Genomic DNA, 144,179 nt, shown 5'->3' with positions numbered 1-144,179 from the left:
TCCTTTTCCCTTGTAACCCCCACAGCCTCCAGGGCCCAACAAGGGACAGATGGAAATGCTATTCTTTGACAGAGTTGAGAGGCAGGGAGTAAAAACATCAAGCCAGCCAACAATGGCAGCAGGCCGAATGTGCACGTGGGTGGGGGTGGGCGCCTGGCTCAAGCCGGCATCTGCTTTGAGGGGTAGGCCCTCAAAGACATCAAAGGAGCTACCACCTTTGAGCTGGGCTCAGCCCACTGCCCCCTCTGCTCTTCCCACCTGTCTCCCGTGAGATCCAAATATCTCTTGGCCAAGAAGTTTCTACCCCATTAACAGAATACAGAAAGGGTTGTTTTCAAGTCACAGGGAGCTATTTCTGTTTGTGGCAGGATAATACTCCAACATATCGAGGTATTTACATGCAGGGGTTTTTTTTTGGTACTCTTTGCTACCCCATCACTTAGTCCATTCAGGTAGGGGTTATTTTAGATTGGCTGTCCTCAGGGTGGGGTCACCCAGCAGGGAAAAGAGCACACACAAGCAGGCTTTTGACTACCAATGCAGGCTGCCCGGACTTGGGAAAGAGACGGATGGTTGGAGCCAAAGCTTCGCATTGCAAGGGCCAGGCTCTTTGAAAGAGAGAAAGTTTTGGTTTTGTGTTTTGGTTTCGGTCCTCCAAGGCCCAGAGGACAAGGGTTAGACCGTATACATCAGGGTAAGAAAGGGTGTGTGCAGAGCCAGCGCTCCACTGCAGGAGTTGGCCTGCGTCCAGGATGGGGGGCGGGCGGGGGGGCGGGGCGGAGGGCGGAGGGCGGGGGCTCAGCCTTGGCCAAGACCGCGCAAGCGCGGGAGAGCACCAGAGCCGGGTGAGGTCCGGGAGAGGATAGAGAGTTAGGTAAACCTCTCTCGCCAGGGTTGCTCACCGTGGTGGGTGCTGTAGTTATACTTAAACCTGGTGTCCACGCCACCTTCAGCATCCCCTCCGCTGTCCCTGGGGTGTTCCTGGTCCTCAGGACTGGAGATGAAGCCTTAGCCGTCACATCCATGCTTCAGGCCGCAGGATGGAGGGAGGGGGAAGGAGGCAAAGTCTGTCCCGCAGACCTGTCTCAAGCTGTTTCCCGTTTGCTGCCCTATAGCATGTCTGCCTTTTGGTCGGGGCAGTGCTGCTTCAGGCAGTCGGCCACTACTCATCTGTGGGTGCTGAAATATAAATTTAAATTAATTAAAATTAAGTAATATTTAGTGCTTAACATCACTAATCAGCAGGGACATGCAAATCAAAACCCCAGTGAGATATCACCTCACACCTGGTAGCAGGCGATTATCAAAAAGACAAGAGATAAGTGTTGGTGGGGATGTGGAGAAAAGGTACCCCTGTGCACTGTTGGTGGGAACGTGAATCGGTGCAGCCACTATGGAAAACACTCCAGAGGTTCCTCAAAAACTTAAAAATAGAACTACCATATGTTCCAGCAATTCCACTTGAGTATATATCTGTGTGTGTGTGTGTGTGTGTGTGTGTGTGTATTAATTTGAAAAATTATCTGCCTCCCCCCCCCACACCGTGTTCACTTCAGCATTATTTACAGTGGTCAAGACATGGAAGCAACCTAAGTGTCCATCAACGGATGAATGTATTTTTTAAAATGTGATGTATATATACAATGGATATTATTCAGCAAAAAAGAAGGAAATCTTGTCATTTGCAGCAATATGGATGGAATTAAGGGCATTATGCTGAGTGAAATGTCAGACAGAGAAAGACAAATATCATATGATCTTATATGTGAAATCTAAAAGACAAAACCAAATATTAAACTCAGAGATACAGAGAACAGATTGGTGCTTGCCAGAGGGGAGGGGATTGGGTGTGGGCAAAAAGGACGAAGGTGGTCAAAAGGTACAAACCCCCAGCTGTAAGATAAATCAGTCCTGGAACATAATGTACAGCCTGGTGACTGTAGCTCATAATACTGTGCAGTCTCTTTGAAACTCGCTAAGAGAATAGGTCTTAGACGTTCTCATGGCAAGAAAACAAAATCTGTAACTATGTGTGGTAAAGGGTGTTAACTAGATGTATCATGGTGGTCATTTCACAATATATACAAATATCAAATCATTACCTTGTACACCCAAAATTAACAATGTTTTGTGTCAGTTATATCTCAATAAAAATAAATAACAAAAAATAAATAAAATGTAAAGGTCGGCTCCTCTGTCACACTAGCATTTTAACATTTCAAGTGTTTGATGGCCATATGGAGCTAGTGCCCAGCATGCTGGACAGCACAGACGTAGAGCATTCCATCACGGAAGAAAGTTCTGTTGACAACACTGACCAGAGCCGTGAAGCTTCCACCTGTGGGCCCCTTTCAGTGCTCCTGCTTCTTCCCTCACCACAATGCCTACTTCTGGTGACCAGTGCCACGTACTGGCCCCATCACACTGACCAGTGGGATGGACACTCGGCCTGATGCCGGGGCCCACAAGCCAGCCAGGTCAGGTGCTCTTAGTATGGAAGGAGAGACCAACAGGGACAAGGAGGAAGACAAGGAACTTTGGATGAGGAGGTGCTGTCATCCCATGTGGTAGCTGACTGGGCAAATACAGGCAAAACGCTTCCCTCAGTTTTCTCATCCGTCCTCTCATCCATCCATCCATCGATTCCACACTCCTGCTTTCCAGGCATGGTGGGTACGAAATAAAGCAGCCTCCGCAATCTCCTACTTCACTCTGAAAACAACTAGCATAGTAATAATAATATCAACAACAACGGCAGCAGCAGCATAGTGGTGTGATAGATGCCCCGACGGATGTGGAGGGAGTGCCCACTGATTACACAGTTAGCGGTAAATACTGACTAAATGCTGAAAAGCCGTCCAAGTCTCCTTCTCCTCTAAGGAGTCTGTACTCCTCAAGGTGGGCTGAGGCTGTCAGTCCACATGCCAGGACCTGCCCAAACACCGTGAGGGAGGTTTGTGGGGGGCTGAGTGATCCCCCCAGGACCTGTTCTGGCCAGGCCACACAGCCAAGGTGGGGTCCAGGCCGGCCCCCCACCTATCTACCCTGTAGCCCCAGATTCCTAGGCTGCCAAATCTCTGCTCCTACAAGGTGAACACACCCAGGAACCCCCAAGATGTGACCTCCCCTACAGAGGAAGCTGGCGGAAGCTGCCTTTGCGACTTTGGCTTCCCTTCAGAGGAGCTGGAAAAGGTGCTCTCAGGGCCTGGCCTCAGGCCCAGCTCCTGTGCTCTGGAGCTACGGGGCTGCTCAGAGCCTCGGAGGCCCCATCTGTAACACGCAGACTGATTCGTCTTGCAGAGTTGTGTGAAGATGAAAGACAAGGTGAATAAAGGCCTCGCTGGGGGCTGGCATACAGCTGGTGCCTAATAAATGCTACACATGGTTACAAGGTGCAGAGGGTTCCCTTTCCGCTCTCACAGACTCTGATGCTATAAACTAGAGTTATCAGGCACACAGTATGAGTCCTACAACTTCACAAGCCTGAACAAAACCATCCTGTGTGTGGGGTCTGGCTTGTACTCAACCGGAAGGGGCACGAGGCCATAAATCAGAACACCTTGACCTGCCTGGGGAATCTGCTCCCCCACACACTTCACCTGAGTCTTTGGAGGATTTTCGTCACACATGTCAACGTGCCAGCCAGCCAGGAGGTCTGAGGCCTCCAGGGAATGGCCTTTTACAAGCATGCAAATAGCCACAGAGCCTGGATTCATGGCAGGTGGTCGACAGGGCCTTGTGCACCTGAGGGCGAGTTGGTTGGCTACATTTCAGTGCTTGTTATAAAAAAGTTCAAGATCAGATCAATTAGTTGTAAATGCAGCTTTAGAGCTGAGTGGGCCATGGGTTTACAAAACTATTTCTCCCCCACAGGATCATATCCTACAGGCAACATTCGCCCAAGTGTTCAAGTGAGATGAGACAATTAAGATTTCTGGAGCACAGGTATCAGGGTTTGTTTGAGGAAGAGACAAATAAATCAATATTTATTTATTTAGTGCCCACTCTTTGGGTACTCTGCCAGTCAATGAATAAGATAAGGGTGTCCCTGTGTTCATGGGCCTGATATTCAATTCGAGGAGCAGATAAGGAAATAGTCAAACAAAATGATTGCAAGTGTTCAAGTGTTGTGAGGAAAATAAAGGACTGAGGTAGTAATAACACTGGGTGATCAGAGGCCTCTTTGATAGCATGACATTTAAACTGAGATCGGAAGGATGGAGAAGGAGCCAGTCGTGGGGAAAGTGCAAGGAAAAACATTACAGACAGGGAGTAGTATGTGCAAATGCCCTGGGGCAGGAAAGAGGTTGCCATGCTCAACCCCTTGAAAGACTGAAGCAAAGTCAGGCAGGCAGGGACAGAATGATGTGGACCACATAAGCCGTAATAGAGAATATGAATTTTATTCTTAGTTAAATGAAGAGCTATTGGAAATTGCCCCCAGAGGAGCCATGTGCTTGAGAAATACCACTCTTCTGTTCCTGCGTGGAGAACAGACTAGAAGAAACTGAAAGTGGAGGCACAGAGATCTATTAGGAGGCCTTGGAGTAATCCAGGTGAAAACTGATGATTACTTGATTGATGGTAGTAGGATAGGGAAAAGTGGGGAGAACTCAAAATATATTTTGGGTATAGAACCCAATGCAACTTGCTGCTAGGTTGGATTTGAGGTTGGACGGAAAGAAGGAGAATCAAGTGTATCTCATGTATTCCTGGCTTTAAAATACTGGTACCAGATGCTGAGATGAGTACACTGGTTGAGGGTGGGTAGATATACTAAAAGGGGAAATCAGGAGTTCTGTGTTGGACCTGTGAAGTTTGAGATGCCTGTGGAACAACTAAATACAAGTGATCTAAGGGCATTAGGAACTCAGAGGAGAGATATGACCTAGTGATAGAAATGTGAGGCCATCAATTAATAGATGAAGTCGCCCAGGTGGAGCAGGACCCCTCAGACTTAGAAGTCAGGAGGAAGAGGAAGAATAAGCTGAGAAGACAGAGAAGGGGCAGAGGAGGAGAAAGTGGAGGGGTGGAAAGCAAGAGAGAAGTGCTTTAGGAAGAAGGAGGCCAATGTGTCATCTGCTAAAAAGTTAGATGAGCATCAAGACCTGTCCAGGGGTGGCTGGGAGGCCACTGGGGACTGACCAGAGCAGATCCCTTGCGGCCGTGGGTCAGGAGGCAATGGGTGTGGAATGAAGAGTGAAGGAGAGGTGAGAAAGTGGAAATAGCAGGTGGGGTTACACCTGTCATGTTTGCTGGCTGCCCCACACCTTAAGAACACTCTGGCTCTGCTTGGGGGCCCTTCCCACCTTGAGAATCCTATGTCCCTAAGTAGAATGGAGAAAACTCTCTTCCTGGTTTCCTTTGCACACAGGACTCAAGCATATGACCTGGGATCCTCCAATCAGATTCAACCTCATGAGACATCAAAATCCTTTCCCATCCTCTTTTGCAGCCAAGGCACAGGCATGTGATCTGGCTCCACCAATCAGATTCAATCGCATGAGATGTCAACCTCTTTTTTACCCCAGCTTCTTTTGCAGCCAGGGCTTATGCATGTGACCTGACCCCATCAATCAGATACAGCATCATAAGGCATCAATTCAGAGGGAGGCTTCAGAGGGTAGGAGTGGTTGGGATCCAAGCACTAGAGGGACACTGGTGGTGACAGCAGTGTGACAGAAGTGAGGGCAAGCTCCAGGCAACAGGCCCACGGTAGCATCTGGTACTCCATAGGACAATGGTAGTGGTTTCCTCTCTAGCTAGTCCTGTGATGTTATAGTGTGAGAAGTTGTTCCTCGAGACTTAGTTTCCAGCCTGCTACTTCCGCCTTCCCCAAAATTCCCTTTAATAAACTCCTCTTTTGTTTAATTATCTTGACACAGCTTCTGTTGCACAAATGAAGAACTGTGCCTGACTTAGTAGGATACAAAAAACAGAGCAGAACAGAAAGCAAGGAAGAGCCTGAGTGCCCTGACACCCCCAGATGCTGGACCAGCCCTGGACTGCCTCAGACTTCCTGTTGTATGAGACCAATAAATCCCTCCCCATTATTCAGATTTTCTTGCAGCCAAGTGCATTCCTAATGGAGCCAAAATTTGGTAGTTGGCAGGGGAGCACTGCAGGAATGGGCTGAGGGAGGAGGAAGGGGCAGATACTGAGAACCCCAATTTTGCAGGACAGAATGTCGGTGATCTCTACCATGCAGTGGCAAAACGTTTTGCCAAATGGTCCCTTGCTGCGTGGTGGGACACAGACCATACACCAACTGAGGCTGTAGAGTTGGGGAGATGTTAGGAAAAGTCCAGAACGGTGCTGTTATTGGCTACTTTGGGCAATGTTCTACAAGAGAGGAATGGATTGAGACCAGAGACAGCCAGATGTCAGGCAGTGATAGGAGGGAATGTGATAGTTCTGGGAGAAGCTCCCTCTCTCAGTGGCCTGCAAGCTGAATGGAATGAAAGTTTCAGAAAGTTCCAGAAGAGTCTTGCAGGATTACATAACACACACACACACACAGAATTTCTTTACCCCAGACTGAAACTGTTGCCTGCAAATGACAGCCTTACTAGGAGATAAAATTAGGACACAAGGTCTTTCTCCAGAATCTTCTCTTAAGAATTCCATCTAAAAGAGAGGCCTTCATCACTGAGGAGATGGGGGCACCGGCGGCAGGGGTTCTGGGAAGTGCTCATTGGCATGAGCCCTCCCAGAGTCCATCATTAGCCCCACCAAAGAGCCTGAGGGCTCCAGTGCTAGGTGGCCTCAGGCCAAATGACCAACAGGGTGGGAACACAGCCCCACCCATTGGCAGACAAGCAGATTAAAGCTTTACTGAGCTCTGCCCACCCAGCCCTACCCACCATCCGTCCCTCCCATCAGGAAGCATGCACAAGCCTCCTAGATAGCTTCCTCCACAAGAGGGCAGGCAGCAGGATCAAGCAATATCAGCAGTATTTCATCTTGTGGAACTGAAAACCACAGCCATAGAAAGACAGAGAAAGTGAAAAAGCAGAGGACTTTGTATCAGATGAAGGGACAGGATAAAACCCCAGAAAAACAACTAAAGGAAGAGGAGATAGGCACCCTTCCAGAAAAAGAATTCAGAATAACGATGGTGAAGATGATCCAGGACTTTGCAAAAAGACTGGATGGAAAGATCGAAAAGTTTACCAAAGACCTAGAAGAATTAAAGAGCAAGCAAATAGAGATATGCAACACAATAACTGAAATGAAAAATACACTAGAAGGAACCAATAGCAGATTAACTGAGGCAGAAGAGCGAATAAGTGACCTGGAAGACAGAATGGTGATAACCACTGATGCAGAAAAGAATAAAGAAAAAAAGAATGAAAAGGACTGAAGACAGCCTAAGAGACCTCTGGGACAATGTTAAACGCACCAACATTCACATTATAGGGGTCCCAGAAGGAGACGAGAGAGAGAAAGGATCCGAGAAAACATTGGAAGAGATTATAGTTGAAAACTTCCCTAACATGGGAAAGGAAATAGCTACTCAAGTCCAAGAAGTGCAGAGAGTCCCAGGCAGGATAAACCCAAGGAGAAACATGCCAAGACACATAGTGGTCAAATTGACAAAAATTAAAGACAGAGAAAAGTTATTAAAAGCAACAAGGGAAAAGCAACAAATAACATACAAGGGAACTCCCATAAGGTTAACAGCTGATTTCTCAGCAGAAACTCTACAAGCCAAAAGGGAGTGGCATGATATATTTCAAGTGATGAAAGGGAAGAACCTATAACCAAGAATACTCTACCCAGCAAGGATCTCATTCAGATTCGACGGAGAAATCAAAAGCTTTACCAATAAGCAACAGCTAAGAGAATTCAGCACCACCAAACCAGTCCTACAACAAATGCTGAAGGAACTTTTCTAAGTGGGAAACATAAGAGAAGAAAAGGACCTACAAAAACAAAAACAAAACAATTAAGAAAATGGTAATAGGAACATACATCTCGATAATTACCTTGAATGTAAATGGACTAAATGCACCAACCAAAAGACACAGACTGGCTGAATGGGTACAAAAACAAGACCCATATATATGCTGTCTCCAAGAGACCCACTTCAGACCTAGGGACACATACAGACTGAAAGTGAGGGGTTGGAAAAAGATATTCCATGCAAATGGAAATCAAAAGAAAGCTGGAGTAGCAATACTCATATCAGATAAAATAGATTTAAAATAAAAAATGTTACAAGAGACAAGAAAGGACATTACATAAAGATCAAGGGATCAATCCAAGAAGAGGAGATAACAATTATAAATATATATGCACCCAATATAGGAGCACCTCAATCCCTAAGGCAAATGCTAACTATGAAAGAGGAACTCGACAGTAACACAATAATAGTGGGGGACTTTAACACCCCACTTACACCAATGGACAGATGATCCACACAGAAATTTAATGAGGAAACACAAGCTTTAAATGACACAATAAATCAGCTTGATTGAATAGATATCTATAGGACATTACATCCAAAAACAGCAGATTACACATTCTTCTCAAGTGCACATGGAATATTCTCCAGGATAGATCACATTTTGGGTCATAAATCAAGCCTTGGTAAATTCAAGAAAATTGAAATCGTATCAAGCATCTTTTCTGACCACAACGCTATGAGATTAGAAATCAATTACTGGAAAAAAACTGTAAAAAACACAAACACATGGAGGCTAAACAATATGCTACTAAATAACCAAGAGGTCACTGAAGAAATCAAAGAGGAAATCCAAAAATACCTAGAGACAAATGACAATGGAAACACAACGATCCAAAACCTATGGGATGCAGAAAAGGCAGTTCTAAGAGGGAAGTTTATAGCAATACATCCTACCTCAAGAAACAAGAAACATCCCAAATAAACAATCTAACCTTACACCTAAAGAAACTAGAGAAAGAAGAGCAAACAAAACCCCAAGTTAGTAGACAAACTGGGACATTTGTAGAGACATAGATGGACCTAGAGACTGTCTTACAGAGTGAAATTAGTCAGAAAGAGAAAAACAAATATCGTATATTAACACATATATGTGGACTGTAGAAAAATGGTACAAATCAACCAGTTTGCAAGGCAGAAATAGAGACACAGATGTAGAGAACAAACATATGGACACCAAGTGGGGAAAGTGGGGAGGGTTGGGGGGGAATGAATTGGGAGATTGTGATACCAAATTGTACACTCTAAATATATGCTGTTTATTGTCTGTTAACTGTATCTCAGTAAAAGTTCTTAAAAAAAAAAAAAAAAAGCGAGGTCTTCAGAAAAGAGCATATGAAGGAGCATCTCCCACAAGGCCACTGTTTTGAATGCAGTAACAATTCAGTTAGGATGAGGGCAAAACACAGAGGGCAAGTAGGTAAATCATTGGAATTGTTGTGTAAGACAGACTAGGGGAGATCTTTGGCTATGGTTCCTCTCTAATGCAATGACCCCCACCCCAACAAAAGACCAAAAGCCAATCAAGGTTTTGAGTAAGATTATTACCTGAAATAATTCATTGGGTAACAGCCAATCCCCGACCCTCAGGACCCAAAATTCACTCAAACCTGAAGCTGCGTGGCCCCAGGGATGGCATACCCCCTACAGCCTGCCTCATGTGTGGCCATGGAGAGTGATGGACAGGGAGGACCCCGGCAAAGGGCAGAGCCAAGTCCACAGGGGGCAAGGGCTACAGCAGATGCTGCAGGCACAGATCAGGGAATCAGATGGCCACCCAAGGAGCAGGGCGTCCTCACAGGGTAGGACCTTCACTGCAAGTACCAGTGACTGCTGCCTATGTTGGAGCAGATAACTTGTCTTGTAGTTTAAAGGTCGTAGGACCACAAGAAACCTTATAGAGAAGCCTGGCCTGGGTGCAGAGATATGAGAATTTGGCTGTCTGCCAAGGGAGACAGTGACATTTCCTGTGTAGGGGGGAAGGGTGGAATGCGTGCTGGACAGCAGAGAGGCAGACTGTGAACAGTTACTGCTGGCTGCCTGTTCAGTATCCACCCCCGCTTTCTTCTTTACTAACAGAGGCCTGGTTTGAAGGGGTGTAAAGATGCCCTTTGAAGGTACTCATCTTCTCAGTCACATGGGCACAGTGCCATCAGTGATATTCATTCTCCCCATCTATTTAAGTGGAGTCAAAAATAAAACTGAAACCTAAATCAGCATTAAATTTTTATGGTATTAATAAGTATTTCAGTCTTGCTTTAGCCGGTTGGCTCACTTTCCCATAGAATAGGAAGGTCAAGAAGATGAGTATGTTCCCAGATGGGCCTTTTTGGGATTCAGAGGTGAATATGGAAGGAGAATCTGATGACTGAATGGGGACATGTGCCCTGGGCTTAGAGATGGGCTGGTCCCCAAGGGCCATCTGAGGGAAGGATGGAACTGAGAGCAGGACATCAGGCAGCTAAACCACAGATCCTTCAAGTTGTCAGGAAAGTGTTGGGAACGCGTGATTTTCTTCCATAGTTTCACAGCTTCTTAGAGGCCATCCACAGAGCGTGGCCGTGTGCAGTGCAGTCTTACATCGCGTACATTTGCCTCTTCCTAGAGCTTCGTGTGGCAGGATGCCTAGACTCATCATTGCTTTTTAGATGCTGCCTCTGCACGCAGCACAGTTAGAGGACCTTTGGAGAACATATACAAAGGAAGAGAAATTTGCCAGGAGCCCACATTTCCTATGTGTCTACCAAGGCAATGGTACCGCACATGTTCAAAGAGATGATCTCATTTAATCCTCACAGCCCCCCTGTGACGTGGAGATTATACCCCCATTTTACAGATAAAGTAACTGAGGATAAGTGAAATTGTGTGGTAAAACCACACTGCTGGGATGCAGCCCAGGTCAGAGCTTGGAGCCACAGCTCTGCCCCCAAATGCAGTGACTGGCAGTTTCTTTAGGAGAGCAGGTGTGTGAGCATTTGTTATCTTGCAACATTGAAGAGCGATACAGCGCAGTGAGTAAACTCACAGGCCCCAGAGCCAGACAGCCTCGGTTTGATTCCCAGTTCCCCTACTCACTGTCTGTGTGACCTGGGGCAAGTTTCTTAACCTCTCTGTGCTTCAGTTTCTGCACCTGTAAAATGGGGCTGATGAGAGCAGCATTTACCATGTAGCTAGACCACGTAAAACCCTTAGAACAGGAGCGAGCACATAAGGGGCCCTGAGTCAGTATCCGCCATCACTATTTTATTATTTTTTATTGTTGCTGCTGATGGTGACACCGGTGTGGGTGACGGTGCCTGTGAAACTGCATGGCTGAGGCGGTAACGGGGGAAAGAGTCCTGAACTCCACCAACCCTGGAAGCCTCAAAAGTGCCCTCAGCAGTGGCAGACGTGAAGGATGGCAAGCTGGGCTCCGACTCCCCAGCACTGTCCCCCCACCCCCACCGCAAAGGGGTTTTGGTTTTGTCTGTTTGCTCTGAGGGGTCAGACTCAGGTCTCCTGGGCTCCCTGTCCTTGCAGAGCTCCCCACCCTGCTGTTTGAATAAACGCGCCTCAGGTCATGTCCTGGGCAGGCCAGGCCTTGGCCTTCCGCAGGGTTGGCCAGAAGAGTGAGCCTGGGCTCCCAACAGGCACCTGGGAAAAGGTCAGACTCTTCTGCTGGAGGATAAACGTGGGTCTGTGGCCCAGCCAGTGTGGGGACACTTGCCCATCATCTCTGAGCCGTGGCGCCCTGTGTGTCCCTGGGAAGGCCCAGCCATCAAAGGTAAAGGCTTTGGCTGGAGCGCAGGGGCACACCTGTACCACTTCTCTGCTCTCTGGGCTTTAATGCTGCCTGGACCCTCCTATGGGTTCCCAGGGGGCCCTGCTCTGCCTGAGCTGGGCCCAGTACGTCTCTAACCCTCAGGGTCCAGCCACCCTACCTGGGCCACTGGCCTGAGGGCTCAGACCCTCCCGGGGTACCCTGGGGCCTAGCCAAAATCACCCGAGCCTTTACATTCTTGAGAGGGCAACGCAAGAGCACTGGGTAAGCAGCGCTGCCTGACCCTGGCTGGCAATCCCCTCAGATGTGTAACTGCCCATCTGAAGTGCCAGCTTTGAGGGGGTGGGAACAGAGTCTCTACAAACAGAGCCTGTCACCCCTCACCATGCTCCCAGGCTGCAGCCCTACACAGCAGGCAGTTAAAGCGGCCACAAACAGTCCCCAAATACCCTTATCCGTCCCGATAGCCATAAAGCTTCTTGTCTGCTGCAACCTGATCTCACAAAAATAGAGCTGCTGATTAGAACCTTCCAGAAACACTAAGGCCAGAGCCCTCCAAGGTCCTGGAGGGACATTCTGGTGAGCTTTTCCTGGCCCACTCTATCTTTGAAAGATTGCAAGAAATTTATTTTGGGTTTTACAAATTAGCACAGGCTCTTTGAAAGGAAAGCTACCACTATCTTTGTAAAAAGCAATAAAAATATCCAACCCCTTTTACCCAGAAATCTCATTTCTGAGAATGTAGCTTAAGGAAATAATTGAAAGGGAAAAAAAAGAAATAATGGTTAAAACTACCCACTACAGGTTTGATTAAAACATCTAAGCTGACTCTGGAAATGGCCTCGTGTGTGTCTGGCACCGGAAGGATGGCCATGTTCCTGCACGTCTATCAACTCAATGGTGTCCTGTATGGCTGTTTAAAATTGTCTGTTTCACAAAGACAAACGTGTAAGTGACAAAGGAATACAAAACAGTAAGTGCACCAACTGACGTGTGGCTGCATGTGACCCAGAAGGAGGTGCGTGCGGGGATGTTGGGATTGTGGGCGACCCCCCCTCCCTTCCATCCTTTCTTCTTTCCTCCCTCCCTCCCTTCCATCCTTCCTTCTTTCCTTCCTTCCTTCCTTCCTTCCTTCCTTCCTCCCTCCCTCCCTTCCTTCCTCCCTCCCTCCCTCCCTCCCTCCCTTCCTCCCTCCCTCCCTCCCTCCCTTCCTTCCTCCCTCCCTCCCTCCCTTCCTTCCTTCCTTTCTTCCTTCCTTCTTTCACTCTCCCTTTCTTTAACTGAGGCCATGTGTCTTCAAGACACAGGGACGAGAGCCCCCAGGAGAGAGGAGGAAGCACCCTTGAGACTGCTTCCCAGCTTTCCTTGTTGAATCTTCGCTCTTCCTCTCAGCCCCTGTGGAATCCAAATAGCAACAAATCGAGGATGGAGGATGCCTTTGAGGACTGGGGCGGGGAGGGTGGGGGGGGCTTGGGGGGGGGCGTCAAGGAAGGGAGGGAAGATGGGGATATGTGTATAAAAACGGATGATTGAACCTGGTGTACCCCCCCAAAAAATAAAAAAAAAATAAAAAAAAAAAAAAACAAATAGCAACAAAATAGCACCATTATCACCACTGTCATTGTCATCAAAGGGACAGTCACATTAAACACCCTGCCTGGTGAATCCACATTTTTCCTGAAGGCCCTTCCCTGAGACTCCGGCTCCAGAGAAATCTGCCCTCGAGGTGCCAGGTGGCAGTCCATTCACAGATGTGTCCTGGAGGCCTAAGGTCCTGAGGACAAGTCATACGCAAGCATTCCAGCCAGTCCTGCTACAAGAAATCACGTCAGGTGGAAAAATAAAATTCCAGGCCTGAAAGAGAAGCTGATAACAGTGCATGAGAGTGGTTAGCAGGCTGGACCTGAGGGATCTTGGGCAGCATCAGAGCCCAAGTGTCTTTGGGCTCACTCTGGTCTTGCGAGGCCGGACCTGTGTGGGCAAATCCTCAGGAGGAACAGACTGGGCTGGCACCTGGGCACCAGCTTACCCAAGCATCCGAACCACTGTCTGCTCCCATGTAAAGTAGGGATTGAGACCTCAGCCTAGAAAGGCTTCTCAAGCAGGAAACCAAAAAGCACCAGCCGTATGGGAAACTGATTCACTAGCCCACGCCTGCATTATGATGCATTGTGAATGTCAAAAGACGTCATGGGGAAAGTAAAGACAAGTCACACCCCGACAGTATTCGCAACGATTGTAACCAACAAAGAGTTAGTATTCAAAGAATGAAAGAACTCCTCCAATCTGACATGGAAAAGATAAGCAGTCCAATGGAAAAACATGTGAAAGACACATTTGTAAACAAGGAATCTCAAATTACAACTAAAGGAAATGTTGCTTAACCTGAAATGCACAAGAAAGCCAAAATAAAAGTGTGGAGCCATGGGAATCCTCTGCCTGTGATTCCACACAACCACTCTCGCGGCACCTAATGAGGGGATACCTACCTGCCCCATCGCAGAGCAAATCCACTGTTAGGTGTAAGTTGTAGAGGAAACTCGTGCACAGGTGGTCTAGGGGCCCGTCCTCCAAAACACAGAACACTGGCAGCAGTGCAAATAACCCTCAAAAGTAGACGACGTACTTCTTTTAAAAAATTATTTATTTATTTATTTATTTATTTATCTATTTATTTGGCTGTGATGGGTCTTAGTTACGACACACAGGATCTTTCTTTGTGGTGCGCGGCTTCTCTCTAGTTGTGGCATGCAAGTTTTCACTTCTCTAGTTGTGGCACACAGGCTCCAGGACACATGGGCTCTGTAACTGTGGTGCGCCAGCTCCAGAGTGCATGGCTCTGTATAGTTTGCAGCATGCAGGCTCTCTAGTTGAGGTGCACAGGCTCAGCAGTTGTGGTGCACAGGCTTAGCTGTCCCTATGGCATATGGGATGCTGGTTTCCCGATCCCAGGGATCTAACCCACTTCCTCTGCACTGCAGGTTGGATTCTTTACCACTGGACCACCAGGGAAGTCCCTAAACTACTTACTTTTTAAATATGGTCTACTCATTTATTAACCACATAAATCTCAAAAACATCATTTTGAGAAAAATTGAGAAAGAGTCACAGAATTTAAAAAGAAAATATTTGATCTTATTTCTAGAAAGTACAAAAGTGAGGAAAACTATCAAATACATGAATTTGAGATGCACACATGTGAGGGTGCTAGTGTTATGGACTCAGGCTCAGGTCTGCCCACCTGGGTGCAGCAAAGCCAGTCTATCGACACCGGGTTGTGGTGAAAGAAAGGGCAGCGTTTATTGCAGGCACCAAGCAAGGAGTCTAGGCAGCTAGCACTTGAAAGGCCTGAATTTCCCAAAGGCTTTTAGGGAAAGGTTTCTAAAGACAGGGTGAGAGAGGGGGGTTGTGGGGTATGGGATCAGCTCATGAACATCCTTCTGATTGGCTGGTGGTGAGGTCATCGGGAGTCAACATCATCAACCTTCTGGTTCCAACCAGTCTGGGGGTCTCTGTGCTTGTGGGCAGCGTACAGTGAACTTCTCCCACCAGGTGCAGGGTTTCAGTATCTGCAGAGCAGCTCAAGAACGTGGCTCAGAATCATATCTATAGCCCTTGAGGAGGAACTAAAAGTCCTTGACTTTGTTTAATAGCTAAACTACTATTATTTTGCTTTGCTTGACTGTTTTCATTTCTTCTGCATGTTCTCACTTCTCTGATTAAATTTATTCTTTGACTAAAATTTTTCTACAGACAAAAGGCAGGTGGAGGACATTGGGGCAGGGAGGTATGTTCTGGGAAGGCCCCATAGGGTCCTGCTTAGTTACACTAAGAGCCTAGGAGTTCATTTTACTACACCTAACTATTTAAGATGTGCCTAAAATGACATTTGTACAATATGATTCATTGCACTGTTGTTTGTAACAGCGAAAGATTGAAACGACTCCTGTCTCTCAGTAGAGACTGGTTCAATAGATTAAGGTTCACCAAGTGTCACTGTGCAAAAAACACCTAAAGCAGGCCGCCTGTATGACCAGATCACTGTGATACAATGTTAAGTGGGAGAAATAAAGCCAAGGTGTAGACCAGGCTGTGGGCATGCCTTCCTTTTGTGTAGAAAATAAGAAAACATTTTTGTTTGTTTGTCTTTGCCTGCTCTTGCTCACAAAAACCAGGTGACCTTCTGTCCCCATCAGGTCTGTGCCTGCTGCCCTGGCAGGATTTAATCACACCTTTCCCTGATGGTAAGGCCCTGGTTTGAACAAGAAGTTACATGGGTTACCCTAATCCAAATTCATCTATTCTTTGTCTTGAGAGCAAAGCTAGACTACATTTCTCAGTCTCTCCCACCATTAGGTTTGGCCATGAGCATGAGTTCTAGGCAGCGGAATTTAAGGGGAAGTCAAGTCATGACTTTCAGGCCTGGCCTGTAAAAATGCCATGTGAGATCCTTTCCCTTCCAGCTAGCTGGGTGTCAGTGTCAAGGGCAACCTCAGAAACCCTGAGCTGAAACTAGAGCCGCCCCTGGCAGCCTGGATTCCTGAGTGACCATGTGGAGGACAGCTGTCCACCTTCCTCTGTTTGCCTCTGCTGGCCCGCTTTGGTGAGCAGAAAGAAACTTCCTCGTGTTTTAGTCATTAGGCATTTGAGGGTCTATTTGTTACAGCAGTCACCCAAACTAAGGCAACTAATTTCTTATTAAAAAACAAAATAAGTGTACAAATATACATTACATCTTTATTTGTAGGATATATTTTACAGGGAAAAGTATTTAAAACAGAGATCCTTAACCCACAAGATTACTAAGAAGATTAAAAAAATAATGTATATAAAGCCTTTCTCAGTGACTGAACCAGAGTTTGTGCTCTAAAATGTGTAGCATCTATTAATTATCTATTTACTAATTGTTAAATTGAGGCCATTGTCAGGGCTGAACACTGACTGCCCCATCACCAAGGCTAATCCTTCACTCTTTTCTGGATGAAGAGGACTCACCCTCCTGGTGGCACCTCCAGCAGGTCCCTGGGCTTACTTAGCTCTGCAGGAAGCCTTGGCAAAGCTCTCAGGGTCAGGACTGGAGGGTCAGTGAGGGCCTTCCCAGTTCCTCAGAGCACAACTGCCTCTCACCTCCGTCCACCTGGACAGCACCCAGGCCCTGGGTGGGAGGAGGAGGACTCTAGGCAATTAATTCCCTACACCCTCCCCTTTTATCTTCTTTTAAATTCTTAAAGTGTCCTTCTCTCCCCCTCCAATCATTAAAGTAATGTGTTCTTTGTAGGGAATTGGGAAATCATATTAAGGCTCAAGGAAGAACATTAAGATGTTCATAGACCCACCCACCAGAAATAATCTGGGGGCTTCCTGGTGAGGTGAAGCACTGAGGGGCAGGGCCCAGCTCAAAGTGTGTGTGTGTGTGTGTATGTGTGTGTGTGTGTGTGTGTGTGTGTGTGTGTGTGTTTGAAACTATACATACACGAAATTTATCATCTAACCATTTTCAAGTGCACAGTTCAGTGGAATAAATACATTCACATTATTGTACAACCATTACTACCCTTCATCTCCAGAACTTTTTCATCTTCCTAAACTGAAACTCTATACCTATTAAACACCAACTCCCCATTCTCCCCTCCCCCAGCCCCTGGCAACCACCGTTCTACTTTCTGTCTCTATGAATCTGACTCCACTCATATAAGTGGGATGAGGGTTGTCCTTTTTGTGTCTGGCTTATTTCACTCAGCATCACATCCTCAAGGTTCATCCTTGTTGTACCATGTATCAGAATCTCCTTCCTTTTTAAGGCTGATAATATTACATTGTATGGAGAGACTACATTTGTTTATCCATTTGTCCAAATGCTGAGTTTTCATCTGAGTGTTTTCTGTGAACTCGCCCCACTTCTAATACTTGCTGGGACCCCAAGGGCCATTTTGCACTCTCAGTTCACAGCAAAGACTCAAAGAAGATGCAGGAGCAGATTTGGACTGTGGGCCTGCGGGCCAGGAGGGCAGGTGTTCTGAGGCCAGGAGAAGGGAGACGTGAAGGTCAGCTAGAGTCATTAGGGGACAGGATGGAGGTGGGCAGGGCACGCTCCTGTGACCTAGGCCTGCTGCCCAACAGTCCTGGACACTTAGGGGGCTGGGGCTAAAGAAAAGACCGTGCCCCTAACAAGGGGACAGGAACTGAACCAGGGACTGTCTCAAGAATCTTCCTAAGAAAGACAGTGGTGGGGACTTCTCTGGTGGCTCTGTAGTTAAGAATCCGCCTGCCAATGCCGGGGACACGGGTTCGATCCCTGGTCCAGGAAGATCCCACATGCCGCGGGGCAACTGAGCCTGTGAGCCACAACTACTGAAGCCCACGCACCTAGAGCCCGTGCTCCACAACAAGAGAAGCCACCGCAATGAGAAGCCTGCGCACTGCAATGAAAAGCAACTAAAGAAAGCCCACACGCAGCAACAAAGACCCAACGCAGCCAATAAATAAATATATTAAAAAAAAAAAACAAAAAAAAACAGTGGTGGACACATGACCTCTCTTCAGTTTGCACAGATCTATGGCCAAAACCCTTCGACCGGCCGTGGGTGGATTACTTGAAAAAGACAGTTAATGTGGGGAATCATGAAGTAAAACCTCTCACAATTTAAAGCTTCTAAGTGAAAGCATACTTAATAACGACACTTTGATGTAGGTTCCAGGCCCTCTATTTGAAAATAAGCCATTTGGTGGAATTCTGCATCAGCATTTTTTTTTTCTTTTTGCATGAGTCATATCACCTTATGCACATTTTGATTGCCAGCTTTGTTCCCTTTAAAGTGTAGCCAGAACCTGGAGACCCACGGGAAGCAAGCCACTTGAGGGCAGGGTCCCCACAGCTGGGTTCTCCTGATCTTTACAGCTGTCTTGCCCACATTTCACTTGACAGCAATGTTAGTTACAATGACTCCCCTTTATCAAGTGTTTCCAAAGCATTGGACTTACCTATGGTAGAAACGATACATTCTTGCTACCCTCACAGCTCATGGGTTTGGACCCTATTTAATTAGATTGCGTCCTTACTGGCATAAACAAGATCGGGAATCGGCCCGCAGACTCTTAGAGGAGGCTCAGCCTGCTTTCAGAGGGGATGCTGAGTGCTGGCCCACAGGCTGAGTGGGGTGCAGCCCACACACACACCTGTGCAGGTCACAGAATTAGGATCTTTCTTAGTATTAACTATGAATGGAATAAGACGTGTAAAGTGCTTGAACTACTGCCTGACATGCTGTACCTGTTAGCTACTGTTATTATTGTCATTGCCTTCACACATGTTGAGCATCTCTCCCGGGCTGTAAGCAGCTCACGCAGCAGAAGCAGGACTCTAAGAGTACAACTAGGGAAATGGACTTGGTGTGAGCATAGAACAAGCCTTCCAAACAGCACTAGCAAAAATAATGCAAGGTAAACTTGATCCATGGACATGGTAATGTGTAGCACAGAACTTGCGCCACAATACCTGGGTTCAAGAAACACCTCTTTATTTTTCAAATAAAAATTTCTAAATGAACAAACAAACAGCTTGTCTGGGAGCAAGTCACCCCAGAACACATTCCCTCGGTGCAAGCCCAGCATCAGACACCAACCTCTATGCTGGTCCCTCCAAGGTCCAGCTCCAGCTCCCAGGACTGAACCACAAGACCAGAGGCTCCCTGTGGGGTCCGCCCAGCCATTTCCAGCATTTGGGGGCAGCTTCCCCTTCCTGGGCTGGGGGTGGGAAACCCTCCAGGGAGAACACAGCTGCAAAAAGAAAAAGCCACACACTCAAAACCCACAACAAGGAGACACAAGGTCATGTTTTCAGCAATTACTCACCTTTCACACCCTCCCTCCCTAAGTCCCTGCAGACCCTGTGTTCCTCTGTTCCTAGGCTGAGGTTGAGCTTCTACCCAAGTCTGCCCCAGGATGTGGGTGGGAGAGGCAGGGGTGCTGAAATGTTTTCCTTGCAAGCCCACACCAGCCACCACAAGAATTATTTTTCTCATAAAGACTCACCCTGTTACACAAGGTACAGACAGTGAATGTATAACCAGAAGGTCTTAGGGCAGCGGATTGGAAATCAGAACCCTTGGAAAGCCATCTCCCCACTCACTGACTACTGGAGATCACCAGAGGGAACAGCCCTTCAGGCTGGGCATAAAAGGCAGTAGTGTGGGTGGATGGATGCATGGAGGGACAGGTAAAATCACTGGGAAAGTGAGGGGAGTTGCATCAGTCAGAACTTTCTCTGTTACCAGTGACAGAAACTGAATTCAGACCAGCTCAGGCAAAAGGGAATCTATTGGCTTATGTATCTGAACTATCCAGTGGAGGGGGGGGGTGTCTACTTTTAGGTATGGGTGGATCCAGGGACTCAAACAATAATCTTCTCTCTTCATTTTCCTCATCTTGACCCATCTTAGATTTGCGTATTGACCTTTCTTTCTCCTTGCACATGGGCTATGCTGTCAAGGAAGAAGTCAGTAGCCCAGGCTTATATCATCCCAGCTTGGCAAGCCAACCAGAAAGAGACATTTCTCTAATAGCCGCACAGATTGGCTCAGATCACGTGTCCACCCCTGAGCCAACCCCTGATGCCATGGTGATGGGAGCACTGAGATTGGGCAAACCTGGGTCATGTGCTATCAGTGCGTCCAGGGAGGGGACATTATGACCCACAGTTCCACCAGAACTATTCTGATAGGAGATGGAGGAGGGTGGCTCTTGTGCAGACAAGAAAAAGTCTTTCTGCTACAGCTGTCCCTGTTGTTGGCAGGGTAGAAACAAAGGCCAGAAGATGGGAACAAACAGCTAGAAAAAACATTCTGAGAAAAGCAGAAAATGAGATGGAAAGTGGATCATGGACCCCTGCACAGAGGGCCCTTGATACCCCATGAAGGGCTCATCTTCTCAATCTGCTTCGCCTTCTATCAAAACCACCTGCAGATGCAACTCAACCAAAAAAACAACCCAATTTAAAAATGAGCAAAGGACTTGAATAGACATTCAAATAAAGTATATGAGTGGCCAATAACCACATGAAAAGATGCTCAATATCACTCATTAGACAAATACAAATCAAAACCACAATGCCTCAATCACCTCACACATGTTAGAATGGCTACTATCATTGAAAAAAAAAAAAAAACCAGAAAACAACAATTATTGGTTAGAATATGGAGAAACTGGAACCCTTGTGCACTGCTGGTAGGAATGTAAAATGGCACAATCACTGTGGAAAACAATATGACAGCTTCTGAAAACATTAAAAACAGAATTACCAAATGATCCAGCAATTCCATTTCTGGGTATACACCCAAAGCAATTGCAGGCAAGGACTCAAAGAGGTATCTGTACATGCAAGTTCATAGTAGCACGATTCACAATAGCCAAAAGGTGGAAGCAACCCAAGTGTCCACTGACGGATGAATGGATGAACAAAATGTGGCCTACATACATACAAGCGCATCTTATTCCATTAAAAAGAACGGAGATTCTGACACCTGCTACAACATGGATGAAACCTGAGGACATTATGTTGAGTGAGAGAAGCCAGACACAAAAGGACAAATAGTATATGATTGCCCCTATATGACATACCTAGCATAGTCAAATTCATAGAGACAGAAAGCAGAATGGTGGTTTCCAGGGGCTGGGGAAGAGGGGATGGGGAGTCTGTGTGTCACGGGTGCAGAGTTTGAGTCTGGGAAGATGAAGGGCTCTGTGGACGGATGGTGGTGATGGCCGCAAAAAATTTGAGTGTACCTGTCTTAGTCGGCTCAGGCTACTGTAACAGAATACCACAGACTTGGTGGCTTAAACAACAGACACTTATTTTCTCACTGTTCTGGAGGCTGGAAGCCCAAGATCATGGTGTCAGCGTGGTCAGGTTCTCATGAGAGCCCTCTTCCTTGCTGTGTCATTTTCTCAGAGGGTGCTCATGGAGAGAGAGGGGGATCTCTTCCTCTCCTGATAAGGGCACAAATCCCATCATGACCTCATGACCTCATCTAAACCTGATCACCTCCCACAGACCCCTCCTCTAGATACCGTCAAAGTCGAGGTTGGGGCTTCAGTGTATGGACTTGGGCGGGGGGACACAAACATTCGTCCGTGATAGTACTTAGTGCTCTGAACTATATGCGTAAAAATGGTGAAAATGGTACATTTTATGGTATATGTATTATATTACAATATATTTTTAAAATTATACAAGTAAAAAAAATTGTGTGTGTAGTGAGTTGAAGACTCTGGTCCTTGGGCACCACTTTGGGCACCACCATGATTGCTGGGGCTGCAGTGGGACCCGGGAGGCACACCACAGTTTGAGGAGCAACAGTCTAGGCAATAGGGAGCCATGAAAGCTTTCAGAGCAGGGCTGTGCAGGATGCAAGTGGAAGGCTAGGTCACAGTGTGCAGAGAGACGTTCCAGGGCCATCCTGTACTTACGGCTAAAGTGGGGAGGTGGGAGGGAAGGGAGAAAAGCAAAGCCGTGTGGAGACAAAATGAATAATCTCCAGAACAGGGTGAATGATCTCCAAAGTATTGAACAGAAAACTCTGACCACACAGCTGTTTCCAGCCTGACTAGCAGTCCCTCTCAAAGGAGGGGCTTCCACTCCCTGCAGCTCCCGCTCCCAGAGCTGCCTGACTGGGGTGGCTTGCAAAAGGACCATCTGCAGACACAAAAGGAGCAGCTTCTTCCACTGGAGGAAACCAGCCGGCATCTCTGGAGCCTGGCCAGGGACAGAATCCGAGCTTGGGAGTGACCAGCAGGGACAAAGGCAACTGGGCTGCCTTGGCCAACACCCGCCGGAAGAGAAATGCGAAACCCTCACTGGGAGCCCTGAGGCTCAGCTCCGACGTGACGCTTTGGCCACGGATGACCACTTATCCTTCAAGAGGACATTCCTGGAGGGGAGACAGTCCTGAGGCTGGCCTCACACTGGCCGTTTCCGCTGCCACTGCAGCAGAAAAGCCCTTTGTGTTTGGAGACACTGCAGCAGCTGGAGGAGGATGGCTGAGATGGGCTCTTTGCCAGGAGAGATCAGAGATGCACTTCTCATGGGGCCTCTTTCTGCCCTCTCAACACTTTCCAAGGCTCAAACCCAGCTCTACCCAGAATAACAAAGAGATGTGGGAGCCCCAAGCCCCAGGCATTGGCTCCTGCTTTCCCTTCCAAGAGGAGTCCACCAAGGCGGCAGTGGGATTTCACCAGAGAAAGGTTAAACAGGATGGGGACAAGGTGGGGGCCCTTCTCTGTCCCAGAAAAGAAGACCCCATGGTAGTGCAAGGGGCAAATGGGTTTTATGTTAATTCTTGGACGCTGCTGCTAAAACAGTGATCACTTGGAAGAATATTTTCAGAAGCTCGCCGTCCCTGAACTTGGCCTCAGACATGCTCCCATGGGTTACAGACTCCACAAGGCCTTTTCCAGCCTAGCACATTGTCAAAGTCACTATGATTTATCTGCAGAGAATCTCAGATTTCCTTCCATCCCTTGTCCCTCCCTCCAGTTATACATGGTTCTTTGTGTGAAAACTTGAACAATACTGTATGGGTTGAATGGTATCCCCACCTAAAATTCATTTGATGGAGTCCTAACCCCCTGTACCTTAGAAAGGGACCAGGTTTGGAAATGGGCCATTGCAGGTGTAAGTTAGGATGAGCTCATACTGGAGTAGGGTGGCCGCAAATCCAGTGTGATGAATGCCCTTATAAAAGTGGAAGTGTGAACACAGAGGTACACACACAGAGGGAAGGCCACGTGAAGACACAGGGAGAAAGCCACCTACAAACCACGGAGAGGGGCCTGGAACAGAACCTTCCCGCCCAGCCCTCAGAAGGAACTGACCCTTCTGATGCCTTGATCTTGCCTCCAGAGTTGTGAAACAATATATTCCCACTGTTTAAACCACCCAGCCTGTAATATTTTGCTATGGCAGCCCTAGCGTTAAATACAGAAGGGTGTAAAGTACAAAGGGAAACCTGACTGCCTTAGGCACCTCCTTTCCAATCCCCCTCCAGGGTGACCCCCACAGGTGGTGTGCTTGGGCCACAACACTCTCAACTCCATTCACCAGATTTTGTACACCTGGGTTCTGCACATGAATCAGTTTCACCACTGAGAGGCATTCATGTGTGATTTGGAAGGTGGGACTGAGGGAGAGGCCGGCCTGTGGCTTCTCCTCCTGCTGGACCGGGGCTGTGACTGTCTGTGGCCCACGTCAACATATCACAGAATCTTGAGATGTCTCATGAGTGTGAGAGGTGTGTATGGTCGTGGCAGCTGGGGTAGCAATGACCTCTGAATCAAAATCACATGGTGTGCTTTCCCACACATCAGCCTCTGGCACCCCTGGCCTTCCAATAGCACAGCAGGCACCTATTCACCTCTATTAGATGCCTTTCCTGGAAATGCCTTGAGAGGCTCCCATTTCCCACAGTGGATCCTGATAGAAATAATTTTGATGTCTTATTTCAGACTTTTCTGCAGAGAATTTTATAACATTTATTGATGTCCTAGTTAAAACTAGAAATTTAAAACTTTGTTAAAACTTTGGAAATACTTAAGAATATACAAGAGAAAAGAATCAGTTTTAACATTTCTGAAATTTTTCCATTCAATTTTTTTTTTCTGTGAATATGTCCGTTCCCCTCTAAGCTGGGCTTATAATGTGCATAGGGTTTTGTAACTTGCTTTTTATTCTTATTAATATGTGGACAGTTTCCCATGTTGTACAGTTGTCATCAGGAAGATGAGTTTTAATAGAAATATAGGGCCATTTATTGTTTTAACTCACTTCTCCTGTGAGATAACTACTAAACATACAAGAGGCCATTAGCACATACTGTTTAAATAATAGCATGAACACCCAGGTAAGGAAACAGAATATTTACTGTACCCCAGAAACCCTTCCCCTACTACTACCCTGACTTTATGATAATTCTTTCCCTGCTTTCTTAGTAGTAGTTTTACTATTTTTGGATTCATCGCTAGACAACATTGTTCAGTTTGGCTGTTTTTTAAATTTTGTGTAAATGGTGTCAACTACAAATTAGCACTTGCCATCTACCTCCACAAGCATTAGAGCACGTGTGCTGGTGCAGCTGCAGACCTCCAGCATCCCCTGAAGGGGATTCAGCGCGGAGACCAGGAATGAGGCCCTCTGTGCTTTGGAAAAATGGGTGGAACAGGTCTACAGAGAGTCAGGTGTTTTCAGGAGCTGATTTTGTGAGCCAGTCCTTGCATCTCCTCAAATCTAGAAAAGCACTAAATTCCCTCATGGTGATGTCTGCTTTTAGTGACTAGCAGAAACCCTCTACAAAAACATGTGTTTGATTGCACGTACTCCTCCTTCACCAAGATTACACAGATACTGACCTTCCGCCCACCTCTTCAGAACAGTTTCTCAGAGCTCTCTGGGATGCTGTCTCCGGGCTGCGGTCCTCATTTTGCCCCAAATAAAACTTAACTCCCAGATCTCATGTTGTGCCTTTTTTTTTTAAGTTGACAATGGAAACTTACAATGACTTTTTGCTGGCTTCTTTATTTGTCTGTGGATTCACGTATTGTTGCATGTAACAATAATTTGTTATTTTTCATTGCTATATAGTCTGTCTTTCTTTCTTTCTTTCTTTCTTTCTTTCTTTCTTTCTTTCTTTCTTTCTTTCTTTCTTTCCTTCCTTTCTTTCTTCTTCTTCCTTCCTTCCTTCCTTCCTTCCTTTTCTTTCTTTCTTTCCTCCTTTCTTTCTTTATTCATCTACTTAGGTCGTTTGCAGACCTTTGGGTTGTTTCCAATGTTTTATTATGAACAATGCTATTCTGTACATACTTTTATATGAATCCTAGTGCTCATGCCGTGCATTTCTGCTGGGTAAACACTTATGAGTGGAATTGCTGCTAAGACAAAGTATGTGTTACCAACTTGATGAGGTAGTGACAAACTTGTTTCCAATGTGTCTACACCAGTACACACTCCCGTCAATAGTGGATGAGTTCTCGTTTCTGTACATTCTCACCAACACTAGGGACCATCAGACATAACATTTTTACTAGTCAAGTGGTATGTGAAAGCATTTCATTGTGGTTTCAATTTTCATGCTCCTGATGACTAATAAAATTGTGTCATTCCATGTTGATTGGCCATTTGAATTTCCTCCATCATGGAATTCTTGTTGAGATCTTTTGCCTTTTTGCCAAGACAGCCCTTTCCTGTGGGCTGTCTTATCCTTATTGGCTTATATGAATGCTTTATGCATACTAAATATAAGTCCTTTGTCAGCTGTCTGTGTTATAAATATTTTCTCCTGATCTATCGCTTGTCTTTTTGTTCCCTTTATACCTTTTGATGTGCATGAATTTATTATTCTTTGCCTTTATAATTAGTATACTTTTGGGATCTCGTCTAAGAAACCCTTCCTAACCCCAAGATCAAGAAGATATTCTACACTGTTCCTTTCTAAAAGTTGTATTGTCTTGTCTTTCACATTCAGGTCTTTAATCCATCTGTTATTTATTTGTTTGTTTGTTTGTTTGTTTATATAAGGTAGTGGTCTATTTCTCCCCAATTGTCCCAGCACCATTATTGAAAAGTAAATCCTCTCCCACAGACCTGTAACTTTTGGTATCCGTGTATGCACAGACCAGTTTTTGAGCTCTCTAGTCTGTCCCATGGGTCTGTTTCTCTGCCCAGGATTTATTTAAGGGTCCCTTATCACAGAGCTGTGTGGCGGAATTGCCTTTTGAAAACAAATGTTTCTTCCAGCCCACAGCTTCCATGTTGCCCCCTCACTCACCCAACTGGCCTATTTCCTATTTCTGTTTCCTCTGGGATGATCATTGTAGCAGAATGTAGATAATTCATAGGCAAGTTTTTGACTTTTGAACTTCAAAAAGATACAGATAAGTCAGAGCTAGTATCTCACACCCATAAGACGAGATAAAGATCCCTTGGATGAGGAGGAGGAGAAGCAAAGGGCAGAGCAGGCTTGGGGCAGGCTTCCTGTCTCTGGGCCATCTTGCTTGATGCCTTGCGTTTTTGGAAATCCAAGAGCAGAAGGAATAGGTGCCCCCACCCTGAGTAGGATTGGGGATGTTAACAGAACCCCAGATTTACCCTTGTGCCTGGCAGTGTTGGAGCAGGGAAGCAGAAGAGGCTCAGAAGGTGACAAATGTTTCCCGAATGTCAAGGGGCACTACTGAAACTGGTGAAAGGGTGCCCCTGTAGAGAGGCTTTGTGATAGAGTAGGAGGGCATAAGCGTGACCTGTGAGGCCCGTGGACAGAGTCCTACAGCCGGGACACCTCAGCAGACACTCCCGTCTGCACACTAGGCTCCAGCACAATGCTGAATGAAGCAGGGGAGCCTTGTTTCCAAGGATGGGGTAAAGTGTCCAATACCTCATCATTAAGCATAATGTCAGCCCTCAAGTTACTTTGTAAATAGCCTTATCAGACTGAAGAAGTTCCCTCCATTCCTAGTTTGCTGAATTGATATCATGGATGAGGGTAGAATTTTATCACTTTGTCTGCATATATAAGATGATTATATGATTTTCTACTTTATGCTATATATAATATGATTGATTCTAGTGACTGATCTTTGAATGCTGTAACAGCTCTACATTTCCTGCATAACCACCACATGTTGCTAGACTCAGTTTGCAATAAATATTTTGTAAAGAATCTTTGTGTCTATGCTGATAAGAGATATTGGTTTTTTTCCTGTGATATCTTTGTCAGGTTTTGTATTGGGGTTATGCTGGCCTTAAAAATGAAATTGAGACATATCCCCTCCTCCTCTATTTCATAACAAAATTTCTATGAAATTGGTATCATTTCTTCATTAAATATTGATATAATTAACCAGTGAAGCCATTTGGGTGAATTTAAAAAGCCTGGGTTTTTGTGATGGAGTAGGGGGGCATGAGTGTGTCTTGTGCTGCCAGTGGACAGGGTTTTTTTTTAAAAAACCTGGCCAGGTGTTTCTTTGCAAATGTAATGTTTCATTCTCTGTAGGACTATTCAGATTATCTGTGTCACCTTGTTTCAGTTTTGTTAAGTTGTGTTTTTAAATGTGTCCATTTCATCTTTGTTATTGAATTCATGGGCATAAAGTTCTCTCATTACTCTTTTAATAGCTTCAAGATCTGTAGTGATATTCTCTTTTTCAATTCTGATATTGGTAATTTGGGTTTGTCTTCTTTTCCCCTTGAGCAATCTTTGTAGGATTTTACTTATTTATTTCATTTTTTAAGAAAAAAAAGACTTTTTGAAATTTTCAGTATGCCATTAAGTCCATCTAGTGAATTCTTCATTTCAGATATTGTGTTTTTCAGAATATCCAATGAAGTCCTTTTTTCTATTTCTCATTAGGATTCCCCATACAGTCACTTCTTGGCTACTTTATAATAGCTATTTCAAAGTCCTTGTCTCAAAATTTGAACTCTGATGCATCTCAAGATCTGCTTCTATTGCCTGAAGTTTCTCTTGACTATAGGTCACATTTCCCTGGATCTTCACATGTCTACTAACCAAAAGTCACTAGTCTGGTGTGGCAGCCAGACAATCACAGATCTTGACAAGAAGCCCCCATGTAAGTGCTAGAATTTAACAGGGCATAGTGCAAAGAGGGCCCAGGATCAGAATGGGGAGCCGTGAGTAAAACTCTGCCCAAAGCACTAAGAAAGGCTTGACTGAGGAGGAAATTCTGGATATCTGTTATACAAACTCTGGAGCCTATTCTCTTCCTCTGAAGAGTGTTGATTTTTGTGAAATTCCTGACTGTTAAATTTCTGGCTGATCATCTCTATTTTGTGGAGATTCGTTTTTCATACTTTTTAGGGGAAGTCTTTTTGGATTTTGCCATTGGTTTTAGGATAAATCTGAGACATAGTCTTTTCTCCTAATATGCAGCCCATTTGGAGTTTCAATGGCCATCCCAAGGTGTTTGGGAAGCGCCTCTAAACCTAGTGGAATTCTGAACTCCAGACTCTGACTTGCCTGCAATGGGAAGCGGCTTGACTAGCTTCTTCAGTTATTTCTTTCCACTAATGTTTCCGGTCTTCCCCATGCAACAATCGTTCAGGAATAGCTGAAGTAGGAAGGGAGTGGATATGCAGATTTCAAAGTTCTCCCCTCCATGTCTCCCTGCTTCCTAGGATTTCCCCTTTTCACTTCCAGCTACACTGTCAGCTCTAAACTCCATCCTCTGATGACTCAAGCCAATAATAATGGGGCTTTCTTAGTCCTAATCCCCCAGTGCTCTCTGGCCTGGAGAGTGCCCTCCAGGAAAGAGCTGGATAACTAATACTCATGATTATAACAATATGCAGTTTTCTTTCAAAGGTCAAATCTCCTCCAGCATCTGCCTGATTTTGGTCACTCCTCAGTGCTTCAAATCATTTGTGTGTGTGTGTGGGTTTTTTGTTTTGTTTTGTTTTGTTTTTGCTACTTTATCCATAGTTTACTGTTGCTATCTGTGGGAGGCTTAGCCTGATACAAGATACTCCACTGTTACTGGAACTAAAACTCTTCTCAATACTGTGTGTTTAAAAAAAAACATTTTTACTGCATCTGTATTGAATTGCATGTTTTGGAATCTTAAAAAAACAGCCTTTTAAAAAGTCAAGGACTTCCCTGGTGGTGCAGTGGTTGGGAATCTGCCTGCCAAGGCAGGGGGCACAGGTTCAATCCCTGGTCTTGGAGGATCCCACATGCCGCAGAGTGACTAAGCCTGTGCACCACAACTACTGAGCCTGCACTCTAGAGCCCTTGAGCCACAACTATTGAGCCCACGTGCCGCAACTACTGAAGCTCAAGCACCAAGACCCTGTGCTCCACAACAAGAGAAGCCACTGCAATGCGGAGCCCATGCACCACAACGAAGAGTAGCTCCCACTCACCACAACTAGAGAAAGCCCACGCACAGCAGTGAAGACCCAACACAGCCAATAAATAAATTAAAAAAAAATAAAAAGGCAGAAAAATTTTAAATGATAAAGTATGTATGAGTTCTGCCATTCTCCTGTGGTTCTGAAAACATCCTGCTCAGTGGGCTCCTGTTTCCTGGTAATCTGTGAGCACTTTAAATTGAACACCTGAATCTCCCTGACAAGTAGACACTCTGCTTCCCCCCACCCCCAACATGAATCTTGGAAAAAGGCTGATCTGGTGTGAATTTTGGATTTGTCACTTATTAGCTCTGTGACCTTACCTGTGTCACCTAAGCTTTCTGAGCTTCCATTCTTTCCTTGTAAACTGAGGTCCAGAATACTGATCTCACAGGGATTAAGTAAATGAAGTAACTTATAGAAAGTGCCTTGCACTTGGTAACTGTTCCATAAATGTTAGTTTCATGATTCTAGAGAGAAAGCATTCCATGTCTCTGAAGTAAGATTCTTCTTCTTACACAGAAAACTATTTGATTGTTTTCAGCTAAAAACTGGATGTCACAGGCTGTCTGTATAGAAATATTCTATCTTAGTTGTTATTTTCCCTTGGCAACTAACCCACCGAGAGCCTAGAATAGAAGTAAAGAGAAACTAGCATTGGCTGCACACCATGACCTGCCAGGCCTTCGGTGGGTGACAAAGGTGAGGGAGGCCTGCGCAGGGCCAGTCTGGTGCAGTGGCCAGGGACCCAGCGGACGAGGGCAAGAAACCCCCAGTGAGGAGCTGGACCCTACACGGGCAGGCGGAAAGGGGCCCGGATGGGGTGAGGAGGCTTGACAAAACTCCATCGAAGTGCCCAGGAAGCCTGGACTGCAGGGGTAATAGTGCCATAGAATCTGCATGTTTGCTCAGGGAGAGAGGAGGTGGGCATTCCAGAGCCAGGATGCTATGTGGGCCAAAGCTTGGAGTTTTAAGAGAGATTTCCTGTCTGTTCCTCGGGAGGTGAGGTGATGGGGGGAGGGGTTAGAGCTCAGCATCCGGAAAGGAAGGTGGAGGTGGGGCCACACAGAGCCTTAGGGCAGTCAGCCCAAGACTTCTGGGCTTGAACCGGTGTCCTGTCTAAACAGAGGGTCCAGAGAAGGTTTGCTTCTTTAGGAAGAAGAGCGTGAAGACCCAGAAGAGGCTGGCTCGGAGGAGCAGGAAACAGGAAGGATGTGCCCTGTGCATCAGCTCTGTGGCGAGATGCTGGGGTAGGAGGAGGGGCCATCCTGGTGACTGTACCCGGGAGGGGTTGGAGGGATTTCATGACTCACCGGATATGGGTCTGGAAGGAGTCTTGAGCAACTGAGAGTTCTAGGTGGGGAGGTGGCATGGGGGCCACACATTAACCAGCATGGTGACAGGAGGCGCACCAGGTGCTGTGAGTTCTCTCCTCAGTCCTGGGAGGTGATTATAACTGTGCCCACTTCAGGGGAGGAAGCCAGGCTCCGCTGCAGGTAACTCGTCAGAGGTCACACAGCAGCAGGTAGACCGGCGCAGGGCCTGGCCCTGGCCCGTGGTCTGTGGACTTGATCCAAACCCGTGCAAACCAGTGCTGTGCTGGTAAATCCAATTCCACACACACAAAAAAAGCCTGATTGGAAGCATTGGCGTTTCCTGTGGCATAAACACTCCTCCCACCTTGGCCAGCTTCAGGCCGCCGGCGTCACGTCACTGAACGTGGCGTCGGGAAGGCCTGTGTACAAGCCGTTGTCGTGAAGCCCTTCTCCCTCCACAGGGACAAACCGAACACCTCACCTAGTTCTCCGTATTTTCCGTCGCTGCCCTTCACCTGGACCTCTCCAGGGTGTATCTCCCCAGAGATGGGTGTGGCAGATGGGTTACAGGGAAACGCCTATCGGTGAGGTAGGTCACTCTCCCCCCTTGTGGGCCCAGCCCCCCGGCCCTGCAGTTTCAGGACGTCCAGTGTAGTGAATCCCCCTGGAGCTGTATCCCAGCGGCCAATCTCATGCAGGGCCTTTGTGCTGACATGCACAGGAAGCACGGCCGCTGGCATGTGGCTTGCGTCTGGAGGACACGGAGGAACCACACTTGGCAGTGCTCCTGGCCCGGCAGGATCAGATATCTGCTCGCCATTCAGAACCCAACACAGCGGTTTCCCGTCCCAAGTAGGAGTGGTGTTTCTGGGGTCACAATCTGAAAGTGGATTCAGTTTGCACAGCAACTGTGTTCAGAGCTGAGGACGCTACATCCTCGTGCTCAATTCACTTTAAAAGAATCTGCAGCATTTTAGTACCAAACTTACGAAGACCCGTATGTGTCACATTTTCTCCCCAATCTTGTGGTTTATGGATATTTTCCTTCTAACTTGGGACCGATGGCAGTGGAGGCCGAAGAAAGGCAAACACACCGAGCAAGGAATTAGGGCAAGTGGAACTCTGCTGACTGTGCACTTCTGCGGGTGAAGAGGGAATGGGGGTTTGGGGGAAAGGAAATGATTCTGTGATGAACTCATCTCCCACAGCAACGTGGGGGCAGCGGGCTGCTGCAGCAGCCACTCTGAGGGAAAGGGCAGCGCCAAGCCCTGTCGGGAGGCAAAGGTGGCACTGCAAGGCCTGAGCAAACGGGATGCCCCCAGGGAGTGAACTGAAGTCATGCCGTCCTCCCAGCTCAGGGGACAGCTAGCAGCCGAGCCCCAGGCCCTGGACAGGCACAGAGGCCAGGCCTCCCGGTGACTCCCTGCAGAACCACAGGCCCCGGTTCCTATCCCGCTGAGCTGGCCGGCATAAGCGTCACATCCTCCTGGGGACACGGCTCACAGGGCACTGCACTGACAAGTCACCTCGGAGAAACTGGGCCTGGTGAGCTTTTCCCGGAAGGCTCGTCCTTTTGGGAAGGAAAGGCCCATCCCCAAATCTCATCTTAAAGGCCTGTGAATCACAACCCACACCGCTCCTTCCCTAGGGACTGCATAGTGACCGACTTGGACCTTCAGCTCCAGCCAAGGATGAGTCAGGAAGGCATATGTTAACCATGGTTTCCCCTGATCCCAAGACCCTCTCAGAGACCTCCAGCTCACTGAGGCCCAACGGGGGTCTCTGATGCCCTTTTCTACCACGATACGCCCTGTATCTTCCCTTCACCACTGCTCCTACTGAAATAGGATCATTCACGGAGGCCCCAAGCCCCAGGCTCTAAATGATGCCTGGAAATCTAATCGTGGGCTTTAGCTTCCAGGGAGCACAGAAGCCAAGTAACAATAAATTGTAACATGTATTTTATATGATATTATCTAAAATATATAATGAACCCTCAAAACCTGCCCACAACATAGGCAAGGTGTCAGTGGTTTCCTCTTTGAAGACTGAAACTAGTTCCCATTTGTGTTCAAACGTACATTCTTCTCTCTGGAAAACGCACTTGCTTCTGGTTGCGTGGAGCCTGGTGTCTCTGGGCATGTCCACCCCCTGCCAGACACCCACTGCTCCTCAAAGCCTGGGAAAAGCCACTCTTATCTTGAGCTCCCACATCCGCCCTGCGCTCTGATCTCTTGGGACAAATAGCTGTGACCTGGGAGTGGAGACAAGTACATCTGTCTGCAACTTGCCTTTGCTCACCCCCTGAGTCATCAGTAACTCTTTCCGCCTTTTTTCTCACTTTGCAGTGACTCAAGTTCTGCAGCAACAGAGACGGGTTTGTGGAGTTTCCGTTTTCACGGGATGATGTAACCAAGACACTGGGTGCAATATTCCCATAGTATTTCTTGAAGGTCATTTGGTTGTTCAGGTTTATTTTTAAAATGTTTTATTAGAAGAGCGAGTAGGTACAGAATGTCGACACTGACCAAGTCAAATACCGAATGACTTAGTGTTCTGTCAGAAAGGGTCACACACTAAGGTCCCTAGAAGTGGATGACTTACTTCTGGAAATCTATCTGATGACCCAAAGTATGAAAAGGGCTTTGTGTGAAAGACTCCAACTGTGGTGTTATCCAAGATAGAACAGGACACTCAAGCTGGCCAACAGCAGGGAAATTCTCAACTCTAAGAGACACAAGGGCCTTTAATGACAATTTTAGAGAATTAATGTGTTTTAAGTGGGGGTGGGGGAGCAAGATGTCAAATTGTGTGCTCGCGTACATCAAACTATAAAGACGTTAACAAAACCCCCAGAGGAAATTACCCAAATGGGAACAGGGTGGTGCAAGAGAAAGGTACTGCAGGTCATTCCTTTTCCTTCTCTACCTCCCAAGAAATCTATATTTGCATTGTGATGACATTGTTATTTACAATGGAAGAAACAGGCTTAGTTTAAAAATCCGAAATGTTTCTTTCCTTCACACCGCAAATGTGACCAATTGAATGTGCAGTTTTAGAAACGGTACATTTCGTTTGCAGAGGCCATTTTGAGAACGTAAATGAGCTTTCCCCTTGAGGTATGTAACAGGAAGTGTTTGACTAAAGAAAGACCTAAACTTAATTCAGAAATAATACATTTGAAGGTCAGTTTGAGGTGTGGCTACAAGTGCTTTCTTTTCTGCAGTGGGAATGTGTATGTAGCACTGAGGTAGGCATGCGGGGGCTGGGGCCTGGGGCCTGACGGGGTGATGGGTTGAGGCAATTCAGCCAGAGGAAGAGAGAAGGCGGCAGCCCAGACGCACCACTGACTTAACTGTGATGGACCACTTAATGGAGAGAAATTCAGATGCATCAGCTTTGTCTAAGTAGATTCCAGATCTGGCCTAACTTGCGCTATCAAATGATTTAATGCATTTATTATATTTTCTCATTAGAAATCAGCCAGGGATAATGGATAACTCTTACCATTCTAAAGGAAATGTAGCTGGAATATCCTTAAAGGAATAAATTTTGGTTTTGTCTACAACAGTAAGAAGACCCTCACAACTCGAATATGATGAATGGTAAACTGAATGCATTAAAAAAAATATCTGACGACAGGCACTTAAGTGGTTTAACTGCACTGATGACAAGCCAGCCCCAAATCCGGTTGGTCCTGTGGTTTCCCGTGAACATTTTAAACCCATCCCCTCCTCCACACATACATCCCTGAAAAACAAAACAGAACAAAACGCTGAAGCATAGCAACACTAACATGTGGTTTTGTCTTTTCCTACTGAAAGTCACACAAAATGAGTTGCTGTAATTTGGTCCATTGCGTTGTATGTAATATTTACATTTTCATTGTATTTATAACAAGTAAGACTAAGCAGATTTGAGGTGAGCTGCCTCTGCCTTCAAGCAGAACAGGGACATCCTTTGAGGGCTGGGAAAGCACAGTGGGACAGTGGGACGCATTGGGGCAGGTTACAGCCCCTTCAGCCCTGTGCAGCCACTTCAGCAAACAGATCCCAGTCACTGTGGCAAGAGGCTGCTTTGCAGCTGAGATGACAGCAGTTCACGTGCAGTTATGCACCCTAATCCCCCCAGGGAGGGCTGGTAGCTGCTGCCTTCCATGACAAGGAAGCACAAGGGGAGACCTCAGAAGTCAGCGGGGAATCATCCAGTGCGTAGGCAGCCCCAAAGGTGTGTCATGTTCCTGGAGGGCAGCAAGAAAAACTTGCGTGAACCCACCGCTCTCTTAACCTGACTGCTGTCCTTGGGAGGTGGTGTGGAGACTGGCATCCTGCAGCACACACCCTACCCCGTGGACACACTGAGTAGTGAACGGTGGTGACTGCAGGCAACACCCGAACCTCCAGGGGAGACTTCAAGGGCCAAGGATTGAGGCAAAACATGACTGTCACTTAGTCTGGTCACACATCATGACAAATGGTGTGAGCATTAGGATGTGAAGGTGTGTTAGCCCCCGAGTCCACTGTCTGCACAACACGTTCCCCTCTGCTTCTGCTCCAGCCCCATCGGGCAGAGGCTGGGCTTCATGAAATGGGATGTGGTCAGAGGGCTGGGCAGGAAGACTTGCCTGCGGAGATCAAGAATGTGACTGGCTGGGCTGATGGTGTTTGGGGCAGTGGGACAAAGACCAGCTTCGGGGAGGTCAGAGCTCCGTCTGTGTCTGGGCTTGGGAAAGGTCCTGCGGAGTTCACCAGCACCACCCAGCTGTTCTGCTCTCAGACTCTGAAACGGATGGTACCTCCCTCACGTGAAAAGGACAGTCACGTGATCTACACGGTGCGACACGTGGGCTGTCTCCAACCATCGAAGTCCCACATGCTAGCATCTGTGTGTTCTCATGCTGGCCCAGAGTAACAGAGCTGGGAAAGCAATGCCAGCTTCCAGAAGCGAGGTGCCTGCGAGACAAGGCTCTCCAGCCCCCCTCGAGCAGGGCTCACACACATGCAACCGCAACGCCTGGGAAGCCCACCAGGCCTGCCCTTCTCACAACACAACTCCGTAAGTCTGTCCTGTGGCAACAAATGCTGGCACAGACCCACGTGCCCCCTCTCCCCTGTGTAAATGAATTTTTAAGACGCTCCTGATGCTAGCTTACACACAATTCATCCTGCCTTCCACACCACAACCCCACAAACCCGGTGGTTCTTTGCGGGAAGGGCCTGAGGGCCGGATGGCTGGAGGAAGGAGGGAGGCCATTCCCACCTTCGTGCCCTGTGATCCCCACTCCCCTTCACCATCTTCACTTATTATCCTTAATTTTTAATTATTAACAGGAGTTATCTGGTTTGGGGGTTATGGGCCATTTCACTTTAATACTTTCCTGTACTTAAAGTAATGAACGCTAAGACAAAGTCTGAAGTAACAAACAATACAAAGAGGTCTAACCCGAAAGCGTTACGAGTCTAAGGGAAGAAGGAATCATCTCAGGTCAGGAGTGTGGGGGCCACAGAGTCACAGGCCGTGCAGCTGTGGGTGGGAGCAGTGGGCAGGCAGGACGGAGGACATTCTGCTGGAACGAGTGCACGGTGGGGAACAGAGCACTGATGGAGGCTGGGGCAGTGTGGGCACTGCCAGTCATGCCAGACACAAGGGCATACTGGGTCATCACCTGGAAAAGAGGCCCAGGACTGCCATCCAGTGAGACTGTCCACCTGCGTCACATCCATACTAGAAGGGTCTGAAATGACACCAGGGTGGACCATGGGGGAGTTTCAGCGGGCTCCTGGAAGATGAGTCCAGGTGGCCAGTAGAGTGAGGCGGGGAGAGAGCTTCAGACAGGGAAAGCACAAGCAGGAGAGAGAACAATGTCTTCACAAATGAAAAGCCCGGTTTGGCTCGAGGTGGTACCCTGGGGGGGGTCCTACAGAATCCACCGTCTGGGCAGCAGGGGGGCACCAGAGCTGCTTATTTGGAGGCGTGCTTTAGGAAAAGGGAGTGGCCAGGTGGAGAATAAACACACAGGCCAGTGGGCACGGAGCCCAGGCATGGCACTACCAGCGGAGGGGACCAGAGTGAAGAGGTCCAACGGCATCTCTGGAGACAGAGCCTTGATGAAGGGAGGGCGGCAGCTCCATCAACATTAACCCCGATGTCAGGAAGAGGAACAGACGAGGGCAAGAGTGGGAATAGGGAAGGAAATGGCCAGCATTAACGAAGCGTCACCAGGACATCTGCTGGACACTGAAGCTGAGTAGAGCAACTGCTCACACGCTGTCCTACAGTGCCCTATTATGATTAATATGAGAGAATTTAAATGACTTGGTTATCAGGGTGCATATTATGTTCTTCCTTACTGAAGGATAAAAATGCCTGTGCTTTTTCCCAAGGAAAAACTAAACACTCCCACAAAGTGAATGGCAATTAGGCTGAATAACAGCAATTCCTACTGTGAGCACGGTGTCATTATCCTGGATCTTCCCTGTCATTACATGGTAAATACCTGTCCCGGTAGTGTAATTCACATCCACACAGCTCGCTACCTCGGCATCAAAGATCTTACTTATTTTGATTCTTGGACTATATGGCAACCGTGGGGAGTTTATCCTGCAGCTAGACCCATCCTAAAACCCTGGGCACATCCGTGCACACAGTATCACATGCGCACTTGTTAAAATGCAGATGCGAACTGGGCTCGCAGGTCTACTGAGGGGGCCTGGAAGGTACACTTGTACCAAGAAGCCGGATGGGGCCTGGGCCTGCTTTGAAGACCTTTGTTCTATAAAACACAGACTCAGCAAGTTCCTTAAGAGGAACAAACAAAAGACAACAAGTTCATTCTAGGGATAAAAGAGAGAAAGAGGCACTCGGAAGTTTCATTTCGTTCCCAAACTGCAGTACATATAAATACCCCCCTCAAATAACTTGAAAAACCTTATGAATCAGTGTTTAAGTTTTTTACTCTCCAAATGGAATACAATTCTTCAGCTAAAGCAGGAGTAATGAGACAAAATGGTTCTGAAAAGTACAATAGAAAAATATTGTCCACTGGTTTATTTTTCCAAATGAGCAGTAGGCTATTTACAAATAAGCAGATCTCCAATGATGTATATTAAAATGGCAAATCTATTCCTGTGTGAAATCTGACTGAAAAAAAAAGTTGATTAAGGCACATTTTTTCTGTGAGTTTAAAAGAAACTTTCTGGTATAATGACAGATTCATTTCACTTTTGTCCCCGAAACATGTGAGCACCAAGATTCTCAAAGAACACTTAATATTTAGTAAAATAGGAATGTAAAAATTAAGGAGGGGGAAAAGAGTTTTCAAAAGGAAATCTTTGGAGATCGGTTTACTGCAAATAAAACAGACTAAATACTCCTGATACACATAAATACTAATAACTAACAGGTACTTGGGGAATGGCAGAGCGCTAAACAATGGATATTAAATAAATTAAAGGTATTTCAGATACAAAGGATAAAACAAAACAGTAATTAAAGAATGAGACATCCATCTCCACCAACATAACAGGGACAGGATGAAGTGAACAAAATCAGATACATTTCCCCCCACTGCTTTTCATTAGGGTTGGGTTTTTGTTTGTTTTTGTTTTAGCTTGCGTACATTAGACTTATGGCAATAATTCTTCCTTGCCATTCTCAATATTACTTTTACCCTTTTATCTTCTGAAGAAGAGAAAATGCCAGACCCTTCTTGAAATTTAATGCCAGGTCCATTAGGCCTCACTAATGACAGTAAGAACGGTCATCTATCTTACTGTGCTTTCCTTGCTCCCCTTGCTTTGAAAAGCCTAAAACAATGAGATAAGTTTGGGGGAAACAATCACCTCTGAGAAGCTCTCTTGTAGATGATGATACAGCTACTATCCCATTTCCTTATATGACAACTGGAACATGAAATGGCTTAAAAAATTGTTGTGAAAAAGACAAAAGGTAGAATCTGTGCAAAGTTAACAGTTACAACAAAACATTTACCGGAGTTACAGTGTTTTGTTACAATAATACTTTGCAGGAACGTTCATGTTTTCTGCCATAGGACTACAGTAAAGAGGTCTGAAAAAGAAATATTAAAAAAAAAAAGTTTTGTTCATCAGATACATTTCAAGTCATAATTAAGCAGGTCTGCTACATAATGTTCAGCAAGAAAATGTGTTCAAAAGGCAAACATGATCACATTTTTGTTCAAAAAGCTCAAACTTCAAGGAGTCCTTTGTAAGAAAATGTGTAAAATATATCCTTGTATGGACTTCAAAAACGGATCGTACAAAAAATTTTTGAAAAATAAATTAGATAATTAAAAATGTCTTTTCCAGCACAGCTGGACATTAGGCTGTCCTCACTGAGCCATTAGTATTGCTGTTTTTACTGGAATTTGGGTCATTTTTTTCCAGCCACATTTCAGCCAACTGCTGTGTGGACCCATATGTTGATGCTTTGGACCCCAAGCACATTTTGTACTGTTTGGGGTCAAGGTTGGGATCACAGAAGACAGGATGATGCACGTGGACTACTCCTACCTCTTGGCTCCTAAATGTCTTCAAACCTGCCTGGACCACCTTGTTGAAAAGGTCGACATCCTCAAGTCCCCAGCCTTGGATAGAAACATCAAAGCCACCTACTCGGACGAGATCTCCCTTATAAATACAAGTAATGCCAAAGCCATAGTTTCTCCAGAAGCCAGTTTTTTGAGTAAAGGCAAAATGGTTGTCACTAGGAACCTTCCCACTATAAACAATCTTTGGATCGTACTGGCTAAAGATGATTGGAAAATATATTTGTTGGCCCAGAACTGTATTTGCTCGACACCGCTGAAGAAATTCTGTAGTAAATACAAGGTCAACATCACAGAAGAAGAGCAAGGATTCATTATTAAATTGGGAAGATCCCACTTCCAGGGCCAGAGCTCTGGAAAAGTCTCCAGACACAGGCAAAATCTGCATGTCGGCTTTAGGGTACTTAATGCGGTAATCTCTCATGAGCTCCACCTGCCTGGCCTTGTCGGGGTTGGAGTCAGAATTAAAGAGCAGAACAACGAGCTTGACGTTCTGATTCGGAATGAGACACGTCTTCTCAAAGTTCCCCATAAATCGCACAAACATGTCAAAGCGTCCGGACAAAGGAATCAGTATACTGATCTTCTTCTCTTTGGGTTCTCTGCGCTCATCCTTGGACCCAGGGAGCTGAAAGGGAACAAGCTTCTTCAGGGAATTCGAGAGAAAGGACAAGGATCCAGACTCCTGATTGATTTTTCTGGCCAGTTCCTTTGCATCCAGCTCCTCGTGCTCCACAAACTGGATCTTGCTGAAGGTCTGCTGTAAGTACGCATGCCTCCGCACAGGAACCGTCATTTTCTTCCCTTTGTGTTTTTTGTACAGGAGCAGCAGGTCCAGAATGTACTCGGCCCCGTACATGGGATTCACGCGGCGATAGCCGTACTGTATCTCCTTGAAGTCAATAATGCGCCCTCTGGTCTTGGCGTTGGCGTTGATCATCTCCATGACCTGCATGACAATGTCATCCAAGGCCTCCCTCTGAGCGGAGTCCATCCCTCTTCGCGGGGGTTGGCTATCAGCAGCCGAATACAGATACTTCCCTGTCAGGAACTCCCATTCCAGAATCTCCTCTCGCTGGCGGGGCTGAAACCTCATGAAGGAAGGAGGAATCCCCAGCTGGAGGTCTTCTTTCTGAACCTCGGTGTTGCTGTACTTGCTCATCAGGACGATCTCACGGTGCAGCTGGACAGTGCGGTGGCGAAGCTCGGCGATCTTGCGGCTGAGCATGTAGCCGTGGAGCCTGTACTGGTAGGGCGGGTTTTTGTTAGGGTGCAGCGTGATGGCTCGGTGGATCTTACTGTTATGGAGATCTCTAATGTACCCCTTCTTGTTCTGTTCATAATTCTCATAAAACAGCTGCTGCATCTGTTAAGAAACAAAAAAAAAAGACTGCTATTAGTATTACGTGACTAAGTGTCCCTCTTATATTTCCTTACATACCTGCATATTCTAAAAAAAAAAAAAAACCTAAACATTAGAAGTCTTTCTAAATGAGTCAGCGCATACCTAAGGTCCTAGCTAAAGTCCGATCTATAGCCGTCCAATGAGAGCAGGAGAGTTATAAACGACTTAAAGAAAGGAGACTTCGTCAATAACCAGACTTGGCCAATACAATTCTATAGGCAAATGTAATTATGAGAAAGTTTCCCTATAAAGTAAAAGTGTGATCTTGAGCTCACAGTGCACCCATTCAGCATACCTGGAAGAGAAGGCCACCCCTGGTCCCCATCAAGCCTGTGACGGGGACCTGAGAGCCCAGGTCCCCTCCCTGAAGACTGGCACCCAACAGGAGCTGCCCTCTGAACAGGAATAAATCGAATCAGTGGAGTAAAAAGGAGAACTCCAGGAGGACGACCTGAGCACGGGAATAATGCTGCTTCCAGGGAACTGAGCAGAGGGAAAGCCGTCCGGCCACGTGCAGGAAGAGGCCTGCCGCTGGGAAATGCATGCTGCAGGTAAAACCAATGGTCTGTGAGGTTGCTGGGAGCACATTTGGAGAATCCTTTAAATGTCTGTGTGTTCCTGTGCAGGCAGGAGAGAGCCTACTTGCTAAGCACCAGGTCTTGAGCACCAACAAAGCCAGCGCATGGGGGCTCCGAGTATGGAGCTGAAGGGCAGGCAAGGCAAGAGGGATGGTTATCTCACCCCACTCTCGCTCTGTCCTAGGACACTGGTTGGGGGAAACAAAAGTTTAAGGTCCATTAGCCAAAACAGGGTCACTTCCCTCAAGCTAGAGAGGGAATATACTTAATTCACCAGTATATTCAAGCAACAGGATGATGACCTCTATGAAGCCTTCTAGAATGGAGAATAAAAGTTTGCAAAAAATGTTTAGTAAAAATAACATTCCCTGGTGGTCCAGTGGTTAGGACTTTGCCTTCCAATGCAGGAGATGCGGGTTTGATCCCTGGTCAGGGAGCTGGGATCCCACATGCCTTGCAGCCAAAAAACCAGAACATGAAACAGAAGCAATATTGTAACAAATTCAATAAAGACTTTGAAAATGGTCCACATCAAAAAAAACACAAACAAACCAACAACAAAAAACCACCAAACTCTTAAAAAAAAAAAAACCAAAAAAATACTTGTAGTTGGTATCTGATAAACTAGTCCTGTTTCATTTGTGGCTCAACTTTGATTTCTGTTTGTATTATTAAATACTCTTTTTTTTTTTAATTTTTTTAAAAAATTATTTATTTATTTATTTATTTATTTATTTATTTATTTATTTATTTATTTATTTATTTTATTGGCTGTGTTGGGTCTTCGTTGCTGCACACGGGCTTTCTCTAGTTGCGGCGAGTGGGGGCTACTCTTCATTGCAGTGCGCGGGCTTCCCACTGCGGTGGCCTCTCCTGTTGCAGAGCACGGGCTCTAGGCACGTGGGCTTCAGTAGTTGCGGCACATGGGCTCAACAGTTGTGGCTCACAGGCTCCAGAGTGAAGGCTCAACAGTTGTGGCGCATGGGCTTAGTTGCTCCGCGGCATGTGGTACCCTCCTGGGGCAGGGATCGAACCCGTGTCCCCTGCATTGGCAGGCAGATTCTTACCCACTGTGCCATCTAGGAAGTCCCTAAATACTAACTCTTGATAAGGGTGCATTGATTTGGATCAAGTAGTTTATTTATTAGCCTTTGGACAGTCATATTTTTGACTTTTTCTTGAGCTACTAAAGTTGTAATAATAGAAAAATACAGATTAGCATTTTTATGCCCCATTTTCTTTTTCTATACAATTACTACCAGCTACCAATAAATGAAGCCAACGAGAGCAAAAGGAAGGGAAATGCTCCCAAAGCATTGCTTAAAAGAAAAAAAAGAAAAATAGAGAGCAAGAGCACACGAGACGCTGCCAGTGCTGCGCAGCGGGCCGCCCACCCACGCGCCCCTCGCCCGCTCACCCCCTGGAGCCAGGAGTCTGACGCATGTTGCACACCTGTGTTCCATCCTGCGAGAGGCAACTGGAACTGCAACATCTCCAGGCGCCCTCACCATTTCCAACTTTGCTTCCCACATCATCCACAATCAACATACGAGGTATGTGCGTGCTACAACTACTTAGAAAAGGCAGTCAGGTGAAAAAAAGTAAAGAAAGGAAGCAGAGCATCTCCAACCCTGTAGAGAGCACCAGTTTTCTCACGTGTGCAGTGGGCACACTGGGGCGCCTCGCCCACGCATGTGCAAGTGTCCGCCCACTGCTTCTCTCAGCACAAGTGGCACTTAGTTACTCAAACACTTGACAACGAATGGCCCAAAACAAAGAAGCCGTTTGGGATTTGCTCAGAGAGGGCTTGAAACAACGGATGCCTGAATTCCTCCAGTCCTGGACAGACAGGCCACAGGATGATGACCAAGAAAAATGACAAGGTTTGGATGAAGATCATGAGGGCCATAAGAATGTATCTTTCTTTTAATTTCACTCCTTAGATGGGGCACAACAAAAGAAGTTTAATGAAACTCCCGTCGAAAGTGTTTTCACTATTCATTTTCTAGCAGGGCTGATGCTTGGGTACAAACTGCATGGCTGCGAGGTGACAAGTGAGTGTCATCTGAGGATTAAAAACCAGGAAGAAACACTTTGGAAAATTCTTTGCAGGTGCTAAAACATGAAACAAATACTGTGGTTTCCCTCCTCTGACCCTCACCCCTGTAAGCCCCCACAACTTGAGGCTATTCTTCCAGTTTTAACAAAGTCAGTCTTTACAACACGCATCAACTAGCTGGGCAAGCCACCCGACCCCACGACTGCACCTGAGGACACCACAGCGTGAGGAGAGCCACTCAAAGGTCGGCAATACCCCCACCACAGCAAAGAACTCAGCAGCAACCCAATGCTCTGTGGTCGCAGACTAGCACAGTCACTACCGTAAGTTATATGATGGAAGGTCTCCTAACAATTTTGGCCGAGATTTTAAATATTTGTTCTAATTACTTATTACTTCCATTTTGTCTGCCTATAATTTCCAAATTTTTAACAATAAGCATGAAGAACCATGATTTCTTTTGAAAGGTCCCTTTATGTTTCTAAGGCTACAGACACACTGAGCCATCAGTCTGGCCTTATAAGCTGCTTTCTAAAACTAAGCACACCCTGAAGCAGGTGGTGCTCCTTCCTCTCCTCGTGCTGCCAATCCCACCTCCCTGGGTATCTCAGACCCCGCCCTGCTCCTGCCCTGCTGGGTGGATGTCTCAGGTTCCCAACCAAAGGGTCTCCTTGCAGAATTCTGTTCTTTCCCCAATGCTGCATCGTAGCAAAACCAGTCTTCTTAAATATATATATATAAATCTATATATATATAGACAATTTAATTTATATATTAATATATATATAAATTGGAGGCTTATGGCTAAAATATGAGTGGTAGAATCCACATGATTCTCTCTTCCCAAATACTCTTAAAAGAGAATAAAGAAATGTGCCGACAACCGGCAGTCAAGTGAGCGGGTCGCATCGGGATCGCGGGGCAGCAAGGACGCGTAGATGGACCGGATCCTCCTGGTGCGCATTTCTCCAGGCAGTCACGGCCGCAGACGGGGGACACGGGACGTGGGGACCCAGCAACATGTTTCTCGGACACCCCCGGCGAGGTACAACCGACAGGGAGCGCGGCCAGTTCACATACGCTTCTAGCCAAGGTGGGCTGCAGCCAGCCGCCGGGAGTATGACAGAAAATAAAGATTTCTGTTCGCTGCCGTGGCAGGAAAGGAAAAAAAAAAAAAAAGAAATGCAAAAGGAATAAACTCATAAGGACCAAGAGAATGGGGGAGGAGATAGACACAGTAGACAAGAGATGCCCCCAAATTCTGAGAAAATGGAAAGTGGAAGAAGATGAAACCCAACACACTGCTCTGAAGAGTAAGCCAATTCATTTAATACTGAGAACCCAGAACCCAGGCATCAGTGTTGCAAGAGGGGGTGGGGGGCGAACACAGCGAGAATGGAGGAACTGGGAATATGGAGCAGTGAGAACCCCACAGTTCTTCCCCACATGCCATCATGAGGGGTGGGGAGGAGAAGGAGGCTGGGGGGAGACGCCCAGCATCTAGATGAATGGTCTGTTGCCAGAACACATGCAGGGGTGCCTACCAACTGCTGCAACTAAACGGAGACGGGTGAGTAGCAAACACTGCTGGTTTCCTAACATATTCACCATTTACAGCAGTTATTCCTGAACGTCACTGTCCATAGGTTATTTTCCCTTACTCCACTGAGGTTACTTCACTGATAAGCACAAAAGCCTGAAGTTCAAAGCTCTCCATACGTGAAGTCTGCACACCTAGGTAGGGATGTGTTCACGGCTGACAACAGGGGGGAAAAGAAAGTCTAAACAGTAGGACCCCCAGGCCTCTTCTCCCCACGGGCTCCCAGAACAATGATCCCCCACTTCCCATTTCAAGTAGGAGGCTGGAAGCACCTTTTCTCTATCAACTAAATAGCCCCATCGATATCTAGAGTCCTCCAACAAAAAACATTTTACAGAAGTTGATCACTACAGCAAAGACACTAGTTTAAAAAAATCTTGCCTACAGAGCTTCCAGTTAGTTTTTCAATTCTTCAGTCTTAAATGACAGTCAACAGCCAAGGACCATCAGGCAGTCGAAAGAGGGTTCCAATGGGAAAGATGGAGATAAAGAAAAAAAAAGCTTGGTGGGAATAGAAACAATGCAGTGACTAGAAGAAAAACTCAACAACAAAAACAAAAATTATAAGGTATTCAAAGAGATGCTACTGTATCTGTGTAACAAAGTGGAATACTATAAAAAAGATAATCAGAAAAAAAAAAACCTGTTGATATTAAACATAAAATAGCAAAACAGAACAGAGTGTGAAGATAAAGTTGAAGAATATACCAGAAAATAAAAAAGCAACAAAAATAGACAACAGAGAGAAAAGTATTCATCCTAGAAAGAGAAAGTACATGGGGAAGAAAATACAAAAAATGGGTCCAAATTTAAAGCACTCAGGTGCCTGGATTAAACCCTAAGTGCCCCGAACAAAGAGTACAAATTGGGAACATTACAGATAAAACTATTAAAAACTTGCACAGGGGAGAAAAAAACACCGTATACAAATAATTCAGAAACTGGAGTGGCCTTAGACCACAAAACTAAAGAACAATAGCTTCAAAAGCAGGAGGCGTGAAAATTATTCTCCACGTAGAATTCTCTTCCCAACCAAACTATTCGTCAACTAAGAGGGGAAAACAGTTTCAGGTATTCAAGGACTCAAATTTTACCTTGCATTCATTCTTTCCCAGGAAGCTATTAGAGGATGTGCCCATCCAGAATGAGGGGATAAATCTGAAAAGATGACAGAGGATCCAGGAAACAAGGCGGACAACTCAGAAGGAAGAAAAGAGAGCCCCAGAACAATAGTGCAAGGAAGTCCTACGAGGGGACAGTACTATGGACTGCATGTTTGCTTCTCCCCAGATTTGTGTGCTGAAACTCTAATCCCCAATGTGATGGTTTAGGAGGTGGGGCCTTTGGGAGGTGACTGAGTCTATATGAGGCCATGAGAGTGGGGCCCCCATGATGAGAGGACACAGCAGGAAAGCAACAGTCTGTAAACCAGACAGAGTCCTACCCGAACCCGACCATGCTGACACTTTGATCTTGGACTTCCAGCCTCCAGAACTGTGAGAAATTTCTGCTGTTTAAGACAACCAGTCTACAGCATTTTTGTTCTAGCAGCTGGAACGGACTAAGACAAAGAGCTCTGCAGCAGGCGGAGGAAGCCAGTGCACATGGGAAAAGAAACAGATGTTCCCTGCATGCATCTCCAGAGTCCAGCTCAGGGCCTGACACACTGCAAGGTACTCAAGAGAGAGTTGATAAATTAATGATTAACAGCAGTCTTTAACACAGCAAGTATCAAGAAACTGAAAGATCTCAGTGCAGAAGAACACAGCTGATGTGGATAGACACAATACAATATACTTGTGTTCCTCTGACCAGGATACATTTTAAAATGTAAAAGTCAGCAGCACATTTTGAAAAAAGAATATATAGCCTTCCACCAAAGGATAGAGCTGTCATTTGTTTTTTACTCCCCAGAACACCAGTATATAACAGTACGTTTCATCCTTGACTATCAAAACCCTGTGCGAGGAGAGCGAGGTCCATGGGGAGTCCTCTATGAAAGCAGGTCTTCTGAGCACGACTGATTACTTCTTACAGACTCGATAGGACACCATGTCTCCAAACATTCTCAGGAATACATTTCTCAAAGTGTTTCAGAAGATGTCTGTGGCCATGACTTTCACAGTGACTGAAGTTTAGGCAAGCTTCACCCAAAACACAGAATGCGTGTGCTAAAGGCATAAATACAGAGAAGAAATTATTGACTGGCAGGCTTTGGGAAGGCTTCAAATATCCTGAAACCACTGCAGACTGAGGATTTTAAGCTACAGTAAAGTTGCTGTAGGCACCTTCTGGCTAAGTCTGGCTGAAAGGAATGTTGTGTTATTTTCTTTTTATGAAGAAGAAATATGTTACAAAACAAGTGTGTGCGCGTGTGCATGTCTAGGGGAGGCAGCATTTATTTTATTAAAAATAAGGCCAAGTCTATGTCCAGAATAGCTGGTGCCCCCACCCCAGATCACCCCAAAAGATTTACTTATTGCTACAAAATAAATGTTTCAGACAAAGCAGCCACTCACTGGCAGACTGGATGGAGTACATACCTGCAATGAGCTTCAGAAAAACCTAAATATATGCCAGTGAAACAGCTCCCTTTGTAAAAAGGCAAATGCGGGTGTAAGTACTTTACAGGTGAGTAGAGAGAGTGTAATAGGTGAGGACGTGCACCTCCACACACGGGTATTCACGGTAATACTCAGATCCTGCCCGAACTGGCTTCCAGTGGCACCTTTTTGGTCCCTTAGCACATTAGCAACCTCCTTCAACGTCCACACAAAGCCTTATTATAAATGTGACTTTAGTGCAGAGGTAAGGAACCGTCTCCTTTTCACCCTCGATGTGGTGCACAGGAGCGGAAGAGGGAAAGTTCAGATCTGAGGGAAACTTTTTTGGAGAAATACATGTTACAAACGAACTTCAAAATTAAGAACAGGAATATAAAGTATAATTCAAAGTAAAAATTTCAGTGAGCTATTAAGGCCAGGTCAGGGAGAAAGGATCCAGAAATCATCTGTGATCCTGGAAAGGAGGTGGAGAGGCTGCAGCAAAGTACTGGAGAAGCAACCCAGTGCTCAGACTCCGCCCTCTCCCAGGCTCACCGGCCTCCAGAGCCAGCCCCTGGCTGAGTGCACAGCTCTGCCCACTGTCAACTGCCCTCTTGGCACTTTTATGCCAGGTCACCTTGTCCACAAGAAGCCACCTCAGTACTCTCAGGTCTCATTTCTGCTTGTGTAGTATTTCAGGCATTTGCATTTGATTCTGGAATCCCTGGCAAAGTTCTCCTCAAGTTATCTTTGTTTATACCTTGACTAGTTTCTCTGTTGTTATTTGGGGTTTTCCTACCTTTTGTTTTTCTTTGAAGGTGCCCAGTTGCATTTAAGAAGGCATGCAGTCGGTGGGAGGAAATTGAACCATTTTGCTCCTAGGCACTTGAATGAGAAATAGTTGGAACATCTATACTTTTATCCATTATCCCCCTTTTCCTCATATTATAGCTAATTTCACTGCTTAGTACAATGTGAGGTAAAATGCAGATAAGATTTAATTTCTGAGCTCCAGGCGATTTCCTGGATTCAACAGGAATGACGTTTCCAGTCTCTAAGAGGAAAAATCATATGACTAAGGGAAGTGTTCAGCAACTGTCTAATAACAGAAATAAAACTATTATTTCTCTGGAAGAAAGTTTAGAATATAACAATTTAAAGAATAAAGGTTAAGAAATAAGACTATATAGAGACATTTACTGCTTTTATGCTACCAATAATTTACAAGACCTTGGACAACTCATTTGAATTTGTTAGGTCTCAAGTTTTCTCATTTATAAAATGACTGTATAGGGGTTCCTTCAAGATGAAGAATTATAAGATCTTATGTGCTAATTTTAGAACCAGTCCCATATAATTCTAAATTCATGCCCTGATGTTCTTCAACCCATCCATTCTGATATGGTTAAAGGTGTATCAGAATGTTACAGGAGTCTACCCTCACCGAATCAAGCTGTATTAAAGGGTAACAACACATCCCAATCAACTGTTTCCATCCCATAAAAAGAAACCTCCAATTCTGCTACAAATAAAAATAGTTAAGAATATGAGATTCATAACAGTTCATTTTAGTAACTCTAGGGGTAACAAATATGCAATTTTTTGGTAGTAAAGAATATGTATTTTGAAGAGTACCAAATTTAGAACGAGGACTTCATTATTAAAAACTATTGCAATAACCTATTTCTTGGCACATTCTTTGAAAGAATATTATAAAATGGAAAGTCAAAAAGCACTGCAGAGAAAAACACAAATCAATGCACATAGGTTATTTAAAAATCACGAGGGATACCTTGTTTAAAACACACTGAAGAAGCCTTTTAAGATGCATGGAGTACCACTGATGGTTTAAAGTTAATTTCCAGTGTGCATAAAAACAGCCCTTAATCTTTGTTCTAAAAAGTACCCCCACAGGACTTCCCTGATGGTCCAGAGGCCCCCATTGCAGGGAGCCTGGGTTTGATCCCTGGTCAGGGAACTAGATCCTACATGCAGCAACTAAAGATTCTGCATGCCACAATGAAGATCAAAGATCCCACGTGCCGAAATTAAGACCCAGCGCAGCCAAATAAAAAATAAATAAATAAATATTAAAAAAAATAAAAAACAAAAATAAAAAGTACCCCTATAATCTTGGATTCCAGCAAAGCCATCTCCCTTACTGGAAGATGTTTCAGGACTCTGAATCAGTCCACAGTGAATCTGAAAGGAGCCAATAAATATTAAGGTCATGCTATTCCCAGGAACTTCCAGCCAGCTGGGAATGCCCATTAACTACCCACGTCTCATCTTCAGTTAACAAACACCTCTACCATCTTCATCAGCAAATGTCCTCTTGTCCTTTGCAATGGAGCCAACATTCTCATTAAGGCTCTTCCAATTAACTGTTTACATTAATGTCATCATTAAGTATACATTTCAGCCACATCAACAGATTACCACTGCTCCAGATGGACAGCTATTTCTAATTCTGATTTATACAGCATTTTAACTCGCTACAGAGAATTTGTTTTCTTACCCTTTTTTCCTGAGAATTGATTCAAAGGAAATATGGGTTGCCTAAAAGTCGGTAGACTGTGACTGGTGGTATAGTTTCAAAACAACCACATTCACAAGTTTTAAACACTTAAATTAACAACATCATATATCTGCAGGTAGGGTTCCCAGATAATTTATTGTCTGAAGCAGGATCTTCTGAGATGAAAGAGGAAATCTGTTAATAATTAGGCCAAGATCACTGGTATAAACTGAGCCTGTCCCCAGCTCTCAAGACATATGGTTACCCTACATGTCCCTGTTAGGTCTCTTCTAATTAGTTTTGTGTAGCCTTTGCCAATTTTCATCCAATTAAGTTCAAGGATTAGACGCTTAACATTTTAAAGACTCTACTCAAGAAAGTAAGTTTTTCATGAGAAGTAAGCTGGGTCTCTAATGGTAAAAAATGAGAACTCTGTGTGTGTGTGTGTGTGTGTGTGTGTGTGTGTGTGTGTGTCTTGAATGGTTAGTGTCAAATTCTGAAATCTAAATACCTTTTAAAGAAGCCTGACACATTTCAAAATAATTGAGAATTAAGCTTGGCAAAGTAAATGAAAACTGTTGGTAGTAATTTAAGACTTTTATTGATACATGAGACAATAAAAGTGATCAAGCTGAAATCAATAGAGTCTGCAAGTGAACACTCCATGGTTTGAACAGTTAACAGTGACAGTGGACAGAGTCAGAATACTGTATCTAAACTTTCAGCTCTGCTCTTCACTCATGTCTGACCTTGTGGGAGTCACTTAAAGCTTTTCAGGCATCATCATTTTCCCCCCCAATAAAGCAGCAAACTCGGCAGGATTATGAAGAATGCATGTACGCAGAACTATCTCTAAATGACCAAAGTCCTACGCAATGTAGCACCAAATACTTAACATTCACATTAAAGGCACTGTGCCAAGCAAGGAAAATGCACAAGGCCACAGACAAAGAAAGGAGAAGTGCGTGTGTGCATACATGCATGCACACGCGTGACAGACCATGGTGCTGGGCAGCCTGACGTGGGTCATCAATGAGCAGCTCTCTCTACAACTCGACTCACAGCAGGTACTTGGGTCCAGTCCCCATTGGCCTCTGCTGACTCATCACTCACAGGGCTGTTTACTAACTCCAGTCGACCTGTGACACACCAGCTCCCACACCTGACCAAAAGTCTATATGATAAACTGAGTTAAGCTGTGGTAGGGGAGCACCAAAAACAAACCAGAACAAAAATAAAACTAGAGACACACGGGGGCAACACAAGAGAAGTGCACCAGGCTGGGGAGTCAGGAGAGCAGGACATACAGGAATCCAGCCCAGTGAGGTCTGATTTTTAAAGAGAAGCTAGAAATCTGGCTATTTTGTGTAGACTCCTAACTTTTAAATGTCAGCAACCAGTTCAAACTAGAAAAAGACAGAGAGAAACACAAAATAAATCTGTGGGTCAAATACAGGCTATAAGTTCATTGCCTTCTAGGATTTTTAAGTCTCTTCCTGATTTGTTATGGAATCTCATTCTATCTAAAGACATTTTGTGCCATTTTAACTTACCACATTTATCAAGTAATATCTTACCAAACCCCCCCTAAAGATTCAAACAACCTTTACACGATGAAGGCCCAATGAGTGACAGGAGTTGCCATCACAAGACAAGGCCATCAGGAGAAGGCAGCAAGCAAACTGGGGGGTGGAGGGGAAGAGCACAGCTAAACTACCCTGCACTCAAGTTCTGTGAAGTACAGCTACCACTTCAGAACCCAATGGTGTGTATCACAGCTTCTTTCACACATGAAAGTCAGTATGTCAGCCAGGTACAGCGTTAAGGAATCTGCAGTGGGGGTGGGGGATAAAGAGTGGGTTTGGGATGTCCAGGCTTAATGAACTCTGCGGGGTTAAGGCAACCCGTGTAAGTCTGAGAAACACAACCACCACACAAACCCTTGAGTTCTTAACGTTTTCTTTCACAAAAGATCATAAGAAAAACTTTGCTGGAGAGGAGAATGGGGAAGGAAAGGGAGTGCTTTTGTAGGCCGGAGGGGGGCTTTTAAAGCTTTAAATCCCATAGCAGTCAAATTTCTAGAGAAGTGATACAAATAAACACTTTCAAAACACAGGCAACCAACAAAGGAGCAAAAACAGTCTTTTCAATAAACAGGTACTGGAACAACTGGACATCCTCATACAAAAAAAAAAAAAAATCAATCTGGACATAGACTTTAAACTCTTCACAAAAATTAACTCCAAGTAGATCACAGGCCTAAATGTAAAACACAAAACTACAACACTCCTAGAAGACAATAAGAGAAAACCCAGATGACCTTGGGTACAGACAATTTTTAGGTACAACACCAAAGGCACAATCCATGAAAGAAATAATTGATAAGCTGGACTTCATTAAAATTAAAAACTTCTACTCTATGAAAGACAATGTCAAGAGAATTAGAAGACAAACCACAGGGAAAAACATTTTGAAAAGACACATTCAATAAAAGACCATTAGAACTCAACTGTAAGAAAATGAACAGCCTGATTTAAAAAGAAGCGAAAACCTTAACAGGCACCTCACCGAGGAAATACAGATGGCAAATAGGCACATGAAAAGACATCCAACATCATATGCCACTACAGAAATGCAAATTAAAACAATGAGATACCACTACACACGTATTAAAGCGGCCAAAATACAAAATACTGACAACACCAATCACTGGTGAGTACATAGAGTAACAGGAGCTCTCATTTGCTGCTGGTGGGAATGCAAAATGGTACAGACACACTTTGGAAGGCATTTTGGCAATTTCTCACAAAACTAAATACATTCTTACTATAAGATCTAACATTGCACTTCTTGGTATTTACCAAACTGAACTGAAAACTTGTGTCCACACAAAAACCTGCACACGGAGACTTCCCTGGTGGCACTGTGGTTAAGAATCCGCCTGCCAATGCAGGGGACACGGGTTCGAGCCCTGGTCTGGGAAAATCCCACATGCCGCGGAGCAACAAAGCCCGTGCACCACAACTACTGAGCCTGTGTTCTAAAGCCTGCGAGCCACAACTACTGAGCCTGAATGCCACAACTACTGAAGCCCGTGCACCTAGAGCCTGTGCTCCACAACAAGAGAAGCCTCTGCAATGAGAAGATTAAGCACCACAACAAACAGTAGTCCCTGCCAGCGGCAACGAGAGGAAGCTGCTGTGCAGCAACGAAGAACCAAGGCAGCCAATAAATACATAAATAAATTAAAAACAAACAAACAAAAAACAAAAAACCTGCACATGGATGATTACAACAGTTTTACTCATAATTGCCAAACCTTGGAATCAGCCAATCAGTAGGTGAATGGATAAACTGTGGTACATCCAGAAAATGGAATATTATTCAGAACTAAAAAGAAATGAGCTATCAAGCCATGAAAAAACATGGAGGGACTTTAAATGTATATTAAGTGAAAGAAGCCAACCTGAAAAAGCTACATACTATATAGTCCCAACTATATCATATTCTGAAAAAGGCAAAACTATGGCGACAATAAATAGATCAATGGTTGCTAGCGGGTATAGGAGAGAAGGATGAACAGGTGAAGCACGGAGGACTTTCAGGGCAGTGAAACGACTCTGCGTGATACTACAATGGTAGACACACGACATTACGCACTTGTCAAAACCCAGGGAATGTTCCCAAGAGGGAGCCCTAATGTGAACTATGGACTCCGGGTAATTATGATGTGTCAATGTAGGTTCACAGAGTGTCATAAACGTGCCACTTGGTGAGGGATGTTGATAGTGGGGGTGGTTTGTATGGCAGGGGGAGGGGAGGGCTGGGGTATATGAGAACTCCACATATTTTGCTTTGAACCTGAAACTACAAAAAAATATTATTAATAAAAAAACCACACAGGCAACCCATTAGGAGAAAAATCCTCAAAATGTTTATGTTAATTAAAATGGATTAATTAAAATGGATTCTAGGGGAAAACAGTAAATCTTTCTTCTCTGACTTACAATCAGTTCTTTAATTCTTTCCATCATTTATCCATCCACTCACTGCTCTAGGCAAAATAAAACCTTTAGATAAATATATAAAATACTCTAAACTTCAGATCCTTTGAAAGAGGTAGGTGAAAATAAAATGCCAGTGATTAACTATACACAAGTACAATCTTTTGTTAAGACAGTAAATCTAAACTAAAAAGCCTTACAGGAGAAGAAATATTTTTTGAGTGTCTGACCATCTACTGTGTGCCAAGCTTTTCTCCCTGACTCTCTCCACAAACATACGCAATCTTCACAACTTTAAACCCCTTGAGGGTAAAACGTATTTTTATTCATAAAACATTGCCCAATCAATACACGCTGAATAAGTGAACAGGTATTATTTCTCCCATTTTACAAATGGGGACAGGAAGATTGATCGCTTTACACTAAGTGGCTCCGGACAATATTTAAACATAACAAGGAAAAAGCAGCACCAGGCTCCTCAACAGAGGGGCTAACCCTCAGAAAAGAAAACACGCATTCAGCCCACATCTGCTTGCCCCACGTCCCCTCACAGACCCCAGCCTGCGGGGGTCTGGCAGGCAGACCAGTTGAAGGCAAGACACCAACACCCTGTCGACCTCGACTCCCTACAGATATGGCAACAAGAGCTAAGAGGACAGGACTTTAAAACACGGACAACCTGTGTCACCAGAGAAATGCCACAGGAAAAAAGCATCCTGAAAAGAGGAGCAACTGGAATTCTCACAAATTACACTAACTATCCCTATCTGTTCCACGAGACTAAGGTCCCTTGAAGGCAGGCCTCACCTGTTATTTCTGCACCCCCAGCATGTCGCAGAGCCTGGCACATAACAGATTCCCTTAATAAACATTTACCCAAAGGATAAAATGCTAATAACTGAGGGTTTCAGTGTACTCAACACAGCATATCACCTGCTCAATGTCTCTAATTATCGGAGAAATGCAAGTCAAAACTACAATGAGCTATCACTTCACACCAGTCAGATAAATGCTGGAGAGGGTGTGGAGAAAAGTGAACCCTCCTGCACTGCTGGTGGGAATGTAAATTGATACAGCCACTATGAAGAACAGTATGGAGTTCCTTAAAAACCCCAAAACAGAGTTACCATATGATCCAGCAATCCCACTCTTGAGCATATATCTGGAAAAAACTCTAATTTGAAAAGATAACACACACACTAAGTGTTCACGGCAGCACTATTTACAGTAGCCAAGACATGGAAACAACCTAAATGTCCATCACCAGATGAGCGGATAAAGAAGATATGGGGTGTGTGGGTGTGTGTGTGTGTGTGTGTGTGTGTGTGTGTGTGTATTACACACACTGGAATATGACTCAGCCACCAAAAAGAATAAAATAATGCCATCTGTAGCAACATGGATGGACCTAGAGGTTATCATACCAAATGAAGTCAGAGAAAGACAAATATATGATATCACTTACATGTGGAATCTAAAATATAATACTTATTTACAAAACAGAAACAGACTCAGACAGAAAACGAACTTACGCTTACCAAAGGGGAAAGTGGGGTGGGGGGTAATGGATAAATCAGGAGTTTGGGATTAGCAGATACAAACTATTATATATAAAATAAACAACACGGATCTACTGTATAGCACAGGAAACTATATTCAATATCTTGTAATGACTTACAATGGAAAAAAAGACTACACATATACACAGAAATAACTGAGTCACTTTGCTGTACACCAAAAACACAACATTGTAAATCAACCACACTTCAATAAAATAAATTAAAAACAAAAAACAGAGCATCATCCTACACTTCCCAAACAACCTACCTCCCTCACATCATCAACAGAACCCTCTGTCAGTTGCATGTGACAATGCAGGGCTTTTCCTCTGAAGGGTTCTTCAGAGGCACTGGACTTTATACCAAAGGCTCATCACTCCCAGTCCGTGATGGAAGGTGAGCATGAATAAGTGGCATCTCTGGGAGGCACCCAGCACGGGCTCGCTCACGTAAGGTATGCACTCTGCACATCTCACACATCCGGGCTGCAGTCGACCCGCAGCTGCCCTGCGCCCCCAGGCGGGGCGGCCCCTGCTCTCTCAACCTCCAGGGCCAGGACAGGAAATTGACAAAAGCCAGGTGACACAGGAGACTAAGAAACAGAAAGAGGGAGACAGGAGAGAGGGGAGACAGGAAAAAGTGGGAGACAGGAGAAAACAGGAGACAGGAGAGGGGGAAGGCTCTCGGGCAAGGGAAATCTGAGCCAAGACCTGACTGAAGCAATTGGGGAGGGAAGTGTTCCGGGGGGCACCACAGGTCAGACCAGAGAAGATGCTGTCCTCCTGCGACCTGTCACCCCTTCCGCGAATCCGCTCACCTACCGTGACAGGAGCAGGCCCGTGGCTGGGCCCCCTGAGCGCCATGGCCCAGGTGGCAATCCGCCTTCCAGCCTGCACGTCCCACTACAGTCCCTCCAGGCCAGCTCACAGCGAGGCTCGTTCAAGTGTGCAGTGGTATCAATGATGAGCTGGGGTTAGATAATGGAGTGTGTGTGTGTGCGCGTGCGTGCGTTTGTGTAGAGAAGAGAGAATTTTAACAGCATAATCAATATGAAAGGTTTAAAAGCTGGAAATGACTTCCCCAAACTTTCTGAATAAGTGTATATATATATAAGTGTAAACCGTGGGACCAAACTTTGGTCAGATACAGCATAAGAAGTGGAGAAGCCCCTATTTAATCTGTGTGCACAACACAAACATTCCCGGCTCCGAGGAAGACGCCGGGCCTGCACCAAGCTCCCACACTGTGGGAATCGGAACCGCAACTCACTCGGTGATGGGGAGCACCGGGGGATCACTCCCGCTGGTGAGCCGGCGGGGGCCCTGCGTCTCAGCGGTGGGGTGGGGCTGCTGGGAGGCGAAGGGCCACGCCAGGGACAGTGCCGCTCGCACTCAGCACAGATCCCCACACCTCCCTCTCCACCCACGTCTTTCCTTCTAGCAACTGCTTACAGGCGGCCACGGCCGCCAGCCCTGGCCCAGCACCAGAACCAAGTGGGATCCAAGTGCCAGCCCAGTTGTCTTTTAAAGTACAAGTGACTCAAAAGTATTGAGCAACCTTCCCTTAGTGCCCTCTGGGTGGAGTGCCTGGGTCTTGGGCAGAAAGGCATTACTAGTAATAGTAGTTAAGTAATCTTTAAGTTAGAAATGGGAAAAGAAAACTCATCCTAAAAATAAGAACGGGTAACTTTTATCACTAACATTTATTTACACATGGGCCTTGAGTACTCTAAACTGAAAGGAAACAATGAAAAAGTTCATTAGCTATCTCCACTAATTAAAAGGGTTTACCCTCGTGTTTCTCAGCCTGTTCGAGTACACATTTTACATGGGGACCTCAGCTGAGAAACAGTTAAGCAGGCTAGGTAACACTTTAAAGTATTTCAAAATGATATATTTTAATGACTGCATTTTAAATAACTTCTAAATTAATGTTCCTCTGAATTCTGTGGCCAATACAACTCTCTAGCCATCAATTTTGTCCGTGTGCCCCCGTTTCCTATCTAATATTCTGTACCTTTAAATAAAACTAATAATCAAGTACTAGAAAGGGAATGGGAGAACTGCTCCTAAACCCCAAATGCAGCGGTATTTAGTCACACCCAGAACTCTGCACTCCTACTGAGAATAGAACCACTGCACATACACAGTCTCCGAGTCTCTGCACACCCTGCTTTCTAACCTTGCCTCTATTTCTGAAGCAAGTCACAACCTCTGACGGCATGTGTGCACGTGTTTGGTTGAGGGAAGGGGAGACAGCGGAACCACAAAGGAAGGGCTGGGGGAATAACCACGGGGGTCTTTAAAAAGTCAGAACCCTACTTCAAGAGTATACTTCTGAAAAGGAGGCCAAACACATATGTCATCTACTTCTTTGCCCAAAGTTTTGAAAAGATTCCACAATGTGTGTCTTATTAAAGACCAACTACAGTGAAATAGTGGGGGATTTCATGAATGAAGTATAGTCTTACACAGCATTTCAAAATCCTCCACTGTAAGCCAGGTGATTCTTAAAATGCCATCCTGAAGAAATACTTAACTCATTTATGATTACTATTTTTTTTAACTTTTTTAAAATTAAAAAAAAAAACAAATTTTTTTTTTAATTGGCTGCGTTGGGTCTTTGTTGCTGCGCACGGGCTTTCTCTAGCTGCGGTGAATGGGGCCTATTCTTTGTTGTGGCGTGCGGGCTTCTCTTTGCGGTGGCTTTTCCCGCTGCTGAGCACGGGCTCCAGGCACGCGGGCTTTGGTAGCTGTGGCACGTGGGCTCTAGAGCAGAGGCTCAGCAGTTATGGCGCACCAGCTTAGTTGCTCCATGGCACATAGGATCTTCCCGGACCAGGGATCGAACCCGTGTCCCCTGCACTGGCAGGCGGATTCCTAACCACTGAGCCACCAGGGAAGCCCCATGATTACTACTTTTAAACCTTTTAAAAATTACCATAAAGTAATATACATCCATTATAAAATACAGAGAAGAGAATCACTTATCCTACTATGCTGACATTTGAAAAATATTCTTTCTAACGCACACATTGAATATCTTTATTCACATATATAAGGTAATGATATTGAGCTGGGCCCTGTGGGGCTCCTGGGCACAAAAGCCTTTCTGTGTCCCCCATTTCTTTGATTATAGGAAATAGGCTTCATTCAGCCTCCATGACTTTCCCTGAGTTCCAAGGAGCAGACTCAAGCAGTTGTTAATTTAGGGAAGGGAGGGGATGCAAGACAAGGGAGAAACAGTCAAGAGAAACAGTAGCACAGCCCTGGGGCAGGTCCTGGTTCCCCATCAAGGGATACACAACAACATCTCTGAGCTGTTTTGCAGACACTGAAACCCCCTCCAGGTGGGAGAAGTGAAAGAGGAAGGATGGTGTGCTGCCCACAAGCACGTAGACCCCTGACCAGAGTGAGCCAGAAGGCTGATGTGGACTCCCACTTACTTCACCACCAGCCAATAAGAGGAATGTCCACAAGCTGACCACACCCTCTCTGAACCACTTCCATAAAACTTCTCACTACCCTCTCCAAGGAGGGACACGCAGTTGTGAGGGCATAAGCCTGCTGTGACCCTCTGTGCCTGGCAAAGCAATAAAGCTATTCTTTTCTACTTCACCCAAAACTCTGTCTCCAAGATTTAACTTGGTGTTCAGGGTACAGAGGCCAGATTCAGCTTCAGTAACAAAACCAAATTACACATGGTAAACTATACAGTATGTGCATATATAAGTACAACATACGTGGGTAATAATTCTACTTTTGACCATCTTATTTTCCTGAAATAGTTAACAACACTGACTGCTAAATAAAATCAAGCTATCAGGACTTTAACCAAAGAAAAAAGAGACACTAAAATTATAAGCTATAAGAAAAGCAAAAATTTCAATAGAAGGGAGAAAGCTTAAAGGCTAAAAGGAATAAGACATATGTCAACCAAAGGCTAGAAGTATAAATTTCTTTCATTAAAAAAAACTGTGGGGGGGGGAGTACCAAGAGAAGAGAATTTCATACAGATTTAGACTCAAATTCAAGTTACATATTATCTTGACCCAAGTTAGTCAACACAAATTATATATAAATATACAAAGTAGATGTATATATAAAATAAGCATACTCTAAATAAACAATGTAATACTCATAAAACTCCATAAATAAGAGTTAAACTAGAGGAAATGAAAACCTTTCCCAGCCTCTTCTTGAGTCCCATTCTGATGTTTTTTTTGCCATTGCAAAAAAAAAAAGAGACGAGAGGTTTATTATACAACCCATGTTCACTGGCAGAAACCAAGAAAACTCAAAGAGGTAAAAAGAAACATGAACTCTATTCTTACTACCCAGCAATAATCAATGTTACTACCTTAGAGTCCAATTAATGTCAAAATATCTGCGAAAAGCCAAAATACCAAAATGTCACTGAGTAGTATTACATGCTGAGATCCATGACTAAGACTGTAAACTATCAAACAATTAGCCAGTGTGAGCCATAAAAGCCATAATTTAAATGTGAATACTCTGGTTTCTTTTCAAATGCATTAGTTTAAACTGCTAAAATGTTACACTGAGTGTATGTGGCCTAGCAATTCACAATGAACTATAGGCATAGTCCCAGAATACAAAAGAGCAATGCATATTTAGTTTTAATTACTTTAGTCTTTTTTTTTTTTAAGCTCTTTATTGGAATATAATTGCTTTACACTCTTGTACCAGATCTGAGGTACACCAAAGTGAATCAGCTGTATTTATACATACATCCCCATATCCCCTCCCAACCGTGACTCCCTCCCACCCTCCCTGTCCTGGCCCTTTTAAGGCATCACCCATCATCGAGTTGACCTCCCTTTGTTATACAGCGACTTCCCACTAGCTATTTTACAGTTGGTAGTGTATATATGTCTATGCTACTCTCTCACTTCCTCTTTGTTTTACCTTACTCACAAGTATGATATATCTATGCAAATACGTAAGAATCACAGACTTTGCTTTATTTCTTCCCAAAGAAGGTGGTGTTAATTCAATTTAGTTTCCCTCAAATTACTGATAACTTTGACCGCAAGCCCATTAATTATATTCTTTCCTTAAACCTTAGATTCAGCTTTGATAATAATAATAAAGCATTTTCAGGCTCTTCAAACGCAAGTTTAGTCACAAATGCATTCCCAGTCTCAGTGTTATGGTAGGGGTAAAGTTAAAAGCCACATAACATAAATTTAAAAGGAGACACCCTAAGAGAAACTTTCCCATCTAGACTGATTTGCTAGTTTCATACTATATTTTGAGAATATTCCTAAGTCCTTATATTATATCTTACTATTACAGCCAGAATGTTTTTCCATGAGAGAAAAATTCAGGTGAAGTATCTAAGGACATCTTAAATTATGTTATTTATATAAATTTATATTATAAGAACATCATACAATACAGCAAACATAAAACCAAAACTACAAATCAAATTGAGACCCGTAGAACCGAGTTCCCCTGCCAAGTTTATGGTTAACCTTTCTATCTGAAACTGCATTCCCTTTCTTGTCCCTCCCCTGTTCCCCCCTGAGGACTGAGGAGTATCAAAGAAAAGGGAGTACTGAGATCAAGCAGGACCTTGCCAAGCCCTCCCCGGGACAAAAGCCCCTCCATGTCCCCCCCTTCCTTGTTTGTAGAAAAAAGTCTTCAGTCTCCTAAGGCCTTCCCTGAGTTAGAGAGCAGGCTCAATCAGTAACTAACTAGGAAAGTGAGACTGCAGAAACAAAGGCATAGCAGTCAAGCAAGAAAAGTCATGACAGCTTAAACAATAGTTAGTGATAAATGCACAGAAAACTCTTGCATAGGAATGCAACGAAAAAGAAGAAAGAGAAATTAAGGAAACTCTACCATTTACCATCGCAACAAAAAGAATAAAATACCTAGGAATAAGCCTGCCTAAGGAGGCTAAAGACCTGTATGCAGAAAACTATAAGACACTGATGGAAGAAATCAAAGACCATACAAACAGATGGAGGGACAAACCATGTTCTTGGATTGGAAGAATCAACATTGTGAAAATGACTATCTTACCCAAAGCAATGTACAGATTCAATGCAATCTCTATCAAATTACCAATGGCATTTTTCACAGAACTAGAACAAGAAATCCTACAATTTGTATGGAAACGCAAGACCCCTAATAGCCAAAGCAATCTTGAGAAGGAAAGACGGAGTTGGTGGAATCAGGCTTCCTGACTTCAAACTATACTACAAGGCCACAGTGATCAAGACAGTATGGTACTGGCACAAAAGTAGAAAAGAAGATCAATGGAACAGAATAGAGAACCCAGAGGTAAACCCAAGCACATATGGGGCACCTTATCTTTGACAAAGGAGGCAAGAATATACAATGGAAAAAAGCCTCTTCAATAAGTGGTGCAGGGAAAATTGGACAGCAACATGTAAAAGAATGAAATGAGAACACTTCCTAACACCAGACACAAAAATAAACTCAAAATGGATTAAAGACCTAAATGTAAGACCAGACACTATAAAACTCCTAGAGGAAAACAGGCAGAACACTCTATGACATACATCAAAGCAAGATCCTTTTGGACCCACATCCTAGAATCATGGAAATAAAATCAAGAATAAACAAATGGGACCTCATGAAACTTAAAAGCTTTTGCACAATGAAAGAAACCATAAACAAGACAAGAAGACAACCCTCGGAATGGGAGAAAATACTTGCCAAAGAAGCAACGGACAAAGGATTAATCTCCAAAATATACAAGCCACTCATGCAGCTTGATACCAAAAAAGCAAATAACCCAATCCACAAATGGGTGGAAGACCTAATAGACGTTTCCCCAAAGAAGACAGGCAGATGGCCAACAAACACATGAAAAGATGCTCAACATCACTAATCATTCGAGAAATGCAAGTCAAAGCCACAATGAGGTATCACCTCACACCGGTCAGAATGGCCATCACCACAAAATCTAGAAACAATAAATGCTGGAGAGGCTGTGGAGAAAAGGGAACTCTCCTGCACTGTTGGTGGGACTGTAAGTTGGTACAGCCACTATGAAGAACAGTATGGAGGTTTCTTAAAAAACTAAAAACAGAACTACCATATGATCCAGTAATCCCACTACTGGGCATATACCCTGAGAAAACCATAATCCACAAAGAAACATGTACCATAACATGTTCACTGCAGCACTATTTACAATAGCCAGGACATGGACACAACGTAAATGCCCATCAACAGATGAATGGATAAAGATGTGGCACATATATACAATGGAATATTACTCAGCCATAAAAAGGAATGAAATTGAGCTACATGTAATGAGGTGGACAGACCTAGAGACTGTCATACAGAGCGAAGTAAGCCAGAACCAGAAAGAGAAAAACAAATACCATATGCTGACTCATATATACAGAATCTTAAAAAAAAAAAAAAAAAAATGGTACTGATAAACCCAGTGACAGGGCAAGAATAAGGATACAGATGCAGAGAATGGACTGGAGGACATGGGGTTGGGGTGGGGGGGGCGAAGGTGAAGCCGGGACGAAGTGAGAGAGTAGCATAGACATATACACTACCAAGTGTGAAACAGATAGCTAGTGGGAAGTTGCTGTATAACACAGGGAGATCAACTCAATGATGGGTGATGCCTTAGAGGGCCAGGACAGGGAGGGTGGGAGGGAGTCACAAGAGGGAGGGGATATGGGGATATATGTATAAATACAGCTGATTCACTTTGGTGTACCTCAAAAACTGATACAAGAGTGTAAAGCAATTATATTCCAATAAAGGGCTTAAAAAACAAAATAAAACAAACAAAAAAACAATTGTTAGTGATAATATAGAGTCCTCATGGGTTAAACAGAACAATCTGATGCAAATCTTTGATTGTTCTGCAAAAACTAACACCCTCCCACCCAGGTGGAGGATGGTAACTACACACTGACCACAACTGGTCAGCTGTAGACACCAGACTGGTTGGAACTAGAAAGTTCATGATTAAGATTCCTGAAACAGCACCCTGTTACTTCACCATCAACCCATCAGAAGAAACTGATGCCCCCTGCACCCCTCACCCCAAATGCTGCCTTTAAAAGCCCTTCCCTGAAAGCCAGCGGGGAGTTTGGGTGTTCTGAATATGAGCTGCCTGTTTTCCTTGCTCGGCACCCTGCAAATAAATGCTGCCCCTTCCTTCACCACAACCTGGTGTCAGCAGACTGGCTTTGCTGCTCACGGACCCAAGTCTGGTTCAGTAACGGAACTATAATATACTGATGATCAGTTCCTAACAGGCAATGATTCTTGCCAGTGGAAATGCTTGATAGAAACCTATTTCCTAGTTCCATCTCACATAAGGAACTTATTAACCTAAAGGTCAATTGAATGGCATTGTGCAATTGTACTTCTTAAACACCTGAGCCTGGTACACTGCCATGATTTCCAAATGTGATATCCAGATGCCTTACCCTTGCAGCCTGAGAAACAAAAATCCAAGCCCCAAAGAGAGGGAAGGCTGCTCTGGCCTCACTACACGATGTGACGCGTGGCACAGACCTGAGGCCAGAGTCCGTGCTGCCTTTCTCTGTGGTGAGGCTGGGCATGGCTCTGGCTGCTCAACCCCCTCCAGTTAGGTGTGCCCACACACGCAAGCTCTCCCCGTGAGCTACCAGTGGAAACGACGCGCTCCCCCAATGGCTGGTGCCTCCCAGGGCTCTCGTCGTGTCCCGTGGCTGTGGCTAAGTACTGCACCCACGTGGCTGAGAACGAGGCCACGGGCAACGCAGAGACATCTAACTGCATTTAGCCCCATGTAGGTCCCCACAGGACTGTGAGGAGCGGAGCCCCACCATCCTGGGACCCATCTGTCCTGAGAGAGACTAACGCTCATCTCCACTGCACTCCTCAGGTGGCTGTGACGCTCTTCAGCCCTCTTCTGAGTCATATATAAGTTAGAAGTTTGCCTACTACACTAAACATGTGAGGCAATGAATAAACTACAATTTAAATGCAACGCTGCAGGATGACATCTCACAAAAATTACAGGAGCAACTATTTTCTGAGCAGCATTTTACATATTTCATGTAATCTCATGCCAGGCCTAGGGATTATTCCCATTTAATAAAAGAGGACAAAAAAGAGCTTGAGAAACTGGTGTAGCTGACAAGGAAACAGTGCGTAATGGCACAGCCAAGATCTAAAACGCTCCGGTCTGTAACTACAGCAGAGGCCAGCAAACGATGGCCCACAGGCTGAAACCCGAAATCAGCCTGCTGTTTGCGAAAAGTTCTGCTGGAACACAGCCACACTCATTTGTTTAGCTGTTGTCTACGGCTGCTTTTGTTGGAACAGAGACCTTACGGCCCACAAAACCTAAAATATACTGTCTGGCCCTTGACAGAAAAAGCCCACTGACCCCTGATCTAGAGCCACACACCATCACTGGGCCTCCGCTTGCTGGACGCGAGCCACGCATGCGCAGACTGTGCCCATGTGCTCCCCACACGGCCCACATCTTCCTGCCCCCAAACCCACCACTCTTGACCAGTGCCAGGTTGCGTCTCCCTCACAAAAGACACCCCATTACACCCACGGAAGTCACGTCTCTGGCTTCCTACCTTCTCAATGCTACACAGCTCCTTCAAAGAAAGCAACTTCAAAATTAAAATTTTATATAAGTTGCTTAAAAATAAACACATTTGATTCAAGCTAAATTAGAAACACCAGAAACAGAAAACACAATGCATCAAACTCTGCATACCTTATACTTTGTGGTGTACATTCACTCTACTTCGGTTTTGTGCATAAAAGGCAGTTTCAAAACACGAAAAACTGACATAACACTCCCCGAAATAGAACCCTCAAAGACCACGAACAGCAGTTATGTTCATTTTACCCGTTTCTAACCAGTATTAGAGCTGCATGAGCAAGTGGACATGAACGTGTCACAAAAGCTCTCAGAAGCATCACTGTAAGGGACGAGAATAAGTGACTTCATGTACACAATTCATTTCACAACAAATGAAAATATCTGTTTTTCACAACAAATATTTCCAATATTTTCTGAATACCCACTATATGCCAGGCACAGTTGTACAGTCACCCAATACTCTACAGCATGAAGTAAATATTTTTTTAATTCCAAGTACTCATCATCTAGGTGACAATCTAGATTAAGACAAAATACAATCCCCATCTGTAGTCATTTCATGAGCCAGCTTACTTCTAGAATTTTTTTTGAGTTTCATTTTTTACGAGTTTCAAAGTAGAAAATAAGAGAGGTTTTAACCTGCCACCCCCCCACCCCTGCCCAACCCCAACTGCCAGCTATGAACAAAATTATTAGGGTTTGCTGCGCTGTAACATCTAATGTGACCGGTGCATATGCTGCGAAGAGGAAGCCAAGATGCCGGAGCCTGTTTTGCTTCTCACAGGCTTTGTGTCCTCAAACAAGTCTTAGTTTAACTGTGAAATAAGGGACCTAAATGTGAAAGTCCTTTCCAGGGTTACAATTCAGGGCAAATTAACAGCATGAACAAGATTAGGGGGATTATTTGAAGACTGTTCTCCAGAACAATAAAAACAGGCACTGACAAGGGTGCCTGGCTGCCCCCGGCCTCCCACCTGCACCCCCTAAAATCAGTCAGTCACCAAACTGGGCAACGCAGCCCCAGTCTTTCTAATGTCTCCTCTTCTGCATGCAGCCCACCAGCAAGGGTCCTGGTTGGCTCTGACCCTCGTCACTTCTCACCTGGCTGCTGTAGAAATCTCTTCTGTCTTCCCTGCCCCCAGCCTTACCTTCCTCTAAACCTGTCAGGGCAATCTTTCAAATACAGAACGAGTCATGCTGCTTGCTTGCTGGGAATAATCAAATCTGCTCAAAACAGCTGCTCCATATGATCCCTAGTCCCCTCACATCCCAGCCACCTCCACCAGGCCATTTCCAAGGCAGCCCTGTGGCTGGGCTGGCAGCCTCCCCCGCTCCACATGTGCCAACCTACAGGCGTGGTGGGCCTCCTGGGTAAACTCTGTCCACATGGGACTCAGTCCTTCCCTGAGCCAAAATCTGTGGGCCCAGTGGACCTGGGCACTTTCTATCACACAATATCCCACTGCCTGCTTCTCAGCTCTCCCTTACAGGATTTCCCAGAGTGTGCCCATAGGTGTGTGCGTGTGTGTGGGAGGTGGCGCGGGTGGTCTGAGGCGGGAAGATAAACCTTCGTCAATTCTTCTTACAGAGCAGTGATTCTCCATAAGGAACACATGGCAGAATCATCTGAGATTCTGATGCATGTCCCTGGAACAACTCACTCTGTAAAGAAGACAGGAAGGCTAGTGTTTGGAGAAAAGAACCTCAGAAAGGGTTGCCTATCATTCCACATGTGCCCCTTCCATGAATATTAACATGAAGGCACTCTGGCAGGAGGGATCTTCTCTCAAATCCTATAGAACAAGGTGGGAGACAAATGAATAAACTAGAAAATATTTCATAAGAAAGATGCCAAAAAACGGGTAGGAGGTTGGTTAGCAATCTCCATCTCACTCCTTTGTGTCTTCACGGGACTAATCTGTTGCATTTAATGTGTGGAGTAGTGGGCTCTTCTTCCAGCAGGATGCTGGGCGAAGAGGCAGAAGGCACCAAGTCAAAGGAGCTAAATCTTCAATGAGAACTGCAGCTGTGAGTCACTGGATGAAAAGGTGACAAGAGGTTAGAAGTGCATACAGGCTTTCCCTAGCTGCTCTGGTGGCCCTGGGCTGGGAGGGGCTGCCCTCCTATTTTTATTCCAGGGATGTGTTCTCAGGGAGACCATGCTAACCAGAAGGTAGGAAAGGAAGACTGTCACCTTCCACCTTTCCTGAATTGAGCCTGAGAGAGCACTGGAGTCTGCCTTCATGCCCTCCTAGCAGTGACAGGATGGGTTAGGAGTGGCTTCCAGTCAGCAGCACATGAGCCAGGGCCATCCCCACAGCTGGAGACAACCCTCAGCCCGCTGCACCACAGCTTTCAGTCTGCGCAACGTGAGGGGTCAGACTGCACTTCATGAGCTTCAGCAACTTCACAGGCTGCTGTGACAAGCTCTCATCCTGCCCAGCCTGTCAGGGAGGGAGGAGGTGGCAGGCCTGGAAGGGGACCTGGGGCTTAGGAATAAAGTGCAGTGGGACCACGGCACCTGTGTCAACTGGCAGCACTCAGCGGTAGGACGAGGTGACCTCAGTTTAGGGTGTTGTTTTTTTGGGGTTTTTTTTACTTTAAAAAGGCTGACATAAATAGTGGTTTGCACGTTTAGAAATTTTGGAAAGGTGGTTAAGACTGAAGGATAAAAATCACAAAATGAGAACCAATAATTTAAAAGAAATCTATTTAATAGAAAACACACAGAAAAAAAAACCCAAAATATTGGTGAGATAAATTGTGTTTTAGATGGCTTTTTTCCTATTAGCCTGAACCAGCGATAATTTGGAGCGAAATGCCATGATCTTTTGGGCTTATATGTAAGACCCAGATTCCTTTCCATCCCCCCCCAAATCCATTTTGTCCCACTACAGAAAGGTCACTTGTTTCTAGAAGAAAACATTAATAGCATCCTTTAACATATAATTGTTTTAAAAATGTGATAACAGGATTTAGTAACAGTTATTTCCAATTAAATGAAAAGACCACCACAGATCATTTTTATTAAGAACTGCTTACACCTAAAACCAAGCTTTAAAGTGGAATATGCTGGGTTGCAGAAGCTACAAGCCTCTGAAAGGGGAAGTGAGGGTGATGTAGAATATGTAAGACAGAGCAGGTCCTCAGAGAGCACTCAGCAGGTCCTGTCCACAATCCTCACAGGCCACACACCTTCTCCCTTTGGGCCACCCGCTGCACAGGGTCATGGCTAACGTCCAAAATGACACGATGACAGAGGACAAGGGAGACACTATTTAATTTCAACACAAAGACTTTCCATATTTAGTCACTCAAACTACTTCTAAGAAAGTAAACAATTACCAAAGAGCCCTGTTATAAAGTTGCCAGGCATAATAATTAGCCTCTGGTGGAGGTTAAGAGTATCGTCATGTGACAAACATCAGGGTAACTGATTCAGATAAGAATCATGAATGGATGATAAAATTAGCAGATGGCAGTACAGGAGGAACAGGACAACTCATGGTCTAAAGATATCTCCCAATAAAATATATATTAATTACAAAGGGAAAAATAGTAATTTTTACAGTGGAGACTCAGCAAGCAATCAGAGTTAACCCTGTCCGTTGGGGGCGGGGTGGGGGGGGTCACGCTGACATCACGTGACCCCATTATGTCTTTCTTCTTAGAAAATACATTGAGGGGCGAAAAAAGAGTATTATGTCTGCAACTTACTCTTTAATGGTTCAGGAAAGAATATATACATTTAGAGAAAAATGACAAAGCTGATGTGGTAAACATTAACAACCAGGGAATCTGGATGAAGGGGATATGGGAATTCTTTGCACTCTTTCTGGAATTGTTCTGAGTCTAAAATTATTTCAAAATTTAAAAAATTACCAAAATGAGAGGTTAAAAACAACAGTGATTTTTTTTTTGTAATACTCCATTCACCAACAAAGAAATCATGAATGATAGTAAAATTATTTCCAAAAGGTTCTTCAGCTGTTCAAAGGGGTTTTCAGGAGTACAAGACGCTTTTGATCTGTAATTGGTTTTATTAAACCTCAGGTTTCGTTATTTTATCTTTTGGATCTCCCCCTCCCCTTTTTTTAAAGTAACATGGCAATACCTCATTATATTCTTTGCAGTTTCCTGGACAAAAACCTGTTACTATTTCTGTCTCTAACTGATCCTTTTTGCCTGCTGTGCTGTGGGCACGACATCAATTTATTATAACCAATAATTTACCGTGCCTCCTAGTCACTAAATTACCACCATACACACTGATGATTCAGAGGGGGGAAACCTAGTATGCACTACTAGAAGCAGCATACTCATCAGTTAAGCAAAAGCCTGGTCTTTATATTCCCCGCAACATAAACAAAGCAGCCATCAATCTGTATAGATTCTACAAAACTTTCTGATAACGAGAGAAAAAATACAGCTCCACCAGATTTTTATAACTTGCTGAAAGATACACATTCAAACCTAAATGGTATCAGAGCAAAACTGTTATGAATCCAGTATTTCAATCGATGACTATTAGTGCTAGCCATTCTGACATGTAGACACACCCACCCACCCACGCTTATACTGCTCCAAGTGGACAACATTAATTTTGAAGATGGCTTAATAATTTGCCCTTACAGTTTGGGGAACATAGCCTAAAGCAGTCCTCCAATAAATATGAAATTTCTTTTCTCATTTTCAGTCTTAAACATTCACACAAAAATTTGCTTTACACGCTATGATTTCCATGTTTGTATCATTGTAAAAATGTCTCTTCCTCTCCTGAACTTGATATAAAATTAACGTTCTGTGAACTTAAGCCATGGTTATCCTCTGGCTATTCAGTATCCCCTAACATATCAGCACACACCTGGAAACCCTTTTGGAGAAATCTGGTTCTAAAGTTAAAATTTTATTTAAGAGGAAACAAGACCAAAGAAAACAAAACCAACAACAAAGAAATAAAACTTAAAGGGGGAAAATCCTAGTGGGATATCTGAAATACACCCTGTCTAGTCAGAAATAGTCTATTCATGACAAATGTTTTTTATATTAACACAGCATTTACAGCCACAAAAAAAAAGAGAGAGAAGAAAAAGAAACCACTCACTACCTAAAATGGGAATAAAAGGCTTTTCTTCTACACCTCATTTTTTGAAACAAAAAAATGTTTGGCTAAATTAAGAGGAAAGAGTTACACCCCTATAAAACTTCAGAATGGGAAGAATTAGTATCACCAAGTGCTTCTCAACTTTGCCAACTAACAATAGTGTTTTAAAAATTATTCATTCCAATTTTTAGAGTGCAACTCATGATGCTGGCTGGCTGTCAACAGCTATATACTCTACTACTTTATATACTATTTTGCTTATGTTAATGGACCATTATTCTTAAATCTCAAGGTACCTTTATCATATTCCCTATATAGTGCTAATTTATCAAATACATAAAGTGCCTAATATGTTAGCCTCTAAGAGGAATACATAAATGGTAACACAAGGCTCAATTTACTAGGAAAAAAATTTGATGCAAAGTCACACCCAAAGAAAGTAGATCATCAAAAGAATGTGCTATCAAAACAGATACTGTTTTGCTAAATTTATCAATAGGATCTTAAGAGGAGGGCTATGTTGCTATGTGACAAGGTCAGGTATTACCTAGAATCAAGTAACTAAAATTACAAAAGCCTACTTCAAGATGGATTTAGGCTTCCTGCTCACCCTTCACCTTTTTCCTGAAGTAAAGCCATCAATGAGGTCAAGCAAGGTAAGGTGACTAATAGGAGACAGGTAGCACCCAGGATGCAGTGTCAGAGCCTGCACAGAGTAAGAAAGGGACCTAGACAAAGGTGTTGCAGCAATAGGAGAGTAATCACATACAGTGGAAATTAACCCAGTTAGTAATTCTATCTGAGGATAACGGGAGCTAGATTCCTCAACTGTCAAAGGAAAGAGATACAAATATGGAAAGGGAGAAAATGAGAACGAATCCTTTAGTGCTGAAATGGGATGCTGCGTACCAGTGTAAACGTGTGGATACGCACACACACATTCTGCGGTTCGGTGCACTGAACGGGCCTGAGAGCAGCAATACCCTACTAGCCGTCAGCACACCTAGAGTGCACGCAGGTATTGGCTTCTAAATATTTCCCATTAAAAATGAGCCAGGGTTTCTTAGAGATACGGCAGATTGCAGAGCTGTAGCAGGGGAAAAAAATAACAGCCTGGAACATCTTCTTGTGCCAGAAAGCAAGAAATGACTCAAAGAACGACAGATGCAAGTTAAGAAGACAAAAAAGCCAGCAAGAAAGGACTGCCACTGGACAAATCTGGGATGATTTAAACACAGAAAAATATAATAGTAAAAGATTATCACTCACTGAATAAAACAGGAATAGAAGAGTCCATCCTCATACAAACACACTCACAAATAGATAGAGGGAAAGAATAAGCTTTACCCTACTCGCAACTAATAAAGGTAGAAAGAATAACTGGAATTAGAAAAGCACCATTTGGTGATCAGCTGTAATAATTTACTCAGCCAAAAAACACCGACGGCTGCTAAAACTAGTGGGTGTGAGTCTGACGAGGAACAGGATGCTTACAGAGCCTGAAAGTGCCTCGCCACACTGACACTCACTACTGACACAAAGAAAGAGTTATGCACCCCAGTGCTCACAGCAGCACTGTTCACAGCAACCGAGACATGGAAGCAACCGTGTGTCCATCAGCAGATGAATGGATAAAGTTGTGGTGCGTAATATATATAAATATAAATAATGCCATATGCAGCAATATGGATGGACCTAGAGTTTATGATACTGAGTGAAGTCAGACAATGAAAGACAAATATCATATGATATCACCTATATGTGGAATCTAAAAAATAATACAAATGAACTTATTTACAAAACAGAAACAGACTCACAGACAGAGAAAACAAACTTATGGTTACCAAAGGGGGAAGGTGTGTGTGGGGATAAATTAGGAATATGGGATTGACAGACATACACTGCTATATATAAAATAGATAAATGACAAGGATTTACTGTATAGACAGGAAATTATATTCAATATCTTGTAATAACCTACAATGGAAAAGAATCTGAAAAAGAATAGCTATATGTCTATATATAACGGGATCACTTTGCTGTGCACCTGAAACGAACACAATATTGTAAAGCAACTATGAGTCAATAAAAAAAAAAATTTAATTTAAAAAAAAGTAACTTTACAGTGAACAACACCTTGATCAAGCGATCAATGTTGATACCACCAATAACAGAACAAATCAAAATCATACACTATTAGAATACAAGAACACAACACTGCCTCTGTCAGATTCCTGCCCAAAATACATAACTTTAATCAAGAGGAAACAATAAGCAAGTCCAAACTGATGAACATTTCACCAGCCTATAATCTCCAAAAGCATGAAAGTCTAGAAATCAAGGAAAGACTGAGGATCTATTTCAGACTGAAGGGACATGACACTAAGGGCATTTAAAATGCTACCAATTTTAATAAAATTTCAATGTACACAGATTTATAGAAAAATGACAAAGAGATGTGTACCTGAATGCCATGAAGCTTTCTCTGTTTTAAGGAAAAAGGATTAAGTAAAAACCTTCATCACTGATACTTACGAGACTGGAAATTACTATACAAATTCAAAGTTCCATAGGAAAAAAAACCTGCTAAACAAAAATCACAAATACAAAGTCAGTTGCTACGCAGCAATAATGAGATATGTTCACATGAAGTCAACAAAGGAGGAGAAAAGGCAGTAGAAATGAATCTTTTGTATTTTCTATGTGACATTTCCAGGACAGGATACACAAACAGTCCAGTAAGAAACTGCTGCCATAGAAGTATTTGCTTAGGCATGCTTCAGTTTACTGGGAGGGGGTGGCTATGACAGCATGTTAAAGACAAGTCTATTGGCATGTGACTGACCTACATTAAAAGATAATTTAAACAGCAAGTTCAATACAAAAAGTATAAAAAGTGCTTTCAACTTCCTAATTTAGACCCTTTAAGATCAGTATGGAGTGCTGTTAACATATGGATCAAGTTTTTCAAAGTCCTTGTCTTTAACTTTCAGTCCAGTATCTCATCACCTACTCACTAACTCTGGTAAAACTTTCTGAATGCTTCAAGTAAAAAGCATGGAAAGGAAAAAATAAAGCTCAAAACACCACTTTTTAACCTTGGTACAAGATTTGATTTTAATTACTCATCACTAGATGGTACCTTAAAACTGATCAGGTTTTTTACACACTTGGCCACAGGAAATCACGGTTAAGACGCAGAGCTTACGGTCCTCCTGTCTTGGAGCACAAGCAGCTCAGTGAACATCTTCAACAAGACTACAACATAGCTTTTCAGCTTCATTAAAACACACTTTATTCTGCACTGACTTCTCCCACATAGTTTTTTAGCTGTCAGGATCATCAGGAAAGTTTAGAGTCCTTCCCTCTGTCATACCATAGGATGATTCTGATTTGCACAAGTTCCCTTGGATGAATCAAGCAATGTAAACTGGGCATATACAACTTCCTCTGAACGAACTGTGGAAATCTTTAACCTCTTCATTGTAATTACTTAATCTGTTACATAAAGCTCAGCTTTTCCATACAAAGGTCTGCTAAGTTTACTTGTTAGCTAATCAGGTAGAAGATTTTTTTGTTGAAACATCAATGCAGTCTGCAAAGAACAGGCTGCATGTTGGATACCCTTATCCCCTAAAACAAAACCACTTTAGTTCATCCATCTTTTCAGTCTAATTTCCTACCACTCTAATCATACTAAGCTACATGTAGTTTTCACAGCAGGTCAGACGATCCCATATCCCTGTGACTTCATACTTACTGATCCCTTTGACAGGATGCCCCCCCCCGCCTTGTGAGGTTGGGACCATCCAGCAAGGCTCTGGGTAACAGTCCCACCCACGTGGACTTCTCCCTGCCACCCCACTCCTCCACCCCAAACACGCTGTCTTTGGTTTCCTAAAACACCCTGTTCCTAGCTCTGTCAGCACGTCCCACTGAAATGTGTGATTACATAATCTCTCCCCTGAGGGACCACAGGCTCCTTGAAAGTAGAGTTCTATCTTACTGGTCTTTGATCCTGTGCGTGGCTAAAAGGAGAGGGACAATCCTTATATCAGTCTGTATTATTTCTATCAGACAGAAAAATACCATCGGAAAAAAATCCAGTCTCTGCAAGATGTACATTCAGTTACATCACTGGTACTTTGCCTTTGAGGGGAAGGGAATGGGATGTGAAGCATAAAAATTGTCTCCGCTGGGGGAAAACAGCAAAAAGAGAGCTGACTATAGTACACTCCCCGGCTCTATCATGTGACTACCCTCAACCTGGCCACGCCCCCTCCCCACCTGAACCTGGGGAACCTGTATTCACCCTTTGGACACCTCTCCCGGAGCCCCATCAGGGATGCATGCCCCACGGGCACACAGCTCTCTCTCTCTGCACGGTCTGCATAGGGGCACTATCACTGCAGTTAACCCAACAGTGCCCTTGCAAGGATGCACATCCAGGGGACAGGGCCTTGCCTGCTGCTCACCCCTGATGCCCCGGACACCACAGGGTAACTGTGCCTCACCCAGCGCCAGGCACACAGCAAGCATACAAGAATGTGCAAAGTGCCAATTTTGCTGAGTACTGAATGAATCAGAGGTTTATATATCATCTGTCTCTCCCATTAGAAAAATTTCACAATGACAAGGATGGGTACATGTTTACTCCTCTCAGAACCCCTGCCAGCCATATAGCACCGCGATCTCTTGGTTGGCATTTAATGACTACCTGTTGAATAAATAAATAATGAACCACTCCTGTATGTCTCTTCAAAATCGTTCTCACCTTATTAACAGTTACCCAGGTATGAAACATGAAATGTGATCATCTCCTGTAAGTTGCTCAGACTTGTTCTAAAAAGTTTTGCCCATTACCATTAAGGTTAAGTGCTCTGTATTAGTATTCTAAATGCCTAAGGCACATGAACAAACATTAAAAAAGTGGGGGGGGAGCAATCAAACCCAACCTCAGAGATCAATTCATTAATTTTCCATACCCTCATTATAGTCATGCATAAACGTGTCCAAGTTTAATACTATAAAAATACAGAAATGGAACGAGCTCCTTGCCCAAATTACAAACAGAAAATACAGTACCAAATAAAAGCACATCAGGGGCTTCCCTGGTGGCGCAGTGGTTAAGAATTCCCATGCTCCACAACAAGAGAAGCCACCACAATGAGAAGCCCCGGCTCACCAGAGCTACAGAAAGCCTGTGCGTAGCAATGAAGACCCAACACAGCCAAAGATAAAATAAATGAATAAATTTTAAAAATAAAAATAAAAGATGAAAATAAAATAAAATAAAATAAAAGCACATCAGCCTGGACTAAACTGTAAACAGAGTACTAAAAATCTCTTCTGAAACTTCAGTGAGACATTACGACACAACTAAAATTCAAATTCCTGATAATACCAACTGCTGGAGAGGAAGAGAGCAACATGAACTCTCCTTCATTGCTGATGGGAACGCAAAATGGGCCAGCCAGTTTGGAAGACAATTTGGTAGTTTCTTACAAAGCTAAACATATTCTTACCATACAATCCAGCAATTACACGTCTAGATATTTACCCAACTGATTTAAGAACTTATGTCTACACCAAGTTATGCTTTGTTCATAATCGCCCAAACTAAAAGCAATCAAAATGTCCTTCTGCATATGAACAGATGCACTATGGTACATCCAGACAATGAAATATTACTCAGCAATAAAAAGAAAGCCATCAAGCCACAAAAAGACATGGATGAATCTTAAATACATATTCCTAAGTGAAGAAGCCAGTCTGAAAAAGTTACACAGTGTATGATTCCAATTGTACGACATTCTGGAAAAAGTAAAACTATACATTTGGTAAGAAGATTAGTGGTTGCCAAGGGCTTAGAGGGTACAGGGAGGCAGCAGGGGAGGGAGGCGCACTGGACAGGTGAAGTGTAGAGATTTCTGAGGGCAGTGAAACTGTTCCATATGATAACATGATACTGTAATGATGGATACACGACACTACACATTTGTCAAAACCCATGGAACTTTACAGCATTTAAAACCATTTAAGAGGTCAGGGAGGGAACTGAGCAATTAAGCAAAGGGATGGTGAATGGTGAGAGCCAGGTGTCTCACTGCTGTAGTGGGAGCGTTACAGTCAAGCAGAGGGAGGAAGCTAGAGTGATTCATGTCATACTGCTTCCAGCTGGAGACATCAGTATCCACTCATGTTTAGTGTTATATAGACACAGCTGGTTGCACACAGAAATATTTGTAGACATGTGCATATGTACACAGGTCAGTATACACACATGAATGTCCTTGCTCTGTCAGTAAGAAAGGGGGGCCCAGGAGCAAATGATACCCCAACAGCCACAAGCACACCCAGCACCCAGATTTCGGTTTCTAACACCATTCCCCAATAGAAGGAGCCTGGGCTCTCTGAAGAAATGGCTGATTCCAGGGCTGCGGCAGAAAATGTACAAGCTGAGCCTGAGCATTTTGTAGTGCCAGAAAGTAAGAAGGTACTTGGGAGGCAGGCAGGGAACCCAACTGAAAGAACTCCCAATGGCCAAACCTGGAACAAGTTTAGCAACAAATCAAGTAGTATGTAACCCAAAATATAAATATCCATGAGTCCAAAGGGGGTATAAAAAACAACTGAATAAATAAGTGGGAGAAGAGACAAATCTGTGCAGAATTCTAAGTAATATATGTAGATACTCCAAACTCAAGACTGGGGGAGCATAACCCCTCACTACTGAAGAGTGGGGCTGTGCTTGGTGACTTCCTTCCAAAGAGCACAGTGTGGAAATGAGAAAAAAGAGTTTTTACAGTGGAGAAACCTAACACTGTCAGCAGGTGATCAAGGTCACCATCAACGGTGATAAATCATGTGATAATATGTGATGAGAATGGCACTTCACTTTTGCGGTCTTCCTTTAAAAAACCCTAACTCCAACCTAATCATGAGAAAAACATCAGATAAATCCTAACAGAGGGACATTTTCAAAATACCTGACTCAAAACTGTCAAGGGCATCAAAAACAAGGAAGCCTTAAGAAACCGCCACAGAGCAGAGCAGCATAAGGAGAGATGACGACAGAAAAGAGTGAGCAAAAACTAGGACATCTGAATAAAGTATGGCATTTTCTTTGTAATTTTTTGTAAATCCAAAACTGTCCTAAAGTCAAAAACTTATTAAAACAAAAGGAAACATACCAACAAAACCCTCTTGCTACTCACCATCACACCTCACACCAGTGGCTGTCAAAAGCGTGGTCCCTGGACCAGCAGCATCAGAATCATTTGGAAACTTGTCAGAAACATGACTTCTCAGGCCCCACCCTAGGCCTGCAGATTCCGAAGGTCAGGGGATAGGGCTCAGCAATTTGCATTTTAAAAAAGCCCCTCAGGTGACTCTGATACACACTTACGTCTGCATGTGGCTCTGAGTTCTGATACAGAAAGTGGGTGGGACTTGAGAACCAGGTGATGCTCAGGCTGCTGGTCTGGGGACCACACTTTTGAAAACCTCTGCTTTACAAACACCAAGCAGTAAGAGTGGCCACTACTGCGTGCAGGTACTCACCACCGCACACCACATGAGAGGAAGAGAGCGTCTCCCTGGCCGCACAGTCACAGGCTGGGACTGTGGAGCCTTTGTCCTGCCCTCTCCGGGGGCAGCATTTCTGGGCAACACGCTGCATTCGTCTCCCAGGCTCTGTAACAAATGACCACGAACTGGGTGGCTTACCACAGCAGCGACAGTTCTGGAGGCTAGCATGGCCGCGCACCCTCTGGGGAGCCTCTGCCCTTACCGCTTCCAGCTCCTGGTGGCGGCGGCCACTCTGGGCTCCTGGCCACGTGGTTCCATTCTCTGCCTGTCTACTCCGTGTGTCTGCGTTATTTCCCTTTCCTTCTCTCCTATAAAAACACTTGTGATGGCATTTAGGATCCACCTGGATAATCCAGGGTAACCATAAAATCCTTAGCTTAAATACATCTGCAAAGACCCTTTTTCCAAATAAGGTAATATTTACCAATTGGAGGAATGGGGACTTGATGCCTTGGGTGGCCATTATTTAACCTACTACACATAACTGTAAATCAGGATGCTAATCTAACGGATTTCTCCTACAAAATTACAGCAGAGAATGAAGATTTCTCACCAAGGATCTGTCAGCTTTTTTCTTTCTTTAGGAATGACCACAGAATTCCATTCAAAATCAACTACAAAGGTGAAATACTGCCATCTTTTAAACTATCTAAAATTCAACTTACAGTTAAATAAACACCTTCATCAAGGCCAGAGAATTCAGAGGACTTGTTTTGGAAGGTCCTGATCAGCATCTTTAAAGAGACTTCTGAGAAACGTTAGGACTAGCTTAAAGATTTCTCAAGGAACTGACCCAGGAATGTCTGCTCTGCTGCTTTTACATTGAAAATTTCCTAAGAATAAATCTAGGGATTGGAAATCAAACTGCCCTTGTGTTTGTTCTTAGGTTGAGGTCCACCACTTTAAACCCATTGCACCACTGCTTTAAACTAGCCACTTACACTGGCTTGGCAAGAGTCTCAAAGAAAACTGACAGAGTACCATGAGGTCTAACTGCTATCCATTAAATGCTGTCTTAGTATTACATGACTATACTAAAAATATCTTACCAAACAAAGAAACGTAAGAACCACAAAAATTTCCCCTTGTCTAAGATTCCTGACAGCTGAACATTATTGGTTCTTCTCAAGTGAATACTGGCAACATTTACAATAAAAAAGCAGAGTACAGAAAAAGCGTAATTTCATCAGAGTTAGAACTGCAGTTAGACTACCTGGATTCAAATTCTGAATCGAGCACTTTACCATCTGTACAACCCTGGATGAGTTAACTAACCCTGTTTCAGAGAAGAGGAAACAATCATGGAGACCAGAGTTTAAAGCATAAAATATCCCTTAAACCTCACCCCCCTCCAAAAACTATTTATTACAATGGCTTAACTGAATCAATGTTGAATGAAAATTCTCTCTTGAAATTAATAGTGATTTCTGCCCTCTAAGTTAAGTGCCCACTAGGAAACATTACTGGTCTACCATAACTATTACAACTTAGGTCAGCTGGTGATCAGCAAGCTTTCTGATTAGAAACTCTATAGGCCAAAACTTACAACAGAAAGGCTGGGCCCCTGGTACATTTCTCTATCAGTTAGCAAACGCTGTACAGCACTTCTGTGATGACACGTGCAATTCTACGGAGAGGCTTATCTTTTTAAAAATAAGCAAAACCATGCAGTTTCAAATCAGTGTAAGTGAATGTCAAATTTCATAAATAAAACCTCTAACACGAGGCACAAGCCCCAGAGCGTAAGACTCCAAGTAAACAATGTTCTGGCTTCTGTTTGGGTGCTGACCACCAGCCATCTGTGGTCCACTGGTCCTCTGGCTGCCCCTGAGGTTTATTAGTTTCAAGTAGTATTCCTGCACATCAGTCATCAGCTGATAAAAAAGGTCCTCATCATTATGCCAGCACACCTCCCACTCTGCCTACCCATATCAGGAAGTTCTCTTTTTAAAGAAGATAATGTACACTTTTGATGAAAAAAACTCCCATATTACCACCTTTCAAGCCGACTCTAACAAGTAGCTAAATAGTGGGTGTTCAAACATTGCAGCTTCAAACTAAGCAAACATCAATCAAAGGTAAGATTTTCCTCTTACTTCACTGGCCTCCCCGGCTCAGTCTCCTCTGCTGGATCCTCTCCATCTCTGACTCCTAACCCCTGGCAACCCCAGGGCTCAGCCCTAGGGCCCTTCTTCCATCTCTACTAACTCCCTAGGAGACGTGTTTGTCCTCTGGCTTTAAATAATGTCTAGATGCAGATGAGTCACGTTTGTATTTCTAGGCTGAACTTCTCCAGTCTTTCCCATCGCCTTAACTCTATCCCTCCACCTACCTGCACAGGCAACTTTTCTCTCCCCACATCTCATCCCTCAACAAGCCCTATCCTCGCTACCTTCATAATTTATCCACAATCTAACCACTTCTCGCCACTTCTATGGCTACCACCCTGGGCCAAGCTACCCTTCCCTCTTCTCCAGGTTGCCAGACATGCCTGCTTCCCAATCTCCCTGCTCCCACTCTTGCTCCCCTGCAGTTTCTTCTCCGTCCACAAACCAGAGGCGTCCTTTTGAAACATTAACTCCCCGCACTCCTCTGCCCCCAACCCCAGTGCCCTCACAGATCACTCAGCGTGGACCCTAGCGCCCTAAACGTGGACAGGCCTTACAGGATCTGGCCCCTCTCACTCATGCACTCCAGCCACCGGCCCCCTTGCGGTCCTAATCAAGCACACATTCTCTGCCCCAGGGCTGTGCGTGCCCCGTTACTGCTGCTGGAGACGACCCTCCCCAGAAATAGTAAGGTCACGTCTTACTGTCTCAGCTGGACTAGCATTCCCCCACGCCTCCATCACTCTATCACCTTGTCATGCTTGTATTTCTTCAGAGGGCTTAGCACCACGTGACAGTATGTATTTGTCTCCTTGTTCTCTGATGTCTCCACAGAGGTAAATGTGTCACCCGAGCACACTTTGCTGCACTCACTGCTGCATCCCTAGCATCTGGAACAGGGCCTGCTACACAGCAGGCACGCAGATAGTTTTTAAATGAATTAACCATTAAGAAAAATTTAAGTATGCTTGCATCATCTGGGATCTCATACCCACCTGACCCTAACAGAATGACCAGAATTCTAAATTATTACAGAATCAATTTATAAAAACTTAAAAAGCAAACAGGTGTTCCTTGGGTGGTAAAAAAGAATTAAGAATGGGCTCATCTTTCTGCCTTAAATAAATCACACTGTTGTATATAAAAGTAAAGCCTTATGTCTTTAAACGAGTGTTCCTGCTGAAGAGAAACGTACAGATGTTAACATACATGAAAGGAAAAGTAGTACTTACAATATTTTTCAAAAGAAAAATTCTTTAAAAAAAATAAATGCCAGACATCAAAGAAAATAACTTCATACTGATTTATCCCTGCAAGGGTTCCCGAAAACAGAGAAACAGAACACAACAGGGTCAACCATGCTGATGTCAGCAAGGGTGCTAGCATTGAATTGCGGAGTGGATGCTGAAAGAGTCTTTTTAGCCAGGGAAAATTTTTGCTGTAATGGTACCACTACAAATTGCTTACAGTAATAACACGGTACATTATAAGCTTGCTCAAATGATAAGCTCTTTATGAGGGTTAAAAGTCTGCAGCCCTCTCAAACAAAGGCCTTTCTGTCTGGGATTTCCTAGAAGTCAATAAGCTAAAAATCACATCCTACACGATATCCACTTAGACTCACAGAAGATCTAGTCTTCTATGGCTTCACCCGGTTCTCCAGGGCACTGAGCTGTCAATGTGATACAGTGGCAGAGACAGCAACCTCACTTCTGTGCCCAATTAGATCATCTCTGGGATCTAACTGCTTTTTATTTTGAAATAATTTCAGAATTACAGCAGAGTTGTAAAGGCTGTAGAGAGAGTCCCCATCTCTTCACCCTGCTTCCTCTAATGTTAGCATCTTATGTAACTATGCAACACATACCAAAACTAAGAAAGTAACATTAATACAACACTATTAACCAAACAATAGGCCTTATTCAGATTTCTTTAGTTTTTCCACCAATGTCCCTTCCATTTTGGGACAGTTCCTCAGTCTTTTCCTTGCTTTTCATGACCGTGGCACTTAGAGCACTGGCCAGGTGTTTTACAGTATGTCCCTCCACTTGGTCTTTCTGATGTTTTCTCATGACTAGAACTGGAGGTATGGCTTTTGGGGAGGACTAAGGCAGAGGTGAAGAGCCTTCTCAACCCATCCCTGGTGTCTGCCAGGTTTTTCTACTATAAAGTTAATATTTCTCACATTCCCTACTCGATTCATTTAAAAATGAGTCACCAAGTCCATCCCATATTCAAGGGGAGGGAAATTAAGCTCCACCTCCAGGAGGGAAGATTATCAAATAATCTGTGACTGTTAAAACCACAACATTGATTAATAAATACTTTGTAACTACTTTTTTTAAACTGAAATTTGACAAACAGATCTCAAATTATGGTTCATGGCAACTAACAAAAGCTGAGGCTTAACATAGAAAAGAAAAAAAAGAGGAGGAAAAAAGAAAGCTGAGGCTTGAGAAAAAACGCAGACATTTGTGAAATCATCAAATGCAGAGACAAAAAAATGATATTTTAAAATATCATGTACTTTTAGCTTTAAAGTATTTGTCAGTTTAATCTCTGGCCAAAAGTTCTTTATTTTCATCATTGCATCTAACAGAGCTTCCTTCCCTCTCATTACTCAGGCTTTACTGCTGACCAGCACTCGTCATTACTGACTTTTGGCTTAGAGAAGGGAAGAAAGGAAAAATACATATAAAGCATTAGCCTGCCAAATATAAATGATGAGTGGATACTATGTGCCAAGTCTGGCTTCCCTACCAACTGGGAAGACAAAGGTCTAAACTCCCTTTCTGTGTTCTCTGCTACCCAGAATGAAGCTCTTCACAGGACAGGGGCTAAATGAGACGACACCAGGTAGCCAAAACTACTGTGGTCTCTACTCAGTTTCAAAACATCACTGGATCATGAGAAATGTTTTAAGGGTAAATAAATGTCACTGATGGTTCTTAAACACGAGCAAGGAGAAAAATCACCAGAGACGCCTGTGAACAGTGCAGATCATCAGGCCCACACCAGCAAGAGGCTGGTTCTGAGTTTGGACCTGGAAATGTGCTTTGCAACAAACACATCAAGTGATTCTCTTGTATATGGCTTCTCTTTAAGAAAGAGCAACCTGATATAAGAACTACACGCAATGCTACTACTTGAAGCACACACACAGACACACAGACACACATGCATGCAACACACGCGTGCATACTCACACATGTGTACATGCAGACACACACACATGGACATAAACATGAACAGATCCATAATTTTCCCACGGAAAAAAAGGTCCCTAAGTCACTCAAGTTTGAGAAACACTGATTTGCAACACAGTCCTAAAACCTTAGCAACTTTACCCCCAACATCAGGCTCATTCTTGCCTTTGTTCCTCACTTATCACTTTTTGGACACCAGATAGTCTAATCAGTTCGAAAATATAATTAAATATTGGAATTAAAAACTTTAAAAAGCTTTGCTGTTGCCATCCTGAGACCTCATACAAATGTGACAGGACACCATGCTGACTGTTCACAACAGTCCGGAAACCCAGCCACCTTTAGAGAAGGGGGTGGCCCAGATAACACAAAGCCTCCCTCACACTGCCCCCCCAGTTCACTCTGCCCTGCCCTGCTTGTTCCATGGGCCCTCCACACCCTCCTGTGTAGCTCATACTATTTTGCCCTGGTTTATTGTTGGTTTCTTATTATTATTGAGGTATTTTTCATATAGATTAGTCCATTTTCACATAGTAATAAGTTTTAGAGTTCATTTTACTCCTATTGTCTCAAAATGTTTTGTACGGCACTTTGAATACTGAGATATGATTTAGAAGGTAGATTATCAGTTTATTACGGGAATTGGGGTGATGACATCTGTAATCTCAATCTTCTCAACTATACAGGAAATGCTCTTCTGCTATATCTTAAGAGAAGGACATATGGACCCCATCTCCTGATAACGTGGCTAAGAGCCCTTTTCTGCCAACTAAAACATAAGTTAAATATGCCTCGTTATGAGCTTCCACTAAGAATGGTGGTTAATATATAAAGCCTGGAATATCTTTAACATACTCCTACCAAACTTGAACATAATGAAGACATATCTATTTGCCTTTAGATTCACACCTCACAACCACAAGACTGACATATCAAACACTGAAACCATTTCAGAGGTGTTTACGTACCTATAGAAGGTTTTGTGTTGCCACTAAAATAATTACAGGTACAAAGCAACTGACTTCTCCATTTCAGGTAAACTTTGACTTGTTCTGTCAGAATAGTCTTTTCAGAATTGTAAAAGCAAACAGAAATTCCAAGACCACACTGTTACCACAAATCATTTTCAAGTATTTGTTGATATAGATCAAAATCTATGCAAAGTGCTCAAGGAATGAGTTCTGAAAGGCTTAGTTTTTCAGACACTTGAGGATATCCCCCAATAGCATTTCATAAGCCCTCCCTCTGTGCTGAAGCCCTAGCTATGATAATATGCACCATCTCAATTAATCCTTGCAATAATCCTACATAGTAGGCAGTTTCTTATGCAATTTTTAAAGGAAATTAAGGTCCAGCAAAGGCAGGTAACTTGCTGTCCAAGATCAAACATGTGGGGAAGAATGAAAGCTGAATCCACTGTGATTCAAGCCTCAGCCTCTTGTGACCTAAAGAATCTTCACCCTCCCTCGCTTCCCTCAACACTGGTGCCATTTGGTCTCATCTTCACCTCTCTCCTCTTGCTCACACCACTCCAGTGACAACAGTCCCCTTGCTATGTCTTAAACATGCCACACACACACTGCCCCTCACTACCTGTCTCTTTACCCCTGGCACAGCCCACTAGAACAGAAGAGAGCAGGGCCTTCACTTTCTGCACTGCTGCCTCCATCTAGAACAGTCTCTTGGTCATAGCAGATGTTCAAATTTAATTTGAAAAATGAATGTGTGTGAATACTGTAACTGATGGGTTGAAAGTCTTTCTAATTTTTAGGACACAATTCCCTGACTTCATAATTGAGGGTCAGTGATCTATTTGATTGTGAAAAGGCAAATTTAAGTCGTGAAGCTAAGGCCCCATAATAGGTGACGCCAGTGAAACCGGTGGAGTAAAGACCTCCAAAATTTCTCCCCTTCACAAAAGCAAAGACATCATGGGCAAAAACTCTTTCAGGCAAACTTTTCAGGACTCTGGATATTAGTCAAAGGTTTCCAGTAATCCAGGAAGCATTTATGCAAGGATAACAGTGAAATTTTGGTAAGAATAGTGAGTTTTTTTAGTGACATTTTAACTTGCCTTACTTCCATTCCCAGAACTGCAGCAATGTGGTAAATCTGAAAATCAACAGTCCACAATCACGGTGAAAACCAGCAGCCTGGCAGCCATGGAAGGGGGCAGAACGGGGCTGTAGAGCCTTCAAAGCCCCATTCCCAGAGAAATGTCATTATCTGACCTGTCCAGTGGTTCCCAAGAAGACCTCATTTGCAAGGCTGTCTTTGTTTGACCTGACCCAAGGCTCTCCCATTGCAAACAGCCTCTTGATGGGGAAGGGGGAAGATATTTATTAAATACAATCACACATAATTGTTGAAAATCACGCTGCCTGAGGAAGCGGCTAACAGGACAAAACAGGCTAACGAAAAAGCTTAGAGAAAAGCTGGGGTATAAGATGTCCATTACGGGCTTTGAAAAGCTTTAACATATTCCTGGGAACCTACAAAGCCGTGCACACGCCTGGGGAAGACCTGAGAAGGCCCTGAGCACCCATCTCTGGTTGACCTTGAGGCTCTGCACAAGCAGAAAGCAGCTAAGGAAGAGCTGGAAACTGCCAGGTGAGTGTTGAAGGCAAACATGAACAGACACACAGAGCCCCTGAGCAAAGGCGGGGAAACTTTCTCGTTCTAGCACCTAAGGAAATCTCCATGCTATCATTAGCTGACCATTAAGCAAACCAAGCAGAGATTTCAGTGGCCACAAATACAAAACGAATACAGACCTTACAGAATTAGTTCTAAAAAGTAACTAAACAAACAACGGCAACATCATCAAACCATGGAGAGAGGGCAGAATCTGATGTCCACAGTGCTTAAATTATTTAAAAGGTCCAACTTCCAACTAGCAATGATGAGACATGTAAAGAAACAAGAAAGTATTGCTCAAACAGCCAATAAAGAGAGAGAAATTATTTAAAAAAAAGAGTCAAATAGAAATTTTGTAGTTGGAAATTTTAACAACTGAAATGAAAAATTCACAACAGATTTGAACAGATAAAAGAATCAGCAAACTTGAAGATAAGTCAATTGAGATGATCCAATCTGAGGAGTAGAAAGAAAAAAGAATAAAGAAAAATAAACAGAGTTTGAGCATATACAAAATGGCAGTCCCAGAAAAACTGCAAGAAAGAGAAAGGGGCGAAAAGATTACAGGAAGAAATAATGGCTGAAAACTTCCCAAATTTGATGAAAAACAACCCACACACCCAAGAAACTCAACAAACTCCAAGTATGATAAACTCAAAAAGAGCCACACCCAGACAAATAATCAAACTGGTGAAAGCCAGAGGGAATATTAAAGCCACTCATCAACACAGGAGGTATCCTCAGTAAGATTAACAACTGATTTCCCATCAGAGACCACATCTAAATATCAGAAAGCCTCCATCCAAAATGCTGAGAAAGACTGTCAACCAAGAATTCTATATCAGAAGCATCCTTCAAAAGTGAAAGAGAAATGAGGACATTCCCAGACAAACAAAAATTGAGAGACTTTGTTACTAGCAAACCTGCCCCATGAGAAATATTGAAGTCTTTCAAACTGAAATAAAAAGACACTAGGCAGTAACTCAAATACACAAGTAAAAAGTTCAATAAGGGTAACTATATAAGTAAATACAAAAGACAATATAAATTTATTTTTTTAATTTGTATTGATCAGACTTTTTTTCTCTAATCTGATTTAAAAGACAACTGCATAAAGCAATAATTATAAATGTACGTTGATGGGCATACAACGTAGAAAGATGCAATTTGTATGACAATAACAGCATGAAGGACTGAGGGGAGAATCGGCTATACAGAAGCAAAGATTTTGTACGCTATTGTTATTAAGTTGGTATTAATCTGAACTAGGTTGTTATATCAGTTAATACGTTAACTGTACTACTCGGGGTAACCTCTAACAACAAGAAACAAAGTAAAAGAAATGACAAGAGTGAAAATGTATAGAAAATACGTATTTAACACAAAAGAAAGCAGCATGGAAGAACAAAAAAAGACATAACACAGAAAACGTAGCAAAATGAAAGACATAAGTAATGATATTAAATGTAAATAGATTAAACACTCCAATTAAAAGGCAGAATGGATTGAAAAATGATCCAACTATATGCCTTCTACAAGAGATACACTTTGGAGTCAAAGACACAAACAGGCTGAAAGTGAAAGGAAGGAAAAAGATACGCCATGAAAGCAGTAACCAAAAGAGAACTGGAGTGGTTATATTAACATCAGACAAAATAGACTTTAAGACAAAACTTGTTACTAAAGATGAAAGAAGAAATCTTATAATGATAAAAGGAGGCACCCGTCAGGCAGATATAACAGTTATAAGCACATATGCACCCAACAACAGAGCCCCAAAATAGCCAAAGCAAAAACTAACATGATAAAAGGGAGAAACAGACAATTCAACAATATTGGAGATTATAATATCTGACTTTCAATAACGGACAGAACAACTAGCCAGGCAAACAAGGAAACAGAAGACTTCATCAACATAAAAACCGACTAGACTTAGTAGACAACAGTCCACACAACGAGAGCAGAATACACATTCTTCTCCAGTGCGTATGGAACACTCTCCAGGGAACATCATATGTGATGCTGTAAAAAAGACTCAATAAATTTTTAAAAATTGGAAATAATGCAAAGTATGTTCTCCAATCATATGGAATGAAATTAAAAAGAAATCAATAACAACTGCTGTGCTGTTCACAGCCTCACTTTCTCTTATTTTTCACTTCCCTTCATGCCTTTCCCACTCACTGCTGACACAGTCCTTATGCAGTAGCCCCTTTGAGGGGTGCTAATTTGCCCTTCTAATCCATTAGAAGCTTTTGGAAATTGAACCACCAAACTGCCAGAACAAAATAAGGCTCAGTATAAGACCAGGAGGGGCTCTGCCTCAAAGAAACAGGCAGCATTAGTTGCTCAGTATTTGAGCATCTATTCTCGCCGTTTAGAGGCCTGCCTGGTTCTTGGACAGGTAAGGTTAATGGGCAGCCTAAAGGAATGAGGAAGGCACCCCTATAACATAAACCAGCTTTATGACAACTAGCAGCTAAGAAACATTATTTCTTCTATGATTAAAGAAAAAAACTCTCGGGCTCCTAATGTAAGGATGTTCAATACTCCTTTAAAAGCCAGTCAGACTAACAAGGAAGAACTTCTCTTTTCACATATTTTGCTGTAAACTCCAATTTCCCTTGGTGATGCGCATTCCTATAAAAAAAAAAAAAAATCACAGATTTTTACGCTTCCCTGTTTTATATTTAAAATCAGCATTACAAGGTTTTACACTCTATGTGTTTTTTTTTTCAACTATTTCATGACTATATGTTTTTGACTCCTCAACTAGACTAAGGCCTTTGAGGGAGAAAGAGGCCATTCCTCTTTCATTCTTCTTCTGCAATTTCCTACCAGTTCAGAGCACAGTACTGGGCCCATTAGCGATCCCTTAACAAATACTTACTGGTTAACTGAGATGTTACAACTGGTGTGTCCTGGTGCACTGGTGCATACCAAGCAGTACTGGATATGCCAGACAACAGTCCCTTTGGATCTAGACGGGGTGGGTAGTAGTTGGGGCTGGGATAGCAGGAGCCCTCTCGAGGCAACTGCCTCAATATGTGTGTCATGATGTGAAAAAGACTGGGAAACATGAGGATACATGACTGGTTACAAACACTGCTGAAAAGAACTGGAAATAGCCTGAATGTCCATAAAAAAAAAGATGAAGGTCTTTATGTACCAAAAGGAAAATCTTCCAAGACATGTAAGTGAAAACCAGCAAGATGTGCACAGTATGTAAAACATGCTACTATTCATATAAAAGGGGGAAGACACACAGACTTAATTGCTTATATACACATAAGGTGTATCTGTAAAGGTGCACTACGGTGGCTGACTCATGGGGGAACCCAGTGGTTGGAGACAGAAGTGGGGGGACTTATCCTTATAAACACTTTGCACTTTTGAATTCTAAACCATGTGGCAGCATTTGCTATTAAAAAGATAAATTTTTTTTAAGTTGTCAAATCCGTCTATGCCTGCTACTAACTTTCATCAGTAATGCTTATTTTCTACCTAAAACACATTCATTACTAGTCAAACACTGAGTTAAAATAATAAAAGCAAGATCTGGATGCTGGTTACCCAGCTGTGTCCAGTTTGTGAGCTCACCTAATTATGATCTGTGCACGTTTCCATAGGTATAATATATGTATGCAATAAGAAATTAAAAATAAAGTGAACAGATTACTTAGGTCAACTTTCTTTTTGTCCCCTCATATGAAAAGAGTAGTACAGGGTGGGAGGGAGGCTCAAGAGAGAGGGGGTATATGTATACATAAAGCTGATTCACTTCATTGTACAGCAGAAATTAACACAACATTGTGAAGCAATTATACTCCAATAAAGATCTGAAAAAAAAAGAGTAGTGTAATATTTCATATATTTGCCTAAATAAATCACTGTTTCAAACTGTTCAATAATGTTTCTCAAAAAAATTAAAAAACTGGTATAACTTGAGTCAGGGATGTTGACCTCATGAGACAAGCAGGAAGAAGACCTGCCAGCTCCTCCCACCTCTTTGCCACCAATATTAACAGTCTCAAGGCCCACACTCTATCTGCTGCTGGGTCCTCACAGTGGGAGGTTTTAATAAGCCTTGAAGAGCATTACTAAAAACCACCTAATGGTTTACCATACTGCAGTCACATTTTTTCATCATGAAAATGCAGTTTTTAAAGTCACCTGTCGAAAATGCCAAGGTCATAAAAGACAAAGAAAGAGGCTGTGCAAACATCCTAGGTTAAAGAGACATGGCAACCAAATGCAATACCTGACACCCCAGGCTGGAGCCTGTAATGGAGACGCAACTTTCCCAGGACTTTACTGAGTCTACAGACAATATTATGTTAAATTTACTTAAGCTGTACTGTGGTGGTGTAAGAAAATTTCTCTATTTGTAGTCAAAATACACTGACATTATTTAAAGTAAAGGGCCACAAAGAAAGCTACCCTTAAACGGTGGGTGGGTGAGTCTCTGTCTCTGTACTGGAAGGGGGTGGAGGGTCAGTGAAGCGAATGACAGCGCACGTGGAATAAAATGTAAACAGGTTACTCTGGGTGTAGGGCGTATGGGTATTCCCTGTACTTTTTTTATTTCTATAATGTTCCTGTGAAATTAAAATGATTTCCAAATAAAGTTTTTGAAGTCATGTATTAATAATTAGCCACAAATAATAGTCAAAACAGGGACTTCCCTGGCGGTCCAGCAGTGAAGACTCTGCACTCAGAATGCAGGGGATGTGGGTTTGATCCCTGGTTGGAGAACTAGGATCCCACACGCTGTGTGGCACAGCCAAAATAATGATGATAATAACAATAATAGTCAAAACAAGCTTAGAAATGAGTCTGGATTTTGATCATGACAGTTGTTCCTGATGAGCCACTTTAATTATGTAAGTATAATCCCAAGGCATTATTTGAGACTTGCAAAAAAAAAAAAAAAAATACACCTTCTGGCTAGGTTTATAACAGAGCTAAATAAGTACCTTTCAAGACCCAAAGCTTAACATAATTGTCTTTAACATAAGACTCCGCCTCAATAATTTCTCATAATGTGAGCCGTCATGGAGAAAACTAGATTTACAAAAAGTTTAACAGAAGTTCCTCATCCCCATGAGGGGATTAATCTTGCCTGAGTGGTGGACACAACGATAAAACCTAATGACGACTGAGGTTACAACCACTCACAGCCCTACAGAAAAGGAAATGGAGAAGAGATCAAAGGCCTAATAAAATGGTAAATGTCCCAACGGAATTCTTAAAAAGATAAAGATGAACTCCCTGTGAAAGGAAAACTAAACTTACAGAAAAATATACAGGAAGTTCCTGTGACCCAAGGAAGGGAAGAATTTCTTAAGACATGAAAAGCACAAACCACACCGGAAAAGAATGATAAATTAGACTACACTTAAACTCATAATCTGCATATAATAAAAACACCACATTTAAAGTGAAAAGACCAACCACACTCTGGGAAAAGACATTCTCCCACAAAAGAAGAGTCATCTGGTACAAGCCCTGTGGAGGCCAAGCCAGCAGTGTCTAGAAAAAACTGTGTCATCGGGCATCTAGAGAACTGCGAAGCATCCGAAGCTGACTCGGAGATCCTGGGCAGGGCACAGGGAGGGAGCTTCCTCCCCCACCAGATGCTTTTAGCTCAGAAGGTCATTTACCAGATGCCTCAAGTCTAACCGGCAGTTCCAAGTATACAGACAGGATGATTTCCCAGCACCCTCACTTCAGGTCTTAGAAAACTTTGGTGATTACATCATAATGAAGAGGAATAGCCCGAAACTGCCTCCCAACCCCTACAGCCCAGGACAATACTTTCTCACTCGATCTTGGCACTAATGTTCAGGGTTCTTGATAAACTCAAGATACTGACTCTGCTGGTGTCTATCTAGCAGCATATAAGATGGAACAGCAGGACAACACAAGACACAGATTTTTAAAAAATTCTCAAAGGTAGGCCTCTCCTCTACAGTTCCAGCAGGAAGGCTAGCTTCTCAGAGATCACGGCAGCATAAAGCACTCCAAAATATACAAGGCATTACACGTTTTAAGCATAATGAAACATGTTAAGGTTGTAACTACTTAATTAAGGATGGGAAAAATGCAGGACTACTTCCAGTTGTATTTTGTTTAAACTGCACGAAATCCCCAAACAGCTCTCCTAACAGCAAAAATCCATGAAAACAGAATCTCCCCCTAGATCCAGATAGCAATGGCTCATGCATGGGGAGCTGGGGGAGGCACACAGAGATTAGGGGGTTCACTTAGATCACATTTGGGATTTACAATGTTTCTTTTACAATCGGAAACTATAGGAAGACTACTTTCTGTGTACTTGAAAATGTCCACTTCCCTAAAGTTCAAAGGAAAGAAATAGTGTGATTAGGAGACATTTAAAAACAAGTCTAGGGGAAAGGCAAGTACAGGCAAGAATACCATTTCTTCACACAAGCACTTTAGAAAATTAACTCAGAAGACAAGCTAACAGTTTACATTTGAAACTGCATTTTTTTTGGAGGGGGGCAAAGGTCTAGCAATTCTTTCTGCTCTTCACAACTATCAGTAGTTTATCAATCTAAACGCAACACAATCTGAATTTTTTCCATTCTGACTAATATCACATCCTGAAACTGCAGGCAAGAGGTGCACATCTGCCAATAAAAACAAAGAAAAGTCAAAAGCTAACTCATGTTCTCCAAAACTATTAAAGAGAAAACATCTCCAACTAGGTTTCCTTCAAAAAAAATTGCACTGATGTATCAATATAACTCAGAAACTGCCTATTCTGAAAGGAACAACTATATTGCAAACTTACAGATCATAATAACTGTTAAAGAGGCAAAGTTTAAAATAAATGCAAAGCCAAATACTATTGGCTACTTTACATCATTACTCATGAATTCAAAACATGTAAGTTTCTAAACTGTGTGGGTCAACATGACCAGATGAGAGAAGTCAGGCCTTTGGGAGAAAAGGGACAGTCTTGCAATCACACCTGCAAAATCAAAAGTCAGATCAGATAAATCTTCTGGAAAATCATGAAAGTACCACTGTAACCTGTATCAACCCTTTTCTTCGGATCCCAAATGCCATTATTAACTAAGATTTTAGGACAAAAGTACAGAAGGTATGTTCTAAAAGCCAAGAGAAGAGGTAATAAGAGAAAATTCAAATTAAAAGAACTAAGGTAAAAATGTATAATAACTTGATAAAAAATTTTAAGCCTTAAAGAGGACATTATCACTAATAGTTTCCTATCACTGGTCCAGAACTAATGACAAAATCAATGGATATTCTTCTATTCTTACCTCATAGGACCAGACACACTGCACCCCCGCAAACCTCCGGACACATCTTCCCACCTCGACGTCCTCATGGGTTGTGTACATCTCCCGGAGGCACTTGCTGATGTGTGGTACCATTCTCCGGAGAACTTCCCGGCTCATGATCACGCCAGGGCCCCCCATGCAGAAGTTCTCTCCAGGTTCCAGAGCAAGTTTCCCCATTTCTTCCGTGGTGCCCAGTCCTGTCTGCCCAAGAAAGAGAGGTTCACTACTATTCAAACTCCTCAGAAAATTCTCCAGACGGTCTCCTTTGATGTAAACATCATCGTCTGCTCTCATAAACCATTCATACTTGTCCAAGTAGTGGTCATGCATGTACTTGAGCATCATAAAAGACTTCTTCTGAGGAGGGTAGGAGTCGTCTACGCCCCGTAGTGGCACTACTGGAATTGGGATCGACGTGTCTGAACCCTCACTAGAGAAGAATTCAACTTTCCCAGGAATTGTCTTGGACCATGTTCTGGAATTAAAATAAACATCAGTGAGAGAACAGTTTATTCCAGGCTTCCCATTTCCATAAATTCCCTTATCTACTCATGTTGAATCACTGTACATTCAAAAGGATGATAAAAAGCTACTTGATCTGCTTGCTTCCCCTTAACAGAAGCCCACATTACCAGGTATTGCAAAGCCCTAACTCGTTTTCAAAAGAATCTCAGCAAAAAAAGAATGATGAAGTATTAAAATATTTCCTGGATAACTACATTTAAGCTATGGCTGAAAACCAAATTGCCAGGGCAAGTCTAGATATTCAAGTTAATTCTCTGATACTAACAACTCCCTATCTACAAACTCCTCTGCTCCATAAACCAAAATTTGAAAAAATAAAACTGTTCATTCAACACACTTTCTTGGAACGCTCATCAAGTGCCAAGTATGTGCTAGGCCACGGGGGTGCAGTGGTGAGCAGAACACAGATCCTGCAGCTGATATGGAGTCGACATGAGAACAGATATACATTTATCCAAGAAAGAAAGGCGAGCAAACAAAGGACGCAGACCAGACACGGAGCGGGGAATACTTCCCTGCGGTGCATGAACATCAAGGATGAGAAGCAGACCCAAGCGCAGCTTACTGGGGGCTGTCTTGAGGGGAGTACGGGGGGAAACTGCACGGCCTAGCAAGCCCCCCGGAGATGGGGGCCTTTATGCTTTAAAGCAATGGGAAGCCACTGGAGTCAAGGTGAAGAGCCATGAGTTCTGGAACACAAGAGATTCAAGGGAAACCTCTCATCCCACTGCCAGAGGAAACATCAGTGGTCAATTAGTAGAAAACAGAGTGAAGAATCCTGCTACCAAACAACAGATTTAAGGCCATCAAATTACATTTTTCCTTATGCTTTCTTTATGCTACGTATTAAGAGCTGAAGTAGTCTAGCTACAAAAATGCATATATGTATATATATATATATATATATATATACAGACAGCTTCTAGGAAAAACACAAAGAGAATAAATGAAACACTACATTAAGCCTTAATACAATCAAAAAGCGTAGTTCCCAGATAATGCTCTCCCCAGTATATTTTTATTGTACGTAAAGGTTACAATTGTATTTATTACAGTGAAAAGTGATTGAAGGATCAACGAAAAATATACATATGCTTAATGGAAAATCTTAAGGAGAGGGAAATATCTGAAAAGATATACACCAGCCTGTGGGGAAGAGGTACAGAAGTAGGGAAATGGGGGAGGGGCTGGGGGGTATAAAGATGGCTTTCATTTTCTTTCTTTTCTGTATATCTCTATATTGAGGGAAATTTTTAAACAAGATACTACTTTTTTGGAAAAAAATTTAATTGTGATAGAATATACATAACTTGAAATTTACCATTTTAACCATTTTTTTAAGTACAATGTTCACTGACATTTGTCTTCACATTGTTCTGCAATCATCACCACAGTCCATCTCCAGAACTTTTTCAATGTAAAACTAAATTTCTAAAGTGTGGCATTACTTTGGTAATTTTTAAAACAATCTACAATGAAGTACTTAAAAAACAATTACTGACTTTAATTCTCTTCCTAGCCCAAATATTAAGACTACAAAATGACTTCAAACTTATCTCACTTAAGCAGAGAAAAAATTCCACGGGACTGAAATTTGTCAAACATGCTTCTCAAAAACTCAAAGGTTAAATACATATGGTTTTCATCAAGCATCAAAAAGGAAGTTGATTATAAGATGCACCGTTCTTTTATATACCAATAACAAGGACAAAAATACAGGCAAGCCTCGTTTTATTGTACTTCACAGATACTGTTTTTTGGTTTTTTGGGGGTTTTTTTGTTTTTTTTTTTTTTACAAATTGCAGGTTTGTGGCAACCATGAGTGGAGCAAGTCTATCAGCACCATTTTTCCAACAGCACTTGCTCACTTCATGTCTCTATTGTATTCTGTTAATCTTCACAATATTTCAAACTTTTCATGACTACTATGTTTGTTATGGTGATCTTTGCCATTCCTATTGCAAAAAGAAGCTGCTGGTAGGTTCTGTAAGCTCAGATGATGGTTAGCATTTTTAGCAATAAAGTATTTTTAAATTAACATATGTACATTGCTTTTTTAAACAAATTAACATATGTACATTGCTATTGCACATTTAACAGACCACAGTATAGCATAAACCGTGCACTGGCAAGCCAAAAAATAAAACCCAGAAAACAAAAAACCCTGTGTGACTCTTTGTTGCGATATCTGCTTTACTGTAGTGGTCTGGAACTTCCACAGTATCTCCAAGGTATGCCTATATAGCCAATCGTAATCACATGATGACAGCAACTGTAAAATGCACCCTCACTTCAGAGATGTTACCATGTGAAAAAAAAAAGTGCATCTGAGTAATACAGTAGTTGTAATGTTTTTCCCTTAATGCCTATGGACTTAAAATGGACCTACAGGTCTTAAAGCCATTTACAGAACCCTTAACAAAGAATCTGGCATAAATGAAACCTGATGGGACTACAGATGCTATACCAGGTGCTGTACTTCATTTTTACAAAGGATATGCTCCTGAAAAAAAGGATGTAAAGGAAACACAGTAGGAATGAGGCAACTAATTTAAAGACAAATCAACCCCTCCTGTAAAGAGAAAAGTCCATTATGATCGCTTAAACACACTCTTCTGACACAGTACCAACATGGGGAGGGAGACAATTTCCCAGTCTGAGGAGGTCGAAGTTATACCAAGATCCCCCATCCAAGTCAAGAAACCCGATTCCTCCCTTTATGTAGAAATGATTTCTGTTTGGCAGAACAATTCTTTGAAAACGTCAATAATTTCAGTCCTTGGCATATAACAGAGTTCAATAAATACTGCTCACTTGTGTGAAGCAACTTAAAGATGCCCTGTGTGTCTATGCGCGTGTGCGTGCAAAAGGGCAGAAACCATCTGTCTCTTATCTTTGAGAAATTTCCAGGTGAGCCACACAAACATTCCTACATACAGAAAGAAACCAACTTAATCAAAACACAACCAGAATACAATTATTAAGAGGCATGCTGGAGTTGAAATATACTTCCATTCATGGTACTTCTGAAACATAATTTAAAGCTAAACAGTCTGTACTCTCTGCCTCACTTTCCTCATCTGTGGACTGGGGATAATAACAGTACCTGCCTTAGAGGACTGTGGTGAGGGTTAAATGGATGACTACATCGAAAAGTGCTTAGAAGTCAGCCTGGCATGAGGTAAGCATTCCAAAAGCGTGATTTATTAGAGAGGACAAGAATTTGCAAATAAGGTATTGAAAGAAAAAAAGAGGGAGACAGGAAAGTGTGGGCTGAACCTGGAATAGTCTGTCTCAAGATGACACAGCAGAGTGAAGGCACTGTGAAAAATGCTGCTTCTCTTATTTCTGGCTAAAAACCTGACACTCAAGCTATGTAACAGAGTTGTATCATACAATCAATCTCAAGACAATGTCAGGGTAGAAGTCTAAAAAAGACTTTAAAACTGTTCTCACTTAAAACACCAGAATCTTTCATATTAGACTGAGGATCAAAATTCATTTCATCTGGCTCTGCTTCCTACGTGCCAGCCCAGAGAGAATACAGTGATGGAAGCACCCGCAACACAACTATCAGTGATGGGACTAATACTTGAGATGAACACTTGAACTGTAACCTGAAGTGGTGTAATTTGTCCACGAGGAGTGACCAATTAATTTTAAAACCAGATAATCTAACCTCAAACCATTTTTAAAAGCCACTCTGTAACTCCACCAATTATCTTTTCCTTTTTAGGAACCCAGGGAAAAACCTCCTGTTACCCTTTTCTGTTCTTAAATGATTGGTGATTTGAAGGGAAATCTCTTAATATGGAGCTTTGGTAAATCCTTCAATCTTGGGAAATTATGATCTTTTTACTTAGGGCACGTTTAGCTTAAATAGCTCCAAAAGTTAAAGAATTCTGGAACACGAATCATGATTCACCATCCTGAGGGAACCAGGGGGAGGGCATCAAGAATTTCAAAGAAATAAAGGAAATGCTACTGAAGAAGCAAACTGCCCCCCCCCCCCCACCCCGAGAGGGAAACAGGACAGCTTCCTTAATTTTCATAAGCAAATGCAAACTTTTCCATCAACACAGCTGTAAGCGGGAGCAAAGAGTTCTCACTTAATTGAAATCACAGAACATTTGCAAGGGCCCCCAGCCAGAAAGCTCAATTTTCAATGGACTGACAACCAACTCTTGCTAAATTAAAGCATAGATAAGACAACTGAAATTTGAGAGTGCCAAGCCAATAACCTTCCTTTCCTCCAGGCTTCTAACACTGACCCTATATCAAGTTAAATCACAGTTAAGTCATGCAGCTGGACAACATTAGCTTCTCTGAGGAATGCCTTTGCTGAATTAGGATTTAGTAAGAGTCTACATTTCTATTCAGGTCTCTTTAAGAAAAACTACATAAAATACATTTCTGTACAAAACCACATCTACAGCGTGACTACTGTCCTGGGTGCACATTCATAATACATAGGTCAGTTTCAAAAGCAGGCAACAGAACACCTGTGATACTGATGAGTAAGGGAACAAAAGTACACATACAAAATAAAATAATGCACACTCTACTCCAAAGTGTTTACTACTGTTATTTTTGGATAAAGGATCAGAAGGGATTTACTTTCTTCACGTTTTCTACAACCAACAGAGTTAAGGGGAAAAAAAATTTTTTTTAAATCCAGGGGAAAGCTTTAAACTGAAAAGCATCCAAAGAAATAAAAATATTTGACAACAGATAATTTTACTTCTGTAATTTTTTTTTTACTCTATTCAATGGGAAAAAACTAAAAGAAAAAAGAAGTAAGATTAAGTACTTTCTTCTGCTTTTCTAAACTTTAATAGTTATATTAAGTTTTATAAATTAGAAGGGGAGATTTTCTGTGAGTGCCCCCAAATCACTATTACATATGTGATCTGATGGTTATAGTGGTAAGTTTGAAAGGACTCACATGATTAAACCACCTTAGAATCTGGAGTCAAGGAAGGAAGGGAGAATATAGTTTTCCTCTGCAGAATTGATAAATAACAAGAATTAAATGTATACATATATATTCTTCCCCATTACAGAAAGGATTTAAGACAACTTAACCAAAATGCATACAGGATGAAAAGAATAAGCAAGAAAATTAGGCAGAAGACTAACAAAAGTAGGACAGTTGGAGCAAGGCATGACGGTGGTGCCTATAGCAGTGAGGGCAAAATCAGGGAGGAAGCTGCCTGCTCCCCTCTATACCCATGGCCACGCTGAGCCAGTGATAGGGGTGGGGAGTGGCTAACTGATGTCACGTGGCCTCTATGTCTCCTAACACAGGGCCAAATTCAGTTATAAGCCTTTCAGAAGACAACCAAGAGAAGTCACAAGACTGTGTCCCACTGTTCAGGGTTAAGATTCCAAATACTAAAACCTCAAGGAAGTTTCTCCCCTGCCTTTATGGAAGAGAAACGGAGCAAATGTATTGAGTATCCTTAGAGGAGGCACGGTGAGATGGAGCAGCAATCACAGTGCTACAAAGCTCATCCTCCCAAAAAAGCACGCGACGGACAGTTCTATACCGCCAGTCAGAGCAGCCACAGGCAGGAGAACTCGGAGATCTTCCCAGGCAGGCTACGCAGTGAGGACAAGGCCTCTCCTGGACCTGGAGGAATGCCCCCGGCAGGATAGCACAAGCCTCATCCAGCCCATTATCCCCAGGAGCACTGCAGTCAGGGTACTTAGCGTCAGGTTCCCCCTTCTGTGTATGTGGTTTCCGGACATGTGGCTTCCTCTTTTAAAATCTTTAACTGTCTCACAGCGTATGACCTTACGACATGAGCAATCTCAAATTTTTTTTGGAAATAGGTGGGGAAATATTTAACAGGGATCACAAACATTGGGAAAATTTTTTAAAGGAAAAATCAAATTAGACTCCTTACCATTAATCCTAAAAACTAGACTTAAAGTGAAAGCAAGCATTAAAGAGCCTTCCCCTCCCCTCCCCCTGCCTCAATAAAGCTGTTAGAGGGTGGATTACAGCTTCCCATTTCAACCATGGCCTAGGCACTAGCCCAGGAGGCAATTCCAAGGCATTAAGAGCTCAGAGCAACCTGCCATTTGAGCCTAGGTTCACAGCACACAACAGAAATACTTATCAACAGAGACCACAAATACGTCCTCCCTGAAACACAAGAATTAAAATTTGGAGTGTTAATGGCAGAAGGCAAATTCTGACCTGTTGTCCATTTCCAAAGCTTCAAGTATAAACAAAATTAGTTTTCAAATGTAGTTCTAAGAAGAAAAAAACCAGTGTTGTTTACGTAAACAATAAAACCACCCTGAACCCACAGCCAACTCCTGTGCACGCCAGTCTTCCTCCTTTGTTGAGGTGCTCCCTGATATCAAGCCCACTTCCCAATCACCAACACCCAAAATGGGTTATGGAGTGCGCGCAGTGTGTTGAGGGCATCAGACACTCAACCCGAGGACAACTCCACAAGGCGTGAGAGATACCGATACTCACATTTACAGATGAGGAGACTGAGGCTCAGAGCCAGATAAGTAATTTGCCCAAGATCACAAAGCTAACAAATGTGGACGCCAGGATGCAGGTGGGGTCTTACCGTAACACGCCACTGGCCAGCCTACTGGCTTGTTCATACCCACACCTGTCTCCCAGGTCACCACCCACATTTCTTCTGCAGTCCCTCCTCCACTGCTAAGGCTGAGAAAACAGTCCTCGCAGACAAGGAGAGCAGACTTGCACTCATGTCAGCCACCTCCTCCTGCTCTGTCTGCCTGACTGAGACCCACCCGCAAGGGACACCTTCAGAGTTTGGGCTGCTTTCAAAGGCCAGAAGCCTTCACTCAAACATTACTTTCTGAAACCCTCATTCTGTGCTCGGGTCCCTTTGCCACTCTAAATCCTGCCCCATTATTTTCTGGCATTAGGTTGGAAACACACAGAATGAAGTTTAACAGAAAATCAGCACCTAGGTTCAATTTACAAGACAATCATTTTAATGATAATATCTGCATTTTCAACAATTCTCAGGTTTTGCAAGCCCAGAGGTGACATCAAATCAGAGCAGACTACACCTTATTTTTAATCATCCAGAGAAAAATGTACTCAACCACAGAACAAATATAGTAGCCACCAATGCTTCAGAAAATGACACTGAATTAATGTGAGATAAACAGTTTCACTACTTTTACATTGTAATTAAGTTTCTTGTTCCTCCAATTCTATCCAGAAGATAGAAAGGACACTAACAATAGATGGAGGTGCTGAATACTTATATGAATATACAAAAGCCCTCATGTTAAAAATGCTGACATTTTCACCATTCTCTTCCACATTCTCCCAAGTATCTGGAAGGGTAAAGTTACAGTGACTGAGGAAATAGTTACAATAACCAAATACATGTGTTACCCCTGTATTTGGGGGCAGGAGTAGCTGTCATTTACTGAAACAAGAATGACGCTGACTTGAAACCCCAGGGAACCCAGGGCCAACATGCCATCTGTGCTCAGCAGTCCTGCAGGTACCTACAATCTAACATGCTCAAAACTGCACCCACATTTCCTCCCAAGAGCTGTCATCTTTTTTAACTGTAGTTACGTAGCTTTACTACAAAATAAGTGTTCACTGTAGAAAACCTCGAAAATACAAAAAAGTGCCGAGAACATAAAAAAATCATTCAGCATCGTGGTATGTATATTCTTTTACATTTTCTTGTCTATGTCACACATTTACTTCATTTGCTTTTAAAAATGGTCTCACAGTGGGCATACAATTTAAAACCTACTCTCACATATATTATGAACCTCTCTTCATTCCAATAAACACATTTCAGTCTCATCATTTTTTTTTAATTGGAGTATAATTGCTCTAGAATGTTGTGGCCACATCATTTTTAAGGTTAGATAAGTATATCACAATATGGACAAATTGGTGAAATCAATTATGGTCCACAACTCCTAATGCAGGACACCAAAAGATACTTGGAATACCCACTTCACAACATACATTCTTGAGCACATCTTTACATTCCTTTGGAAAGATTTCTAGTGGAATTGCTAGCTCTCAGATCCTAGCCCCAATGAACTGTCCTTTCCACTACTTCCTGCTATTCCACATTTCCAGGAACCTGTTGTCATCTCTGCCTCAAAAACTCCTGCTCATCCTTCAAGACTATGCAAGGTAAGAGGGGTAAGAATGTGACTGACACTTTTCCCGGCCCCCTTCATAAGTCAGTGCAGTCCTCTTTCTTCTGTACCCACGCAGTAATTAGGCCAGGCACCCTATCACCCAATAGTATCATTTGTTTCCTTCCCTAGATGATGAACTCGGCAGGAATGTAATTAATAATCTATTTTCAAAAACTGCAGCTAAGTTAATGGATGGGGAAAAGTGAAACTGCCAAAGCAAAAAAGACACGATCACGTATAATCTTCTGACAACCGCAACTGTGCTTGGAATACCCTGCTTGAGGGCATCAAGATTGGAACCACGACACACGACACTAAACTCACTCTTGGGACCAGATCCTCACCAGTTTTCTTACACAGGTCATTTATAACGTGAAATGGCTGTACCCCAAAAGTTCACTTTCAGGTTGGTTATTTGGATTATAGACAGCTTTCAGTAATTTTTTGCCAAATTGAATCCTATTTGAGAAAGCGAGCATTGTTCTAAACTGTTTCAAGATAAACAGGGTTTACCTAGTTCAAGAAAGAAGGGACTCTGAGATCTGCTCAGGAAGGCTGGTAAAAGGAACAGTCTGCCTTCATTTAAAGCATTAGGAAGAGGCCATTAACTGATAAAACAACATCTTGTAATAAGATTCCTAGATCTAAAGCTAGTGTTTCTCAAACTTTCTTCCCATAATTCCCTACAGACTGATGCTAATCTTTCGTAGTGTCCTTTATCACTCCTGGGGCAAAGAAGGGGAACCATCCACCTCCTTCTTCTGAGAAAGAAAAGAAAGAACAAAACAGTTCCCCATCTTCAGCCCAGGGGAAACAAGAATCAAGAGAAATAAAAGGTGTTGGATTAGCTTAGTGTTCTGGGCATGAAAATGGACTAAAGAGCTAACTACATATGCTTTTTTCTTTTTTATCAAAACATTAATTAAAAAAAAAATCTAAATAGCACCAAAACTCTCCCAGCAGGAACAAGTAAGCATAGCCAAGAAATGTTTGGAACAGAAGAGTAACAAAGGGGAACTTGTCTACCGGATATTAAAATATTATTCAACCTCCAATAATTTCAACGGGTAGTACTGGCACAAGAACAGACAGAAAGATCAATGAAACAAAATAGGAAGTCCAAAAACATACCCAGGAATTTTGAGTACGATGAAGATGGCATGCCAAGACAATGTATCATTTGGGGTAAAAATGGGGCTGAGGTGATTTGTACCCCTTCTAGAATCAGAAACATATTACTTAAAAAAAAAAAAGTCTCTCCAGGGCAATTAACTTTCTGAGCCTATGGGGAAAAACAACCCTAAAACCAGAAAGGAAAAGACTGAACTACGATATCTAACTTCTGTATATCAAATGATGTAACTAAAAAAAATGGAAAAAATATGAATTGCAGCTCATAACAAAAGACACAAGGAACCCAGCCAGGGATTCCGATGAACTGTCACTAACCAGCATAATAAGTAACTTTGGAGGAACCACAGTACCATTTTAAAGTGAAATTACCGAGAATACAAATACTTTGCGGATGACTTAAAAAAATATCTTACATGTTGATCTGTAGAACACCACCCTGCCCAGAACCCTAGAGGAATTTTATTTTAACATAGCTTCAGAGCTCCAACACTGTAATCACTTCAGACAGAAATCTTTTCCCCATCCTTTGAGAATTGAAATTCAATATATTCGTTCAATTCAGATTTAAATTCATTCATTACATTTATAAAGCTAAGGCTTTATCCACCTGTTCCTGTGCAAAACCAGATCTCTGCTGACTTACCACCTTCCCCCTAAACCTATTCCTCCTCTAGCTTTCCCCAACTCAATGACAGCACCACCCACCCTTCCGTTGAAGGTGAAACTCTAGAAGTCATCCTTGACTCCTCTCTGCCTCACCCCTCTGTCAACACATCTTCAGCTCTCCAGCATATATCTCTTCTCTCCATCCCCATTAATACCACTCTAGTCCCAACCAAACCCAATTCACTTAAAGTAAAATCCCACAAGACCAGACACTTATCAGGCCTCACCCTCCTTCTTTTATTGACCTTCTTCAAGTTCCTTTCCAAGCTGGCCCCTGCCTTGTGACTCAGCAGCTCTTCCCTCTGCCCAGCATGCTCATCAGTGACATTCCCAGAAGCTCCACGTTACCAGATCTCGGCCCGAACACCACATTCTCGGAGGCCTTCCCCAACCACCTTACAGAGACAGGACGCCACCCCACCCTGCCCCTTAGCCTGCTCTCTTTTCTTCACAGCACCCATCATTAGCTGCAACTCTCTTTATAGCACCTGTCCCTCCCACTAGAACAGAAGCTCCATGAGACTAGGATCTTCACTCTCGTATTCCCCAACACTCAGAGTCCAGACCCAACGGGCCAACGCATGTATTTGTTGAACAAAGGGATGAGCCCTAAGTGTATGGGAACATTTTGATGAACCAGGATCACTTCCGTGAACTTAACAACTATGGTATCTGCTCACTGCCTATGAAGGAGTTACTTTTGGCCTGTCTCTGATGGGCTACACTTTGAGTTTTGTTTTGCCTGTTTGTTAAAATCTGTTTCTTGCCTGCTTTCAGCTGTCACTGCACTGATAACAACTCTTGGTGATCTCTCTCCCTACTGTAAGCATATGGCAGGTCCAAAAAGTAAAAGTAAGGATGGGGCTCTTCCATCATTAAAGTGCACCAACTTTAGTGCAGACAAATGTTATCTCCTTGAATTTTTCAAAGGCTTTTTTATTTTTTAGCTCCTTTCTAGATCTCAGACAGTTCCTAATTCCTAGATCAGATCATTAGATCTTAACTCTGACCTTTTCAATACCTAGCATAAAAGTACATCATAGTGCCATCTTACTAAACACACTGACATCTCCTTCAATCCACAAGCCAAACAATAATCTTACTTTAATAAACATAAACAGAACACACTGAGGTTTTTTTCAGGGATGATGTAAAACTCAGTGCCAAACTAGAGTTCTACCTTGTGCTAGAAGATTCAAGCCAACTTTTATACCGCATGAAATTTCCAATTTAAGAGCTGAGTGTGGACATTTGGCCCAGGCTGCAAAGCACAGCAAAGCCATAATCATAAGTTACATCCTATAACCTCCATCCCCATTCTGGCCTTTCCCAAAAGTTCCTTAAGGCTAAAATCATCTTGTACCATCTCCTGCTGCCAGTCTAAACACAGCGTTGACAGGCTGAGAAGCAGAGGACCTAACCAGCCAGGCAGGTCCACCCCCAGGCTCCAACTAACTTGACTCCTGAAGATCAGAGAGATACAAGAAAAGGTATGTAGGAAAATTGACAGAATGACTAAACAGGATACTCTGTTTCCTGGTAAAGGTTTTATCAAAAAGGCAGAGTTGCCACAAAGAAGGTCCAGATGGCAAACTGTGTTTCTACTCTCCCTAACTGCCTTAAAGAAAATAAACAATGAGATAAAATCCTGCATCCAAAAAAAAAAAAAAAATGAGGTAGATTTGGAAAGGAGGCCAAGAGTAGAGCCTCAAGCATGGACTTTGGGAAAAGATCATCTCCAAGTGTTAAACAGTAGGTCCAGTTTGCAATACATTTTCTGAGTATTGCTGGTGTACCAGGACTCCTGACTAGTTTGTATATATTGATTTTGTATCTATGAAAATGTATTTGTTTGGGGGGCAGGGAATCACACCGTCTACTATTTGGACAAACTACTTTGGTAACTGTACCAAAGTTGTGATTTCAAAGGACTTGTCACCAAATTGGAGTCATGCACATTTACTTTCAAAATCATTCTGTAAACAATTTACACAGCTCATCCTCAATTTCTGATGTAGATATTTCTTTTTTCAAAAAGCACGTTTACACCTGAAACACTGTAACTATACTTCAATGAAAAAAAAAGCAAAAAGCACAATTTGTATAAAATTCCAGGTAATTCATGATAGATCTGGGAGAAAACCTTGCTCTGCAGGTTCCCAAATCATGATTAGTCAAATTTCTGCTAACTTTTCTAAACTTTTCAGGCACTCACGACCATTCCTGGCAGAACCTGGCTCTGGACTTAAACAAGATGCCAGCGGCGAAACACAGGAATGGGGAACCAATGCACTGAAAGGGCAGATATTCCCTACTGCTCTTTCAACTTCCTTTTCAATCCTTTACTTCCTCCCTTAGAGGAAGGGAGATCTGCTTTTCCTCTCACATCTAATGCCTGAAAAGTGAGTCAGGGACTAGAGTTAAAAGCTTAAGTTATAAAGGTATCGGTTATGAATTAAGAATGAACAGCAACCAACTTGGCCTTACTCAGCAATGACTGCTCTAAGAGTCTATTCCGGGAGGGCTTCCCGCATTGGTTTGCTCTGTGGCTGGATGAATCCCAAATCTTATCTGTAGAGTAAGCATTTCTGTACTTCACACATAGGTTTTCCATTAAATTCCTTTCACGAATCTACATCCCTCTTCTACCTCAAACTCATTCCAATACAAACCTGCCAATCCAAAATCATCTCTTTCTCTCTTCTAAAGATTACTTTGGCTAATCCCTTTGTTAATCCTGAACACGATTCCAGCCACTTTTCTGACTCATACAACCCACTAAGGGCCCAGATACTGGATAACACCCACCCACATCACTCAACTGGGCTAGTTAACACCAAATCGCCCATGGGCCAGGAACTGCGTTTCCCAAAGGTTCTCCGTCCAATCATTCAACAGACTGGTGGGGTTGAGTGTGCCCTTCCATTTACAGGAATGAGTCCAACAGTGAAACCTACAAGTGGAAGGACTCCAACCAGATTAATTTACATCAGCTTTAGTTCCACAAAGCTAAAGGTGCACATTTCAGAGACTCCAATAGTAATTCCCACTGCCACGAGTACTGTTCTAAGTTTTCCCACCAACCTTATGAGAGAAATATTCAGTTGGGCTCATTTAACAAAGGCGAGAACTGGGACAAGAAAAGATGAAACGCCTTGCACAAAGTCAGGGTGATGACCACACCCAGAGGGCCACCCTGGTCCGTCTGACCCCAAAGCACTTGCTTTTTTGAGCGCTGCGCTCACCATCCCGCCTCTGACCTCCGCTGCCAATGCCCGGCACTGCCCGCGGGGCGCCCGGATTCCACAGGAACCCGGGGAGCCTTGGGTCTGGGAAGCAGGCAGAGGCGCCCGCCACGGGCGGCCTCGCAGGGCAGCGCGCTGGGATGCCGGGTGCAGGAGGCGGTGCCCGCAAAGCAGGGGTTCACCTGTAGGCAGCCACCGCGCGGGTCTGCAGGTATTTCTGGGCGGTCATGACTCCCACGAAGAGAAAATTCCCGTCGCGCGGGCCGCCCTCCGGGGCTCGGCCGTGAGGCCAGAGCTGCTCCCCGCGCGCATCCCCGCGCGCCCCGCCGGCGTGGGACGCCCCGACCGCCTGGCCAGGCCGGCAGCCCTCGGGACCGGTGCGGCGCCGCGGGCCCGCTCGCTTCAGCTCGGAGGCGCGGGGCAGGACGAGCCGCGAGGCCAGCACGAAACCCAGCACCAGCCCGAGCAGCACGCTGAGCCAGGCGCGCCGGCCGCGCACGGCCATGCCACCGCCGCTCCGCCCGCCGGGCCGCCGCCGCCGCCGCCGCCTCCGCGCGCCCTCAGCCCGCCGCCCCCGCCCGCGGAGGCCAGCCCGCCCTAGCGCCGCGAGGCCCGGCCCGGGCAGCGCCGAGGCCGCCGCGGGCCCGCCGTGCCCATCGCGGCCCCCGAGCCGCCCGCAGTCCCCGCGCCGGCGCTTTGTTCCTCACGCGCACCCCCACCGCCGCGGCCTGCGCCTTTAAGCGCGGACCGTGCCCGGCGCGCGCCGGCGGCGGCTCGGGCACGAGGCGGCGGCGACGGCGGCGGCTCCTCCCGCTTGCGCACTGGGGCGTGCGGCCAGCGCGACGGCGACGGCAGTAGCAGCCGAGCCCGGGCCCCCGTCCCGCCCTGCCCGCGTCCCCCGGCCGGCTCGGCTCCGCTGGCGCTGCGCCCGCCCCGGTCCTCTTCGTGGCCGGCGCCGCCGCTGCCGCTGCACATCCTCCGGCTTAGCTCGCCATTGCAACGGGACTGCCTCACGTCACGCACGGCGCGTTATGAAGCGGCCTCGGCGGCGGCGGCGGCGCCTGGCCCCTCTCGGGATCCGTCCGCGCCGCCCGATTGGCGCAAAAGTGAATGGGGGGCGGTTCACGTGGTCAAAGTTTGACCAAAAAAAAAAAAAAAACCATCCCTCCGGGCGGTGGCGAAGACCGCGCCGCGCCGCGCCGCGCCGCGCCGCCCCGCCCCGTCCGCGCGGTCTGCGGCCGGGCCGCCCGGGCGGAGGGGGCGTGGGGCCCGGCGCCGGCGGGGGCCCGGACCGCGGCGCCCGGCAGCCCGTTATCCGCCCGGCGACCACACCCCCGCCGGCCCGCGCTCCGACTCGCGGCAGCTGCGCCCCCAGCACCGGCCCGAGGGCGTCCCCTCCGCGGGGATGGGATCTGCGAGACGCAGCGGAAGCGCGAATCTTGGGAGGGCTTTTTAACAAGGGGCTTCTTGGTCCCCAGACGCTCCGCGAGCCCCTCGTTCCTCCTTCAGGGACTGCGCTCAGAGAAACCCCACTCCGGTCCCCACGCCCAGCCCTTCAGCCCGGCGGACCTCACCAGCTACCTTCCCTGCGTCTTCGTGATTCACACTGTATCTTTGTGCCCGCCGCCGTGTGGGTAGGAGCGAGCACGTATAGGATAAACAGTTCAGGAACCGTTTTGAGACGTGCACGCTTGGAGAATGAACCATGAATTCAGTTGCCTTGTTCCCTGCCACTAGTTTCTAACCTAAAAAAAAAAAAAAAAAGCGCTATACTTAATGTCCAAGTTCCTAACACTACCAGCATTTAATGGATGTTGAAGAAATGGTAGGTGATGTTCTTCTCTTTTACTTACGTTATGGGTGGACACATAGTGTTTCTAATCTGAATCTTTGTCGATATTTTAACGTAGTCCGTCCATAAAAGTGCCGTGGATTTCCAAAGACAGGTTTTGAGAACCGACTTCTCTATGATGGATTTAAAATTTTACGCATTTCCTCTTTAAACAAAACAAAAACAAAAACTAAGCTAAGATAGCAAAAGCTGATGAAGTGCCCATACAACAAATGTTTGTGTAAATATTAATGTTATTACTTAGTCGCCAGTGTACTGGGGTTTTTTAATGAAACTCTCTGAGAGCAAAGTATTTTCCTAGGCCTGACAGCTTCCCATCATTTAATCAAATGAACCCATGAGTTAGGGACAGAAAATAAGCGTGCTTGGGGTAAACCTTGGATCTTTCTTCATTGCAAAGATGACCAAATGATTGAAATATTACACAATTTAAAATGTCACCTTGTGGGAGAGATATCGTCTCTGGAATTGAATGGTGGTCACTCTTGTTTATTCTTTGGATATCAGCACCTTCTTCGGCACTTGTGATTTATGTCAGAAATAGTTCTTTACAGAGCTTCGGCCAGGCTCCCTCCCTAGGAAGTGATCCACATTTAAAAATAAAATCCTCATTATGCAGTGAACACAGGATTCCAACAGTGGTCTTGAGAAAAATACAGAACACGTAACCATGAATTACAGACCCAAAAATCACCCAAAGGGGTTTCCAGTGAGACCATAAGGCACAAATGCTAAGTAGTCACCAGATCCCCCAGATTCTGCAACAGCCCCATAATTCACAATGATTTCCATAAAGCATGAATCTAGTGAGATGCAAACGTTCAGTTTCGTGACATACTGATTTCAGTATTTTCTAATCTGCTTTAAACTTCTCTATTTGCTCATCTAGACTAAAATCTGATAAAAAGTACATAAATGTATGATGGCAATTAAATGTTTTGTCCTCATCCGTTTCTTGGCTGCTAGGGGTCCCTCAGTTCCTAGGTCAGCAGCCTCACCTGCATACCTGCACACTCGGAGTGCACCTTTCATAATGTAGAGAGGATACCCTATTTTCCGGAAAGACTGGGTCTGAAGGTTTAGAGCACTTGAGTCAAGGAGAATATGACACAGGTGAAGTTCTTCTAGGAAAAGTGGAGGGTGCCAGGCTAGGGGAGGGCAGGAGGAGAAGAAGGAGGGCGGGGTCCTGTAAAAGTTGGCCAGGGGCTCCAGGAGCCCTCACATTGGAGCTGGGGCATCTTCCCAAGTGCAGCCTGGGAAGATGGAGGGGAAACTCCTGCACAGCTGGATGGTCTGGCTGAGGCAGTTCTCCTGGGGAAGGATCTTCAAGTTTCCCAGCACAGGCCCCCTCAGAGGCCTGGGTTAGGAGGTAGAACTATCCTACGTGGGGGGATATCACAGCTGGAGGCAAATGCCCAGAACCAAGGACTTTGGTGACAGCCAGAGGCCCAAAGGGCCAGACGAGTAAGCCCAGCACGGAGGTCCATCCAGAGGCCAGTCCCACCTGCCCAGACACAGCTAACACCAGCAAGGATCCCGGAGGAGGACGTGCATCTGAGACCCCTGCCCCTAGTGCACACACATGCACCCTCCCCAGAACCCCCTCAAGGCCGAGGCAGGTCCTCACTCCCCATGTCTTCCTCTCCTTTATTTATCTGTAAAGGTGAAAAGTCTAGTTGATCAGATTTCATAGGTATTTCACCTCAGGAAACCGAGGAAAGAACTTTCCTCCACAGAGCCCCCTCTGTTAAGTTGAGGGAATCATTAACCATCTTTCTCATTTAAAAAAGGAGTGGTGTTAACCATAATCAGATAGGCAGAGTTATTCAATAAGGAAGACTCCTCAAGGCACACCCCCACGCTGGAGGGGGCCTGGGCTGGATCCTGTCAAGTGTGGGGTCTGGGCTTCCTTTTGTACTGAGGGAGTCCCCCCGGAAAAGCTGCAGACCCCTCAGGGTCTCAGGTTCCTTGTCTCTAAATGGGTCTTTCCACTAGGTCATGTTAGAAGTTACTCCTCGGTGATTCTAGACAGATGACAAGAAACTTGTTCAAAAGTGCCGCATCATCTAACCTCCTTTCTGTTTTCATGCGTGTGATTTATCTCTACCTACATTACTGAACACTTTCTCACAAATTGCAATTCTGTTCCCACACATATTACATTTTTTTTTCCTGTTCTTGAGACACTGAATGCCTGTTACAGGTATAACATTTCTATAATTTGCAGCAATTTCTTGGAAACCCTTGATAAATACCTCAATTGTTTGTTGGCAGCAAGCCTTGAACAACCGACAGAGTTCCCTGTAAGGGCTTCTTTAAAGACACAGCTTCTGCCTTAAACAGGGGGCCCTGCAAAAAGTGGTCATAATTTTTAAAAAAACCTTTAGAAATGCCTCTTTTAAGAAGCAGCCAATGTGGAGGAGTGAGTAATAATCCGTGCCCTGAGGAGGCTCTGTTCATTGCCTGCAGAGAAGAAAATCTGTACTGACCATTTTACTGATCTTACCACTTAACCTCTATTAATCCAATAAAACTTTGCTTTATTATTAATTCTGCTATTAAACTGACATTTAGGGTACTCATTAGCTTATGAATGTTGCTCCATGTTTCCTTCTGTCTGCAGCGGTTCCAGCCGCATGCAGGAAAGGGCAAGTGATAGGGCTTATGTTCTGGCTTCCAGACACTAGTGGGTGCGATGCTGATTATACTAGAATGTTCTTCATGCTTCTCTAGTCTGCTTATCAGCTCTGTCCATTCTTTCTGTCAGATGTTGAGTCAGTATGTGTATGTTTCCCACAAGAGTGCCTGTGTTTCTGTGTATGGGAGAGAGACAGAAGAAATTGAGCACCACTCTGTGTGCTGGCCGGATGGGATGTAATCTTACTAATGAGAAAATGTTGGCTGCCGCCAGCACAGGCACTGTTGGGAAACTGCCTGAATGTTCTCTGGGAGAGAACCACACTGCAGAGGCTGGGGACCATTGGCTTCTAGTCTAAGACTTAATCCTTGTGTAGCAGAGAAGTCTGCCCTTCCCATCCGTTGCCAAGAAATGCCATTAATCTTTAAAGTGGTGCCAGAGTTTCCACAGCTGGAGCGTTTGCACAAAGACAAAACTTGCATGTCTCAGGTGGGGAGGAGAGCCCCACCCCGGAGCTGGTCAGCTGGCCTGCAGCATTGCCACCTGAGGGCTGCACACAGTGGTGGTCAGGCCTGGGAGCTTCATGGAAATGCTCCCAATGTGCAACTCAAACTCTCTTTGTTTTCCTCGAGGCCTAATGAAGCATACATTTGCCTGGGGCGGGGCGGGGGGGGGGCGGTAATTTAAGCTGCAGAAGAAATTCAGGTCCATAAACACGTGAAATGCAATGCCAGGGTAAGGAAGCATGAACACCGTAAAACCCGGTAAATGACCCCACTGTGTTGATCATTCACACACCTTGGTATTGTGCTATCATGACCTGGCTAGGCTCAGAAGCCCTTCTATCACCCCGTGATGGGTGATAAGGATTGTTATCAGACGTGGTAGTAAGACCTCCACAAGAGTTTAAAATAAGCACAGTGGGATGAGACATTCTGCTGGAGGAAGAGGCTCTGAAGCAGGCTGGGAGGACAGCCAAGTCCTACAATCCGTTTGGAGGGCAATTGCATCGCAATTGCAAATTATAGATACATTTACTTTTGACCCAGCAACCCCACTTCTGAGAATTTTTCCTCCAGTCATACCAGTACAGAATGACACTTGTACTGAGTTAATCTCTGTCACATTGTTTGTGGAAGTAAAAGATTAGATTGTGTCCATTTAGAGGGGAGTGCGGATGTAAATAATGCTGTTATCTCTCAGAGAATGAGATACTCCGAAGATGGAAAACAGGGCAAGGAAATCTTCTCCCTTCTGAGCCAGAGAGAGAGGGCCACGTGGTGCAGGGCCAAAAGCAGAGAGAATAAGAATTTTGCTAGTGTTTTTTTGTTTTTGTTTTGTTTTTTTGTTTTTGTTTTTTTAAATAACAAAACGCTAGAAGAATGCACAAGAAGTAAAAATGAAACATGGAGGTGGGGTGGGGGGGTGGGGGCTGGTTGAAAGGAGAGACATGACCCAGAGTTCCCAATGGATATTTTTAAATATCCTTCTGGTTTTTTATTATGTGACTGTATTATCTATCTAACCCTGCAAAAAAGGTACCACTTTCCCACAAGTTGAAGCCCTAAAATGCTATTAGCAGAGCATTGACCACTAAGATGCATAGATCCTCCCTGACAACTTATTTGGTGCAACTGCTCTTGTTTAACGGAAGTGGAAGCTGGATGCCCTTAGCCACACCGTGAGTGCTGCCACCAAGCCAATCTGCCAATGTCCTGGCCCAGAATGTCTCAGAAGCAAGAATCCCTCAAGTATTTTCTTTCAAGTTTTGTCTCTTGCCCCTTAGCAACTGGTTAAAATGAAAATTTCCAATGTCTATTTGAACTTTTACTTTCCAGTTTCCTTAGCATATCATTGTAAGTGTACTTCCAGCATGGAAATATTAAGAACCTCTCAAACCACCGAAATGAACATGGCTATACTCCTTTCAGAATCTCTTTCTCCACTTGTTTTGTATTGGCTTCTCCTTGAACTTAGTTCTTTTTTTAAATAATTAATTAATTAATTAATTTATTGGCTGTGTTGGGTCTTCGTTGCTGCACATGGGCTTTCTCTAGTTGCTGCAAATGGGGGTTTCTCTTCATTGTGGTGCGCAGGCTCCTCATTGTGGTGGCTTCTAGTTGTGGAGCACGGGCTCTAGGCCCGTGGGCTTCAGTAGTTGCAGCACATGGGCTCAATAGTTGTGGTTCACAGGCTCTAGAGTGCAGCCTCAGTAGTTGTGGAGCACGGGCTTAGTTGCTCCACAGCCTGTGGAATCTTCCCAGAGCAGGGATGGAACCCATGTCCCCAGCATTGGCAGGTGGATTCTTAACTACTGCACCACCTAGGAAGTCCCGAACTTAATTCTTGGATTTTCCATAATCTTAGGGCCTCATGCCATGTCTTTTTGCCCTCTTTAAACATATTTTTTAAAAAATCAATCTTTCAAATATTTTGTAGGCTATTGTAGCACTAAACACAAGAAAGCCAAGGGCAGTGCTGGAACTTTATGACAATGGTGCCCTCTTGTGGTATGTAGTTATTTCTGATGCCTGAAGGTCTATCATCTTGGACTCAAGAGAATAATGGTCAGATATTTTATTTTATGGTACCACTTTTACCAGCATTTTCCAAAGTGATATCCTGCTCTTGGATTTGTGGCTAACTAGCTGGTGACACTGTAAAGTGAGAGGAATTGAACAACGATTAGCTAGAATCTACCCCTTGCATTTTGAAACTGAGACACTCTGGGGGAGTGTAGGTTTAGCCTTCTTTGCTCAATAGTTTTGAGATCCATGGATATCTGCTTTCTGATGGGAAATTGGTCAATTTCCCCAAAAGATGAAAAGTATCAGCAGGTGTAAACCGATTACACATGGGAGTAGATGTCATCCTGCACCTGCCCAGGCTCACAGCTGCAGAGGGGTTCACACTAGGGAGGCTGTCTACAGGCCCTGGAGGCCCAAATGTTTGCTTTACAATTCTTCTCAAAAAGGCACCTTTAATCCTTTTGCACCTGTATGAACTGTCGGTGGCCTGGTCATCTGCACACGCTTGCCTTGGTTGTGTCCTCCCAAGACAGCCCCCAGTTCCCACCCACACCTGAATTCAGAGGGCACTGTGAAGGTGTGCCCCCCTGCCTAGCAAACGCAACAGAAACTTCGTAGATAATGTGCTTTCGTTATCACAAACTGCGAGTGGCCTTCAGATACAGTTGGCCCTGCTACAGGACATGTCAGTGATGTTGAAGTTAACAGAAGGAAATTAACTGAACTAGTAGAGTTTGTTTTCTGCTCTACATTTTCTGGGTTTTGTGACATTTGCCAATCAATGTTTTATTTGGTTTAATGAGAGATGAACATTTATGCCATTGCAAAATACACTTTATTCCTAAATATTTCATAGTAATGAAGCCACGTTACAAGAGGGTGAGCATAGCAGCAAAGATGAGAAGCTGTGTTACTGAGGCTTGGACGTGGGAGCTGCACACGACACTTGCCCGGAGCGTACGCTGGGTCCGAACCACCTCTGCTTTACTCCTTTGTCAAATTTTGTGATGTCAAGAAAGCAAAACTGAAAGAGACTCAAAGATCCCACAGAGAGCTCTGATCCCCCACCAGAGCCACCTGTACCATCAGAGTCTGGTCAGGAGACAGAAACCTTGCCAGTTATTTGAACTGAGAGAATATTTTTTAAAGTTTCATTGAGATCTAATTGATATACAATAAACTGCATGTTTCAAACATACAATCTGTTCAGTGTTTATACAAGTGAAAACGCCACCTGTATTTTTATACCTGTGAAAACATCACCACTGTTGTGATCTGAATGCTTGTGTTCGCCCCCCCCCCCCCCCCAGTTCCTATGGGGAAATCCTAACCTCCGAAGTGAGGGTATTAGGAGGTAGGACCTTTGGGAGGTGATTCAGCCATGATGGTGGAGCCCCCACAAATGGGGTTAGTGCCCTTTTGAAAGGAACCCTGTAGAGCTCCCTAGCTCTTCCCACCATGTGAGGACACAACGAGACGTCTGAGACTTGGAAGAGGGCCCTAACCCAACCATGCTGACACCCTCATCTCAGACTCTCAGACTCCAGAACTGTGAGAAATATGTTTCTGTTGTTTATAAGCCTCCCAATCAGTGGTGTTTTGTTACAGCGTCTGAACAGACTGAGGCGGCCATGATCAAGATAGTGAACTTGTCTGTCGTTCCCAGAAGTGACTCCTTCCCTGCCCCCAACCTCCGTCTCAGGCAGCCACTGACCACTATAGACTAGTGTGTATTTTCTACAGTTTTGTTTAAATGGAATCATACAGTATGTACTTTTAAAAATCTGGCTTCTTTCATGCATATTAATTATTTTGAAGTCCACCCATGTTGTTCCATGCTATGTAGCGCTGCATTCTATGAACATACCAGCATCTATCCATTCACCCGCTGAGTGATATTTGCATTGATGTTGACTTAGGCTGTTACGTGCACAGCTGCTATGAACATCCGTGAGAGAAGTGGCCAGGTCATACAGTAGTGTGGTTTAACTTTTTAAGGAACTGACAAACCTTTTCCCATTTTTTTCCTACCAGCAGTGTGTGAGAATTACAGCTCTTCCACATCCTCACCAATGCTTGGAATAGCCAGTCATTTTAACCTTTTTAATAAGTATGTGGTAGAACCTCAGGGTAGTTTTAATTTGCTTTTTCCTCATGACTGATGATGCTGAGGATCTTTTCATATATACCCACCCACATGTCTTCTTCTTTTTTTTTTTAAAGTGCACAACCTAAAAGTTGAGAATTATGTTTTTTTAAATTAATTAATTAATGTATTTATTTTATTGGCTGTGTTGGGTCCTTTTTTGCTGTGCGCGGGCTTTCTTTAGTTGCAGTGAGCAGGGGCTACTCTTCGTTTGGTGCGTTGGCTCCTCATTGCCGTGGCTTCTCTTGTTGTGGAGCACGGGCTCTAGGCGTGTGGGCTTCAGTAGTTGTAGCACATTGGCTCAATAGTTGTGGCTCACAGGCTTTAAAGCGCAGGCTCAATAGTTGTGGTACACAGGCTTAGTTGCTCTGCAGCATGTGGGATCTTCCTGGAGCGGGGATAGAACTCGTGTCCCCTGCATTGGCAGGCAGATTCTTAATTACTGCACCACCTAGGAAGTCCGATCCACATATCTTCTTGGTGAACTATGCATTCAATGCTTTTGCCTACTTAAAAAAAAAAAAAAAGGACCCATAATGGAAAAGAATATTAAAAAAGAATGTATATATATGTATAACTGAGTCACTTTGCTGTATAGCAGGAATTAACACATTGTAAATCAATTATATTTCAATTTTTAAAAAAAGGTGGGAAATCCTGTCATAGGCTACAACACGCATAAACCTTGAGGACATTATGCTAAGTGAAATGAGCCAGCCACAAAAGGACAAAAACTGTGATTCCACTTATGTGAGATTCCTAGAGTAGTCAAATTCATAGAGACAGGGCTTCCCTGGTGGCACAGTAGTTAAGAATCTGCCTACCAATGCAGGGGACACAGGTTCGAGCCCTGGTCCAGGAAGATCCCACATGCCTCAGAGCAACTTAGCCCATGCGCCACAACTACTAAGTCTGCCCTCTAGAGCCCATGAGCCACAACTACTGAGCCCAAGTGCTGCAACTGCTGAAGCCTGCTCGCCTAGAGCCTGTGCTCCACAACAAGAGAAGCCACCGCAGTGAGAAACGCTTACACCACAATGAAGAGTAGCCCTGCTCTCCACAAATACAGAAAGATCACGTGCAGCAATGAAGACCAAATGCAGCCAATAAATAAAAAATAAAATAAAGAAATAAATTAAAAAAAAAAGATTTCCAAGTAGAATATTAAAAAAAAAATTCTTAGAGACAGAAAGTAGAATGGTGGGTGCAAGCAGGTGGGGGAGAGGACTAGGGAATGGTTGTTTAATGGATAGAGTTTCTGTTTTGAAAGATGAAATAGTTCTAGAGATCTGTTGTACAACAATATGAATATACTTAACACTGGTGAACTGTACACCTTAAAATGGTGAAAAAAAGAAAAATATAAATCATGTGAAGTGTTAAGGTGTAAATAATTAAGTATTTTTAAAAATAAAAAATGGGTTTGTTTTCTTATTCTTGAATTTTGAGAATTCTTTATATAACCCGAATAAAAGTCCTTTACCATGTATATGATTCTGAATAAACGTCCTTTACCATATACATTATTTGCAAATATATTCTCTCAGTCTGTGCATTGTCCTTTTATCCCCTTAAACAGTATCTTTCAAAGTACAGAAATTTATAGATTGTGCTTTTCGTGTTGCAGCTAAGAAATCTTTGCCTAACTCAAAATTTACAAAGATTTTTCTTTCTTGTTTTCTTCCAGAAGTTTTATAGTTTTAAGGTTTGTGTTTAAGTCTATGACCTATTTTGAGTTAATGTTTACATGAGATCTGGACCAAAGTTTATTTTTTCCCCTATATAGGCATCAAGTTTTCCCAGTACCATTTATTGAAGAAGACCATCTTTTCTCCACGGAATTGCATTTGCAACCTTATTAAAGTCAGTTTTCCGTATTATATGCATAGGTCTATTTTCTAGATTTTCTGTTCCACTGACCTGTTTATCCATCTTGATGCCAACTGCACTGACTCGGTTACTGTAGCTTTATAAGTCTTGAAATCAGGTAATGTTAGATCTCCAACTTAGTTCTTTTTTGAAGTTGACTATTCTGAATACTTTACATCCTATGTGACTTTTAGAATCACCTTGTCAATTTCTATGAAAATGTCTGCTGAAATTCTGATTGATACTACATGGAATCTTTAGATTGATTTGAGGAAAAATGTTGTCTTAGCAATATGAACTCTTCTAGCCATGAACACAATCTATCTGTTTATGTCTTTAATTTCCCTCAGCAAAGTTTTATAGTTTTCAACACACAGAGCTTTTACATATTTTTTCAGATTTAAATATGTTTTATTTTTGGTGATAATGAGAATATCATTTTAAAATTACAGTTTCCTGTTGTTTATAGCTAGTATATAGAAATACAATTGAAATCTGCATGCTGATCAATCATGCAACCATACTAAATTCAAAAGTTCTAATAACACTTTGTAAATTCCATCAGATTTTCTATGTAGATGATCTGATCATCTGCACATAATGACAGTTTTACTTCTTCCTTTCCAATATGGATACAATTGATTTCCTATACTTGTTTCGTTTCACCGGTTAGAACATCCAGCACAACGTTGATAGCAGTGTCTGATCTTGGAGGGAAAGCTTTCAGTCTTTTTCCATTAAGTGTGGTGTTAGATGTTGGTTTTCAGTAGATGCCTTTTATCAAGTTGAAGAAGTTCCTTTCTATTCCTAGTTTATTGAGTTTTATTAGAAATTGATGTTAAGTTTTGTTAAGTGCTTTTTTCTGTGCCTATTGAGAAGATCATATGTTTTTTCTTTCTTAGTTTTTTTTTTTTAAATATTTATTTATTTGGCTGTGTCGGGTCTTAGTTGCGGTACACAGGCTCTCTAGTTGTGGCGCTTGGGCTGCAGAGAGCATGGGCTCAGTAGTGGCAGCACACAGCCTTGTTGCCCGACTAAGCATGTGGGGTCTTAGTTCCCCAACCAGGGATTGAACCCAAGTCCCCTGCACTGGAAAGCGGATTCTTAACCACTGGACCACCAGGGAAGTCCCTCCTTCTAAGTTTTTTAATGTGATGAATTATACTGACTGGTTTTCAATGTTAAATAACACACACTTGGTCATTATGTCATGACCTCTCTATTCTTTTTATCAAGTATGGGACTTCATAAAGCTCAACTTCATAAAATTTAATTTAGAATTTCTGCATCTATGTTCATGGAATACGACTTGGGGAATGTTAGTTTATAGTTTCTTTTTTTGTAATGTGTTTGTGTGATTTTCATATCAGGCTAATGCTATCCTTATAGAATGAGTTGGAAAGTTCCCTCCTATTCTATATTCTTCAAGAGTTTGTGTAGACCTTATTAAGGTGATATTGGGTTAGCCAAAAAGTTTGTTTGGGTTTTTCATAACACCCAGGTTACAGAAAAACCCGAATGAACTTTTCGGCCAATCCAATATATAAGCCTCAAATGCTAACTGCCTCCTTGAGTTTTAAAAAAAAAAAAAAGAAAAAAAGAGTTTGTGTAGAATTTGTATTATTTCTTTTTTTTTAAGATCTTTTATTGAGACATATAATTGACATACAATAAACTGCATACATTTAAAGTGTACAATTTGATATACATATTTTTTTTCTTATTAGTAATGTATATATGGCAATCCCAATCTCAAAATCCATCCCACCCCAACCCCCCCACCTCCACTTCCCCACTTGGTGTCCATACGTTTGTTCTCTACATCTGTGTCTCTATTTTTGCCTTGTAAACTGGTTGATCTGTACAATTTTTCTGGAGTCCTCATATATGCATTACTATACGATACTTGTTTTCCTCTTTCTGACTCACTTCACTCTGTGTGACAGTCTCTAGGTCCATCCATGTCTCTACAGATGTCCCAATTTCGTTCCTTTTTTTACGGCTGAGTAATATTCCATTGTATATCTGTATCACTTCTTTTTTATCCATTCATCTGTTGATGGACATTTAGGTTGCTTCCATGACCTGGCTATTGTAAATAGTGCTGCAGTGAACATTGGGATGCGTCTGTCTTTTTGAATTATGGTGTTCTCTGGGTATAGGCCCAGCCGTGGGATTTCATAATGCCAGGGTTACAGAAAAGCCTGAATGAACTTTTTGGCCAGCCCAATATATAAGCCCCATATTCTAACCGCCTCCTTGAGTTAAAAAAAAAGAAAAAAAGAAGAAAGAGTTTGTGTAGAACTTGTATTTTTTCATTCTTACATGTTTTGTAGAATGCACTAGGGAAGCCATCTGAGCTTGGCGTTTTCCTTCTGGGAAAGTTGTAAATTATAGAAATTATAGAATATAGAATTATAGAAAGTTGTAAAGTATATTCAATTTCATTTATACACACAGGGCTATTCGGGTTATCTATTTCTTCTTGAATAATCTTTGGTACTTTGTGTCTTCCAAGAAATTTATCCATTTCCTCTAAATTGTTAAATTTATTGGCATAAACTTGTTTATAGTATTTCCCCTTTATCTTTTTAATATCTACAGAATCTATAGTGATATTATCTTCCTCATTCCTGATACTGATAATTAATATTTTTTCTTTTTTCCCCTATATTAGTCTGGTTAGAGAGTTTTCAATTTTATAGAATTTTTTAAAAGAACCAGCTTTTGGTTTTACTGATTTTTTTCTATTGTTTTCTTTTTCATTTATTTCTGCTCTGTTCATAATGGAAAAACTGAATGAACTTTTTGGCCAACCCAATATTTCCTTTGTTCTAATTACCTTGGGTTTAATATGCTCTTATTTTTCTAGTTTTTTGAGACAGGAGAAGAGGTAACTATTTGAGATCTTTTTCTTTTCTTTTCTTTTCTAATATAGCTGTTTAATGCTTTAAAACTTCCCACAAGTGGGATGTTAGCAGCATCCCACAAAGTTTGCATGTTATATTTTTATATTCATTTAGTTAAAAATGCTGTCTAGCAAATACTATCCATTAGACAAAATGAGAAAACAAAGAAACACCTTGCAGGCAAAGGACCAAGATAAAATCCCACAAGACCAAATAAATGAAGAAGAAATCAGCAAATTGCCTGAAAAAGAATTCAGAGTAATGATAGTAAAGATGGTCCAAAATTTCAAAAACAAAATAGAGAAAATACAAGAAACATTTCATAAGGACCTAGAAGAACTAAAGAGCAAACAAACAGTAATGAACAACACACTAACTGAAATTTAAAATACTCTAGATGGTATAAACAGCAGAATAACTGAGGCAGAAGAACAAGTAAGTGAGTTGAAAGATAGAATGAGGGAAATAACTGCCACAGAGCAGGAAAAGAAAAAAGAATAAAAAGAATGGAAGAGTCTCAGAGACCTCAGGGACAACATTAAGCATAACCAACATTCGAATCATAGGCATCCCAGAAGAAGAAGAAAAAAAGAAAGGGTCTGAGAAGATATTTGAGGAGATTATGGTGGAAAACTTCCCGAACATGGGAAAGGAAATAGTAAACCAACTCTAAGAAGTACAGAGAATCCCAGACAGAATAAACCCAAGGAGAAACACACCAAGGCACATTTTAACCAAACTAATGACAATTAAACACAAAGAAAAAAATATTAAAAGCAGCAAGAGAAAAGCAACAAATAACATACAAGGGAAAACCCATAAGGTTAAGAGCTGATGTCTCTGCAGAAACTCTGCAGGCCAGAAGGGAATGGCAGGAGATAATTAAAGTCTTGAAAGAGAAAAACCTACAGCCAAGAATACCCTAACCAGCCAAAATCTCACTCAGATATGACAGAGAAATCACAAGCTTTACAGACAAGCAAAATTTAAGAGAATTCAGCACAACCAAACCAGCCTTACAACAATTGCTAAAGGAACTCCTCTAGAGAGTAAACACAAGAGAAGGAAAAGACCTACAAAAAGAAACCCAAAACAATTAAGAAAATGGTAATAGGAACATGCAACTGTCAGTAATTAACTTAAATGTAAATGGATTAAATGCTCCAACTGAAAGACACAGACTGGCTGAATGGATACAAAAACAAGATCCTTATATATGCTGCCTACAAGAAAACCACTTCAGACACTTAGGGACACATACAAACTAAAAGTAAGGGGATGGAAGAAGATATTCCATGCAAATGGAAGTCAAAAGAAAGCTGGAGTAGCAATACTCATATCAGACAAATTAGACCTTCACGTAAAAACTATTACAAGAGACAGGGAAGGACACTACATGATGATCAAGGGAGCAATCCAACAAGAAGATAGAACAATTGTAAATATCTATGTACCCAACATAGGAGCACCTCAATACATAAGGCAAATGTTAACAGCCGTAAAAGGGGAAATTGATCATAACACAATAATAGTAGACTTTAACACCCCGCTTACACCAATGGACAGATCATCCAAACAGAAAGTAAATAAGGAAACAACAAGCTTTAAATGACACATTAGATCACCTTGACTTAAGTGATATTTATAGGACATTCCATCCAAAAACTACAGAATATACTTTCTTCTCAAGTGCACACAGAACATTCTCCAGGATAGATCACATCTTGGGTCACAAATCAAGCCTCGGTAAATTTAAGAAAACTGAAGTCATATGAAGCATCTTCTCTGACCACAACACCATGAGACTAGATATTGATCACAGGAAAAATAACTAAAAAATACAAACACATGGAAGCTAAGTAATATGCTATTAAACATCCAAGAAGTCACTGCAGAAATCAAAGAGGAAATCAAAAAATACCTAGAAACAAATGACAATGAAAACAAGATGACCTAAAACCTATGGGACACAGCAAAAGTAGCTCTAAGAGGGAAGTTTATAGCAATACAATCCTACCTCAAGAAACAAGAAAAATCTTGAATAAACAACCTAACCTTACACCTAAAACAATTAGAGAAAGAAGAACAAAAAAAACCCCAGAGTGAGCAGAAGGAAAGAAATCATAAAGATCAGATCAGAAATAAAGGAAAAACAAATGAAGGTAACAATAGCAAAGATCAATAAAACTAAAAGCTGGCTCTTTGAGAAGATAAAAAAAATTGAAAACCATTAGCCAGACTCATCAGGAAAAAAAAGGAGAAGACACAAATCAACAGAATTAGAAATGAAAAAGGGGACTTCCTAGGCAGCACAGTGGTTAAGAATCCACCTGCCAATGCAGAAGACACAGGTTTGATTCCTGCCCTAGGAAGATCCCACATGCCATGGAGCAACTAAGCTCATGCACCACAACTATTGAGCCCATGTACCACAACTCCTGAGGCCCATCCGCCTAGAGCCTGTGCTCCACAACAAGAGAAGCCAGCGCAATGAGGAGCCCGTGTACCACAATGAAGAGTAGCCCCTGCTGCAACTAGAGAAAGCCCATGTGCAGCCACAAAGACCCAATGCAGCCAATAAATAAATAAATAAATAAATAAATAAATAAATAAATAAATGAAAAAGGAGAAGTAACAACTGACATGGCAGAAATACAAAAGATCATGAGAGACTAAGCAACTATATGCCAATAAATTGGATGACCTGGAAGAAATGCATAAATTCTTAGAAAACTACAATCTTCCAAGAGTGAACCAGGAAGAAATAGAAAATATGAACAGACCAATCACAAGCACTGGAATTCAGACTGTGATTAAAAAATCTCCCAACAGAGAGGGTGTGGAGAAAAGGGAACTCTCCTGCACTGTTGGTGGGAATGTAAGTTGATACAGCCACTATGGAAAACAGTTTGGAGGTTCCTTAAAAAACTAAAAATAGAACTACCATGTGATCCAGTAATCCCACTACTGGGCATATACCCAGAGAAAACCATAATCCAAAAAGAGACATGTACCATAATGTTCACTGCAGCACTATTTACAATAGCCAGGACATGGAAGAAAGCCAAATACCCATCAACAGATGAATGGGTAAAGAAGATGTGGCATATATATACAATGGAATATTACTCAGCCATAAAAGGGAATGAAATGGAGCTATATGTAATGAGGTGGACAGACCTAGAGTCTGTCATACAGAGTGAAGTAAGCCATAAAGAGAAAAACACTGTATGCTAACTCATATATATGGAATCTTAAAAAAAAAATGGTACTGATGAACCCAGTGACAGGGCATGAATAAGGATGCAGATGCAGAGAATGGACTGGAGGACACGGGGTTGGGGGGGTGGGGGGTGAAGGGGAAGCTGGGACGAAGTGAGAGAGTAACATAGACATATATACATTACCAACTGTAAAATAGGTAGCTAGTGGGAAGTTGCTGTATAACACAGGGAGATCAACTCTATGATGGGTGATGCCTTAGAGGGCCAGGATGGGGAGAGTGGGAGGGAGTCGTGGGAGGGAGGAGATATGGGGACATACGTATAAATACAGCTGATTCACTTTGGTGTACCTCAAAAGCTGGTATAAGAGTGTAAAGCAATTATATTCCAGCAAAGAACTTAAAAAAAAAAAAAAAACCCACACAATCACATAATTAAGGGAAATGATAATTTTATAATAAAAACATTTAAATATATTCAAAATAATAGCAATAATATTATGCCACATTTAAAATACAAATTCAAATTAAATGCTAAAATGAGAAACAAACAAACAAAAAATCTCCCAACAAGCAAAAGCCCAGGGCCAGATGGATTCACAGGTGAATTCTATCAAACATTTAGAGAAGAGCTAACACCTATCCTCAAACTCTTTCAAAATATAGCAGGAGGAACACTCCCAAACTCATTCTATGAGGCCACCATCACCCTGATACCAAAACCAGACAAAGATGTCACAAAAAAATAAAATTAGAGGCCAATACCACTGATGAATATAGATGCAAAAATCCTCAACAAAATACTAGCAATCAAACTTGGTGTACTCCCCCCAAAATAATAAATAAATTAAAATAAATTTTAAAAAAAGAATTCAAAAAAATATATACTAGCAATCAGAATCCAACAGCTCATTAAAAAGATCATGCACCATGATCAAGTGGGGTTTATCCCTGGAATGCAAAGATTCTTCAATATACTCAAATCAATGTGATACATCATATTAACAAATTGAAGGATAAAAACCATATGATCATCTCAACAGATGCAGGAAAAGCTTTTGACAAAATTCAACATCCATTTATGATAAAAAACTCTCCAGAAGGTGGGCATAGAAAGAAGTTACCTCAACATAGTAAAGGCCATATATGACAAGCCCACAGCAAACATTATTATCAATGGTGAAAAACTGAAAGCATTTCCACTAAGGTCATGAACAAGTCAAGGATGTCTACTCTCGCCACTCTTATTCAACATAGTTTTGGAAGTCCTAGACATGGCAATCAGAGAAGAAAAAAAATAAAAAGAATACAAATTGGAAAAGAAGTAAAACTGTCACTGCTTGCAGATGATATGATGCTATACACAGAAAATTCTAAAGATGCCACCAGAAAACTACCAGAACTAATCAATATCAATGAATTTGGAAAAGTTGCAGGATACAAAATTAATGCACAGAAATATCTTGCATTCCTATACACTAACAACGAAAAATCAGAAAGAGAAATTAAGGAAACAATTCCCTTTACCATTGCAACAAAAAGAATAAAATACCTAGGTATAAACCTACCTAAGGATACAAAAGACTTGTATTCAGAAAACTATAAAACACTGATGAAAGAAATCAAAGATGACATGAACAGATGGAGAAATACACCATGTTCTTGGATTGGAAGAATCAATATTGTGAAAATGACTATACTACCCAAAGTAATCTACAGATTCAGTGCAATCCCTATCAAATCATCAATGGCATTCTTCACAGAACTAGAACAAAAATTTTTACAATTTGTGTGGAAACACAAAAGACCCCGAATAGCCAAAGCAATCTTGAGAAAGAAAAATGGAGCCAGGGGAATGAGGTGCCCTGATTTCAGACTATACTACAAAGCTACAGTAATCAAGACAGTATGGTATTGGCACAAAAACAGAAATATAGATTAATGGAAAAGGATAGAAAGCCCAGAGATAAACCCACACACATATGGCCACCTAATATATGACAAAGGAGGCAAGAACATACAGTGGATAAAAGACAGCCTCTTCAATAAGTGGTGCTGGGAAAACTGGACAGCTACGTGTAAAAGAATGAAACTAGAACACTACCTAACACCATACACAAAAAGAAACTCAAAATGGATTAAAGACCTAAATGTAAGACCAGACACTATAAAATTCTTAGAGGAAAATATAGGCAGAACATTCTATGACATAAATCATAGCAAGATCCTTCTTGACCCACCTCCCAGAATAATGGAAATAAAAACAAAAATAAACAAATGAGACCTAATGAAACCTAAGTTTTTGCATAGCAAAGGAAACCATAAACAAGAGAAAAAGAAAACCCTCAGAATGGGAGAAAATATTTGTAAATGAAGCAACTGACAAAGGATTAATCTCCAAAATATACAAGCAGCTCATGCAGCTCAATATCAAAAAAACAAAAAATCTAATCCAAAAATGGCTGGAAGACCTAAATAGACATTTCTCCAAGGAAGACATACAGATGGCCAACAGACATATGAAAAGATGCTCAACATCACTAATCATTAGAGAAATGCAAATCAAAACCACAATGAGGTATCACCTCACACCAATCAGAATGGCCATCATCAAAAAATCTAGAAACAATAAATGCTGGAGAGGATGTGGAGAAAAGGGAACCCTCCTGCACTGTTAGCGGGAATGTAAATTGATACAGCCACTATGAAGAGTAAAAATAGAAAAAAAAAAAAAAAACAACTAAAAATAGAACTACCACATGACCCAGCAATCTCACTACTGGGCATATACCCAGAGAATCATAATTCAAAAAGATACATGTACCACAATGTTCATTGCAGCATTATTTACAATAGCCAGGAGATGGAAGCAACCTAAATGTCCATTGGCAGATGAATGGATAAAGAAGATGTGGCACATATATACAATGGAATATTACTCAGCCATAAAAAGGAATGAAACTGGGCTATTCATACTGAGGTAGATGGACCTAGAGTCTGTCATACAGAGTGAAGTAAATCAGAAAGGGAAAAACAAATACGATATGCTAACACATATATATGGAATCTAGAAAAATGGTACTGATGAACCTAGTGGCAGGGTAAGAATAGAGATGCAGATGTAGAGAATGGACTTGAGGACACTGGGGGGGGGGGCAGGGGAAGTTGGAATGTAGTGGGAGAGTAGCATTGACATATACACACTGCCAAATGTAAAATAGATGGCTCAGATCTCTGTGTGTTCTGTAGTTGGAAGCTACTACAGAACACGGAGATCAGCTTGATGCTTTGTGAAGACCTAAAGGTGTGGGATAGGGAGTGTGGGAGGGAGGCTCAAGAGGGAGGGGATATGGGGATATATGTATACATGTGACTGATTCACTTTGTTGTGCAGCAGAAGCTGACACAATACTGTGAAGCAATTATACTCCAATAAAGATTTAAAAAAAAGAATATAAACCCAATAAAAATAGTAATGGTATTTTTCTGGGGAAACTAGATAAGGTGTTTCTAAAGATCATATACAAAAATAAAAAATAAACAAATCATAGAAAAATTCCATAAAAGAGCAATGCAGGGTGACTGTCCCCATCACAAATTAAAGGATATTAAAGTCTCACTAATTAAAACAGTGTGTTGTTGATGCATTTTATTGGTTTCCTAGGGCTGCTGTAACAAACTGGGTGGCTTAAAATCAGAGAATTTCTCCTCTCTCAGTTCTGCAGCCTAGAAGTCTAAAATCAAGGCCCCTCTGACACTGGGTAGAATCCTTCCCTGCCTCCTCTTAACTTCTCAGTGGTGACCATCAACCCTTGACTTGCAGCTGCTTCACTCCAAGCTCCACCTCTATTTTCACATGGGGCTCTTCCTGTGTGCCTCATGTCTGTATCCAAATTTCTCTCTTATGAGGACACCTGTCATATTGGATTAGGGCTCACCCTACTCCAGTATAACCCCGTCTTAACTAATAAAGACCCTGTTTCTAAATAAGGTCACATTCTGAGGTCCTGGGGGTTACAACTCTAACATCTTTCTGGGTGGGGACACAATGCATGTATAGGTAGAGATCAATAAAGCAGAATAGAGACCAAAATACATCTGGAGATTTGGATAAAAGTGAAGGAAAGATGAACAACTGTGTGGCAATTTGGGAAAAAAACAAGTTAGATCCCTTTTTTCCTCTTTACATCAAAGTAACTTCTGGAGGGATCAAAAGTTTCAACAACTAGGTACTGGTAGAATGGGAGAATCTCGGAGTAGACAAAGCCTTTATAAACATAAAACCCAGAATCTATAAGTTTAGTTACTTGTAAAAATATCAATTAAAATAGATATGAGGTTATCCCTACTGTAATATCTCTTCCACTCTCCTGTGGTTTCTGTGAGTGAGGAAAGTGGGTAGTTATGGCCACACTGCTGAGAACTGTGGGTAAACATGGGAATATTCACAGGCACAGGGAGAGACATGCTGAGGTGAGGGCAGGAGCCACTAAAAATCTCTCTATAAAAGGGCGAGCTATCCATCCACTCTGCTGGGTATTGTAGATTCTTTCCTAAGGCTGAATTCGACCACTGGCCCATGTCCACTTGCCCAGGGCTGGGTTACTTCCTCTGTGCATATCTCCACACCCTAGTCTACTGCTTGTGGTAGCATCTAATCACAGTCCTCTGAACCAGGCAATTCTCCACACAACTTCAGGCAGCTACTACCATCAGTAGTAAGCTGAAGCCTACTGGCTGCCCTAGCCAGTTACCAAGCACAAATATTGTCTCCACTGAAGTGTACATTCAAGTTACATCTTCACAAGAAAGACCAACATTCCTTGTTTGTATCAAAAACCATATTCAAATTTGCCACAAACATATTCTTCAGGACATTGATTATTCTTTCTTAGATGTGTTTCTCTTCCATTAAAATTTTATGTCTGAAATCTGTCTTAAAATTTAATGTCAGGATAAACTTTCTTCCAGCAAAGGGTGTGACATCTTTCTTTTTTTTAGTAATGAGAAGCAGACAACTTGTAGTTCCCTTTTGGTCTTGGCCACTAGGAAACTCAGGACCATGTTAAATACTCATTAACAGGAGTGCCTGAGGCCTTCTCCCTCTTTTCTTTGCCCTCAGTATACATTGCTTTTATTAATACCGTTTTAGTGTAAGCCACCCCAAGGCGGAGCATGTACAGAACATGGTACAGGCCTATGATCAGGGCTCCAGTTCTACTCTCCCTGTTGCTGCGTCAGGCCTAGTGATGTCTCCCTCATGTTGCTGGCTACCACACCCTCCCTCCTTCACATCCCAATACCCTGTCTATACCTTCGTAAGCAGTCCCTTCGTTAGGGTCTTCTCAATTACCCAGTTTGTGTGTGCCATCTTTCTACCCAGCACCCTGTCGCATACATACAAAAGATGTGCCAGGAGTGGGCCTGGGAAACAGACCCCCAACATGGGGTTCGGGGACGGAATTGCTCACATGCCTCAAGAGTGAGCAGTGGGACACGGGTGACCCACCACGGCCATTCACTGGTAAAGGCACGGGAGGGAGAGCAAGGCAATGGGGGAGCAAAAGGCTGTGAGACAATCACAAGGGCAACAAGAGGGATTGGAAAGACTGTGGGGTCAGCAGGCTGCTTCTGATGGCCCTCGAGTGTATACCCAGGGAAAAGGACAAACTGAAGGCAGTTACAGTCAATGCAGAGCCCAAGTGGAAATCACAACACTGATGGAACCCCCCATCCTCTGTAGCTGCAGGAGAGAAATGGTGGAAGCCAGTCCAGGGCCTGACTGCAAAGGCTGCAGAGCTGCATTGCCAATTAAACGCACAGCCTGTCTGCTCTCTTATGCTAAGGGAAGCAATGGAACAAGGGTGGGTTGACCTGAGATGTGGGTTGACAAGAGGAGGCTGAGAACTTTGTCTTTCTCTGTGCCCCAGCCCCCAGCCGCCCCCCCCCCCCCGCCACCGCCTAAACATCTTTCAATGAACATTCCTGGGGCAGTGCCCCTCTGGCTGGTGCCTATTACCCCCAGGATTCGCTCCCATAACCCCCCAGCGCTTCCAGGCCCATAGGAAGAGTTTGATTCCAACATATCTCAAAAGGACAAATACCACGCCTGCCATGGAGAGCAGAGCTAAACACGGAAAGTGAAGTAGGGCCTCAGGCATCTGTTTTGGCAGGAGTCTGGAAGAACCATGGTAGTGGACTCCAAGGATATTTGAAGAAGGCTTGAGGGAGCTAAATTTCTCCAAATGGAATTCAGGGTTTCATGTGTTGGCTGGAGCACCTGGGAATGATGTTCAACCCTGTTAGACTCCTTACTCAAGCCTGTAGTCAAGTGGCGTAGAGTCTACACCCCCAGAGATTAGCTTGAATAAACTAAATACATGAGCTGGCTGTAGCTTGTACAGGTCAGCCTCTTGGGACAAGAATGGGGTGGAGAGTGGAAAATATCCACTATTCTTGAGTCCATCTTGAACACCACCAGTGCAATTCAAGAATGCTGGTACTACCCCCACACCAGCATCTTTTTCAATGCTTTGATGGAGGATCTTCTGGGCCATCTCTGGAGGGTATTAGCAGGGCGTGCACAGAGTAGGTTCATGCAACATTTGTGTCTCTTGAAACGTCCTCTGTTAAATGTCTAGGAAATTCCAACACTGCAACCATGCTGACTATGTCTTCCTTTGGCTGCGGAAACAGATACCTCAAAGTGGGTGGCTTACGAAAACAGAATTGTTTTCTCTCACACTTCTAGAGGCTAGGAGTCCAAAATTCAGGTGCCGGCACTGACAAGCTCCCTCAGAAGCCTCTAGGGGAGGATACTTGCTGTTTCAGCTCCTGGTAGCTCCAGGCATCCCCCAGTTTGTGGCTAAATCACTTGGTCTCTGCCTCCGTCTTCACATGGCCTTCTTCTCTCTGTGTCTGCATCTCTTCTCCTCTTATACGGATGTCAATTATTATAAGCTGAACTGTGTTCCCCCCAAATTTATATGTTGAAGCCTTAACCTCTAGTACCTCAGAATGTGACTGCATTTGGAGATAGGGTTTTTAAAGACATAATTATTTTAAAACGAGGCCTTTAGGGAGGGCTCTGATCCAATTTGGCAGGTATCCTTATAAGAGATTGGGACACACAGAAACAAGACAGAGGAGCGCCCACAGGATAAAGACCATGTGGTGAGGCAGCAAGAAGGTGGCTGCCTTGCAAGCCGAGAGGAGAGGCCTCAAAGGAGAGCAAGCCTACTGACACCATCTTCAACTTCCAGCCTCCAGAACTGAGAGAGAATACACTTCTGTGGTTTAAGCCACCCTATCTGGAGTATTTTGTTATGGGTACCCTAGAAGACTAACACACTAGTCACAATGGATTAGGGCCCCAATCCTAAACATGACCTTGTATGACCTCATCTTAACTTGATCACATCTGCAAAGACCCCATTTCCAGATAAGGTCACATTCACATATACCCGGGGTTAGGACTTCAACATAACTTACTGGGGTATACAATTTAACTACCAACAGCCACCTTGAATCTGGTCATCAGTTAACCAGCTTAACAGATATTAATGCCATCCCAAAGGACTCTAGCTCAGCTAAGGAGAGGTAGTTGTGGGTGAGAGGAGAGTAGGGTCAGGGTATGTATTCCAGCTCCAAGCTGGGTCACTGTGAGTTGACTGTCCCTAGAGATTCTGATAACTGTTCTCTTTGCAGACCTTTGGTTTGCTAGGTGGGTAGACGGCAGAGGAGAGGAGACCATCAATGACTTCCCAGTGTTGCTAGATGTGCCTATCCATTGTTGGTTTTGTAAGCATATTAGGTAGAAAGAAAGAGAACCAATATAGCTTTCTTGATATCAAAAGCCATTTTTGACCAAAGCCATTTTGTGATAAAAGCCCGTCCACGATGCTCACCCTTGAACAGGCCCCAGTAATTTATGATCTTAAGAGAACAAAAGAATGCAGAAACAAATGAAAGTTATCAGGCAAGAGAAGTAACAACAGCAAAGATAATATATCAATTGCAAAAACTCCCAGTTCTGTTTCAATGGTAAAGATTAGCCTGAAGCGCTCAACCACCAGATCAACTGGAACCTAAGGGAGGATGATGTTGACCTTTTTTCACCCTTGTAACTTCAAACAGCTATAAAGCTTGGACTCTGCCTACTGCTCAAGCCTTTCAAGAATATGCATGTACCCTTAGCTTAAAACTTCCCCAACATTTCTATTCTAGGAGACACTGCTTTGGGGATGATCTTCAGTGTTCTTCTTACTTGCTGAAAGTAATAAATGCTTCCTTCTCCTGATCTTTGGCTTTGTTGTATCTTTTGGCTCAACACCTACCAAGAGGAGAAACCATTTTTTGGGTAAGTGTCTCTAAACATTATCCACACATTTGCAGATAGCTCCTTTATGGACTGCTCCTCAGTCACCCAGTCTGAGCGTGCCATGTTTCCTGCTGGAACCCTGGCTCACACAGGCCATTATCTAGGCTCCTTTTGGAACTGGGGTGTAGTGTACTTGTCAGAGCAGGATTCTTCCTGTGTGCTGAACAATTCTCTTGATTGTAAATCTTGGGGATGATCCTCAAGGATTGGGTTGGGGCAGCTTTGATTCAGACTGGAGACTTCAGATGAAAAGGTGGATATTATGAGACCTGGGAGGATCGACACCGCTGCTGCAAAGGGCTGGTTTCTTTCCCATGCTGCAGCTCTACCCTTGCATGTTGGCTTGATGGCTCCTCCCATCAACAGGTGGAGCCTTCCTCCATCCTTTGCAACAGGACTAGCCTTAGAATCACTTTGGCCAATGAGATGTAGCAAAATGTGAAGCAAACAGAGACTTGAAATGCTTTGGCACTGCTCTTAGAATTGAACCACCATGTGTATGAGCCCAGCTAGCCTGCTGGAGAGCGAGAAACACCTGTCACCCCAGCAGATAGCTTAGCCAACTGCCAGACATTAGTGAGGCCATTTGGCTGACCTACAAACTGACTGCAGGTGCATAGTGAGTGCAGCCAAGATCAACCATGCCAAGCCCAGCGAATTGTAGGGGTACATGGTTGTTTCAACTCATCAAGTCCAGGGTGGTTTGGGACACTGAAGAAGCTAAGGGCTACATCTTCTAAATCGGAGGCTGCACAGGCAAGCTTGCTTCCCTTGCACTTTTTTGTTATTACAAGTCCTATTCTTATCATGCAGTTTACAGATTGTTTTGATACAGTGAGGAGAGGCCTGGAGTAAACTGAAAGGAGGTTTGGAATAAATATTTCAAAATTAAAGGGGCTTACTCTGTATCAACATTTGCAGAAATTTATTCCTGAAGCTGGTCTTGTGGCATTGTATTACTTCCTCCTGTGATGCTAAAAAGGCAGTGAGGGGCCAATTAAGTTCCCTAATACATTTGTTAAGGCCTGTGTTTTCATATTACCATTTGCCCCCAAGAAGATCTTTCTATTGAGGGGCATGTCAGGAGCAGGTACTAACACTGAACACTGGAAAGACTCTCCTGGTTTGTGGTGAAGTTATTTCATCTCTAAATTACTTCCTAATGTTTGCAACTCCTACACTCAACAAAATTGGAATCTGTGGCTTCAGAGTATAGGTAAGTTAGACTCCACTCCCCCAAGTCAGATCATTTCTCATTGTAATCTGTATTTTCCATTTGTAGCCCTCATCACAGTACAGTCCTTTTTTTTTTTTTTTTTGTTATTTTTATTTTATGTTGGAGTATAGTTGATTAACACTGTTGCATTAGTCTGAGGTGTACATCAAAGTGATTCAGTTATACATATACATATATGTATTCTTTTTCAAATTCTTTTCCCATTTAAGTTATTACAGAATATTGAGCAGAGTTCCCTATGCTGTATAGTAGGTCCTTGTTGGTTATCTATTTTAAGTATAGTAGTATGTACATGTCAATCCCAAACTCCCAATTTATCCCTCTGCCTGACCTTTCCCCTCTGGTAACCATAAGTTCATTCTCTAACTCTGTGAGTCTGTTTCTGTTTTGTAAATAAGCTCATTTGTATCATTTTTTTTTGATTCTGCATTTGTCACATGATATTTGTCTTTCTCTGTCTGACTTACTTCACTTAGTATGATAATCTCCAGCTCCATCCATGTTGCTGCAAATGGCATTATTTTATTCTTTTTAATGGCTGAGCAATATTCCATTGTACATACAGCACATCTTCTTTATCCATTCATCTGTTGATGGGTATTTAGGTCACTTCCATGTTTTGGCTGTTGTAAACAGTGCTGCTATGAACGTTGGGGTGCATGTATGCTTTCGAACCATGTATTTCTCCAGATAGATACCAAGAAGTGGGATTGCTGGATCATGTGGTAGCTCTATTTTTAGTTTTTTAAGGAACCTCCATACTTTTCTCCATAGTGGCTGTACAAATTTACATTCCCACCAACAGTGCAGGAGGGTTCCCTTTGCTCCACACACTCTCTAGCATTTGTTGTTTGTAGACTTTTTGATGATGGCCATTCTGACTGGTGTGAGGTGATATCTCATTGTAGTTTTGATTTGCATTTCTCTAAAAATTAGCAATGTTGAGCTTCTTTTCATGTGCCTCTTGGCCATATGTATGTCTTCTTTGGAAAAATGTCTTGTTTAGGTCTTCTGCCCATTTTTTGAGTTGTTTGTTTGTTTTTAACATTGAGCTGCATGAGCTGTTTGTAAATTTTGCAGACTAATCCCTTGTCAGTCGCATTGTTTACAAATATTTTCTCCAACTCTGTGTTTTTCTATGGTTTCCTTTGCTGCCCAAAAGCTTTTGAGTTTAATTAGGTCCCATTTGTTTATTTTTGTTTTTATTTCCATTGCTCTAGGAGATGGCATGAAAAAGATATTGTTGCAATTTCTGTCAAAGAGTATTTTGCCTATGTTTTCCTCTAACAGTTTTTTAGTAACTGGCCTTACATTTAGGTCTTTAATCCATTTTGAGTTTACTTTTGTTTATGGTGTTAAAGAATGTTCTAATTTCATTTTTGTATGTGTAGCTGTCCAGTTTTCCCAGCACCATTTATTGAAGAGACTATCTTTCCTCCATTGTATACTCTTGCCTCCTGTGTCATAGATTAATTGACCATGGGTGTGTGGGTTTATTTTTGGGCTATCCTGTTCCCTTCATCTATATTTCTATTTTTATGCCAGTACCATACTGTTTTGATGACTGTAGCTTTGTAGTATAGTCCGAAGTCAGGGAGCCTGATTCCTTAAGCTCTATTTTTCTCTCACAAGATTGCTTTGGCTATTCAAGGTCATGTCTCCATATAAATTTTAAGATCTTTTGTTCTAGTTCTGTGAAAAATGCCATTGGTAATTTGACAGCATTTCATTGAATCTGTAGATTGCCTTGGGTAGTATAGTCATTTTGACAATATTGATTCTTCCAATCCAAAATATGGTATATCTCTCCATCTGTTTGTGTCATCTTTGATTTCTTTCATCAGTGTCTTATAGTTTTAAGAGTATAGGTCTTAATGTCTCCTCAGATAGGTTTATTTCTAGGTTTTTTATTCTTTTTGATGTGATGGTAAATGGGATTGTTTCTTGAATTTCTCTTTCTGATCTTTTGTTTTTAGTTTATAGAAGTGCAACAGATTTCTGTGTATTAATTTCATGTCCTGCAAATTTACTGAATTCACTAAAGAGCTCTAGTAGTTGTCCCATAGCATCTTTCAAATTTTGTATGTATAGTATCATGTCATCTGCAAACAGTGATAGTTTTACTTCTTTTCCAGTTTGGATTACTTTATGTCTTTTTCTTCTCTGATTTCTGTGGCTAGGACTTTCAAAACTATGTTGAATAATAGGGGCAAGAGTGGACATCCTTGTCTTGTTTCTGATCTTAGAGGAAATGCTTTCAGTTTTTCACCATTGAGAATGATGTTAACTGTAGGTTTGTCATATATGGCCTTTATTATGTTGAGGTAGGTTCCCTCTATGCCCACTTTCTGAAGCATTTTTAGTATAAATGGGTGTTGAATTTTATCAAAAGCTTTTTCTGCATCTATTGAGATGATCATATAGTTTTTATGCTTCAATTTGTTGATGTGGTGTATCACACTGATTAATTTGTGGATACTGAAAAGTCCCTGCATCCCACTTGATCATGGTGTATGATAATTTTAATGTATTTTTGGATTCAGCTTGGTAGTATTTTGTTGAGGATTTTTGTGTCTGTGTTCATCAGTGATATTGGCCTGTAATTTTCTTCTTCTATGGTATCTTTGTCTGGTTTTGATATCAGGGTGATGGTAGCCTCATAGAAAGAGTTTGGGAGTATTCCTTCCTCTGCAGTTTTTTTTTTTGGGGGGGGGAATAATTTGGGGATATGGGGTTAATCCTCCTCTAAATGTTTGATAGAATTCCCCTGTGAAGTCACCTGGTCCTGGACTTTCTTTTGTTGAGAGTTTTTAATCAGTTTCAATTTCAGTATTTGTGGTTGTTCTGTTCATATTTTGTATTTCTTCTTGGTTCAGTCTTGGGAGATTGTACATTTCTAAGAACTTGTCCATTTCTTCCACATTGCCCATTTTATTGGCGTGTAGTTGTTTGTAGTGGTCTCTTATGATCTGTGGTGTCAGTTGTAACTTCCTTTTCACTTCTAATTTTATTGAACTTAGCCCTCTCTTTTTTACTTGATGAATCTGGCTAAAGTTTTAACAATTTTGTTTATCATTTCAAAGAACCAGTTTTTAGTTTCATTGATTTTTTCTATTGTTTTCTTCATTTCTATTTCACTTATTTCTGCTCTGATCCTTATGCTTTCTTTCCTACTACTAACTTGGCATGTTGTTTGTTCTTCTTTCTCCAGTTGCTTGAGGTATAATGTTAGGTTGTGATTTTTCTTGTTTCCTGAGGCAAGGCTGTATTGCTATAAACTTTCCTCTCAGAACTGCTTTTCCCCATCCCCATAGGTTTTGAATTGTCATGCTTTTGTTTTCATTTGTCTCTAGGTATTTTTTTTTCCTCTTTTGATTTCTTCAATGACCCATTCCTTGTTTAGTAGCATATTGTTTAGCCTCCATGCATTTGTGTTTTTTACAGCTTTTTTCTTGTAGTTTTCTAATTTCATAGCATTGTGGTCAGAAAAGATGCTTACTATGATTTCAATTTTCCTAAATTTACTGAGGTTCACTTTGTGCCCAGCATGCAATCAATCCTGGAGAATGTTCCACGTGCACTTGAGAAGAACGTATACTCTGCTGCTTTTGGATGGAATGCTCTATAAATATCAATTAAGTCTATCTGATCTAATGTGTCATTTAAGACCTGTGTTTCCTTATTGGTCTTCTGTCTGGATGATCTGCCCATTGATAAAAGTAGGGTGTTAAAGTCCCCACTATTATTGTGTTACTGTCAATTTTCCCTTTCATGGTGGTTAGTATTTGCCTTATATATTGGGGTGCTCTTATGTTGGGTGCATAGATATTTACAATTCATATATCTTCTTCTTGGATTGATCCCTTGATCATTATGTAGTGTCCTTCTTTGTCTCTTGTAACAGTCTTTTAAAGTCTATTTTGTCTGATATGAGTATTGTTACTCCAGCTTTCTTTTGATTTCCATTTGCATGGAATATCTTTTTCCATCCCCTCACTTTGTCTGCATGTGTCCCTAGATCTGAAATGGATCTCTTGTAGACAGCATGTATATGGCTCTTGTTTTTGTATCCATTCAGCCAGTCTACATCTTTTGTTTGGAGCATTGAATCCACTTACATTTAAGTAGTTATTGATGTGTGTTCCTACTGTCATTTTCTTGTTTTGGATTTGTTTTTGTAGGTCTTTTTTCTTCCCTTCCTCTTTTGTTGTCTTCTCTTGTGATTTGATGACTAACTTTAGTGTTGTGTTTGGATTCCTTTTTCTCTTTTGTGTGTATATCTATTGTCGATTTTTGGTTTGCAGTTACTGTGAGGGTTTGACATAGCAGTCTATATATAAACAAGATTGTTTTAAGTTGCTGCTCTTTTAATTTCAAATGCATTTCCAATATCCCGCATTTGCGCTTTCCTCACAACTGCTGGTTTTGCAGATGTGTGCAGATGATTTCCTACCTTTACTTTATGTTTGTACTTTACCAGTGAGCCTTCCCGTTTGTTATTTTCTTGTTTCTAGTAGTTGCCTTTTCTTTTCTGCTTAGACAAGTTCCTTTAGCATTTGTTGCAAAGCTGGTTTGGTGGTGCTGAATTCTCTTAGCTTTTGCTTGTCTATACAGCTTTTGATTTCTCTGATGAATCTGACTGACAGCCTTGCTGGGTAGAGTATTCTTGGTTGTAGATTCTTTACTTTCATCACTTTAAATATACCATGCACTCCCTTCTAGCCTTCAGAGTTTCTGCCAAGAAATCAGCTGATAACCTTTTGGGAGTTCCCTTGTATGCTATTTGTTTCTTTTCTCTTGTTACTCTTAATGTTTTTTCTTTGTCTTTAATTTTTGACAACTCAATTACCATGTGTCTCAGCATGTTCCTTCTTGGGTATGTCTTGCCTGGGACTCTCTGTTCTTCCTGGACTTGGTAACCATTTCCTTACTTTGTTAGGGGAGTTTTCAGCTATTATCTCTTCAAATATTTTCTTAGTTCCTTCCTTTCTCTCTTCTCCTTCTGGGACCCCTAAAATGCAATTGTTGATGTGTTTAATGTTGTCCCAGAGGTCTCTTATGCTGTCTTCATTTCTTTTCATTCTTTTCTCTTTATTCTGTTCTGTGGCAGTGATTCCACCATTCTGTCTTCCAGGTCACTTATCCATTCTTCTGCCTCAGTTACTCTGCTCACTTACTCTGCTATTGATTCCTTCTAGTGTAGTTTTTATTTCAGATATTGTATTGTTCATCTCTGTTTGTTCTTTAGTCCTTCTATGGCTTTGTTAAACATTTCTTGTATCTTCTCAATCTGTGCCTCCATTCTTTTTCTGAGATCTTGGATCATCTTTACTATTATTACTTTGAATTCTTTTTCCAGTACATTGCCTATTTCCACTTCACTTAATTGTTCTTCTGGGGTTTTATCTTGTTCCTTCATTTGGGACATATTCCTCTGCTGTCTCATCTTGTCTAACTTTCTGTGATTGCAGTCTCTGTTCTACAGGCTTGCAAGGTTGTAGTTCTTCTTACTTCTGCTGTCTGCCCTCTGGTGGATTAGGCTGCCTAAGAAGGCTTGTGCAGGCTTCCTGGTGGGAGGATCTGGTTCCTGCCCACTGGTGGAGCTGGGTCTTTGTCCCTGTCTGAGCAGGGCTATGCTCAGAAAGACTTTAAGCAGCCTATCTGCTGATGGGTGGGCTGTGTTCCTGCCCTATTTGTTGTTTGACTTGAGGAAACTACAGGCTGTTGGGTGGGGCTAGGTGTTGGGGGGGAAATGGTGGCCTCTAGGAGGGTTCACACCAGTAAGTACTCTCCAGAGCTGCCACTGCAAATGTCTTTGTCCCCACAGTGAGCCACAGCCACCCCCTGCCTCTGCTGGAGACCCTCCAATTCTATCAGGCCCAGTCTCTTATGCAGTAACTGCTTTTCCCCCTAGGTCCTGGTGCACTCTAGACCTTGTGTGTGCCCTCCAAGAGTGGAGTTTCTGCTTCCCCCAGTCCTGTGAAATTCCTGAGGTCATACCCCACTGACCTTCAAAGTCTTATTCTCTGGGGGCTCCTCCTCCCATTACCAGATTCCCAGGCTAGGAAGCTTGATGCAGTGTTCAGAACTTTCGCTCCTGTGGGAGAACTTCTGTAGTATTATTTTCCAATTTGTGGGTTACCCACCTGGCAGGTATGGGATTTGATTTTATCATGATTGTGCCCCTCCTACCATCTCATTGTGGCTTCTTCGTCTTTGAGTGTAGGGTATCTATTTTCGTAGGTTCCAGCATTTTTGTTATTGATGGTTGTTCAGCAGTTAGTTGTGATTTTGGTGTTTCTGTAAGAAGGGGTGAGCTCACATCCTCTACTCCACCATCCTTTGCTGTCTCCAGTCATTTATTTTCATATCTGTGTGATGCTCATCTTCCCCCATTGGATCACATAGCCCACAAGGGCAGGGCACATGTCTGCACTGTTTACAGCATCTTCTTCATCGCCAGACTGACCCTGAGTCTTCAGTTTCTCAGAGCACAGCATCGTTTTCCATCTAAGTTCTTTTGAGATACAGTATTTGAATTGGGGTATGATATGCTGACATTTTATTTCAAGCTACCTTTACCAATTTGCCTAATCACTACATCATACATTTGTAATTTCTCCAATGCCTCTCACATTGAGTGGCATTAGAGCGATGGTTACCTTTTTGCCTTTTCTAACTCATTTTGTAACTTCCTTTAACTTCAGCATTTAGAGGTCAGGAAGGTGAGGAAAAGCAGCAAGAAACTGATCAAAAAGGTAGGATAAAACCAGACAAGTGCAGAGTCCCAGAAGTCAAGAGAATAGTGTTTTCCTCTTTTTTAAAAATAAATTTTATTTTTTATTTTTGGCTGCATTGGGTCTTTGTTGCTGTGCACAGGCCTCCTCTGGTTGTGGTGAGTGGGGGCTACTCTTTGTTGCGGTGTGCAGGCTTCTCTTGTAGAACACGGGCTCTAGGTGCGTGGGCTTCAGTAGTTGATGCACGTGGGCTCACTAGTTGTGGCTCATGGGCTCTAGAGCACAGGCTCAATAGTTATGGCACACAGGCTTAGTTGCTCCATGGCATGTGGGATCTCACTGGACCAGGGCTCGAACCCGTGTCGCCTGCATTGGCAGGCGGATTCTTAACCACTGAACCACCAGGGAAGCCTGAGAATAGTGATTTTCAAGGAGTGCTCAATTACTACAAATGATGAATGCCAAGGACGATCCATCAGACACATCACCTTGAGAAGAGCTCTGGTGGAACACTGGGCAGGGTTGGCAAAGGAAAGAGGTGTGGGCTGTCTTGGGAGTAAAGACCCAGAGAGTGTAGTGTTATGGAAGGCAAGAGAAGGGAGGGTTGTGGCAGGGGGCTGGGGCGGGGGGCAGTGGGCGTCAAGTGCTGGCAGATCAAATAAGATGAGACCAAAAACTCACTTGGGTGTGGAACAGGATGATCCACGAAGAGTGTCTTCAGCATTTAGCAGGGGGTAGGGCAGGACCAGGTGACGCGTGGAGACAACTCAGAGCTCACTCTATAGGAAAGAGCACTAGAGGGAACCAGGGCTTTGTGTATGTGATGTCGCTTTGTTCTTGTGTGGTGAGAAAGACTTGGCATGTTTGAATATTTGATAAGGAGCAGCTAACAGAGATGGCACTGGGGAGAAGAGGAAGCCAGGTAAGAGTGGTTCTTGAGAAGGAGGGTTTAGTTCCTTTTTCCTCCCATAGAGGCAGGTGCCTTTGGCCAAGGACATAACTCTAGCCATCAGAAAATCTCAGCTGAAGGTTTGCGCATGTTTCCCCGCGTTTACTAACGTTGCTCCAAGATAGCTCCCGTGTCTACCACATCAGTTCCAAGCTATCTGCCCTCTGTGCTGGGTTCACACTGTGATCCCAGCTGCAGCCCCTCCAGAGGCACGAGGCAGTGTTCTGCCTGGTTCGACTGGGCTCTAACCCACACGTTCTGCCTCAGGTTCTGGCTCCACTTCCTCATTTTCAAGAGGAGCACAGACCTATCTCTTCTGGCAACCTTGGTCCACCCTTCTGAAACGCTTACTGCCCTAGACTCTTAGAACACAATTTTCACCCAAGTATTCACTATTCCACATAATAACTGCTTCCTTAGCTAGATCAAGCTCCCCGTCTTGGTTATTTATGGCCCCCGGCTATTAGGAACACAAGTACAAAGAAGACTATAGTCATCAGGACCTTATACCAGTGGACCCCCTAAGCTTCAGTTTCTGAAAACCAAGGTTAATTAGAAGTACCTACCTCACAGGACTGTAGTGAGCATTAACTACACATGTATGTGCCTGGCACACAGCAAGTGCTCTTCAAATGCTAACTATGACACAGATTAGTTCCCTTCTCCCTTGTATTATCTCCCAATCAGTTCTCCACATTGCACCACCCCCTCCACCACCTCATGGTACCAGATGCAAAGTGGGTACACAGAATCCATTGTTTCTTCCTACGTGTCCATGACTTGATAATTCCTAAATTTATGGGGAAAAAATGAGGTTTGAGAGAAAAGTCACAACTAATAGTGTACTGAAACATGCCCTTCTTCTAAAATGAAGAGTTGAGAGCTGCTTAACACAAGTTTTAGCTACAGAAAATATATTAAAGGAAGAATTCTTTAGAAGTTCCTTTATGTGCTACAGGGAATCTCTCTAGATGTAAATAAAAAAACCTGGAGGAAATACTTTAATCCAAGTTTAACACGTCCCATGTTGTGAGTCTTCCATGTTGGTGGAAAGCCAATCTGGGTAAAAACTGGTAACTCAGATAAAGGTTCAAGGGCTCCCCTAAAACCTCAGGAGACCCACCCTGGTTTTCAATAACCCTCTCTTCTGCCAGAAACTCCCACATTCCTCCACTCAAAATTTCACTCAGGTGTCTCCAGACTCTAATACTTGGCTTTGACTACTCCACCCTATTTGTCTGTAATCACACTGCCTTCAAGGTCCTGTTTTCACTAGCCCCAGCCCTCCCCAAGAGATTTTAAACCCCCTAAGACCAAATTACATTTTTCTTTTATATACATCAAGAGGCAGCTACAGAATATTTCACATATTCAATGTATGTTGACCAATTTATATATGAGCCCATTCTGGAATATTCTCCCAGCTAATCACCACTATTCTGCAGGTTAATTTTGTTCATTCTCACGATCCTGACGTGAAGTATGGATCAGCAGGCAGGACAAATCCAGCTAAGAGTTTTTAAATGTTTTTAACAATCCTTAAAAAATGTAAAAAAACAAAGACTATGCAACCTGCAAAGTCTAAAATATTTACTACCTGGCCCTTTACAGCATACTTGATAGAGGCTTTATACAAGGACATAAGAAATGAATGCAAGAGGGAAGACCTGCAGAGCTCCTAGAAACCTCACTGGCCCCTGAAGTACCTCTAAGGCAAGATGTTTCTTTATCCTATTAATTCAGAAACTCAACTCCAAGTGCCTGTGTGGATAAACCCCAAGGACCTGCCAACTCTGAAAATCACTAACAGCCATCTGCCACTTGCCATGCTCATTGCAGGTGAGAAGCTAAAATAAGTAACATCAGTGGGAAGCTGTGAATGATAAAAAGCTGTGTGATGCTAGATAAATTCAAGTTCGTAAAGAAATTTCCTTAAATTTAATAAAGATGCTGAAAATGTTCTTTGCAATTTTGTTTTAATATTTACAGTTTCTTTTTCTTTTTTTTTTTTTAACAAAGTTCTGTACATAAAAATAAATATACAGAAACAACTCTATCAACTGTCTGCATCAGTAATCCTCGTTGGTGGGCTCACCATTTACAAGGAAGACATCATTCAACGCAACCTGTCACAGAGACTGTCCTACCAGCAAGGACCTCTTAACTGGAAGGGTCATTGCCAGATCTCTTTTATCAAGATCGCCAATCACTTGGAGGCCTTTGGCTATCAACTAGCAATAACCCATGAAATTAATGAACACAGTCACTGGCTTCAGTGCAGTGTGATCAACCGCAACTGCTGCCTAGTGGCCATGTCCACGCCCTCTGCTGCTGTCAACCCTTGAAGACGGGCGCAGGTAAGAACAGAAAGAAAACCCCCTCCCCCTGGCTAGTCACTGTGAAAAGCGTGCGTAAGGCAATTGAGTCGAGGGTTAAGGATTCATCTTGCTAATGTCAAAAGCGACACTAACAAGATTCTTAGCCTCATCCACCAGATGATGGGCCTCTGCGTCCAGGTCTCCAGGAGCAGGCTCCACCTCCTTCACCAGACAAAGGGTTGTAA

General features: G+C 43.0%; 2 protein-coding genes across 4 annotated transcripts in view; both read right to left on the bottom strand.

Annotated features, from left to right (window-relative positions):
* Positions 1-37,969: 37,969 nt before the first annotated feature.
* Positions 37,970-108,739, bottom strand: CHSY1 (chondroitin sulfate synthase 1). Of its 3 annotated transcripts, none has more exons than XM_057723102.1 (3): positions 108,723-108,739; positions 93,377-93,872; positions 37,970-40,882 (listed from the first exon to the last, which is right to left on the bottom strand). In XM_057723102.1, exons 2-3 carry the CDS (start codon positions 93,740-93,742, stop codon positions 39,290-39,292), a joined length of 1,959 nt encoding a protein of 652 aa, XP_057579085.1. In that variant the 5' UTR covers positions 93,743-93,872; positions 108,723-108,739; the 3' UTR covers positions 37,970-39,289. The 3 variants fall into 3 exon arrangements, with proteins under 3 accessions (XP_057579085.1, XP_057579083.1, XP_057579084.1); XM_057723100.1 differs by lacking the exon at positions 108,723-108,739 and adding an exon at positions 107,331-107,701; XM_057723101.1 differs by lacking the exon at positions 108,723-108,739 and adding an exon at positions 104,131-104,626.
* A 34,717-nt stretch (positions 108,740-143,456) lies between these two features.
* SELENOS (selenoprotein S) overlaps positions 143,457-144,179 on the bottom strand; it is an 8,521-nt gene continuing 7,798 nt past the window's right edge. Inside the window, exon 6 of the mRNA XM_057724751.1 lies at positions 143,457-144,179. This exon is cut by the window's right edge and continues 1 nt beyond it. Coding sequence (XP_057580734.1) covers positions 144,101-144,179 — 79 coding nt within the window. The 3' untranslated portion in view covers positions 143,457-144,100.

The sequence above is a fragment of the Hippopotamus amphibius genome, chromosome 2 (genome assembly GCF_030028045.1).
Source record: "Hippopotamus amphibius kiboko isolate mHipAmp2 chromosome 2, mHipAmp2.hap2, whole genome shotgun sequence".
NCBI lineage: Eukaryota > Metazoa > Chordata > Mammalia > Artiodactyla > Hippopotamidae > Hippopotamus > Hippopotamus amphibius.
The sequence above is the reverse complement of the archived record's forward strand: the minus strand, read 5'-3'. Positions and strand labels throughout refer to the sequence as shown.

Coding starts and splice junctions, on each gene's coding strand:
- CHSY1 (XM_057723100.1), bottom strand. CDS start 107,653: ATGGCCGTGCGCGGCCGGCGCGCCTGGCTCAGCGTGCTGCTCGGGCTG. Junction 93,873..107,330: donor CGCGCGGTGGCTGCCTACAG/GTGAACCCCTGC, acceptor TTTTAATTCCAG/AACATGGTCCAAGACAATTC. Junction 40,883..93,376: donor AGTGTGTCTGGTCCTATGAG/GTAAGAATAGAA, acceptor GTTTCTTAACAG/ATGCAGCAGCTGTTTTATGA.